We start from the raw sequence: 144179 nt of genomic DNA, 5'->3' as shown, positions 1-144179 counted from the left end.
GAGAGTAGTACGCGGTCATTTTGCTTTAAAATAACTTGGCTACCAGGTATTTGTTTAAAATAACTTGGTTATCAGGTAGTTGTTTAAATTAACCTGGTTACCAGATAGTTGTTTAAAATAACTTGGTTACCAGGTAGTTGTTCAAAATAACTTGGTTACCAGGTAGTTGTTCAAAATAACTTGGTTACCAGGTAGTTGTTTAAAATAACTTGGTTACCAGGTAGTTTTTAAAATAACCTGGTTTCCAGGTAGTTGTTTAAAATGACCTAGATTCCAGGTAAATATAATGTTTAAAATAACTCAGTTACGTTGTAGTTAGTTTTAAATAAATTGGTAACCATGTAGTTAGTTTTAAATAACTTGGTAACCAGGTTATTACTTATAAATAAGTTGGTAACATTGTAGTTAGTTTTAAATAACTTGGTGACCATGTAGTTGGTTTTAAATAACTTGGTAACCTTAAGCAATAGTCTGGCAGTTATCTTTTACCATATAGTTAACATGAAGTTAGTTTGTAAAATTATTATGCTTACTAAGAAGTTAGGTTTAAAATAACTAAATTACCAGGCTGTTAGTGTTTAGAATAACTAGTTTGTCCTTTAGAAATGATCAGAAAGTTATTTCTTACCCCTTTAGGAAGTTTGAGCGTTGTTTGAACTCTCCTCCTCTTTATTGTGTTTTATTCGCGAGCAACAATTTTGTTGTGTCTTTTCGTAAATCACAACAAACAATATTTTGGCGGGAGATGATAACTCTTATTTGATTGTTGTGATAGAATTAATCTGGGGTGTTTCAACATCTTTGACATCACTCAGATGTGGTTAAACTGAACATTAACGGTCAGTAATTTATGTAATTGTCATTATAGGGGAAACGATGTTAGTTAAAAGTAAGATGTAATCTTACATGAAAACGTAAATTTCCCTTGACAAGATAAAGCATCGCTTTGGTTTTGCTGATGAGAAAGCAAGACATCTAAAACACAGTTCTAGTGAATTTAACATGCTACTTAGCTTACGCTAAGTGATACTTTACAACACAACACAAAGCACCGAAAGACTCTAGACTTAACTTTAAATACTATTTCAATAGGGAGTTTAGCGAATTAAATTACCAAATATCTCTTCGTGAGCAACAATTGTCAACATCTTCAAAAAACTGCTAAAAATGTACCTGTTCTGTTATTAGTATAACTGTGTAAAGCACATTTGAACATGTATGTGGAAAATGTGGTATACAAATACATACTTTATTACAATTAAAGAGGTGTAGTGTCAGTAACCAGGAACATCACGATAGCCTATATTTGCAATATCTTTGTTTCCTGCACATTAAAGGGAAGGTACACGTTTGGCAGTTACTCAAAACAAATATTAACTTAAAAAACTGGCTTGGTAACGAGCATTGGAGAGTTGTTGATAGTATAATACATTGTGAGAAACTGCTCTCTCTGAAGTATAGAATTTGAGAAAGAGGTAATTTTCCACTAAAATAATAAAAGACTTCTATCCAGTAGAATTTTATTCCTATCGAAAGCACACTAATTCGTCCAAAAAGGGTGTTTTTTCTTTCATCATTTTCTCGCAACTTTGATGACAAATTGAGTTGAAATGTTCACAGGTTTGTTATTTTATGCTTATGTTGGGATACACCAAGTGAGAAGACTGGTCTTTGATAATTACCAAACGTATTCAGTGGCTTTAAAGATATCTGTCAAACCTGTTCCACATTTCTGTTTTTAAGGGGCGTGATTGTTGCTTTCTTCCGTGCGATACTATCCAGAAATAGTTTGCATTTTATAGTTTTTTTTATGAAAGAAAGATCAAGCAACATTTTCGAAACTTGATACCGTTGTTATCGAAGTAGTTTAATCTGTTTTACCGCAAACAAATTTATAACAATATAGCACGTTTGAAAAATGTGGTTTGATGAAAAAAAGGTTTCCCTTCAAGATAACCAGTTACCCCCCGCAGCAACCGGCCATTTTGCTTCCGCTTCAGAGGGCTCATTCTATAGCACTACAGCTTACCAGCTTAAATAACACTAATCGTCAATATATCTGACTTAACTTGTAAAGTCTGTTTACCTTCAGTGGTACAATATTTCCCCATGGTTAGGCAAACCAGGATAAAACTAGGACCGTTCATAGGATCACCTAATCGATAAGTCATTATAACCCGGGGGTGCCGCTCCCTGTTTAGAACTGGTTATAGGAAGTTGTTTGTTCCACAATGATGGCGAAGTCACTGTACACAACACTGTAGGCGTGCTATTGTTTATTAAGACGCTTGCTATTATTATACAGACTTGCAACTGTATCGATCTCTATTGCCAATGTAAAAAGCCCTCCAACAATGTTTCTCAGCTCATCTAATTCAGGGCGTCTGACAATCGTTTCTTTGCCCATGACGGGTCATACAAACCAAGGAGTGCATACTGAAAGCGCTTGCCTTCCAGACCGGCCGTTTATGTAATCCACACTCGGACCCTTTCAACGTCTCACTTTGTGAGTCCAGGCTCCTTTTTCTCTTGTTGACATTAATTTCAAACCACGCTATTCTGAGCTTTTGAGCTTAGGCGTGCGCCACCTATGTAGTAGGTATTTCCATAGAGAAAGGAGTACGGAGGGTATTTCAAACCATGTTCAAAGCTAGTTTGTGCATGGTTTGTGGTTGTGGTTTTCTCTTCAGTGGGACGAGCCGTGCAGTCATTCACCACAGGCTAATTAGTGTTGTGCTTCATATAATGAGTGTTGATGACTTTACCTCACTAGTAATTTGGAGAATGAAAGGGAACAAACTCACTTGGTTTGAACAATGGTAGCTTTGGATAGAACCATCCTTAAAGCATTTTCACAATCACTTTACTGCAAAGTAATGTGAATGTTTTTATCCCCCAAAATTTTGTATTTGAGAAACGTTTCTGTCCGATACATTTCTCAGACAATTTCGTCCGGATTTTTGGCGATATCTCAAAAAACGGTACCACTTTTTGAAATGGAATTTTCACAGGTTGGCTTCCACTGGGTGGCCGATCGGATTGGAAGATTTGAATGAAATACAAACGACAGATCGATGCAAACGGGCAGTCTTATTGGCTTTTAAGTATCGTGACGGCTTGAGAAAGGCACACACCCCCATTGTTCAACTTTACAGATGCTTTATTTTAAATCTGAGGCCTCGAAATCAAATTCGAGGAAAATTACTTCCTTCTCGAAAACTACGTCACTTCAGAGGGAGCCGTCTCTCATAGTGTTTTATACTATCAACCCCTCCCCATTACTCGTCACCAAATCAGGTTTTATGCTAACACTTATTTTGAGTAATTACCAATAATGTCCACTGTCTTCATATAAGAGATTTTACCCCGTTCCTCGTTTCTCTTAACAAAACAACCGAGCATGTATTGCTGAAACCAATGTTTACTGGCAATAAGTTATTCTAAGAACACAGTGACATATATGACAGAATGTGTTGGGAATGTGTTGGGATGTTGATATCATCAACTCTTCACTTTGAATGTATTTAGTCAAAATGATATTGACGAGCAATTGAGGAAGTCATGCTAAGTTTCAAGAGTTCTTGGCATCATCAATCTACTGAGTCAAACACTTTATTAAAAATAATTTCATCAAACTCTCGAAGGGTAACTCGCACTTTTCCCGAAAAACCCTCTAAATTAAATTAGCTGGAGTTATGAGCTTGGTTGCAAAGTGATAATAATTGCCCGGTCGCCAATCAGATTTGGCACTAGAGGGGAAACCCCTGAAGGACTGTATTTATTAGTCACATATTTGTCGGTCACATATACATAAAGCTTGAAACAGTTTTACTTGTAGCTGTAAGATCTCAAAGAAAAACGGCCTCAGGATCTTTAAAAAAGACCACACAAGTCAAGAATTAGTTAGAATTTGTTCAATACACCACGACGTGTTGCTTGCAAAGTAGAGAATGCAATCGTTTTATTCTGAGAGGTTTCTATTTTATGTTGTTTCTTGAGTGACCAGTGTTTGCGTGACTTATTATATATGACTGGTCTCTTCTGGCATTTATCTGAGATTTTCTTGCGGAAAAGCAATTTTTTTGCAGTTTCAACCGGAAGTGGTGAAGCACAGTAACAGTCCCACTGGTGCCTGGTCATAAACTTATTGGTCGTGATAGAATCAGATTTGGCATATGTTACGAAAGGGCAACTATTACAAACATGAAATGTTTGAAAGGACAAGTTGGAGTGTTTATCTTTAGAGAGTGTTTTGGGCACTAACATGGTCCGTTCTTTAACCATGGAGGAAGAAATAGTCTACCATAAAACTCCACATGAATTATTAAAACGAAATGTGACACGTTTGATAACAGGGGTTAGACTGCACCATAATGGTTGAAGATTATTGGTCAATTATTATTACACGACGTCACGCAAGAATGCATTTACTTAAACCTGCTAAATTTTTCGTGCGCCTTGTTCATGTGAATAATTGTTTTTGTTGACAGCACAATGCTCCTTGAAAAAAAACCTGTGGATTTTTGATATAACAGAGGGATAAAACAGAATGATCCCAAGTGACCCGTCTACAATAGATACTTGCTATACCTCAATACTCTGTTAACCCAGTGATGTTTATAGTTCAAGCCAGTCAATCACTCCACGCATCAGCTGTGTGTCCCGGTGTTCCTGTTTGTCTTATTGTGTCCTTGCTTTCTCTATCTCAGACATTTTATTTCGGCATCTTGATAATGTCCCATACCTTCCCCGGTTTGTTGGATTGACTATTATTTAAGCCTGGTCAGTATTCAAAGTCGGTTGTGAGCATATAGGCCTATTGTTTGCTTGAATTTTCTAATTGTCTGTTTATTTATTATTTGCGTCTAGAAAACACACATGCCGATTTGATTTAAACACCCTGTACACCTTTGGTTATTGTCAAAGACCACTTACTTGGTGTATCTCAAAATGGGCATAAAAAAAAAAACTGTGAAAATTTGAACTCAATTGGTTGTCGAAGTTGCGAGACAATAATGACAGAAAAACACAGAAGTCTTGTGCTTTCAAACGCTTGATTTCGGGACCTCAAAATCTAATTCTGAGGTCTCGAAATCAAATTTAAATATTTAAGTGGAAAATTCCTATTACGTTACTTTAGAGGGAGCCGTTTCTCACAACGTTTTATACTATCATCAGCTCTCCATTGCTCGTTACCAAGTAAGGTTTTATGCTAACACTATTTTGAGTAGTTATCAATTGTGTCCAGTGCCTTTAAAATAAAACGAAAAAATAAAGTCAGATGTACTTCCCTTACATTCCCGAATGTCTATCCACCATGATCCAATACTCCCTTAAAACTTACTCACATTTAAATACTTACCAGATAACATCAAGGATATGAGTGAACACAGCTTAGGTCTGATAGCGAACTCTGTTATCATGTGGTGCTGCATGAATAAGTGGCCCGACATTTTGGAGTCTTTTGGCAACTTCAATTGTAAGGTGGCTGCACTTTAAACAGCGACTCATACCTGGTATGCTTACTGGAACGTATGGTATATATTGGATGATTAGTTCACCTAACTGAGTGAGTCAATGGCCTCCTATATGTATACCCCAACCTGATGTGTCCCACATAACGATGGCGACCTATTGACTGGCAGGCTCGTTCATCACTTCCAATTCAAAACCTGTTGACTTCGCCAGTTTTAAATTTCTAGGGTGTGACCTTTGAAGGGCGTGGCTCCATTTGAAGAGAGAGGAGGAGCTTTCGGGAAAACTTCTCTCTTGACTTAAATATATCACTCACTCAAGTAAATTATGAAATAAATAATTGTTTCTTCTAAATTGATTTAATTTTGTATGCAATTTTACGAAGCGCAGAAAGTGAAAACCTTTTTGTTATAAATTGAAGAGATAAACTTGAAAGCAGCCTTTTCCGTCAGATGCATTGCCACCTTTGGGTTCCGCACCTATTTTTAAATCTTGGGAGCTTGATACCCGAGGCTTACTCACTGTTGCTGTTCCCCTGTTTGATGTTTAAAAAACACTTTTGTTATTTCCCACATCGAAGCCGTAACTATTGATATAGAATGTTAACTTAGATGTTTGCTTTTGTTTTCTATGTGTTTTTAAAAGATAAATTCTACTTCGTTATTCGTGGCGAATAATTAAAGAAAAATAAGATACCTGTAAATATAAACAAAGTCAACTCGGGTATCTTGATCTTTTCTAAAAAACTTATTTTGTAACGAAACTTTTTGAGATGAAGACTATAAATGCGGATAGGAATTTTCCAAGCCTCGGTTGGTTTGGCTTCACCGTCAGTCTTAGAAGCTTTTACCTATACATTCAAAAGGTTCAGGAGATTCACCTGTGAAATGCAAAGTGCATTTTCTACACTAATGAACGCATCAAAATCAAATACTTCACATGACCGCGGGCACTTTGAGCGCTTTCCCGTTCCCGCCAAAAATCTGGGCTAATGAAGCTGTGTGCTTGAGTAGAGCTTGAGTGAGCTTGATAGTAGAGCGAGTATCTCTTGCCATGGAGCCATTTATTTAGCTAAAGGCTTGATTAGAACTGACATGTTTTTCTTCTCGTCGGAGGTTGATTGACCCTACCGTACACTTAGTTTTATTGTAGGTTTTGTTGTGTGGATGAGTTACCCTTAGTCGTCCTTGTATTCTTGCTCTATGCTTGAACTTCCCTGACCTGTAATACACGAAGGATGGCTCTTCGGTTCAGATAGAGTTTTTATTTATTATTTATTAATGCGAATCAGTGTATCAGGTGTTTTAAAGACACTGGTCACCTTTGTTAATTGCTTGATGCTTAAAAGACCAGTGTTAAAAGCTTGATGTATCTCAACAGAACATGCACAAATAACAAACCTGTGAACATTTTAACTAAATGACCGTCGAAGTTGCGAGATATAAATTGAAGAAAAACACCCTTGTCACACAAAGTTGTGTGCTTTCAGATGCTTGATTTCGAGACATCAGCTGAGGTCTCGAATTCAATTCAAATAGTTCACTGAGAAATTACTTCTTTCTCAAAAACTACGTTAATTCAGACAAAGGGAGCCGTTTCTCATAATGTTTTATACTATCAACAAGTCTCCATTGCTTGTTACCAAGTAAGTTTTTATGCTAACAATTATTTTGAGTAATAACCAATAGTGTCCAGTGCCTTTAAAGTGCAAAAAGTGTTTGAGAATCCACGTCCATTTCCTGTGACCACAGTTTGTGCTCGATATGGCATGGTGTACACTCTCCCACAATATTGTGTCTTTATCGAGCTCTGGGAGTTTCAGGAATTCTTCACAGGATTTTCAGGGATGGAGGTTACTTCTCTACAGGAAGGCTTGAAGAGTTGTATGTGGGCTTAGGAACACATGTTGTTGTTGGTGTTTTTGTTGGTGTTGTTGTTTTGTTTGTTTGTTAAGTTTGGTCTTGTGGTCTTTGTTTGTTTGTTTGTTTGTTTGTTTGTTTGTTTGTTTGTAGTTTGTTTTGTTATATGAGAGGGGTGGGATGGCTCCTCCTGCCACTCAGTCATGGTCAAGACGAGCAAGAAAAGTGGCGTTTGAATTTCCTGTGTCCATTGCATTGTATACTCTCAAGGAAACAAGGTTTATGCCAATATAATCTTTCATGCTTTCGAGTCAGTTGTATAACATCATTGATGCTGACAATAAGACCTCTAGATGAAGACACAAAGTGGCAAAACAGCTTCGTATCGGTTCATTGCTGGTCACTTACTTACATTTGTCTGCTTTGTGTTAACGTTGTAGTAGGCGCAGATCAATACGGCTTACGCATGTTTTTGCACCATGGCAGACTAATTAGTTAATACCGTTGAGCGGTGGACTCATCCTCGATACATGATTGGCTGTAATCTTACATCGTCCATCTTCACTCCATCCCTTTACTCGATTAAACAATGTAGACCTCCCCCTGTGGTGGGTATGTCTGAGCCTCACTTCCGATCTAGTTTCCCCAATAGCTAGCGGATCATCAAAACCAGCACCGTAAGAAGCGACAGAAGGACAGAGGTGAGCAGGGGACATGCAGTGTGAGATGACACTAGGCCACCGTGTGAATACATTATGGACCACCCCTTATCTATTCTGATACTAGTCAAGTTTGGCCGGCTTTGACCATTCACAATCAGTATCACGTATCTCTACCAAGCTGGAAATACAGCCAACGTTCGTGTGTATAGCTGGACGTTTGCTGAGTTGGCTAACAACACTGATGTACATGTTGACACACGTGGATATAAGATTTGGCGGCAACGGCAGATTCGTTTAATTTGTGCCAAGGCTTTTGAGTAGAGCTACAGTTAACTCGTGGAAGCTTTAGTTGTGCGCTGTGCTAGATGACTTTACATCTCGGAATTAATACTGTGACTCTTGAGGTACTGCTGCGTTTTAAAGTGTAAGTTGTTTTCGAAATTGTTCGTTCATTTCTTGTCCGTGCTGTTTCGATTATTTTTAATTGTTCACACAATATAAATTATTAATCAAATGGTGTCATCCCCGTAGCTTTTCAATTATTTTCTTTTGTTAATGTTGATTTTTTTAATTTTTTAATTTTTTTTTAATACACTTGGTGAGCATTTATAGCCTCATGGTCAGACCATGGTCAGATGAATTGTTGAAGATAAAGTCAATAGTGATATGTTTTTCACGTAGTCCTATCTTGTCTAGGTTCCGTTCGTAGTCTGCATGCATGCTAGCATAGAAGAATACGTCCCTTGTCGATACTGTGTGTGATTCTATACTTAATTTGCAGTCACCCAACCCTAATTCGATATTGAAACCCGCTAACAATTAGGAACTGAAAAAAACCTGCGGCTGTCCTCGGGAAAAGGCATGACGAGCTGCAAATTTTCAAACTTCCTGCAAACTATTAAATTACTTACTACCTCGATAACGTGAACGTGCATGTTGTCTTGGGCTTGGCACTTGACACTAGAATCACTACGTGACATTACGGCTATTTTGCGCTCCATTTTGTCATAACTATTATCCAGTCCATAAATTGGAGCTGTAGTCACTTGGTACGATTTTGACATGTTGATTGGAGTGACCTTGCATTGCATATGGCGTTTACTGCTGTATGGCGCGTATGTTGGTAGGGAGTAGCCAGTTGCAAAAGTCAATGTCAGTTCCATAACGTCATCATCTAACGCAGCCCTAAACATGCTTCAGTAGTTGCTGTGTTAAATTCAACCGTAGAATCACACGCAGGAATGATTATTTTGACAAAGCTACCTGGATTGAATATCTGCTTTAACAGCATCGGGTATAATTTAAAGAGCTCTGTGTGTTTTCTGTTCCCCACGACCGAGTACAGTTTGCTACTTGAACACGTTAATTACCTTATGATGTAGTGCCTGCTTGTCGTAGCTTTTTTATTGTAATCCAAAGCAACACCGCGTAAAATAATGTGTAGGTTACCGCAGTACTGCCCAAATCAAAACGGACTTCAGGAAGTCTAGTAAAAAGTACAGCGTGACCCCTTAGGTCCCTTGAACGTTGGATCTATGGATACGTCAATTCATTGCTAAAGGGGAACCATTGCACCTGCCGAGGAAGTGCCCAGATCGGTGGTACACTTCCAACTTGCATGTTCTTCTTTTCTTTTCCATCACTTTCTCTTTTAGAGGTCAGGCGGTTCACTAAGTGGAGGCCATACACAGAGAGTGGGTGTATGAGTGATTGGTTTGATGGGGCAGTAGAATTAGTACGCGGCTGTGAAGCACAATAGATATATTGGGTAACTGATGTGGTTTGAGGGAATCATGAAGAGCTATCAAAACATATATTGGAGGTTTTAAAAATAAAAATCGGGGCCTACTTACCCTACTAATGTATAATCAATGTCCGCATAAGTCAAGAACATCATGTTATTTTGTGTATACCTAACTGTCATAGTTGATAGATGTAGGGAATGAAGGATTCCACACGATCAGAATGCTTTTGTTCGAAAATTCAACATGAATAAATAAGTTGTCCAAAGTTTTAAAGTGTCATTTTTATTGATTGTGCAGTGTAGTTGAGTTTACTTTCAGATTATTTTCTGTAGCATTGAGATTAGACAGGCAATAATTCTGTTATGGGACCCACCTGTTTGATACTGGTTACTGTTGATGAGGCTTACTATTGTAAGTTATAGAGGATTTGAGGCACTGCATGGTGAAGTATCAATATATATTTGGTTTGCGGTAACACCATGTGTGTTCTCTAAGAACAAACTCTAACTGGCAAGTAGATACACACATTGTGTTACCGCAAACCATTATGTTGTAAGTTAACTAGGACGAAACTTAGATCGATGACTGCACCGCACCGTAACTCACAAACTCTGAGGCTCAGTAATTGACTAAAGGCCCATTCACACGAGCGCTGCAAACGAGGGTCCCGTGCGATTTCATAACATCGATGTTATGAAATCGCAAATCCACGTCGTGTGAATGCTATGTATGTTACGAAATTACCTGGGTCCCGTGTTGTTCATTACACAGATCGAGACCTCCTCCAAAAAATCGCATCGATGTTATAATTATGGGGAGCCATCGTCTGAACCGAATGCCTGCGATCGTAACGAGGGACCGCTGCGTTGACACGTGTAGAACTATGGAGGAAGAAATGGGCGAACTATAGCATGCATATACATGTACATGTACATACACGTGATGTATATCTGCTCAACGCTGGACAACGACCGTTTGGCTGGTAGGTTTTGTGGCCGGATGCTAGACCAGTCCAAACCTTGAAGCAAAAACATCGTTCAATCGGGAGCAGAATACGTCTTTTGGCAAAGCTTTTCGATGTTTTAATGCACCATTTGTTATGTCTCATCAATAATTCCATATCTACAAAACATTTTCATTCAACAATGTAGCGTTTTTAACGTCAAAAACTCTATTTGAATCGTGGAATTTTGTGTTTTTCTTCGACTCGAACATGACTCGACGTCGCTGGATCGCTGCATTTCAAGACAAGCTCAAACCTTGAAGCAAAAACATCGTTCATTCGGAAGCAGAATACGTCATTTGGTTAAGCTTTTCGATGTTTTAATTCATTATTTGGTATGTGTTATCAATAACTTCATATCTATAAAGCATTTCCATTCAACAATGTAGCATTTTTAACGTCCCAAAAGCTATTTGAATCGTGTTTTTCCTTTTTTAGCTTCGAAAACGTAACCCCCTTCCCGCCGGCCGCCGGGATGAGAGTTACGTTATCGCAAATGTTTGTAAAATATTCTACATTTAATGTGACTTAAAATGAAATTGATTTCAATGAAATTGATTTATTTTATTCCTTTTAACTGTAAGGTTTTTGTTTTAACTCAAACCTCTTGCTTGTAGACTTTAGTCCATGCAGTCAAGCCTACCCAAACGAGGGACGTATGTTTACATGTGTGTGTGTGTGTGTCGTGTGAATGCTCGCTAAAAAATCGCACGTGGTAAAGGTGACAGACGGCTGGCGCCCTTAACCAGGGACCCTCGTTTGCAGCGCTCGTGTGAATGGGCCTTTATTCTCTGCTCGAGATTATTTGAAGCTCATGTGGGAAGTAAAGGTGATTGTTCGACCTACTTCCTTTGGGAAAAAGGGGGAAGAGAGCTTGACTTTTCATTGAGTTGTTTGAATGCTTTGGTAAACAAACACCGAGCCACAAAAAACCCTGAATAGCAAAGACGTCACCTGTAACTTTTGTAGAATTATCTACATTGAGGCATTTGTATTGGTTTGTAGTTGTAACCGATACAAACTACATAAAGGAATTCATGTATCGGGACTCTATGCACCAGTTCCGTCAGTGTGGCGATTTATTTGACAGTGTGTTTATTTACGGTTGGCTGTTTGCATTGTGTATTGACCATGTGAGAACTTTAGACCAATCAGGTCGTGCACCCAGTCTGTCTGTATGGCGTGCAGTGCAGGCAAAAGGTGTTCGACCCAAAACAAATTCTATGACAATTAAAATAAACATACAATCTTTAAATAAATGTGAACACAATTTAATGGAATGTTAATAAAGCAAAATGAGCTCTTGACACGTCTGAATATTTAAACCGTATATAGTGATCAAGGATCAAATTGAAATTTCCATATTAAATTTGTCTATATGAGGCAGTAATTTACAATTTGTAATTTGCTAATGGCTTTTGCCTCCGTGGTGGTTGTTTCAAGTGTTGATGACACATAGCGTCCCCGTTGAGTGACACAAGGCACGATTTGCTACACACGCATGTGACAAATAGCCCAGTCATCGCTGCAGGTAATCCCCATGTAGCTCTATCGACACTGATTAGTTAGACGTGACTTAAACACACTCATACCATGCAGCTCATTCTACCTACATGCTCAAACCAACTACCATCTCTAGACCCCTTCGGAGACAAGTCAGCACACCAACTGCCAATTTTTATAGACGTGCAGAGTAAAAATTGTGGTGGTACAGTAGCAATGATGAAAACATGATGTGTTTATGATTGCATGAACTTAAAACAGTATGGCTGTTTTTAGCAGAGACGCAATCAACCAATGTAGTATTATAAATAACATGTATTGTGGACAACATGTAACAGAAAATTGGGGTTCTGAGAAGAACCAGGGTAGAGATAGAATAAAGGCAGTGCACACTACTCATAGTAACTATTAGCATAAAACCTTTCTCGATTACGAGTAATGGGGAGAGGTTAATAGTATAAAACGTTGTGAGAAACGGCTCCCTCTGAAGTGACGTAGTTTTCAAGAAATAAGTAGTTTTCCACGAATTTGATTTCGAGACCTCAGAATATAGAATTTTAGGTCTCGAAATCAAGCATACGAAAGCACACAACTTCGTGTGACCATGGTGCGACAAGGGTGTTTTTCTTTCATTCTTATCTCGCAACTTCGACGACCGATTGAGTTCACATTTTCACAGGTTTGTTATTTTATGCATATGTTGAGATACACCAAGTGAGAAGACTGGTCTTTGACAATTACCAATAGTGTCCTGCGTCTTTAAAACAGTATGGCTGTTTTGAGCAGAGACGCAATCAACCAATGAATATGTAGCTCTATAAATGACATGTACTGTGGACAAGTAGAAAGCGGTGGTTCTGAGAAGAACAAGGGTCGAGATGGGTTCCCAGTTTCGATGATCAGAAGATGCTGAACGGGCAACATCACGACACATCTTACCTATCATCTTTGTTATCTCGTTCTTTCGAGATGATTGCTATCAAAGGATTGTCACAAATAAACTTTTAAAGTTTAAAATCTTACAGTTACTGGAACTTTACCCGTTTGCATTTCATCAGCTTATGAATGCGAAAGGTTGTGGCGCTTGTTTATTTAAATATTTTACCAAAATTAAATATCATACACAAAACAAATATCGGAGACAAAACCCTTGACAAAACTGTTGGCTGATGAAGACATCGCATTTTGTAAAATTTAAACAAAAGTTGATGTTAAATGCGGATTCTGTGAACGACTTGTGAAAGTTGTGTTTAGTCTGATAATATAATACTTTAAAATCAGAATGGTGTATCAGCTTCCATGACTTTATTTAGGTGTGTAATGATTGTAAAGTTGTAAAATCAGAATGGTGTATCAGCTTCCATGACTTTATTTAGGTGTGTAATGATTGTAAAGTTGGGTCAAAGTACGATTGACGTAGAATTGTAATTGAGGGCGCAATTTTACCATAACAATTATTATACCATCTATCATACTTTCATATTGCATATTTGGAATGTGTAAGTTGCATCATGGTTGCATCAAGTATGTTTGATGGATTAATCAGGAAGACGAACATGACGGCAGTTCGTCTATGACTGACTAAACATGAGCAACTTGGCAGGGAGTGTTTTGCCCAAAGGAACGTCAAGGTTTCCAGGGAACTTTTCTGTCAATTTAAGAAGGAACTTCATGTTTTGGAGTGTATGGAGCGTGTGACTTTGACCTTGCCCAAAAAGTGCAGGGGACTCGGGAAATAGCTCATCTGTATCAATTTGTGGACTGCTTAATTTGATTGTGTCCAGGCATGATACACGGGAGTAGCTCATCAAACTGCAGCATGATAACTTACAAATTGTATCATTTAGGATATCAGTACCGGCTGAATATTTTAGCTGTTGACAAATGGCGGAATATGTTAGACGTTGAAAAATGCAAGGCATTCAAATAAATTAGTTCAGAACCAATGCGTTGATATTCAGCCAAAATAGTTTCAAGGTCCTCGTTGGAATATTGCTATTTGTCCAGATGTATAATTAATTTAGGAGATATGACTTTTTGAATGTTGTATATAGAGTGTATTTGATCGGATTCATGTGTTGTGTTAACATTGGATTTGCCATGTCATCCTGAGCAGCGAGTTCCGTACGGAACAGTCCCACTCATTTTCCAACAAAGAACGAGATTTCTACTCAAAACTCATTTGTTTGTTTGTTATGAAACTAGTATTGACGATAACGACCAGGAATAGTTGGATATCAATATGACCGTTCTTTGGTTGATATCAAAAAAGAGTTAAGACTAGTCTTAATTAAAGACAGTGGCACTATTGGTAATTGTTAAATGCAGTGGACACTATTGGTAATTTCTCAAAACAATTATTAGCATAAAACATTTCTTGGTGACGAGTAATGGGGAGAGGTTGATGGTATAAAACAGCTCCGAGAAACGGAGAAACTGAGAAACGGTTCCGTCACAATTACCAAAAGTGTTCACTGCCTTTAACTCGAGTTAGGACGAGTTAAGGACTAGCTTCGTATGTTTTAATACCTCCTATAGGAATAGTCCTATCTATTGTGAAATCGACCACAGGTTGACACTTTAATGACAATTGTGTACAATGTCGGGTGGGGAAGCCTATTGCCCACATTCCCTCGATTAGGCCCGTGCTAACTTGTCTTTGTTTAATGTAGGTGTGGGGAAGCCTATTGCCCACATTCCCTCGATTAGGCCGGTGCTAACTTGTCTTTGTTTAATGTAGGTGTGGGGAAGCCTATTGCACACATTCTCTCGATTAGGCCGGTGCTATAACTTGTCTTTGTTTAATGTAGGTGTGGGGAAGCCTATTGCCCACATTCTCTCGATTAGGCCAGTGCTAACTTGTCTTTGTTTAATGTAGGTGTGGGGAAGCCTATTGCCCACATTCTCTCGATTAGGCCGGTGCTATAACTTGTCTTTGTTTAATGTAGGTGTGGGGAAGCCTATTGCCCACATTCTCTCGATTAGGCCAGTGCTAACTTGTCTTTGTTTAATGTAGGTGTGGGGAAGCCTATTGCCCACATTCTCTCGATTAGGCCGGTGCTATAACTTGTCTTTGTTTAATGTAGGTGTGGGGAAGCCTATTGCACACATTCCCTCGATTAGGCCGGTGCTAACTTGTCTTTGTTTAATGTAGGTGTGGGGAAGCCTATTGCCCACATTCTCTCGATTAGGCCGGTGCTATAACTTGTCTTTGTTTAATGTAGGTGTGGGGAAGCCTATTGCCCACATTCTCTCGATTAGGCCAGTGCTATAACTTGTCTTTGTTTAATGTAGGTGTGGGGAAGCCTATTGCACACATTCTCTCGATTAGGCCAGTGCTAACTTGTCTTTGTTTAATGTAGGTGTGGGGAAGCCTATTGCCCACATTCTCTCGATTAGGCCGGTGCTATAACTTGTCTTTGTTTAATGTAGGTGTGGGGAAGCCTATTGCCCACATTCTCTCGATTAGGCCAGTGCTAACTTGTCTTTGTTTAATGTAGGTGTGGGGAAGCCTATTGCCCACATTCTCTCGATTAGGCCGGTGCTATAACTTGTCTTTGTTTAATGTAGGTGTGGGGAAGCCTATTGCACACATTCCCTCGATTAGGCCGGTGCTAACTTGTCTTTGTTTAATGTAGGTGTGGGGAAGCCTATTGCCCACATTCTCTCGATTAGGCCGGTGCTATAACTTGTCTTTGTTTAATGTAGGTGTGGGGAAGCCTATTGCCCACATTCTCTCGATTAGGCCAGTGCTATAACTTGTCTTTGTTTAATGTAGGTGTGGGGAAGCCTATTGCACACATTCTCTCGATTAGGCCAGTGCTAACTTGTCTTTGTTTAATGTAGGTGTGGGGAAGCCTATTGCCCACATTCTCTCGATTAGGCCAGTGCTATAACTTGTCTTTGTTTAATGTAGGTGTGGGGAAGCCTATTGCACACATTCTCTCGATTAGGCCAGTGCTAACTTGTCTTTGTTTAATGTAGGTGTGGGGAAGCCTATTGCCCACATTCTCTCGATTAGGCCGGTGCTATAACTTGTCTTTGTTTAATGTAGGTGTGGGGAAGCCTATTGCACACATTCTCTCGATTAGGCCAGTGCTAACTTGTCTTTGTTTAAACATGAGTGAGTTACGGGTAATAGTAATACTACTTAACTGCAAGGCGTCTGAACTCAAATGCAACGAGAAGATCATGTCATTACATTCAACAAATGCAATGACATGCGGAAGTAATTCTCCTTGGACTGTATCCTGTATATAACCAACTTTCATTCTGGAAAACTTTGTGTTGCACATTTTGCGATGTATTATATTCAGATTTTGTTTTTGCTTTTACACAAGTCCATATGGCATAATGGCTATGTATCTTATTATTTTTATTTTATTTCCAAAACCTTTTTGATAAATCATTGCACGGATGACTTCATGAGGGGGTAATGCACCATAAGTTGTGCATCATTGGTTCAAGATTTAACATATTAAGTACATTATTAATTTGTTTATTTTTCTGCTTTTCAATTTGTTGGATTGAATTTGGAAATTGGGGAAATGGTTTTCATGTTGTCACGACGTATAAGAATAATTTAATTATAGATGAATTACAACTACTTCTGCCAACTTACTGGTTCATAAAGGGCGAACCAGGAGTTTGTTAAATCCGAAATGGTTGAAGATGACAATGCCGTGTGCATTCGTAGAATCTCCGAGTTATCGTTTGCACAGCAAATAGTTAGAATGGTTTGTGTCATTTTCCCTTACCCCTGTTCCAGTTTACTTTCATCATTTTTCTAGCCGGGGTAGTTTTTAACTGGCTCTGTTTACCTCTTTACGGTTGCCCTTTAAAAATAATAATAAATATTTTCAACATTTTTAGAAACGTAAAAGTGTGCATCTCGAAGCCTGTGTTAGGGTTCGGCCCGCTTAAGGGCCCCTGCAGACAATATTTTATGAAAAGATAACCTTAATTGTAGGTGGAGCAGTTTGAACCGTCATAGATTTCTTCCGGCTTTTGTTCTCTTAAAAACAAATCAACAGACGGGAAAAGGGGACGGACAACATTAAAGGAACACGTTGCCTTGGATCGGACGAGTTGGTCTATATAAAGCGTTTGTAAAAATTTTTTATTATAGATGCATATGGTTGGAAAGATGTTTTAAAAGTAGAATACAATGATCCACACAAGTTTTCCTCGAAATTGCGTGGTTTTCCTTTTACTGTACAAACTAACAAGTTCGGCCATTTACGGGAGTCAAAAATTTGACTCCCATAAATGGCCGACCGTGTTAGTCAACGAGGTGAAAGGAAAACCGTGCAATTTCGAGGCATGTTTGTGTGGATCATTGTATTCTACTTTTACAACATCTTTCTACTCATATGCATTTTATAACAAACGGTTACAAACGCTTTTCAAAGACCAACTCGACCGATCAAAGGCAACGTGTTCCTTTAACTGAATTAAACAAACTTGAAGGTTGATAATGCATACTTGCTTTTCATTTTTGCTTGCATTGTTGCGCTCTTCCGTAAAGTGAGGTGCAACTTTACTTTGAACACAATGAATAAAGTATCAGCCAAAATAAAAACAACAATTTCAGCTCATCTATTTCCGAATTATTTGAGTTCAACTTTGTGTTTTAGTCATCAAAGTCCAGAGTTGTCGAGAGGTTATTGAACTCGACCAAGAGATGATGCAGGCATTGTCAGCTATGCCTAACGGAAACATGATGTCGCTCTCACAATTACAGCCAAGCTCGCTGGCCATCCATTTCCAATTTGTCTGTAATTTGTTGAGTCTAAAATCGCTGTAAATTGTAATTGATCAGTTGTGTAGAAGAAAGTTGGACTGTACAAAAAGACGTATTTACGAAATCGATTGTTGTCGTTATCTGTCAATGAGACGTGTAAATGCATTACTGTTCTTGAACAACAAATGAGTTTGAAATGGTTGATTTGACTTGATGGCTTTCCTGTTACTATCTTTGCAAAAGTGCAGCCATTTCTCAACAGATTCTGAAGATCTATTGATGAGCCCAAGAAACAAAAACAATTGTTTTAAAGGTTGATCGCAAGTTAAATTGTTTCTCAATTAAAATTGATTGAAATTCCGTCATGTAATTCATTACAGTTTGTATGACTTATGGTAGCGTATTTTCACATGTCCATGGTGCCTAGGCCAAATCATGATGAATAATAAAAAATATAAAAACACAATGACAGTGTAGTTTTCATAACTGGAATTTTAACCTTCTAAATTGCAGAGTCACTAGATGCATTAATATCATTGTAATATGTGTATGTATCTACACCACTTGGGACGAACTATTTGTTAATAACCTTCAAATACATTAAAGATAATTTAGGCCCATCTCAAAGTGTTTCAAGACAGTGTTCATTCCCGCATCTAACTTGAATCACCGTCCAATATCAACGAAAACAAATCTTATTCCACTCCAGCAATTGTCGCTTCAAAGTTTGTATTTAACGAAGAAAGCAAATAACTTGCCACTGGATAATAACGTCTGTCATTCCCCATTTCAGCAATGAACGAGGCTTGAGCCTACCTTAAGCCCACCTTAAGCCATGCTCAAGCCATGCTATGAAAACCATTGCAGAGTTGAAAATGTTGTCGATATACCAAATTAAAGCTAGACAAGGTGCACAGCTACCCGTGGTTATTACAAACTTCGTCATGGGTAAAGTGGCAATTTCAAAAGGTCATCAACTTCCCCCAATTATGATTATGTAAAAAAAAAACAATTTTGAGACAGTGAAAAGGTTCAACTTGCAGTTCACTTGTACCTTTTTGGCGCCGTTTTTAATGTGTTTTTCCGATATTTTGGCAGTAAAAGGAGATGTGGTTGGCATAACGTAGGTTGTTAATGTCATATTGAATTACTCTTCGGCTTGTTTATGTATTTTGACCATACCCTTAGCATTCTCAAGGGATCGGAGTTTGATAATCTGTGCATAAAACACCCGCTGTTAAAAATCACATAAACACGTGGCCTTAAAAGAAACTAATAAAAGAAACTAAAAATAAATGCACTTTTTAAAAACCTAAAAACCACAAAACAGTATTGAGTTGCCAACCACCGGTTCATCTCAGAACAACCACTAATCAAGTCCAAAGAGATTTACACACAGTATTATCAATTAAAAAGAACAAGTCCTTATCTTGTTAAAAGGAAGAATTTTAGTCTGAACTATTTTAAGTAAATACAAGTTTATTTGTGAGTGTAGTTGATAACAGTTAGATAGTCATCATCTATAGCTCCAAATCGCATTTCGTTCTAAATATTTACAAAAAACAAAAATGCTGAAAATAAATGGCAACACATGGAAGAACAACCAGATTAGTTTAACTGATTATAATTATTAATAATAACACATTTGACCTTATCTCCCCCTATCAACAACTATAATGCTTGACTGAACTTTTCCAGGGATACTTGATGTGTTATTGTCTTCATCTGTTTCGGTACTCCTTGATCACTGATCCATCGAGGTTGCTCAGGAGATATATGCGGTTTGCTGCCTGCCTGCTATCTGAATACTTCCATGTATTCACTTTGCAGGGACAGAGTTTGGCCTACTTATGACATTAACGAAGACCCATTAGTAGAAGTTCTAAACTTGAGGTCTCGAAATCAAATTCGTGGAAAATAACTTCTTTCTCCAAAACTAGGTCACTACAGAGGGAGCTGTTTCTCACAATGTTTTATACCATCAAACTCTCCCCATTACTCGTTTCCAAGTAAGGTTTTATGCCAATAATTATTTTGAGTATTTACCAATAGTGTCCACTGCCTTTAACTCAAACTGCAGTATCTCTGAAATAGCTGAGGTAGCTTTGTAGACAGGGGAAGAGGGCTGATTCTGATTGCTTTAGTAACGAGACTCATTTGAGCAATGTCAAGTTCGTTTATTTTCATGCATAAGGTTTGCTAATTTGCATACATGAACTCCTCCCAAACAAAGTGAAATCACAAAGTGCACTATGATGATAAGGTTACTCAACACAACACTCAGCAGATGATGTACTTTTATGCTACCTGTCATCTGTCACTTTTCCTAAATCTTTCGGACTCTTTTGGCGGGCAATTGAAGTAGCTTTATATCCTGCCTCTATGAAAAACAACTGTATTGGATTTATTACACTCAATCACGACGAGCAACATACCTAAGATGGTTAAATCACAGTCACATATGAGTTGGGATACCAGACCAGCGAATCACCCAAATACTAACACTTTTATGCTGATTTAAGATCAAGGTGCCTGCGCGGTCGGAAATGTTTTGAAAACTCTAATTTTTACAAGATAAATTTAATGATTTGGTTGGAGTGCAGAGTGTCTTGCGTGTCAGTGGGGATAATAAATCAGGGACTCAAAAGCTTACATCATTAAAGAGATTTATGTGTAATTTATAAAAGGTTCGGAGTCCCTTGTGGTTTATTGTTGTGACATCTTTATAGTTATAAAGGTATACATAGTTGTTTACACGAATCAGTCCAGTTTAAAAAGAGCATCATCGCTTAAATTGAAATCACTAGTGACTTTTGGAAATTAAACTTGGTATCCCCTTTTTCACAAAATTTTGAAATATATTGACAACTCACTTAAGTGTCTATTGATGAAAATGACATGAATGTTTTTGGATATGCCCTCCTTCTGCCCTGTGTATAACATAGGTTGATGGTATTCCTGGTAGCCTACCGCAGCCAGACACGGCCATAGCAACGCTTAGTATCTGTCCTCACTGTGTCTCCCTTCTAATTCGATTTTCTGGACTAAAATTCGATTCCAGGGTCCTCCTACGGGACAGTGATTATGCTCAGAAACGTAATCAGGCGTAAATGATGGAATTATGGCTGCGGATATTTGTGAGATCTAGTTACCGCCGCTGGTAATTCCTGTCCGTATTCACTTGAACGAGCCTGGGTAACTAGCCAACATGGCGGAGACTACTCCACCAAACCTAGGCCATAGCCATTAGGTCAGCAAGATACTATTAAAATAATACTACTTTTTTGCTGAGTCGTCATCGAATCACAATGGTTATTCGAATACTTTCTTATTGTTAGTTCCTATTCTTCCTAAGTGCTCCGCAGGCTGTTCCTTCTTCGAACTTAAGCATGACGATAAGCTAATAAAAATTAGTTTACAATATTTGGTGGTGATTGGGCATTTTTTACCTGACTTTGAAATGGTTAATACATTCGCCGCTATAACAAGGTCACACGTGGCCTCATAATTAACTACCACTTGTGAATGTACACCAAGCTATCCTGTGCCAAACCCTTCACCTGAGCAATACCTGTGTGTTTTCCTTGATATGTTTTCTGGCGTTAGGAGCAAGCTCATATAAATCATTCAATCTTCACACTAGTTTCACTTCATGTTTTTGACATACATGATATCTGGATGAATTAGTAATGTCCTGTTTGTGAAACTTAGATTTCCCGAAGTCGTGACCTTAAACTGTGCACTTTTGTGCCTCTTCAAAGACCTGCTTCCAAGAGGCCGAGGGACTGTACAGACTGGAACAATAATTAATGAGTAAGGATAATTTCGGATGTTGTAAATGTTCTTATGCAGGAAGCATGATGGATATTGTGTCATTCATCACTCATACAAATGTTCCAACTATCATACACTTCCAAGGAAGTCTAAAGTACACGCGCGTGTGTGTTAATTAATAATAAAAAAGATCCATGACTTAAAATTGCTTCCCTTGGAATTTGTCAGTGTAGACTGTATTTGTTTATTTTGTTGTTCATTTTTGCGTTTCTACCTCCATGGTTAGATGTATGGATTGTCTATAGGAATGTTCTTTGCTTCATGCGGGTACTTTCATGCATGTATGCATCGTATGTAAACACATTATAATTTCAGCGGGGGCAGCTGTCTCCCCATTTCAACTGGAGAAATTTCATTAAGTCCCCATTAGTCCCGGTGAGAGACCGAGGCAGGGAGGGTTTGACGGGGCGGTTGCACGCTCGGCCTGACCGTCTCTCGCGGCTATGTCCCTGCTTAGACGCGCCTTGGTGGCATGCCTGCCTGTCGCTCTACGTGCACGCTCATGTTGATACTACACTTTTTCCTCCTCCAGCGTCAAAACCCATCGGCTACGGTGACAGAACACCCAGACTCTCTTAAGTTTAAAAGCACACCATTAATTAATGACTGTCGATTGATGAGCACTTCCTCTCAACTCCCATATCTCATTTTTTTTTTTTTTTGATAAAGATTATTATTTATATACTTTTTTGTTTTGTTTTTTTGTTTAGGACTATCGAGTGGCCAATGAATTTCTCACGTCATTCTTGCCACGTCCCTTGGCGGTCTTACTCAGTGTGTTGCTGAGTATATGCCATTCCACACGCACAAAGTCTACCAACATCTATTTCGTTAGATAGAGCGTATCTAAAAGCAGTTTGATCACCAGGCTATTGGAGGATAATATATGACACATTTGGACTTGCGGGGGCATTGTAGTTTATAAGAAGCAACCTCATCGCAGCGAGATATTACCTCTGGAACTACCGCACATTCTCTGTTGCCTTCTAGCGGTAAGCTATTTTGTTCAGATGCTATTGTAAAATAACCAAAACCTGGATGCAAAACTGTTCCACTTTGAGTATGAGATTTCTGTGATATGGCCATGAAGGAAAAAGACATGTTCAAGTTGGTTTTCTCGTTATCACTTTGCGATAGACCTACGTAGTGTATTCACAGTATAAATAGTCTGATCATGATGTTATAATTATATGCACTGTGAGAGTTGAGGAACTGTTTGGTGCGTTTCTAATATTGACTAACTTCACACCGGTTATTAATACTTTATCATTACATTGTGGTTGACTTTTTAAAAGTCTTTCCATTTCCCGAAGGTGAATATTAACTCTTTATGGTTTGTTGATGCTGTTTCGTTTGCATATTTCGATGCATATTTCGTTTCATTACCATTTATCACCATTCATTACCACTGCAGCTATATCATTTGTTGGGGAATTGAACTTCGAAGACTAACTAGAGCTTTAAGTAAACCTACTCACTCAAAGTGAACACTGTCGTTGTTAGGTCTTGCTGCAGTTTAGACGTTAACACGACCAGACCACGGCCAAATTTCCTAGAGCTGCTTAGCAGACAATGTTGCTTAACAAGTTTCCGCTTTGCAGAAGTGAGCAGGATACCAATCACAACGTGTACATGTGACATTGTAGGTTGGCTGATAACGCCATTCTGGTAAGCATATTTTGTTGTATATAGCTACATTTTTGTCTGCCTAAGCAGCTCTATGAAATTGGGCCAAGCATAATGATGACAGTGGTTTGGTTTAATGTCATGGCTGTGTGCAATCAGTTGAGTTCTTCAACTTTTAATCTAATAATGTAAATCTTGAAAATAAGTTAGAAAAGTTTAATTTGAGTGAATGAAGAGAAGACCACAATGTAAAGCGGTATTTACATGTGAATTGGAAACTGCATCGTACACAACGTACTGTACATACACTTACAACTACTGCGTGTATCAAGACGTGTGACATTCGGAATTGAAGTGGTATGGGTTGGTCCAGACGTTTATTCTGAAGTGATGCCTCATCCTAAACCCCTCCCCTCTAATATTTGACAGCATTGTTTTCCTCCATGAATAGCGAAACAACAGCTTGTTCCCATGTGTGTTTTGAGGTTTCGTCACAGTTCTCGACATCCGCTATGTCTGTCAGTTCTACAGAGTGCGCGCTAGTCGACAATTATGATTGACAGCTGATTGACCTCTCCGTCTCATTATGACCCCATGTGGAGAAGGGTCAGGTCCGTAGAAGCTTTTCCTGTGTCAGTATTTGTCAGCGAGTCATTTTGCTGAGGTCACTGTCCTGGGGCAATTTGATTCCAATTCCCTTGTTGCATCTCGTCTCCTTGGCCGTATACGAGTAGTGTTCTTCCAACGGCTGGCCTGACTATCTAATGACAGTAGGACAACGTATAGACACATGATTCAGCATATATTCTCGATTGAGAATTATGAGCTAGTCGGAAATGACTGAATACATTTACCTTGAATTACGGGTGCTGTTCAATAGCACATGAACACCTTTTCCAAAAATAAATATTCAAAATCTCTGAGAGACATTAATAAAATAATGGGCCCAATTTCATGGCTCTGTTTACCGCCGAATTCTGTGCTTACGATCAACATTCTCCGCTTACTTGCAGGTGCTAAATGTCTGCGCTGGCTGTGTAAGCGTATAATACCTAGTAAAATGGAGTACGTACACGCACAAGTCAAAATATCCTGCCAACCCTTGAAATTTGTTTGATGTAAGCACAGAATTCCCTGCTTCCATAAGCACCGATTCCTTGCTTACCGTAAGCAGAGCCATTGTATGATATTAACCAATCCTAATTGATAGTGCAACAAAGGGTTATGAAAATATCTTTGCATAAAGTTTTATTTTCAAAGTAGACGTACATTGGTTTAACATTGAGCTCATAAAAGTTTATGCCACTTTGCGAGACTGGTAGCCTATGGTATCCAATATGATGGCCATAGGTCAGAAGTATCAGTAGTATGATCGACCAGTAATGGCACTCATGGAGCTCCGTACAATCAGCCAGCCCAAAGACATACATGATGGTACTCATGTAGCTCCGTACTATCAGTCAGCCCAAAGACACACAAAATGGCACTCATGGAGCTCCGTACAATCAGCAAGCCCGAATACACACAAAAAATGGCACTCATGGAGCTCCGTACAATCAGCCAGCCCAAAGACATACATGATGGCACTCATGGAGCTCCGTACAATCAGCCAACCCAAAGACACACATAATGGCACTCATGGAGTTCTGTACTTTTAGCCAGCCAAAAGTCTCACATAATGGCACTCATGGAGCTCCGTACAATCAGCCAGCCAAAATACACACATAATGGCACTCATGCAGCTCCGTACAACCAGCCAGCCCGAATACACACATAATGGCACTCAAGGAGCTCCGTACAACCAGCCAGCCCAAATACACCGGAATGTCACTCGTGGAACTCCGTACTATCAGCAAGCCAAAGACACACATATGGCACTCGTGGAACTCCGTACTATCAGCAATCCCAAAGACACACATAATGACACCAATGGAGCTTCGTACAGTCAGCCAGCCAAATACACACATAATGGCACTCAAGGAGCTCCGTACTATCAGCAAGCCCAAAGACACACATATGGCACTCGTGGAACTCCATACTATCAGCCAGCCAAAGACACACATAATGGCACTCAAGGAGCTCCGTATAACCAGCCAGCCCAAATACACCGGAATGTCACTCGTGGAACTCCGTACTATCAGCAAGCCAAAGACACACATATTGCACTCGTGGAGCTCCGTACTATCAGCCAGCCCAAAGACACCGGAATGGCACTCGTGGAACTACGACTATCAGCAAGCCAAAGACGCACATATTGCACTCGTGGAACTCCGTACTATCAGCAATCCCAAAGACACACATAATGACACCAATGGAGCTCCGCACTATCAGCCAGCCAAAGACACACATAATGGCACTCATTGAGCTCCGTACAATCAGCCAGCCCAAAGACACAGGAATGGCACTCGTGGAACTCCGTACTATCGGGCAACCAAAATACACACTAAAAGACACCCAAGGCTCTCTCTGAGCCCTATTCCAGAACACCAGGATGAACCTCTTCTCCTTTTCATAGTGTATGAACTTCACAACACACGAGACCAACGGCTTCACGTCTCATCCGAAGGACGCAACAATAATGGTGAAGTGTCTTGCTTAAGGACACAGGTGTCACGACTGGGACTCGAACCCACACTCTGCTGAACAGAAACACCAGAGCTTGAGCCCAGTGCCCTATATCCGCTCGGCCATGACATCTCTAGGTAAAGATGTAAATGTTTACCCTTTTCTTTGAAATTCTTGAATTTAAATGGAAATACCGTGTGTTTGATTTAACCTCTTTATGAAAAAATTGACCATATTCTTTACTCGTTCATAATGATCCTCACGGTGTATTGCAACCGAGGATAATATGACGTACGGAAAGGTAATTGGAATTTGCCTTATCTGACATGACCATGGTTGACCATGATTTGGCCTTGACTTTGTGGTTAATGTGGGCTGTAATTGAAAATACATGATCGATGCTGTATCTTTTATTTTGTCGCATTGATCATACTGTGTGGTTGGTAAAGATGTCATACCATACTAATCTCATTACTGCGTATTTAAAGGGACACGTTGCTTTGGATTTGGGCGCTTTGAGCTATAAAAAGAGTTTGTTTTGAAATAAATAGTATGTGTGGAAAAATGTTTTAAAAGCAGAATATGTAATCCACCCAAATTAACCTAGAAAATAATAAATGTGGTTTTCCTTTTTACATCTTGACAAAACACAGTCCGCATTTTGTTGAAACAATTTGTTTACTGTACACACATAAAGGTAGACCGTAGTGTTCACGAAATAAAAGGAAAACCACTTAGGTTGGAGGGATTTATTTTGTAAATCATTCTACTGTATACTTGTTAAACATGTTTTCAAACATATTTAATTCAAACAAACGCTTTTGATAGTCTAGCCCAAAGCGCCCAATTTTGAAGGCAATGTGTCCGTTTAAAAGTTCGATGCAGTAATTTCAGTCTTGTAATCTTCGTGCTATAAGTAAACACTAAACCTTTCATGCTCTCGTCTATGAATCGTGTAAACTTTATACTTGACACAGTATACATCTGAGCTTTGTAATATACGCCTCGAAGCCTTTTTGCTTCTAGTATAATTGGATAGTTTCTCCAGGTGTCTCAGGTGCTGCCATCACGTTGTCCTTACAATCAAAGTACGATGTAGTTCAAATCTAGTTCATTGTATGCACATTATATACTCTGTCATACTGATGTCAGAAGAGCATTTGCAAGCTGTGTTTATTTTCTAAACAAATATATTTCCAAATTCCGGTTCAGTATCATGTCCGTTTTACCTCTATTCTATGCAGTTTGGCTGGAGGCTTGATTCAAACTAATGTGTATGTATGTACATTGTTAAGGGAAAATCACCATTGTTAAAGGGAAAGTAAATTCATTTCTATTGTCCGGTTCAAGTTTAAAAACATTATACAACTATTTACACATTTCATCAAATCGTGGTGTTTGCATTTTCGAGAAAACTACAAAAAACGATTGATTTTTTTATGGTGCACGTTCACTGGTGTGCTTGTTTTGGTTGTGGTGAGCAAAAGTGATTGTTTTCGGTCTTCAAATGCAAATTCCTCGTCATTTCACGAAAAAAAGACGGGATTAGTATGGGCTTAATTGAATGAGCTGTTATATTTCATGGTATAAAGATGTGGTGAAAAACTTCACTTAAAATGGTTTAACTTGAAATGATGTAAGGGATGTTTGAGACTTTGTATGGCCTGGTTCATTAAGTGTGGATACAATACTTCGTCAAATCTTTGACAATACAATGTTGTACACCTGCTGTTATTAAATTTAGAAGTCTGAAGTTATAATTGTCACAAATAAAACCCGTATAAGACCAGTGATGTTTTGTTGTAGGAGATTGCTTTGACACGACTTGATTTCTTAACTCTGTCAATGTGGACATATTTTCAGATATCGTATGTTTTGAATGTTCCTATATTTTGAGGATTCCAAGGTTCTGTATACTGTCGCAACCGTTGTAGCAAGCGTACTCTATCTTTCTGTTGCACCTCTAATGCAGGTTATATATAGGTTTGGATTTGGCTAAGATAAGACCCGATTATTGGTCCATAACTACCTTATTAATGTCATACCCGGGTGCAGGATATCATGAAGGCCGAGAATTACTCAAATTCATTTATGAATTGACTTTCTTGTCTAGACTAAGCGCAGCTAATTCTTAACTTGAAGTTATCTTTATATAATAAAGTAGAATCCGGGATTATGGAATAATGTTGTGGATGACAGATTTAATTAGTTTTTAAGATAACAAAATAAGGTTGTTGATGGATGCTGAGCATGGTTTAATACCTGCTGGTTTGGCTGACCTCTCAAACCTCTCGGTTCAACGATTTGATTTTTATAAGAGAGTTTCCAGTTGGCTAATCTGGAGATACTTCCGGGTTGTCGTGTCCAATCAGAGAGGTCTTTAATCACAATAAGATCGTGATGGGGTTTGTAACGAGCAGATCACGTCCAGCCACTTACCGGTCGTAATCACAATAATTACCGCCTCTAATATCTCTATTGAATACCTCTATCCATCTCATCTATAACGACAAAACAACCAAACAAGTTGAGTTTGGTTAATGTGGTGTGTACCGCTTCTCATAGAAGGTTCATTAAAGACACTGGACACTATTGGTAATTGTCAAAGACCAGTCTTCTCACTTGGTGTATCTCAACATAATGCATAAAATAACAAACATGTGAAAATTTGTGCTCGATTGGTCGTCGGAGTTGCGAGATAACTATGAAAGAAAAGAACACCCTTGTCACACGAAGTTGTGTGCACTTAGATGCTTGATTTCGAGACCTCAAATTCTAAACTTGAGGTCTCGAAATCAAATTCGTGGAAAACTACTTCTTTCTCGAAAACTGTGTCACTTCAGAGGGAGCCTTTCCTCACAATGTTTTATACTATCAACTTCTCCCCATTACTTGTTACCAATTGTCGATAATTATTTTTAGTACTACCAATAGTATCCACTGCCTTTAATATACACTGAATGCAACATTTGACACATTTAATATCATTTTTATGTTTAAAAACATTTGTCAAGGTAACATTGTTTATTTAGTTAAAGGTACGCTTTGTGGAGAAAACTAAGGAAACAAACCAACTATAAGAGCAATATACTAAATTTTACCCTATTTATATTTTAAATTATTAAATAAAGGCTTGTTTTATTTGATTCGTTATTACCACATTTTATTTTGGCTTGAATTGTGAGCTCTGGTAGGTTCTGATGAATCTTCTCACGCCGTCCAGTTGACATTATTCTCCATTCGATAAATCTGAAAGTAACCTCTTTTCTGGCCACGTCTGAGACCATATCAATCACATGATGGACATGGGAAGCCCACCACCGTGTTGTTTATATAGACACCATTCCCTTTTAAAAAGTGTTAACACAATAAACAATGTTGCCTACACGGAACCGTTGAATATTCATAAATGCTTAAGCGAATCTTAAAGGAATGGTTGCTCCTCTTACATTAACTGCCTATGGATGGGCGCGTTATCTTTTTAAACCAACACGTGGTTCCGTTTTTAGTACTTTTATTTTTGTGTAAATATTTATATATTTTTATATATTTAAAATACAACCAGTCAGTACCTATCAAAATGGATGACGTATCATGTTTGACGATGTGTCAGAAAGTTGATGCGTGACTGTGACACAGCAGTGCAAAGTGTGGTTGTGTTGGCCCTTTAATGTGATTAATGACGTGATTTGTCTTTGACGCAGACGAAGCTGGGTATCTGATACCACGCTGGCAAAGTGTGTTTTTATAAATGTACAGAGTGATAATAATATCTGATAGCGATTTAGCGCTGTTACAATTCTCATCATACTTATTGCACTCATCGTTGGACTGTTGGACCAAGGTTGCACCAAGTTTGAAACAAGCAAAACATATCCCTATATACAAGTATATCTCTTATCGTGGAATGCAATGCAATGGCTGGGGAATAGATGATCACAACTCTCTTTGTAAAACAGTATGTATATATGTAGTTTGTTATGAAAGGCTTTCTTGTGTCCTTAAGGATATATTGGATGCATCATAAACAATCTCAGATGCTCAACATTAAACAAAGATCTGACTGGTTTGTCTTCAGGTATAGGTTTACAATAATCACGGAGTAGGGGAAATAATCGAAAAGAATTGGAGAAAACAAGATTGATGTGACTCGAGGAAAGGTCGTGAACATTAGAGAGGTGGGCGTCTAGCCTAAACAGTTATATTTATAGGCCTTTAATACAATTAATTTTTTTAATGTTACATTAACGCATACAATACAAGCTCCCACATTAACCTTTCAGCAGAATCGATTCGATTTCCAATACGGATCTGTATCAACATAAAAGACGTGTATTTCGCTGGTTCTCATCTATGTCAATTATTGTATTAATTAGTCACGTCTCAGTCAGTATGACGTCACATACGGCCTTCAATGGTATGCATGCATTATGTTTAAGACAAGAACAGCAAGATATATTCAATACATGACGTACTTTCCAGAGTTCAGTCGATATAAATAAATACATTTATAAATATATTTCACTTACGGTTTTACTTGATAAGGTTTTAAGAGCTTAAATAATAGGCAAGCTTATTGCACCCTATAGTTTAGCGGTATTCTTTCAATAAGCTTGGGTGTTTAGGTTCTTAAGGCCTTATAAACAAGTTCACCATCAGGGAGATTTGTTCTAATTTCTTAAAACTCTGAGTTTATAGCCTACTAGAAGTTGTTAATGTGTGTTCATATGTAATATATACAGTAATTTAGGTTACCGTGATTTGTTTGTTACGTGTCGGCCGATAAGTTTAAATTATAATTTTGGTTAAAAAACAAAATTAATATTCTTTATCTCCGATGCAAATTTAACATATATTATATCGTTGCGGTACCCGCTGCCAAAACATAGGATTCGAACTGCCTCTAGCTACCGGGCAACCTCGGTAGTCTAGTTGGTAAGACACTGCTCTAGAATTGCAAGGGTCGTGTTCGAATCCCACCCGAGTAACATGCCTGTGATATTTTTTCACAGGACTTGGGAAAGTGCTGAGTATACAATACTTACACACATCGGTGTATGGGGAAAAAACAAAATTAATATTCTTTATCACCGATGCAAATTTAACATCAAGTTTGAATTTGTTTTAAATGTTTATTTTTATTTTGACATGCATGTATTACATTGCAGTGCAGTACACTATAACACCTTTCATGTTGTATAATGATGATCTGTTCTGAACACATACAAACGTGATTCTTGACCCGGCTCCAATTATTCTTCAAGGGCTTTCTAGGCTTTCTTTTAGGTTTCCACCTAGCTCCAAATATGTGTTGATAGCTGACAAAATGACGGACGAAAATATCGCTATGAATAATAATCATGTCTGTCAAAAACAACGAAGCTCACTAGTCAATCTAGTTAAATGGTGCTGCAGTTCTAAAGGGAGGCTTGATCAAGTTAGTGTATAAATAGGAGTTCAAATCGATAACATTCTGTAAAAAAAAAACCGTCAGCTTTTGGCGGTCGTCTATTCATAAAAGCTCTTTTCGAGTTTTAATTTACACCTTGAAAAACATGAAAACCGATGACGTCATTGGAAACTTGTGCATAGTCATTGTGCGCAGACACAGGTGAGTTCCGGCTATGGTTTTTATCATCACCCGTTATCTCCATTAACATCTATAGGCCCCCTATCCATATTGAAACAAAGATATATGCAGATGTTCTTGTGTCAACTTTACTTCTTGAACAGAGACTACTCAACAATTTGAACCCGTTAAGGCCAAAGCTCATATTCCACAACAATAATAACTGAAACAAACGGATATACTATCGCTTGCATTTGAATATCCATTTGAATAGGCCATACATAAATGGCAAAGCATGTCCACACTACGAACATGTACCTAGCAATGTCATTGAACGGTTCCATACTTTGAGCAAGTCCATGTTCAATGATTTGATGAAGCAGTATAGTTATTACGAATTATACTTAGTAATATGCAAGACTGAGATTCGAAACTTCCTCTTTCTTTCTCACCCTTTTCGTCCCCTTTCGTTTGTTTGTTAAAAATAAAGAAAGGACTGCAATTTGCAACGTATAATAGAAACACAAGGAAGCCTAATAAACAGGATAGTCGTTTGGCCGTCAACATCCTACCATTTAGATAATCAGCTTTTAATTGATATTTCCAGTTTTAGATGTCCATTGTGTCTTGTTACCAGACACTTTGAGGGGAAGTTAACATTGAAGGTTGTGTAAGGTGGTATGCGTGCTTAGTCCCTGGTACCAGCCTTCAGTACAGTACTTTACCTGAGCTTAACCAGATCACCACCAGCCGCAAACTACTACTATTCACGCACACCTGTCGCAAAGCTTTTAAGTGGGTTTGATTGGCTGGCAACACATGTGCTTACACCGAGTATAGCACTGATGTATCGCCAAACGCCGACCGGGGGTTACTTTCAGGTTAATGGTGGGCTCTGGAAATATACAACAGGGAATTCGCTCATTTAGTGTCAAACCTATTTTATAACTGATAAAATAACTTTTTAGTCTGGATGAACGCATTTTGTTTTGTTCTGTACCATATACGATTACTTACGGGTAAAATGTTTAAATTGATCTGTGCACTGTTGTTTGCAGTGAATATGTTGAGGCAGTGTGTACTTTGTGTAATTTCTCCCGTAAAACGGAAAGGATTACCGGAGAGATGTAGAAACGACCCTGTGAAGTAATATAGTTCTTGATCTTGACTTGACCTTGATATTTTTACTGCACAAATCGCCATAGATGTGGCTATTGACGTGCAGTCCCACATGTTTTTGGGGGTTGTTTTTCCACCCCAAAATATGAATACGAGAAAGGCTTCCGCAGTGCACCCTTCATATGAAAGCACACAATTCTATGCAACGCGGGTGTTTCGCGGGTGTTTTCACTTCTGTCATTGTTTTCTTGCAACTTCGATGACAAACTTAGCCCATATCATTTCCACTGGATTGTTATGTTGGCACTATTGGTAATTGTCAAAGACCAGTCTTCGCACGTTGTGTATCTCAACCTATGCATTAAATAACCAACCTGTGAACATTTGAACTCAATTGGTCGTCGAAGTTGCGAGATAATAATGAAAGAAAAAAACGCCCTTGTCACGCGAAGTTGTGTGCATTTAGATGCTTGATTTCGATACCTCAAATTCCAAATCTGACGTCTCGAAATCAAATTTGTGTAAAATTACTTCTTGCTGGAAAACTATACTTCACTTCAGAGGGATCCGTTTCTCACAATGTTTTACACTACCAACCTCTCCCCATTACACGTAATCAAGAAAGGTTTTATGATAATAATTATTTTGAGTAACTACCAATAGTGTCTACTGTCTTTAAGCTTGTCTAATAGAGGAACCGTCTTTATGGTATGATCACAGAGGCTCTGAAAGCTCACACCCTCCACATCTATCCCCTGAATAGATGTTACACAATTTAATATACTTTCTCTTACTGAAGGGTATATCAAACGGCGCGTGCGAGCACATGGTGAGTGAGGGTGTCTATTAAGTGCCATTCCTTGCAGGGTGTTAATCCATTACACGTGTGCTCCTCTAGAAGCAACGAGTAGTAAAACATAATAACGAGTGATTTGTTGTGATAACTAGTGATTAGTTGTGATAACTAGTGATTGGTGGAATAACTAGTGATTAGTGGGATAACTTATGTTTAAGGGGTAATGGTGATTAGTGGGATAACTATAATAACTAGTGGATAACTTGTAATTAGTTGTGCTAACTAATGATGGGTGGGATAACTAGTGATTAGTGGGATATTAAACTAATGTTTAAGGGGTAACTAGTGATAAGTGCTGATCACTTTAATGTATAGATTTAATGTAAATCGGTGGTCATCTTTAAAAAGTACCCGAATCCATTAAGCTAGTACATTTAGGCCTACAATGTATGCTCCTACGTGTGCTCTGACATTCAACGTACGGATGGATGCCAGTAATGGGCCCAGGACGGGCATAAGGAAATGCACGGTTTCAATAGAGGGGTTCAATCAGAGGCCATTGTAATTTGCGCACTGTATACAGCGTGTAGCCTAGGAGTGGGGTCGAGGAAATGGGCCATTGCATGGACATATCGACGTCACAGCTGTTACTACGTCATCAAATACAGACAACACCACAGAAGATAACCACGCACTTTAGCATTGCACAATATCCAGCCCGTAACTAACCAGCATCAATTAATCACTGACTAATAGCTATACCCTATCGTAACTTCATTAATTTCAGCCACCAATTGTTGTTTCCATGTGCTTGACATTTGTAAGTCTGTACTCTTTTCCGAAGATGTTTTCTTATTATTTTTTATCAGAAACACCCTAAGGGGGGGGGGGGGGCTCCTGCAAGCTCAAAACCTTATAGTTAAACCGTATTTCCATCATGGAAGTTTGAAATAAGAAAATGTGTTGTATTGTATTGTACTCCATTAATACTGTGTTTTAGTGTAATGTAGTGTACTATGTATTTTGATGCAGGGACATATCCCATAACCCTCGGTAGGGTTACATTAGGTAAATAACGACAAGTATAACTTGACATAAAATAATAACAGTTCTCTCAACGATCATGTTTATGCATTATATCACTTTTAACTACCATACAATGTAATCCCCTTACATTTTTTTTTTGTTAAGTTTAAATAATAAAAAAAAACCGCCAACACAGAGCTATAGATATCTCAGTTGCTTCTAATCCCGCTTTAGTATTCTTCTTTGTTAAGCCCAAATTTGAAAAGAAAAAAACCTATTGGATTGAGTCAATCTATAAGAACTTGTACATAATGGTTGGTGCATGAGACTAGTTTTTGATAACCGTACTGCGGGAATATATCTCTTTGTGTAGTTGGCATTGTGGCATTTTGTACAGTTCAGATTGTAACTACGCATATTGGATGACCATACTCTGCAGCTTTCCAACTAAGTTACATCACTAACAGCTCAACTTGACATTCTTACTTCTTTCAACGAGAACTTACTTGAAACATTAAGTCATTCAACATGATCAACTGAACAAGACTTTATAATTTTCCCCACCGCCAAAAATATTACCAGCAATTTTCTTTCTCAGACGAAGCAATAACGAGCGGAATGTGTGTCTGGCTTATTCGAGAGACCGTTCTATTCAGTAGGGAAGCTTAAATCATCATTTGTCTTCATTTTCTCGTTTCCACTCCAGGGAGTGGAAATTTATTCTCTGAAGTTATTGGAAATATTAAGGAAAGGAAGGGCACTCTGTAACTCTAGAACTTCAAGACCTTTTTTATAGTGCCCAATAAAGTGGGCAATTGTAAATTACAAGTGGTTTTAATAACGACGCTGCGACGGTTTGCTATCATATTACCCAATGCGTCTAATGTAAAAAAAAAAAAAAACAAACCTCTATCAACTCGGCAACGGCTGAGGCCTATTCAAATAAACTACTGGGATTGTCTTTGAAAAAATCCGAAATTATATATTAGAGAATTTCATAGGAATGCCTCGGTACACATTCAAATGGTATTGATTTATGTATTTTTGTTTTTTGTAAAACTAGTGGTTTGATAGTGACCAAAATCGATTAGAGAATGATTGTATACTTGGAAGAAACCAATCAGCATCACAACATGATCAAAACAAAAAGACTCCTTAATTACATGCTGATTAATAGTTTCTCATGAGGTTTTTGCTAAAGAAAAGGGAAGTAATTTGATTTGACCTTTATTATAGGCTTATCTGTTTCAATTTGCCATTGCGAAATAATGAACATGTTGTCTTCAGGTGTCATAGACCTATTAGACTAACCAATATTCGCGTGCTCGAGGTTAAACATGAAGACTGCCAGAAAGTTCTGGTGCGAGCCACACCGGCTGGTTGTGGGCGTCGGTCACCCATCGCTGCCGGTGTTTGTCCGCGGGGAGGCTCCTAGTTCCAGGCGACTTACTGACGGTAAGACCCGACCTGCTCAGGATCCTTGTCTTCCCGCATGATTCAAGCATTCAATCACGCTTCGGTGGACGATATGAAATTGAAATAGATGAACTTGATTTTGGTAACGGATGATACGTCTAAATGAAATAATTGTTCTCTTTATCTACGTTGATTTAGAATGATCGCATAGCCTCATCTGCTATAATGTATCTTATAGTACAGTCTTGGGGCATATTGAAGCCTTACTCCTGTCAACATTTTTGGGTCATTGTATTTTTATTTCCTACATTGTGTTTTAGCGTGTGTCGTAGTATTTGACGAACTTCAGTCATATAGATGTCTAGCTGTGTTGCTGCCAACTGCACACATGGGCAACCAGCAGGAGACGTCAGTTCTAGTTAGAACTCTTCGTTTAGCGGACGACGTTTAGCGGACTTCTCGCCTACCATGCGTCCCGTAGCCGGCGTGTCTACTCCGGGCATCCGCTCCAGTGCCTGATGCCCTCCGTACAACCAGATTTAACTATTTCATCTTAAAGAAAACTTTTGAGTTTCTTCTGCTTGCCAGCTTTGTAGTCGTCGTTGAGACTCGCCCGGATGTTCCGGGACGGGATACCGTGCTGGTTTGATCTCCGGAAGTTGAGTTGAGTTAAGAACCTGCGTGCCCATACAACCAGCAACGTGTCATCCAGCCTCAACTAGCGAGAGACCAGTGTAAATAGCCATCGGCTTACACCAGGGCATGTCATTCGGGGGTGCGAGAAGCTTCCATCAAGAACTTATCCAGCCGCATACTTGTTGGTTTTAACCATCATCTTTATCATAAAGAAAATTTGACCGGGAATATCAGCTGTGTAAATCCAACGTGTACGTCAACTGCTACTGATGCTGTAGAACATCATTGTAGGTTGCTCTTCATCATCACTGGTCACCGAGGCCAACGCAACGCACACCAAGCCAGTTGCTAACTTGTGCAATAAACCATTGAGTCACGTCCGTAAAGAAGTATCACAGAGCACTTTTGGCCTCCGCGAGTCTAGGTTGGATGATCCCGTAGTACCTTGTGTCGTAAAGCAATAACTGCTCCAGCAGTCTAGACAGTGTCAGCCGTGGAAATAAAACGTTCTTCAAAAAGTAAGTTGAAACAGAATAATTGTGTATTTCAAAAAAATCAAGTTCTATGCTTGAAAACCCGATTGCGCTTTACGTGTCAGTGTTTTAATTCTAAAGATGATTGGAGGAGATTGTACATAGGCAAGTACAAGGAAATGTTGCTCATTGTGTTAGTTGTGAATTGCCAGGGATGAATTGGTGATTGTAAGATTACTTAATTGCTGTGGAAAAGCTTGATATTGGTTAGTAGCCTCCTCAAAATGTTCAATCGCGAATATGCCAGGTATGTCATTATCAAGGATAACATTTAATGAGAGTTTGGACAATTAGACATGAAGAAGCATCATTGTGAACTCTAAACATGTAAGAATCCCATCGTGATTGTTGCTGCTCATGAATCGAGGAAATATGTTACAGGTACTTTTACAATACCTATAAATACGTTGTATACCCAATATGTGGAAGATAATATCTGACTTAGTATACCAAGTAATTAGTTCACATCTCACTGATAATCGAATATTCGTAATACAAAAGCCGGGTTCATCGTTTCAGTTAATGAAGCATCAATGTTGTGTTAATAAATCACCGGGAAAATAGTCCGAGAAAAATTTATGAATGAAAGTGTTGATGTGTTAAGGTCACACACTTATTAACGTTATAGTTTTGGTTATTAGGTAAATCAAGCCTATCAGAAGTATCACTTTCTGACAACAATCCAAAGTACAAGGGAACCTGACTGATAAAGATTGGGTTTGAACAAAGATACATTTACTGGAGCGGGACTTCAACCAACGAACTACGGGATTAACGTTACCGCGGCGCTCTACCAACTGAGCTAGCCAACCCTTTCTGAAATCTTGCCATTCACCAGGTTTGCATATAGAATTCCTTTCTCCATTACACTATCATAAGACACATAAATACACGAATAACTACTTGTATACTAATACAAAATTGGTATGATATTTGTGTAAGGTATTTTTTTTCCCATTAATAACGTAAATGTTGAAGAAGATGTAAATTTTCTGAAGCAGTGTTGTAAAAGTTGAATGCATATCGCGGTCAGCGAGTCAGATTCAAGATGTGGTGCTAGAGAGAGTCATATGAGGGCTGGTTCACATCCCGGTCGTTACACTGTGCGTTTGAGGAACTCATTTGTAATTGGTTCTCTTCACCTGGGAGTGAATGTGTATTTACGAAGTTGGAGATTGTTTATGTGAAATTCAGTGTGTCCTTCTCTTATAAGTGTAATTTTAACTGCCGGTGGTGCATACTCTTAAGGAGTTGAGATGGAATATACGTATAGTGTACAACGAACACGGGGAAATAATATTAACCACTTGCTTTGAGGGGATTGGCTTGAAAGCGCCTTTACGAAAAAAACCTCAAAAAAAACCCTCAAAAAACCTATACACTTTTGAAATGACTGCCGAATAGCTGGGGGAAGAAGTTTATATGTATGGATAGCTCCAAATTCGGATATATTATGGACATTGGACTCATGACACCAAAAAGTCCGAAAATAGTTTATGATTGGGTGAGCAGTGCTCACTTTTGTAAAGGGTATGAAAATAAGGTTGCGCAGTAATTAGCCTTCCAATTTGTAGTTAAAAGTACTTTGGAGCTTACAAATTCACTCCGAGATGTCGGCTACTTATTCTTCAGGGAGCGGTGCTCACACAAGCATGAATTATTTTAAGACTTGTTGGTGTCATATTAAAGTTGAATCCATAAGCTATCCGTACATCTAGACCCTTTCCCCCAGAATCATATATTTTTTATTCGGCAGCCATTCCAAAATGTATTGTTTTTTTTAGGTACACGGTTAGCGAATAAGGGCCTGGTTATCAATATTTAACTCATTAAATTGTTGTAATTGTTCATTTAATATTGGGGACAAACGAAATTTCTTTGCTTCAAAAGTAATGAATACTATAGGACATAGCGAATAATTACGCGATTTGGCGTGTTTATGTGTGATGTATTTTGATTGTTAGAGAATTCAATCGGGCTAAGATTATCTGTTCCTTTGAAATTATTATAAAAGCTCCCAGAATAACATGACAATACGTATCCTGTTATGCTTGTTAGTAATCAAGTATAATGGGCATCTTACATCTCACTATCCGTAGTGGCTGGCTCGGGTTTCCGATCTACGTGTTAATGCAACGTGAATGTCAAGGAGACTAATCTGGCTACCATTTACCACAATCATTACGTTATTAAAAACTGACATTGGGTTCCAGACATGCTGAGAAAACACCATTAAACTGCACCATAAGCTATATTACTATTAGGCGATTTCAGATTTTCCGTACCAGCAAAAAGGGAAACTATTTATGCGGTTGAAGTGTTTAAGTATCTGACATTCTGACAAATGTCATTATTGTTACATCTCGTTGCACGTTTTTGAGTTGAGGTGGAATTTTGATGCATTTTTATGTATGGTGGTAGTTGACTCATTTTCATATTTTCTTTTCCTTTTTGGCCATAGGTCTGGACATGAGCATGTATACAACGACGGATAACCGCCTTGGACCCTTTACAGTCATGCATTCGCTGAGTATGGTATTCATTTTACTGCTGCTCGCCTTCTCCAGGCTGGCAATGAGCCAACCATTTCCATCTCGCGACGAGGAATTATTCATCCATCAAATGTCAAACCCAGAGTCAGTTGCGGACACGAAGCTGCTTCCAGATGGAGCTGAGACAAAAGACTACGTTTTTCAAGACTCACGTAAATTGTAAGTATGTTTGTAATGGCGTCTGTTTTAAAGCAGTGGTCTTTTTGTGTAAATTTGCAACCTGTGTAAGCTATCGCACTGGATTTCTGAACCGCGTTTGATTAATACATGAGTTGACTTCCCTTTCAAGATTTGCAAATTTGCTCTCAACCCCTTTTTGTGTTTTCTGTTTTCTGGGTCTACAATGGGTCATCATTTCTTCTTTGTTTTAACATCATACTCTATGGTTTTAGCAAGCTGACCTTTCAGTCAAATCCCCACCCTATACAAATAGTGCTTTCACTGGAGCTACAGGTAAAACAAATATTTTAAATCGGGCAGCTTACTCTTTGACATTCGAAATATGCAGAAACCCCCCCATGGGACCAATGAAAATATTATCTCTAACCTCGCCTTGACCCTTAGTGTTACCCGGTCCTGGGTGATGTGACCCCATCAGCAACCGCTACCCTGGCCGTGTCTGCACAGTGTGTGTAATAGACTCGGTCCACAAGTCTGTTCAAACTTGGCACAAACTATTGCTCCATGCACAAACTAAGAATGATTTAAAGGCAGTGGACACTATTGGTAATTACTCAAAATAATTATTAGCATAAAACCTTTCTTGGTGACGAGTAATGGGAAGAGGTTGATGGTATAAAACAATGTGAGAAACGGCTCCGTCTGAAGTGCCATAGTTTTCGAGAAATAAGTAATTTTCCACGAATTTGATTTCGAGACCTCGATCAAGTTTAGAACTTGAGGTCTCGAAATCAACCATCCAAACGCACACAACTTCGTGTGACAAGGGTGTTTTTTCTTTCATTATTATCTCGCAACTTCGATGACCGATTGAGCTAAAATTTTCACATGTTAGTCATTTTATGCATACGTTGAGATACACCAACTATGAAGGCTAGTCTTTGACAATTACCAATAGTGTCCACTGCCTTTAAAAATGAAGAGGTGTAGGTGCAATGTTTAGTGTTTTTAACACCTCAATAATATTCAATCAGAGCATGATCAGAGATACGTTGATCTCCACATATCCGTTTGTCTCTCGACCTACTTACAGTGACTGGTACAAGTCCTGCTACGGATATTGTGATTGAATAATTACTATCATTTGCTTATTCGTCAGTTTCTAAAACCATCTTGTTAAACACCTAAACAACGTTAACACAACGTGTTAAGATCGAACGTTTATTAGTGCGGGTGAAAGTTTTCTCGCGTTCCCGTGGGAAATAAAGGTGTGAAATCCGTTTGTTTTGATCGTCAACCGGATTCCCGGAAGCCTGAAGCCAGGTTATACAGTACGATGTATATAGCCATGGTGTAACCACAGAGGGATGTTCCTTCCTCCATGGTTGTTCCCATGATCAACGTGGGAAAAAGTTGATCAGCTTTTGCGGTTTGTTTTGTGTTCCTCATTCAACACCTTTAATGTTGGGACGCACCTATGAAATTGTTGCAAAAACAAAGTCGTTAATTGATGTAGATTGGCAAGCTAACTTGGATTTCCAATCCAACTTGATCACTCAGACCGCCATACAGACCATTGAGCTAGGACAAGACCTTATAGTCATATGCTCAGACATTGTAGAATTGGTTTAAAGGCCTGAACACTGTTGGTAATTACTCAAAATAATTGTTAGCATGAAAGTTTATTTGGCAACGTGCAATGGCGAGCTGTTGATAGTATACAACATTGTGAGATTAGGCTCCCTCTGAAGTAAGGTAGTTTTTGAGAAAGAATTAGTTTTTCACTAAAATATACCTCGCTGAGGTCTCGAATTCATTGTATCTAAAAGCACATAACTTGTGCGAAAAGGGTGTTTATTCTGCCGTTAATCTCCTAACTTCGACGACCAATTGAGTTCAAACTTTCACAGGTTTGTTATTTTATGCACATGTTGAGATACACTAATTGAGAATACTGGTCTTTGACAATTACTAATGGTGTCCACTGCTCTTAACATCGTCGGTACGGTGAACTTGAAAGCAATGCCAAACCATGGGAAAATGGCACTGTGCAAATAAACTGTATACCGCTTGGGCGTGAAGTTGATGATCAATCATGGCGTCCTGCCAGAAAGCCTGAAACCTGCAAAGAGAAACATCAAGCTTTAACACCAGGGATCTGCTTGTAATCATTTTATTCATGTCTGATCCAGTAATCCAACAGAATTTACAGAAACATGCATTTGGATTCAGATGGGTTGGGTTGGTAATTGATTTATTATAGAAATTAAGGACCGTTTAGTTGGTGTGGTTTGGTGCATTCACTGTTAACCACGCTACTTAAGTTTCCGTACAAAGGAAGGTTTGATTTCAAGAAGATTGTGATCATATCAATTCTCATGAATTTAATTGTATCTGGTGAAATGGACAGCTACCATAACAAGTCTCGGATACAGTCATAATTCGTCTTCAAACTGTTCTTTCTGTATTTATTCATTAATAAGCAATCTGTTTCTTTGAAGAAATGGCAAAACATTTCAAACACAAAAGCAAGCGACGCGTCCGTTCGCTTTTTTTTTAAAGACATGGTTGACAAGGATAGACATGGTTAGACCATAGAGAAAGGGAACTGGTCATTGCTCATAAGACTTCAACCCCGAATTTTTAACCGATATGAGGTTTTGGTTTTTACGGGTATTTTGTTATTAAAGTTGGGGTGTGACACTAGTGACTGTGTTAACCAGGGAGTGGTGTTGAAAGGTCATGTGCAAGGTCATGTGGTTGAAAGGTCATGTGTATTAGATATGAGATCGTCATGACTTCAATATTTTAGTAGCAGACCAATGTTCATGTCGTGTGTGTTCTGGCTCTGTTTGGTTTTTGTCATAATACGGACACTTCCCCTACATCTGAAACAGTTGTATCAGATATTAAAATATTGGACATGTTCCAATATTTTTCTATATACAATTAACTTGTAAGCGCTTAAAGGCACTAGACAATATTGGTATTTACTGAAAATAATTGTCAACATCCAAACTGATTTGGTAACGAATAAGTAATGGAGAGCTGTTGATAGTATTTATTGTGAGAAACGCCCCCCTCTGAAGAACACATATTATTTTAGAAAGAGGTCAATTTTACTTGTCATGTTTTGTTTGCTTTTTAAATGTTCTGTTACTTTATATATAAATTAAAAGTAACATGTGATTTTGTTTTATTAAAGATATTTATTGCCGAAAATCTCAAGCGGTTATGTCCTCGCCTAGGGCGAACAATCCACACTTGGAATACACAATCTGAGAAACGTTTCATACAGAAATGGTTCTCAAATTCAAATTTGTTTTGAATCCCTCACTCTCTAAAAGTAAAACCACATTCCTTCGTAGGGAAAGTTATTCAAAATGTTTGTTTTTTGTTTGTTTGTTTGTTTGTTTGTTTGTTGTTTGTGTGAATGATCTTCACACATCAAGGGAACTCGGTAAACTCCCACAAAGGGTTATAAACACCAAGCTGGCAACAGCCAATCTTCCTCATACAAACATTGGTTTAACGTTTATGACTATATGACTATAAATTACACAAATCAAGAAATTTTGATTCAGTAACTATAGACGACAATATTTATTCAAGTCATTGTGATATAAGTGGTTATCATGGGGGATTTGAACCCACAACTTTGTGACTGCAAGTCTTGCAATCTAGCCACTTGACCACGGTGACATTATCAACCGAAATCACATTATACAGCTACATTGTTTCTTACCAAGTGTGTTTTGTTTGATCGTTAGTTTTTTGAGTAATTAAGTAATACCAAAGGTACGAACACCGGGTTAAGACTCTGATATTGATGTTTTGATGTGATGTGTTCTTGCCAACAGTTTTTACTTCCTAGTAGAAGAAGACAGCGCCCCTGTAGCGATAACAGTCACACCTTGTGCGGCTGAACTGCAGTGGACTTTGTCTCTCATGGATTTACCTGAAGATGGAAGCGGATCAAGTATGTAGATTATTCTTATCAAATTCATGCCAAGTCTTGTTGTAAACTGTCTAAGGTTTTGATTTAACTCACTTTTTGTGTAAATTATTCTTCTTATGGTGTATTTAATAAAACTGCTCATTGCAGCCTACTTGCTGAATTAAAAAAAAGTATACATTAAAATGAAAACGAACACAAAAAGTTCATTTATAAAACCCGCAGAGAGGCAACTTTCAAATTAACGTTACCCATCCCCGCCCCCTCCCACCACAACTCACTCAAGAGGGTTTAGACGTAAATTTCGACACTTAAATCAATAAAATTTAAACGAAACATTACTACAGAGGGATTCAAACATTTTACCTCTGGATAAACATACCAGTGTGTCTTCTAGCCGTCTTATTTGTAATCATAGCATAACAATACAATGGGAAGCGGCAGGAGAGAGATATCCTCAACAAGGTGAAACTTTTTATTTCAAGTATCGAGTAATAAATTACAAGGGAAACCCACTGTTTGACTTTTATACAGAAAATTTAAAGCGGGATCAATACATGTTAATTTAAAGGCACTGGACACTATTGGTAATTACTAAAAAATATTTGTTTAATAAAAAAATAACTTGGTAACGAGCAATGGAGGGCTGTTGATATAAAAAAAGAAAGAAAAAAAAAAACATTGTGTGAAGCGGCTCCCTCTGAAGTAAAGTAGTTTTGTGAGAAAGAGGTACATTTTCCAACCGATATATTAAAAGACTTCAGACCTGGAGTTCTTTTTGTCATTTTATTTGTGTATATTTATTGGGATACAGCAAGTGAGAATACTGGTCTTTGACAATAACCAAATGTGTCCAGTGCCTTTATTTAAGAGCAACCACCCCTTTGTCCTAAAGAAAACAACAACTTGAAGTAATGTTGGGCTTCTCATCAATTGTTCAGTTTCATCCTCTATTTCCCCATCTTTTGTATGTTCTTGTTGTCGTTTGTAGTCGTTTTCGTTCATTATCTCTGTGCTATCGCTATTCCCCATGTTAATTTGTGTGGGTTTGACTTCGTTCTCATTACTTGCTGTTGCCGTCGTTCTTGTTCTTATACTCCCATTCTTGCCTATTACTGCGTAACAGGTTAGCACGATCGGTGTGCAAATACGAACATTATAACAATGTGATCTCTTATTACATCAATGTTTCATTAATTGAACGTGTTTTTTTTGTCTACAGGTGACGATCAATTAAGTGAACAGCGCCCTCGCCGACATCCAAACGCAAAGGTTGGTACTGTGGTGAAGACCTACACTGGGTATGACGTCAGCACATACGTCACCTACAACTCTCCAGCTGGAATTTACACCCTGGAGATCCACAGTTTAGAGAAGAGCACGAGTGTGCAAATCTATGCCACCACGACCCCGGATTCAGACCACTTGTACCCAGAGTTGCCCACCGACCCACGGCTTGACATCACTTCATTTAGGAAGAATAAGGTGTCATTAGCTTGGAAACCAAGCCCCTCTGACGTGATCTATCGAGAGCCCATCGTGTATTGTGTTGCACTCAATCCAAGGCGTAATTACCATACATGGTGCAGTGTGCAATCATGTTTGTATGGGGATGCTCCTCCAGCTCGTCCTCCCAATACAGGATTTGGCTTCGAGAACGAGAAAACCAAGAGAGATGAATATCGCCGAGATCGTAAACGAGATAAAGGAGGTCGGGATAGAGACAATGGGGAGGAAGATGATATCATTGTGGAATGTGTAGGAAAGAAGACACTGCACACATTCACCAACTTGGAACCGGCTCAGCGCTATTACTTTGACCTTTTCGCGGTAGACGAGACCAATAACAGGAGTATTGCTTACACAGGGACCTCCATCATTACAAGACCAGGGCCAGCCACAAGAAAGCACATTGCCCTCAAGGATGGTAACCTACGGACATCGTCAGTTCGTCGGTCGTCTCCCGTTAAAACATTCAACTTTAGTGTCGGTGAGACGGTCAAGGACGTCCTGGTCACCGTCCAACCCTGCACTGAATCCATCACGGCTGAGTTGTGGCGAGATGGAACCAAAATAAGAAGTTCTAACATCCGAGATCTGAAAGATTTCCGCGTACGTGAAGTAACGGGCGACATACAGGTCAAAGTGAAGAGTTTGCGCAGAGGGTCTACGCACTTCAGAATCTTCGCCACGACGAGACCAAACAAATACCCGTTCCCCCAATTGCCTGTTGACAAACGGATAAAAGTCTTTGAAAATCTGCGACAGTGTGATTCCATCACTCTGGCTTGGCTTAGCACGAAAGAGGTATCGCAGTACTGCCTGTACAAACGCGAAGATAGGCAGAAGAAGCGATCTAAGAAGAGTAATCGTGAGGGAAATACGCAGTGCCACGAACCAGACATGAGAAAGAGAACTGAAAAGGTGATTTGCCGACCTGTTAGTGGACCTGATACAGAGAGGGATGTACTCACGGAAACGGTTACCGGGCTAACACCGGGTACCACGTACGTCTTCGATGTTTATGTCAGCAGTTTTGGAAAGCAAACGCTGGCCTATAGGAGTGCCAGGGTTACAACGAAGAAGGTATGCTGATTCTTGATTGAGTCTGCCTCAATAAGACAGTTATTAAGTGAACTGTGTAATGTTGCCGTGGAAACGATGCAGATCCCTCCCCGAAGTACTTATCAAGTTAATGACGCAGACTCCTCGTGAGACTTTGTACGCCGAGGAGACCCGGTGAGACTATGAATAATTTACTTGTTTCAAGTATAAGAAACTGAGGGTGAAAGTCATCCCAAACACGTATATTTCAAAAGAGGGCGCCCTTACAGTTGACCAGGATCTACTGTCATGATAGGGAAGCGGATTGTTTGGTGAACGAGTGTTTGATTTATTCTCTTTCGAAAGATTTCACATTGGATAAAACGAACGCAGGAAAAAGACAATGACTTTGGCCGAGAGTCTGCATATAAACCGTAAAGCAGTATTCTTACAACGTTGTATGAGAAAAGTATTGGGAAAGGACCGCAGAATGTGAACATTTTGTAATTTATGATATTGTATATTATAAAGAATCATTCGTCGCTTCTTGTTCTTGAGTCGGTGTATATATTGTTTTATGAAAAGGACTAGTCAAGATTCGATGTTTTAGCAGAAAAGCAGATGTGGATAAAATGGAAGTCGAGTATGTGAAAGCTATAATCACTGCCGTAGTTATCACAACTGTACATGCTATATAAAGTAATGGTGACTTCATTGTATCTCACTACAGTCATAATAGTATTGGTGGTATACAATACTGTTAATGAGTATCCTATTCTATCAAATGTGCCTAGTTTATGTGCCCGTTGACTTGGATGGTTAGGAATTTAGAAAGCCTAAATAGACAACCAAGGTCATGACGAAAAGTCAACACAATCACTGGACAGCGAAGAGTGTTACGTCATAGACCGATACATAGGGTGCGTTCGATTAGCTTCCCATGGTCTGCCCCCGGTTAGTTCAAATAGCTTCGACGTCATTCCAGTGGCTCACCCAGGCTACAGTGCCCTGCTCGTGGAACGGGTCACTTGGGGCAGGCCCGAGGTGCATGTCGTCACCACGAGAGGGCTAGTGTGACATAACACTCTTCGCGGTCAGGGGCTCACCCGAATGAGTACCGCGGTGTCGACCCAGGGAAGCTAATCGAACGCACGCATAAACTGGTGATTAGTTGGGCGTCATTGCAAAGGGGATAATGCCATGCCTGTAGTATACATCCGTATAATCGTTTGTTGAGCTCAACAAACGCACATTATTACTAACCCAAAGGAAACTGTTTCAAAGACGTAATACCCGATCATGCACTGGTCACCAGACTAAAGCTCTAATAAGACAATGTAACTTGGCTCATAACTCGATTGTGAGCCAAGTGCCTGACTGAGTACATGTCATGAGACTGTTATAATTGCATTACCGAATCATCCTTCACAGCAAACTTCAAATACTTGACAATGAATAAGCATAATGTATACTACTAAAACAGGGATCAGGTTTGAAAATTAATTTAGTTAAAATTAAGGCACCAACAACAAGTTCTGGAACCGCTTTATGTAAATAGTATTAATGTATCGTGCATTATGCTGACTGCTTAACTTGCACTATACTTACAATTTGTAAATGTGTATATTTTTTCGAAGCACCCAATGGTTTTGTCAAATTCATTCATTATTCTTTTTTGTATAAGTTCTCCTCATTAATTTTGCTTTATTGTTATTTAAAAATTTATATTTTTTAGTTTAGGTATCCAAAGATGATTCCGACGTTTGTTTGTTTGTGATTTTCCTTTGTTTAACCAGACCATCAATACATTTTTCATCGGTCTAAAACGGCTTTTTGTAAATTTCAAATTTGTATTCTTTGAAAATGATCGTAATTTATAATAAAATGTGTATGAAATGCGGCCTGCAAGACTTCGACTTCAGTTAATCAATCCTTTTTGTGGCCAGTAATTTTGTTCTATTCGGATTCGTTGTTGTTGTTGTTGTTTGTTTTGTTTTATTATTGTTGTTGTTTTTGTTGTTGTTGGATTTTAAACGCCTTATGAAAGAGACGATTAAGTCCTACGGAATCTCAATTGCGAATTTAAACCTGGCATGTTTAAAAAGTATATTTTGTAAACGTAATCACCTTGTTTTTAATGTAAAAAGTGTGCAAATTTTAAAAATGAAAAAGTTATAAGTATGCATTGATGTTTGAATAATATGACTTCAATTGACTGGGTGTTTGTTGGATATCCTGATACCAGAGGGTGTTATTATTGTTTGTATTGACCTGTGTGGCGTAGCCATCATGTCATCCAAAACTTTAGAAAAACCTTTGGAACTTAGTCTTTCTATATGTTATAGTTTGTTTTGAAAATGTGAAATGGGTGCCAACCGCGAGCCAGTTAACCTCAATCCAGCTTACCGCGAACCAGCTAATATCAAACCAGCTAACCGCGAACCAGCTGATATCAAACCAGCTAATCTCAAACCAGCTAACCGCGAACCATCTAATCTCAAACCAGCTAACCGCGAACCGTCTAATATCAAACCAGCTAACCGCGAACCAGCTAATCTCAAACCAGCTAACCGCGAACCAGCTAATATCAAACCAGCTAACCGCGAACCAGCTAATATCAAACCAGCTAACCGCAAACCAGCTAATATCAAACCAGCTAACCGCGGACCAGCTAACTGTGAACCAACACCGCGAACCAGCAATAGAGAACATTTGGGACGCTTGGTGACAGAAGACTTACCAGGTTTAAAATTCCATTGTTCTCGGCGAGGTGCGCAGGCTCAATACTATGTAAGGCCGTGTCCGAAACGACGACTTCGGCTACAGCTACGTCTAAATCAGCGCGTCTGTCAGTGTTGAAGAATAGGCAGACGCGCGCGATCTAGCCGTAGCTGTAGCCGAAGTCGCCGTTTCGGACACGGCCTAAGTAATGACAATTTACCTGGTAAGTCTGCTGCCACCTATCGTTCCCAAATCTCCCATTGAATTATGTACAAGGTCTGACACAAAATATGTTTTAAAGGTGGAAGCCTTTCTCCTCGTTATCGCCAAACAAAATATTGTTTCTCAACCACTTGCATATCTTGTACCTTTTCACAGAAACTCAAACATTAAAATTAAAAACGTTGAATTAAAATGGTGAAGATCAATCTGGGGAGGTGAGATAGAACATTATGTTTGACCGCAATGCGTTGAGTCTGCAATTAGAGATGGTTTACAAGTCAGTAAACGGGGCCAAATTTAATAAAGCCTTCAAGCACAACAACCTGCTAAGCACAGAAAAGTATTGATTAGCAAAAACAGGTTAACAGCCAAAATTACGTTAAGTTTTCTTTGCTGTGGCTGGTGCCCCACTAAATTTTTGCTAGGCAAAGAAATTAGTCAAGCAGTATTTTCTGCTTTTAACAGCTTTATGAAATTGGGCACAGTTTGGTGAACTCTTTCTTCAATGTTTTCGTTGCAGATTTGAGGCAGTACCATGTCCTCAAGATAAAGATGGATTCATAATAGTTTTTGTAAGATACTGTAACTAATTCTGCCCGGCTACCTCTTGCCAGCAGTTTGCTGTCGGCCTATGCCTACTTGTCAAGGGTTGATCCGTGGTGGGATGTGCTTCATATCGCTGATATGTGCATGAAAATTGTACCGACAAAACCTGTCGGACAATTGGAGTTAACAAAATAAATGAATATGAAGTGCAACATTTATCGGGGCATAATAAATGTGTTGGGTCGGACATCTTGGTTGGACACAATGGGTTGGAGGTAACGGTTAGGACAGCGTGGGTTGGACATAATGGTTGAACGTAATTAATGGTATATCTGATGTAATCACACGTAACATATGCTTTAATAATTATGCATGTATTATGTACAATGTACTTTTAAGTATTCTGCAGAATACATTGACATGTTATTTTGTCTTTTGGCAGGCTTGTTATAGAATAAAAAAGCCAACTTTAGTACGATTTTTGGTTGTAAATGTGATAAGATCAGAATTTCAAAAGTTTGCTTTAGACTTTTAGACAATGATGACCTTTATCTTAGGGAGATTATGTGAAACAATTTTGATCAGAGTTGAAGTTCCAATGTAAAAACTTATCATTTCTGTCCCATTTTAAATATCACATTGGATTACATTAAAGTTGTTCCATGTACAAATCCATGTCTATAAACCATATAGTGACTGTGTTTTGCAGGTGTTTTTTTTAGTGGCAGTCAATTTTTATACTAAAATTACTTACAACAAAATAACTAACCAAGTTTAAAAATGTGCCCCTCCCACATATAATCATGGTAGGGTTAAAGTTCACACTACAAGTCAGCTTGTGGACTGCCTAAAACGGAAATAAAGGTTTTACTAGACAAAGCATGTGACAACAAAACCAAATTACGGAATTAGTTCTAAAACCTCCAGTGGAACAAAACGTTGCTCTGACCCTTTGAGTTATTGACAAAAAGTTCAAATATTTTCTAACACGCTGATATCTTTTCGTTAAACATTATGTTCCAGCATTGTTAGTGTTTGTATCATTCTTCATTGTGTAAATAAACTCAAACTGATCCAAAGTACATTTTTAAGAAGTAGATTTTAAAATGACGACCGATTGAAATGTTGAGGTCCGACAGGTTTTTGTTGACTCATACATCCTGTCAATGTTATACCTTGATATCGAAATAAGATCAAAAGTTTAGCCGGCTTTGCTTCACATAGAACTTCAATTAATTATTCAAATAATTATTTAATTTTGTCCAGAGACTTTTTTGAAAAAAAAGCTTTTGTGTTAATATTATTGACAAGGATTTGATGTATAAAAATGAGTCAGTTCTAAACCGAGTTTTTTTGTGTAATTTTCTGTTTTCCCATTCATAACGTACACATGTAAATATATAAAGACATTTAAGGTAAAACATTGTTTAAACGTTTAAACATTTTGCATTAAAAGTACTTTAGTATTTAATGTTTCCATTGAAGGCATACTTAACTTTGTTATCCACAATACATTACAACATTAAACTCAATTCCGAATGTAATGATTCTATCTTATGAACATTGAAGCTGATAATCAAACTCATAAAGAGCAACACATTTAAAGTATAAGTATAAGTATAACACTTTAAACGCTAGACACATAATAATTTATACCTAATTAATGTTCAGAGCAAGGTAGCAGATTTTAGTATTAGTTGCCTCGTATATACAGACACTCTTGTGCTCTTTGGCTGCAAAGCGTGCATTCTGATGAGGGGCAAATGACTGTGATTTTCATTTCCGACACTACGGTTTAGTCTTTATGTTGAACGAAAGTAGGACATAGTGAAAGGGGCAGATGGTGAATACGAACTAGTACAAGCAGCCGAGTTACCAAAAACCGGTAACCTGTATATAGACCGGGACAGTAAAGCCGCGTTCGCGATGGATTCATGTTTTACCAAAGACCATCATTCCAATGGGTATTATCTTACCTTGTGTTCAGGTGGGGGTAAGGTTTGGGGTGGGGGTAGTAGGGTTTGGGGTGGGGGTAGTAGGGTTTGGGGTGGGGGATGGTTGGGGCTGATGGCTAGTTTTTAGGGTGATGGCTAGGGTTTTGGTGGGGCTAGGGTTTGGGTGGGGTTAGAGTTTGGGGGTGATGGCTAGGGTTTGGGGTGATGGCTAGGGTTTAGGGTGGGGTTTGGGTTTGGGCTGAGGGCTAGGGTTTGGGGTGGGGTAGGGTTTGTGGTTGGGGTATGGTTGGGGTTGATGGCTAGGGTTGGGGTAATGGCTAGGGTTTGGGTGGGGTTAGGGTTTGGCGTGTGGGTATAGGGTTTTGGCTGAGGGCTAGGGTTTGGGGTGGGGTTAGAGTTTGGGGGTGATGGCTAGGGTTTTGGTGGGGCTAGGGTTTGGGTGGGGTTAGAGTTTGGGGGTGATGGCTAGGGTTTGGGGTGATGGCTAGGGTTTAGGGTGGGGTTTGGGTTTGGGCTGAGGGCTAGGGTTTGGGGTGGGGTAGGGTTTGTGGTTGGGGTATGGTTGGGGTTGATGGCTAGGGTTGGGGTAATGGCTAGGGTTTGGGTGGGGTTAGGGTTTGGCGTGTGGGTATAGGGTTTTGGCTGAGGGCTAGGGTTTGGGGTGGGGTTAGAGTTTGGGGGTGATGGCTAGGGTTTTGGTGGGGCTAGGGTTTGGGTGGGGTTAGAGTTTGGGGGTGATGGCTAGGGTTTGGGGTGATGGCTAGGGTTTAGGGTGGGGTTTGGGTTTGGGCTGAGGGCTAGGGTTTGGGGTGGGGTAGGGTTTGTGGTTGGGGTATGGTTGGGGTTGATGGCTAGGGTTGGGGTAATGGCTAGGGTTTGGGTGGGGTTAGGGTTTGGCATGTGGGTATGGGGTTTGGGCTGAGGGCTAGGGTTTGGGGTGGGGTAGGGTTTGTGGTTGGGGTAGGGTTGGGGCTGATGGCTAGGGTTTTGGTGGGGGTTAGGGTTTTGGATGTGGCTATGGTTTGGGCAGATGGCTAGGGTTTGGGGTTGGGTAAGGGTTGGGGTGATGGCTAGGGTTTTGGGTGGGGTTAGGGTTTGGGTAGGGTCTAGGGTTGGGCTGATGGCTAGGGTTTGGGGTGGGGTTAGGGTTTAGGCTGATGGCTATGTATTGGGGAGATGGCTAGGGTTGTGGGTGGGCATAGGGTTTGGGTTGAGGGCTAGGCTAGTGGTTTGGGTTGATTTGAGATGAGGGTTATGAGGTTTTACACTCATCATTTATAAGGTGAATCACTTTCCAAATAAGTTGACATTCATGATGCCATACCCACCACTCTCCGTACATTTTAGCTTGGAGAGCTAGTCGACCTATCAAACAAGAACCTTAATGAAACATTAAGATATTTAAGAAACATAAATTCATACCTTCAAAGCTGTACAAATCTTTTACATAGATATTTTAACAAACATACATGCATACATACAATTTTGTTTATATACTGCCATTTCATCAAGACCACAGCAGTTGGTGAAGAAAGAGACAAGGAAACGATGAAACAACTTGCAAACAAAAATCATACACAACCAAACAATCATTGTGGGAACCGGGTGTGATTCCTCAGATGCTTGTTGGAAATAGAAGTGAATCGGCAAAGCGCAGAGATGTGGGGTGTTTGGGGGGGGGGGGGTGCGGGGAGACTACTCCAAAATTTATGGGCGGCAAAAGAGAAGGATTTTTAGCAGCTGAAGCAAGAGATCTGTGATTTAATTTGTTTTCAATAAGACCGGTTTGATGACCGAAAGCCGACTCTTCCTGGGGTGTACTAAACCAAGCACGATTTTAAAAATGCTGGGCCTAGACTATTAAGGCATTTGTAAACGAATCACAGAGTTTAATATTGGATTCGTTCCTTGACTGCTATTCGGTTAGACTTTCAAGATGACACAGACAATCGTAATGCAAGTGAATCAACCATTGATACCGTCCAGTTGCTGTGGGTTGGTTACAGCATGCTTATAGCCATAATACTAGTCTTGGTGTCAAAGACCATTGGTGTTGCGCGGTCACACACAACCACAAACGTTTCGATCTACATGTATATGTGTATGTACTGCAACCTGTATGTACGCTTGTAACAAATGTACATAGAGAGCGCTGGCTAGCGTTCTTTTCCTGCAACATGATCCGGTGTGGACGGAGATTCATAACTAGTAAGTCTCTCCATCGAGAAAGGACCTCAAAAGAGAGGTAAGTAAAATTGCCATCCTCTCTACTCTATCTGGAATGCTCGTCACGAACCATCTAAGGGGTCCACATAACCAACTTCCCGCGATTGCCGTATTGTTCTTATGTTATTTTGGTTGCTCCTTTGCTTTATCGTTCGGTGTGTATTGTGTGTATTTATGTTTTGTTGCCCAGCATCACCTACCATGACTAGCTTTGTTTACATGGACTTCAAGAATGCATTATTAATTGTATGGACACTTTTCTGGTACAAACCCCTAAAAAATTCCACTGAATAAAGGTCACATAGGTTATTCGAGAAACTCCCTACATTAAAAGCTTATTAACAAAGCCACATTCATAGAAGCCTGGTAGAACTTCTACAAACAGGTACAGTGATTTATATCTCTCCATCAATAAACTGTAGCACTCAAAGGCACAAGTTCGCACTTTCTTTCTTTCTTTATTTCCTCATGGGGCCCAGTCAGGGGGAAATTGAAAAGCACCCGATATTTAGAGGGAGATTTTGATATACCAGACTAAAATGGAAAATGAGATTGAAATAAGTTCAACTTAGTAAGTTTGTGATATAACAATTTACAACTAAAGAAGTCCAGAGTAAAATGTATGCGTTTAAAAGGTAGGCTTATTTATAAACTACAAACTATAAATATTGCAACTGTGGCGTGTAATGGCCAAGCGACCAAGAGCACCGGATTCAAGCTCTGTTGTTTGATCAGCAGAGTGTGGGTTCGAATCTCGGTCGTGACACTTGCTACGTAAAATTGGGGATCGGGTCGTGCTTTCTACCGGCCAGGCTTTGGATTGATAATACCCAAGCCTACATCCGAATCAACGGTAAAAGGGATAACCCTGTTTCAGCCCAAGGAGTACAGTGAAACGGGGAAAAAAATTGTAGCCCAAACCTTGAAGTGGCCTTCAGGCATTGTGTGTCCGGCGACTTGCAAAAAAAAAAAAAAAAAAAAAAAATGTTATTATATATTACAGTGAAATAGAGCCAGTGAAAAGTTACTGTTGTTTGTAACCACCTAAAATCTCACGGCTGCTGAATAAAATAATACAAATGCGTAACAGGTTTGAGTGCGGCTAGGAGGGAGGGGAGGGCACATCGCTTTGATGACAGTTTTTAAAACGTTTGCCTTACCCTGGACGGCCCCTGCCAACAAAGAATTATGTCCGAAGATTTAAAATAAAATAAATAAATAATAAAACCCATCCCCTGCCCAGCGTACATAATAACCCCTGCCCACCGTGCATAATAACCCCTGCCCCGAACCCATGGCCCTGCCCCCAACCCAAGCCCTGCACACCCGGACAGCCTACCTCTGCTCACCCAACCCAGCCCCTGCCCACCCAACCCTACCCCTGCCCACCGTACATAACCTCTGCCAATTCAACCCATCCCCTAAATACCCTACTCAACCACTGCCAACTCCACCCAAACCCAAACGCAGAGTTGTTGAACATCAAAGGAAAGCGAATTCCTGATCTTTAAAGGCAGTGGACACTTTTGGTAATTACTCATAATAATTGTTAGCATAAAACCTTATTAAATTTGGTAACGAGTAATGGGGAGAGGTTGGTAGTATAAACTATTGTGAGAAACGGCTCTCTCTGAAGTGACATATAGTTTTCGAGACCTCAGATTTAGAATTTGAAGTCTCGAAATCAACCATCTATAAAAGCACACAACTTCGTGTGACAAGGGTGTTTTTTTCTTCATTATTATCTCGCAACTTTGGCGACCAATTGAGCTCAAATTTTCACAGGTTTGTTATTTTATGCATATGTTGAGATACACCAAGTGGGAAGACGTAATTACCATACATGGTGCAGTGTGCAATCATGTTTGTATGGGGATGCTCCTCCAGCTCGTCCTCCCAATACAGGATTTGGCTTCGAGAACGAGAAAACCAAGAGAGATGGATATCGCCGAGATCGTAAACGAGATAAAGGAGGTCGGGATAGAGACAATGGGGAGGAAGATGATATCATTGTGGAATGTGTAGGAAAGAAGACACTGCACACATTCACCAACTTGGAACCGGCTCAGCGCTATTACTTTGACCTTTTCGCGGTAGACGAGACCAATAACAGGAGTATTGCTTACACAGGGACCTCCATCATTACAAGACCAGGGCCAGCCACAAGAAAGCACATTGCCCTCAAGGATGGTAACCTACGGACATCGTCAGTTCGTCGGTCGTCTCCCGTTAAAACATTCAACTTTAGTGTCGGTGAGACGGTCAAGGACGTCCTGGTCACCGTCCAACCCTGCACTGAATCCATCACGGCTGAGTTGTGGCGAGATGGAACCAAAATAAGAAGTTCTAACATCCGAGATCTGAAAGATTTCCGCGTACGTGAAGTAACGGGCGACATACAGGTCAAAGTGAAGAGTTTGCGCAGAGGGTCTACGCACTTCAGAATCTTCGCCACGACGAGACCAAACAAATACCCGTTCCCCCAATTGCCTGTTGACAAACGGATAAAAGTCTTTGAAAATCTGCGACAGTGTGATTCCATCACTCTGGCTTGGCTTAGCACGAAAGAGGTATCGCAGTACTGCCTGTACAAACGCGAAGATAGGCAGAAGAAGCGATCTAAGAAGAGTAATCGTGAGGGAAATACGCAGTGCCACGAACCAGACATGAGAAAGAGAACTGAAAAGGTGATTTGCCGACCTGTTAGTGGACCTGATACAGAGAGGGATGTACTCACGGAAACGGTTACCGGGCTAACACCGGGTACCACGTACGTCTTCGATGTTTATGTCAGCAGTTTTGGAAAGCAAACGCTGGCCTATAGGAGTGCCAGGGTTACAACGAAGAAGGTATGCTGATTCTTGATAGAGTCTGCCTCAATAAGACAGTTATTAAGTGAACTGTGTAATGTTGCCGTGGAAACGATGCAGATCCCTCCCCGAAGTACTTATCAAGTTAATGACGCAGACTCTTCGTGAGATTTTGTACGCCGAGGAGACCCGGTGAGACTATGAATAATTTACTTGTTTCAAGTATAAGAAACTGAGGGTGAAAGTCATCCCAAACACGTATATTTCAAAAGAGGGCGCCCTTACAGTTGACCAGGATCTACTGTCATGATAGGGAAGCGGATTGTTTGGGGAACGAGTGTTTGATTTATTCTCTTTCGAAAGATTTCACATTGGATAAAACGAACGCAGGAAAAAGACAATGACTTTGGCCGAGAGTCTGCATATAAACCGTAAAGCTGTATTCTTACAACGTTGTATGAGAAAAGTATTGGGAAAGGACCGCAGAATGTGAACATTTTGTAATTTATGATATTGTATATTATAAAGAATCATTCGTCGCTTCTTGTTCTTGAGTCGGTGTATATATTGTTTTATGAAAAGGACTAGTCAAGATTCGATGTTTTAGCAGAAAAGCAGATGTGGATAAAATGGAAGTCGAGTATGTGAAAGCTATAATCACTGCCGTAGTTATCACAACTGTACATGCTATATAAAGTAATGGTGACTTCATTGTATCTCACTACAGTCATAATAGTATTGGTGGTATACAATACTGTTAATGAGTATCCTATTCTATCAAATGTGCCTAGTTTATGTGCCCGTTGACTTGGATGGTTAGGAATTTAGAAAGCCTAAATAGACAACCAAGGTCATGACGAAAAGTCAACACAATCACTGGACAGCGAAGGGTGTTACGTCATAGACCGATACATAGGGTGCGTTCGATTAGCTTCCCATGGTCTGCCCCCGGTTAGTTCAAATAGCTTCGACGTCATTCCAGTGGCTCACCCAGGCTACAGTGCCCTGCTCGTGGAACGGGTCACTTGGGGCAGGCCCGAGGTGCATGTCGTCACCACGAGAGGGCTAGTGTGACATAACACTCTTCGCGGTCAGGGGCTCACCCGAATGAGTACCGCGGTGTCGACCCAGGGAAGCTAATCGAACGCACGCATAAACTGGTGATTAATTGGGTATCATTGCAAAGGGGATAATGCCATGCCTGTAGTATACATCCGTATCATCGTTTGTTGAGCTCAACAAACGCACATTATTACTAACCCAAAGGAAACTGTTTCAAAGACGTCATACCCGATCATGCACTGGTCACCAGACTAAAGCTCTAATAAGACAATGTAACTTGGCTCATAACTCGATTGTGAGCCAAGTGCCTGACTGAGTACATGTCATGAGACTGTTATAATTGCATTACCGAATCATCCTTCACAGCAAACTTCAAATACTTGACAATGAATAAGCATAATGTATACTACTAAAACAGGGATCAGGTTTGAAAATTAATTTAGTTAAAATTAAGGCACCAACAACAAGTTCTGGAACCGCTTTATGTAAATAGTATTAATGTATCGTGCATTATGCTGACTGCTTAACTTGCACTATACTTACAATTTGTAAATGTGTATATTTTTTCGAAGCACCCAATGGTTTTGTCAAATTCATTCATTATTCTTTTTTGTATAAGTTCTCCTCATTAATTTTGCTTTATTGTTATTTAAAAATTTATATTTTTTAGTTTAGGTATCCAAAGATGATTCCGACGTTTGTTTGTTTGTGATTTTCCTTTGTTTAACCAGACCATCAATACATTTTTCATCGGTCTAAAACGGCTTTTTGTAAATTTCAAATTTGTATTCTTTGAAAATGATCGTAATTTATAATAAAATGTGTATGAAATGCGGCCTGCAAGACTTCGACTTCAGTTAATCAATCCTTTTTGTGGCCAGTAATTTTGTTCTATTCGGATTCGTTGTTGTTGTTGTTGTTTGTTTTGTTTTATTATTGTTGTTGTTTTTGTTGTTGTTGGATTTTAAACGCCTTATGAAAGAGACGATTAAGTCCTACGGAATCTCAATTGCGAATTTAAACCTGGCATGTTTAAAAAGTATATTTTGTAAACGTAATCACCTTGATTTTAATGTAAAAAGTGTGCAAATTTTAAAAATGAAAAAGTTATAAGTATGCATTGATGTTTGAATAATATGACTTCAATTGACTGGGTGTTTGTTGGATATCCTGATACCAGAGGGTGTTATTATTGTTTGTATTGACCTGTGTGGCGTAGCCATCATGTCATCCAAAACTTTAGAAAAACCTCTGGAACTTAGTCTTTCTATATGTTATAGTTTGTTTTGAAAATGTGAAATGGGTGCCAACCGCGAGCCAGTTAACCTCAATCCAGCTTACCGCGAACCAGCTAATATCAAACCAGCTAACCGCGAACCAGCTGATCTCAAACCAGCTAATCTCAAACCAGCTAATATCAAACCAGCTAACCGCAAACCAGCTAATATCAAACCAGCTAACCGCAAACCAGCTAATATCAAACCAGCTAACCGCGAACCAGCTAATATCAAACCAGCTAACCGCGAACCAGCTAATATCAAACCAGCTAACCGCAAACCAGCTAATATCAAACCAGCTAACCGCGGACCAGCTAACTGTGAACCAACACCGCGAACCAGCAATAGAGAACATTTGGGACGCTTGGTGACAGAAGACTTACCAGGTTTAAAATTCCATTGTTCTCGGCGAGGTGCGCAGGCTCAATACTACTACGTCTAGATCAGCGCGTCTGTCAGTGTTGAAGAATAGGCAGACGCGCGCGATCTAGCCGTAGCTGTAGCCGAAGTCGCCGTTTCGGACACGGCCTAAGTAATGACAATTTACCTGGTAAGTCTGCTGCCACCTATCGTTCCCAAATCTCCCATTGAATTATGTACAAGGTCTGACACAAAATATGTTTTAAAGGTGGAAGCCTTTCTCCTCGTTATCGCCAAACAAAATATTGTTTCTCAACCACATTTTTGCTAGGCAAAGAAATTAGTCAAGCAGTATTTTCTGCTTTTAACAGCTTTATGAAATTGGGCACAGTTTGGTGAACTGTTTCTTCAATGTTTTCGTTGCAGATTTGAGGCAGTACCATGTCCTCAAGATAAAGATGGATTCATAATAGTTTTTGTAAGATACTGTAACTAATTCTGCCCGGCTACCTCTTGCCAGCAGTTTGCTGTCGGCCTATGCCTACTTGTCAAGGGTTGATCCGTGGTGGGATGTGCTTCAAATCGCTGATATGTGCATGAAAATTGTACCGACAAAACCTGTCGGACAATTGGAGTTAACAAAATAAATGAATATGAAGAGTTAACAAAATAAATGAATATGAAGTGCAACATTTATCGGGGCATAATAAATGTGTTGGGTCGGACATCTTGGTTGGACACAATGGGTTGGAGGTAACGGTTAGGACAGCGTGGGTTGGACATAATGGTTGAACGTAATTAATGGTATATCTGATGTAATCACACGTAACATATGCTTTAATAATTATGCATGTATTATGTACAATGTACTTTTAAGTATTCTGCAGAATACATTGACATGTTATTTTGTCTTTTGGTAGGCTTGTTATAGAATAAAAAAGCCAACTTTAGTACGATTTTTGGTTGTAAATGTGATAAGATCAGAATTTCAAAAGTTTGCTTTAGACTTTTAGACAATGATGACCGTTATCTTAGGGAGATTATGTGAAACAATTTTGATCAGAGTTGAAGTTCCAATGTAAAAACTTATCGTTTCTGTCCCATTTTAAATATCACATTGGATTACATTAAAGTTGTTCCATGTACAAATCCATGTCTATAAACCACATAGTGACTGTGTTTTGCAGGTGTTTTTTTTAGTGGCAGTCAATTTTTATACTAAAATGACTTACAACAAAATAACTAACCAAGTTTAAAAATGTGCCCCTCCCACATATAATCATATTAGGGTTAAAGTTCACACTACAAGTCAGCTCGTGGACTGCCTAAAACCGAAATAAAGGTTTTAATAGACAAAGCATGTGACAACAAAACCAAATTACGGAATTAGTTCTAAAACCTCCAGTGGAACAAAACGTTGCTCTGACCCTTTGAGTTATTGACAAAAAGTTCAAATATTTTCTAACACGCTGATATCTTTTCGTTAAACATTATGTTCCAGCATTGTTAGTGTTTGTATCATTCTTCATTGTGTAAATAAACTCAAACTGATCCAAAGTACATTTTTAAGAAATAGATTTTAAAATGACGACCGATTGAAATGTTGAGGTCCGACAGGTTTTGTTGACTCATACGTCCTGTCAATGTTATACCTTGATATCGAAATAAGATCAAAAGTTTAGCCGGCTTTGCTTCACATAGAACTTCAATTAATTATTCAAATAATTATTTAATTTTGTCCAGAGACTTTTTTGAAAAAAAAGCTTTTGTGTTAATATTATTGACAAGGATTTGATGTATAAAAATGAGTCAATTCTAAACCGAGTTTTTTTGTGTAATTTTCTGTTTTCCCATTCATAACGTACACATGTAAATATATAAAGACATTTAAGGTAAAACATTGTTTAAACGTTTAAACATTTTGCATTAAAAGTACTTAATAGTATTTAATGTTTCCATTGAAGGCATACTTAACTTTGTTATCCACAATACATTAAAACATTAAACTCAATTCCGAATGTAATGATTCTATCTTATGAACATTGAAGCTGATAATCAAACTCATAAAGAGCAACACATTTAAAGTATAAGTATAAGTATAACACTTTAAACGCTAGACACATAATAATTTATACCTAATTAATGTTCAGAGCAAGGTAGCAGATTTTAGTATTAGTTGCCTCGTATATACAGACACTCTTGTGCCCTTTGGCTGCAAAGCGTGCATTCTGATGAGGGGCAAATGACTGTGATTTTCATTTCCGACACTACGGTTTAGTCTTTATGTTGAACGCAAGTAGGACATAGTGAAAGCGATTAGAGTTAGAGTTAGAGTTTGGGGGTGATGGCTAGGGTTTGGGGTGATGGCTAGGGTTTAGGGTGGGGTTTGGGTTTGGGCTGAGGGCTAGGGTTTGGGGTGGGGTAGGGTTTGTGGTTGGGGTATGGTTGGGGTTGATGGCTAGGGTTGGGGTAATGGCTAGGGTTTGGATGGGGTTAGGGTTTGGCGTGTGGGTATAGGGTTTTGGCTGAGGGCTAGGGTTTGGGGTGGGGTTAGAGTTTGGGGGTGATGGCTAGGGTTTTGGTGGGGCTAGGGTTTGGGTGGGGTTAGAGTTTGGGGGTGATGGCTAGGGTTTGGGGTGATGGCTAGGGTTTAGGGTGGGGTTTGGGTTTGGGCTGAGGGCTAGGGTTTGGGGTGGGGTAGGGTTTGTGGTTGGGGTATGGTTGGGGTTGATGGCTAGGGTTGGGGTAATGGCTAGGGTTTGGGTGGGGTTAGGGTTTGGCATGTGGGTATGGGGTTTGGGCTGAGGGCTAGGGTTTGGGGTGGGGTAGGGTTTGTGGTTGGGGTAGGGTTGGGGCTGATGGCTAGGGTTTTGGTGGGGGTTAGGGTTTTGGATGTGGCTATGGTTTGGGCAGATGGCTAGGGTTTGGGGTTGGGTTAGGGTTGGGGTGATGGCTAGGGTTTTGGGTGGGGTTAGGGTTTGGGTAGGGTCTAGGGTTGGGCTGATGGCTAGGGTTTGGGGTGGGGTTAGGGTTTGGGCTGATGGCTATGTTTTGGGGAGATGGCTAGGGTTGTGGGTGGGCATAGGGTTTGGGTTGAGGGCTAGGCTAGTGGTTTGGGTTGATTTGAGATGAGGGTTATGAGGTTTTACACTCATCATTTATAAGGTGAATCACTTTCCAAATAAGTTGACATTCATGATGCCATACCCACCACTCTCCGTACATTTTAGCTTGGAGAGCTAGTCAACCTATCAAACAAGAACCTTAATGAAACATTAAGATATTTAAGAAACATAAATTCATACCTTCAAAGCTGTACAAATCTTTTACATAGATATTTTAACAAACATACATGCATACATACAATTTTGTTTATATACTGCCATTTCATTAAGACCACAGCAGTTGGTGAAGAAAGAGACAAGGAAACGATGAAACAACTTGCAAACAAAAATCATACACAACCAAACAATCATTGTGGGAACCGGGTGTGATTCCTCAGATGCTTGTTGGAAATAGAAGTGAATCGGCAAAGCGCAGAGATGTGGGGTGTTTGGGGGGGGGGGGGTGCGGGCAAAAGAGAAGGATTTTTAGCAGCTGAAGCAAGAGATCTGTGATTTAATTTGTTTTCAATAAGACCGGTTTGATGACCGAAAGCCGACTCTTCCTGGGGTGTACTAAACCAAGCACGATTTTAAAAATGCTTGGCCTAGACTATTAAGGCATTAATTTGTAAACGAATCACAGAGTTTAATATTGGATTCGTTCCTTGACTGCTATTCGGTTAGACTTTCAAGATGACACAGACAATCGTAATGCAAGTGAATCAACCATTGATACCGTCCAGTTGTTGTGGGTTGGTTACAGCATGCTTATAGCCATAATACTAGTCTTGGTGTCAAAGACCATTGGTGTTGCGCGGTCACACACAACCACAAACGTTTCGATCTACATGTATATGTGTATGTACTGCAACCTGTATGTACGCTTGTAACAAATGTACATAGAGAGCGCTGGCTAGCGTTCTTTTCCTGCAACATGATCCGGTGTGGACGGAGATTCATAACTAGTAAGTCTCTCCATCGAGAAAGGACCTCAAAAGAGAGGTAAGTAAAATTGCCATCCTCTCTACTCTATCTGGAATGCTCGTCACGAACCATCTAAGGGGTCCACATAACCAACTTCCCGCGATTGCCGTATTGTTCTTATGTTATTTTGGTTGCTCCTTTGCTTTATCGTTCGGTGTGTATTGTGTGTATTTATGTTTTGTTGCCCAGCATCACCGTACCATGACTAGCTTTGTTTACATGGACTTCAAGAATGCATTATTAATTGTATGGACACTTTTCTGGTACAAACCCCTAAAAAATTCCACTGAATAAAGGTCACATAGGTTATTTGAGAAACTCCCTACATTAAAAGCTTATTAACAAAGCCACATTCATAGAAGCCTGGTAGAACTTCTACAAACAGGTACAATGATTTATATCTCTCCATCAATAAACTGTAGCACTCAAAGGCACAAGTTCGCACTTTCTTTCTTTCTTTATTTCCTCATGGGGCCCAGTCAGGGGGAAATTGAAAAGCACCCGATATTTAGAGGGAGATTTTGATATACCAGACTAAAATGGAAAATGAGATTGAAATAAGTTCAACTTAGTAAGTTTGTGATATAACAATTTACAACTAAAGAAGTCCAGAGTAAAATGTATGCGTTTAAAGGTAGGCTTATTTATAAACTACAAACTATAAATATTGCAACTGTGGCGTGTAATGGCCAAGCGACCAAGAGCACCGGATTCAAGCTCTGTTGTTTGATCAGCAGAGTGTGGGTTCGAATCTCGGTCGTCACACTTGCTACGTAAAATTGGGGATCGGGTCGTGCTTTCTACCGGCCAGGCTTTGGATTGATAATACCCAAGCCTACATCCGAATCAACGGTAAAAGGGATAACCCTGTTTCAGCCCAAGGAGTACAGTGAAACGGGGAAAAAATTGTTGCCCAAACCTTGAAGTGGCCTTCAGGCATTGTGTGTCCGGCGACTTGCAAAAAAAAAAAAAAAAAAAAAAAAATGTTATTATATATTACAGTGAAATAGAGCCAGTGAAAAGTTACTGTTGTTTGTAACCACCTAAAATCTCACGGCTGCTGAATAAAATAATACAAATGCGTAACAGGTTTGAGTGCGGCTAGGAGGGAGGGGAGGGCACATCGCTTTGATGACAGTTTTTAAAACGTTTGCCTGACCCTGGACGGCCCCTGCCAACAAAGAATTATGTCCGAAGATTTAAAATAAAATAAATAAATAATAAAACCCATCCCCTGCCCAGCGTACATAATAACCCCTGTCCACCGTGCATAATAACCCCTGCCCCGAACCCATGGCCCTGCCCCCAACCCAAGCCCTGCACACCCGGACAGCCTACCTCTGCTCACCCAACCCAGCCCCTGCCCACCCAACCCTACCCCTGCCCACCGTACATAACCTCTGCCAATTCAATCCATCCCCTAAATACCCTACTCAACCACTGCCAACTCCACCCAAACCCAAACGCAGAGTTGTTGAACATCAAAGGAAAGCGAATTTCTGATCTTTAAAGGCAGTGGACACTTTTGGTAATTACTCATAATAATTGTTAGCATAAAACCTTATTAAATTTGGTAACGAGTAATGGGGAGAGGTTGGTAGTATAAACTATTGTGAGAAACGGCTCTCTCTGAAGTGACATATAGTTTTCGAGACCTCAGATTTAGAATTTGAAGTCTCGAAATCAACCATCTATAAAAGCACACAACTTCGTGTGACAAGGGTGTTTTTTTCTTCATTATTATCTCGCAACTTTGGCGACCAATTGAGCTCAAATTTTCACAGGTTTGTTATTTTATGCATATGTTGAGATACACCAAGTGGGAAGACGTAATTACCATACATGGTGCAGTGTGCAATCATGTTTGTATGGGGATGCTCCTCCAGCTCGTCCTCCCAATACAGGATTTGGCTTCGAGAACGAGAAAACCAAGAGAGATGAATATCGCCGAGATCGTAAACGAGATAAAGGAGGTCGGGATAGAGACAATGGGGAGGAAGATGATATCATTGTGGAATGTGTAGGAAAGAAGACACTGCACACATTCACCAACTTGGAACCGGCTCAGCGCTATTACTTTGACCTTTTCGCGGTAGACGAGACCAATAACAGGAGTATTGCTTACACAGGGACCTCCATCATTACAAGACCAGGGCCAGCCACAAGAAAGCACATTGCCCTCAAGGATGGTAACCTACGGACATCGTCAGTTCGTCGGTCGTCTCCCGTTAAAACATTCAACTTTAGTGTCGGTGAGACGGTCAAGGACGTCCTGGTCACCGTCCAACCCTGCACTGAATCCATCACGGCTGAGTTGTGGCGAGATGGAACCAAAATAAGAAGTTCTAACATCCGAGATCTGAAAGATTTCCGCGTACGTGAAGTAACGGGCGACATACAGGTCAAAGTGAAGAGTTTGCGCAGAGGGTCTACGCACTTCAGAATCTTCGCCACGACGAGACCAAACAAATACCCGTTCCCCCAATTGCCTGTTGACAAACGGATAAAAGTCTTTGAAAATCTGCGACAGTGTGATTCCATCACTCTGGCTTGGCTTAGCACGAAAGAGGTATCGCAGTACTGCCTGTACAAACGCGAAGATAGGCAGAAGAAGCGATCTAAGAAGAGTAATCGTGAGGGAAATACGCAGTGCCACGAACCAGACATGAGAAAGAGAACTGAAAAGGTGATTTGCCGACCTGTTAGTGGACCTGATACAGAGAGGGATGTACTCACGGAAACGGTTACCGGGCTAACACCGGGTACCACGTACGTCTTCGATGTTTATGTCAGCAGTTTTGGAAAGCAAACGCTGGCCTATAGGAGTGCCAGGGTTACAACGAAGAAGGTATGCTGATTCTTGATTGAGTCTGCCTCAATAAGACAGTTATTAAGTGAACTGTGTAATGTTGCCGTGGAAACGATGCAGATCCCTCCCCGAAGTACTTATCAAGTTAATGACGCAGACTCTTCGTGAGATTTTGTACGCCGAGGAGACCCGGTGAGACTATGAATAATTTACTTGTTTCAAGTATAAGAAACTGAGGGTGAAAGTCATCCCAAACACGTATATTTCAAAAGAGGGCGCCCTTACAGTTGACCAGGATCTACTGTCAAGATAGGGAAGCGGATTGTTTGGTGAACGAGTGTTTGATTTATTCTCTTTCGAAAGATTTCACATTGGATAAAACGAACGCAGGAAAAAGACAATGACTTTGGCCGAGAGTCTGCATATAAACCGTAAAGCAGTATTCTTACAACGTTGTATGAGAAAAGTATTGGGAAAGGACCGCAGAATGTGAACATTTTGTAATTTATGATATTGTATATTATAAAGAATCATTCGTCGCTTCTTGTTCTTGAGTCGGTGTATATATTGTTTTATGAAAAGGACTAGTCAAGATTCGATGTTTTAGCAGAAAAGCAGATGTGGATAAAATGGAAGTCGAGTATGTGAAAGCTATAATCACTGCCGTAGTTATCACAACTGTACATGCTATATAAAGTAATGGTGACTTCATTGTATCTCACTACAGTCATAATAGTATTGGTGGTATACAATACTGTTAATGAGTATCCTATTCTATCAAATGTGCCTAGTTTATGTGCCCATTGACTTGGATGGTTAGGAATTTAGAAAGCCTAAATAGACAACCAAGGTCATGACGAAAAGTCAACACAATCACTGGACAGCGAAGAGTGTTACGTCATAGACCGATACATAGGGTGCGTTCGATTAGCTTCCCATGGTCTGCCCCCGGTTAGTTCAAATAGCTTCGACGTCATTCCAGTGGCTCACCCAGGCTACAGTGCCCTGCTCGTGGAACGGGTCACTTGGGGCAGGCCCGAGGTGCATGTCGTCACCACGGGAGGGCTAGTGTGACGTAACACTCTTCGCGGTCAGGGGCTCACCCGAATGAGTACCGCGGTGTCGACCCAGGGAAGCTAATCGAACGCACGCATAAACTGGTGATTAATTGGGTATCATTGCAAAGGGGATAATGCCATGCCTGTAGTATACATCCGTATAATCGTTTGTTGAGCTCAACAAACGCACATTATTACTAACCCAAAGGAAACTGTTTCAAAGACGTCATACCCGATCATGCACTGGTCACCAGCCTAAAGCTCTAATAAGACAATGTAACTTGGCTCATAACTCGATTGTGAGCCAAGTGCCTGACTGAGTACATGTCATGAGACTGTTATAATTGCATTACCGAATCATCCTTCACAGCAAACTTCAAATACTTGACAATGAATAAGCATAATGTATACTACTAAAACAGGGATCAGGTTTGAAAATTAATTTAGTTAAAATTAAGGCACCAACAACAAGTTCTGGAACCGCTTTATGTAAATAGTATTAATGTATCGTGCATTATGCTGACTGCTTAACTTGCACTATACTTACAATTTGTAAATGTGTATATTTTTTCGAAGCACCCAATGGTTTTGTCAAATTCATTCATTATTCTTTTTTGTATAAGTTCTCCTCATTAATTTTGCTTTATTGTTATTTAAAAATTTATATTTTTTAGTTTAGGTATCCAAAGATGATTCCGACGTTTGTTTGTTTGTGATTTTCCTTTGTTTAACCAGACCATCAATACATTTTTCATCGGTCTAAAACGGCTTTTTGTAAATTTCAAATTTGTATTCTTTGAAAATGATCGTAATTTATAATAAAATGTGTATGAAATGCGGCCTGCAAGACTTCGACTTCAGTTAATCAATCCTTTTTGTGGCCAGTAATTTTGTTCTATTCGGATTCGTTGTTGTTGTTGTTTGTTTTGTTTTATTATTGTTGTTGTTTTTGTTGTTGTTGGATTTTAAACGCCTTATGAAAGAGACGATTAAGTCCTACGGAATCTCAATTGCGAATTTAAACCTGGCATGTTTAAAAAGTATATTTTGTAAACGTAATCACCTTGTTTTTAATGTAAAAAGTGTGCAAATTTTAAAAATGAAAAAGTTATAAGTATGCATCGATGTTTGAATAATATGACTTCAATTGACTGGGTGTTTGTTGGATATCCTGATACCAGAGGGTGTTATTATTGTTTGTATTGACCTGTGTGGCGTAGCCATCATGTCATCCAAAACTTTAGAAAAACCTTTGGAACTTAGTCTTTCTATATGTTATAGTTTGTTTTGAAAATGTGAAATGGGTGCCAACCGCGAGCCAGTTAACCTCAATCCAGCTTACCGCGAACCAGCTAATATCAAACCAGCTAACCGCGAACCAGCTGATATCAAACCAGCTAATCTCAAACCAGCTAACCGCGAACCATCTAATCTCAAACCAGCTAACCGCGAACCAGCTAATCTCAAACCAGCTAACCGCGAACCAGCTAATCTCAAACCAGCTAACCGCGAACCAGCTAATATCAAACCAGCTAACCGCGAACCATCTAATCTCAAACCAGCTAACCGCGAACCAGCTAATATCAAACCAGCTAACCGCAAACCAGCTAATATCAAACCAGCTAACCGCGGACCAGCTAACTGTGAACCAACACCGCGAACCAGCAATAGAGAACATTTGGGACGCTTGGTGACAGAAGACTTACCAGGTTTAAAATTCCATTGTTCTCGGCGAGGTGCGCAGGCTCAATACTATGTAAGGCCGTGTCCGAAACGACGACTTCGGCTACAGCTACGTCTAAATCAGCGCGTCTGTCAGTGTTGAAGAATAGGCAGACGCGCGCGATCTAGCCGTAGCTGTAGCCGAAGTCGCCGTTTCGGACACGGCCTAAGTAATGACAATTTACCTGGTAAGTCTGCTGCCACCTATCGTTCCCAAATCTCCCATTGAATTATGTACAAGGTCTGACACAAAATATGTTTTAAAGGTGGAAGCCTTTCTCCTCGTTATCGCCAAACAAAATATTGTTTCTCAACCACATTTTTGCTAGGCAAAGAAATTAGTCAAGCAGTATTTTCTGCTTTTAACAGCTTTATGAAATTGGGCACAGTTTGGTGAACTGTTTCTTCAATGTTTTCGTTGCAGATTTGAGGCAGTACCATGTCCTCAAGATAAAGATGGATTCATAATAGTTTTTGTAAGATACTGTAACTAATTCTGCCCGGCTACCTCTTGCCAGCAGTTTGCTGTCCGCCTATGCCTACTTGTCAAGGGTTGATCCGTGGTGGGATGTGCTTCAAATCGCTGATATGTGCATGAAAATTGTACCGACAAAACCTGTCGGACAATTGGAGTTAACAAAATAAATGAATATGAAGTGCAACATTTATCGGGGCATAATAAATGTGTTGGGTCGGACATCTTGGTTGGACACAATGGGTTGGAGGTAACGGTTAGGACAGCGTGGGTTGGACATAATGGTTGAACGTAATTAATGGTATATCTGATGTAATCACACGTAACATATGCTTTAATAATTATGCATGTATTATGTACAATGTACTTTTAAGTATTCTGCAGAATACATTGACATGTTATTTTGTCTTTTGGCAGGCTTGTTATAGAATAAAAAAGCCAACTTTAGTACGATTTTTGGTTGTAAATGTGATAAGATCAGAATTTCAAAAGTTTGCTTTAGACTTTTAGACAATGATGACCTTTATCTTAGGGAGATTATGTGAAACAATTTTGATCAGAGTTGAAGTTCCAATGTAAAAACTTATCATTTCTGTCCCATTTTAAATATCACATTGGATTACATTAAAGTTGTTCCATGTACAAATCCATGTCTATAAACCATATAGTGACTGTGTTTTGCAGGTGTTTTTTTTAGTGGCAGTCAATTTTTATACTAAAATTACTTACAACAAAATAACTAACCAAGTTTAAAAATGTGCCCCTCCCACATATAATCATGGTAGGGTTAAAGTTCACACTACAAGTCAGCTTGTGGACTGCCTAAAACGGAAATAAAGGTTTTACTAGACAAAGCATGTGACAACAAAACCAAATTACGGAATTAGTTCTAAAACCTCCAGTGGAACAAAACGTTGCTCTGACCCTTTGAGTTATTGACAAAAAGTTCAAATATTTTCTAACACGCTGATATCTTTTCGTTAAACATTATGTTCCAGCATTGTTAGTGTTTGTATCATTCTTCATTGTGTAAATAAACTCAAACTGATCCAAAGTACATTTTTAAGAAGTAGATTTTAAAATGACGACCGATTGAAATGTTGAGGTCCGACAGGTTTTTGTTGACTCATACATCCTGTCAATGTTATACCTTGATATCGAAATAAGATCAAAAGTTTAGCCGGCTTTGCTTCACATAGAACTTCAATTAATTATTCAAATAATTATTTAATTTTGTCCAGAGACTTTTTTGAAAAAAAAGCTTTTGTGTTAATATTATTGACAAGGATTTGATGTATAAAAATGAGTCAGTTCTAAACCGAGTTTTTTTGTGTAATTTTCTGTTTTCCCATTCATAACGTACACATGTAAATATATAAAGACATTTAAGGTAAAACATTGTTTAAACGTTTAAACATTTTGCATTAAAAGTACTTAATAGTATTTAATGTTTCCATTGAAGGCATACTTAACTTTGTTATCCACAATACATTAAAACATTAAACTCAATTCCGAATGTAATGATTCTATCTTATGAACATTGAAGCTGATAATCAAACTCATAAAGAGCAACACATTTAAAGTATAAGTATAAGTATAACACTTTAAACGCTAGACACATAATAATTTATACCTAATTAATGTTCAGAGCAAGGTAGGAGATTTTAGTATTAGTTGCCTCGTATATACAGACACTCTTGTGCTCTTTGGCTGCAAAGCGTGCATTCTGATGAGGGGCAAATGACTGTGATTTTCATTTCCGACACTACGGTTTAGTCTTTATGTTGAACGCAAGTAGGACATAGTGAAAGGGGCAGATGGTGAATACGAACTAGTACAAGCAGCCGAGTTACCAAAAACCGGTAACCTGTATATAGACCGGGACAGTAAAGCCGCGTTCGCGATGGATTCATGTTTTACCAAAGACCATCATTCCAATGGGTATTATCTTACCTTGTGTTCAGGTGGGGGTAAGGTTTGGGGTGGGGGTAGTAGGGTTTGGGGTGGGGGTAGTAGGGTTTGGGGTGGGGGATGGTTGGGGCTGATGGCTAGTTTTTAGGGTGATGGCTAGGGTTTTGGTGGGGCTAGGGTTTGGGTGGGGTTAGAGTTTGGGGGTGATGGCTAGGGTTTGGGGTGATGGCTAGGGTTTAGGGTGGGGTTTGGGTTTGGGCTGAGGGCTAGGGTTTGGGGTGGGGTAGGGTTTGTGGTTGGGGTAGGGTTGGGGCTGATGGCTAGGGTTTTGGTGGGGGTTAGGGTTTTGGATGTGGCTATGGTTTGGGCAGATGGCTAGGGTTTGGGGTTGGGTTAGGGTTGGGGTGATGGCTAGGGTTTTGGGTGGGGTTAGGGTTTGGGTAGGGTCTAGGGTTGGGCTGATGGCTAGGGTTTGGGGTGGGGTTAGGGTTTGGGCTGATGGCTATGTTTTGGGGAGATGGCTAGGGTTGTGGGTGGGCATAGGGTTTGGGTTGAGGGCTAGGCTAGTGGTTTGGGTTGATTTGAGATGAGGGTTATGAGGTTTTACACTCATCATTTATAAGGTGAATCACTTTCCAAATAAGTTGACATTCATGATGCCATACCCACCACTCTCCGCACATTTTAGCTTGGAGAGCTAGTCGACCTATCAAACAAGAACCTTAATGAAACATTAAGATATTTAAGAAACATAAATTCATACCTTCAAAGCTGTACAAATCTTTTACATAGATATTTTAACAAACATACATGCATACATACAATTTTGTTTATATACTGCCATTTCATCAAGACCACAGCAGTTGGTGAAGAAAGAGACAAGGAAACGATGAAACAACTTGCAAACAAAAATCATACACAACCAAACAATCATTGTGGGAACCGGGTGTGATTCCTCAGATGCTTGTTGGAAATAGAAGTGAATCGGCAAAGCGCAGAGATGTGGGGTGTTTGGGGGGGGGGGTGCGGGCAAAAAAGAAGGATTTTTAGCAGCTGAAGCAAGAGATCTGTGATTTAATTTGTTTTCAATAAGACCGGTTTGATGACCGAAAGCCGACTCTTCCTGGGGTGTACTAAACCAAGCACGATTTTAAAAATGCTTGGCCTAGACTATTAAGGCATTAATTTGTAAACGAATCACAGAGTTTAATATTGGATTCGTTCCTTGACTGCTATTCGGTTAGACTTTCAAGATGACACAGACAATCGTAGTGCAAGTGAATCAACCATTGATACCGTCCAGTTGCTGTGGGTTGGTTACAGCATGCTTATAGCCATAATACTAGTCTTGGTGTCAAAGACCATTGGTGTTGCGCGGTCACACACAACCACAAACGTTTCGATCTACATGTATATGTGTATGTACTGCAACCTGTATGTACGCTTGTAACAAATGTACATAGAGAGCGCTGGCTAGCGTTCTTTTCCTGCAACATGATCCGGTGTGGACGGAGATTCATAACTAGTAAGTCTCTCCATCGAGAAAGGACCTCAAAAGAGAGGTAAGTAAAATTGCCATCCTCTCTACTCTATCTGGAATGCTCGTCACGAACCATCTAAGGGGTCCACATAACCAACTTCCCGCGATTGCCGTATTGTTCTTATGTTATTTTGGTTGCTCCTTTGCTTTATCGTTCGGTGTGTATTGTGTGTATTTATGTTTTGTTGCCCAGCATCACCGTACCATGACTAGCTTTGTTTACATGGACTTCAAGAATGCATTATTAATTGTATCATGGAGTAATCCTACCTCCATGATTGTATGGACACTTTTCTGGTACAAACCCCTAAAAAATTCCACTGAATAAAGGTCACATAGGTTATTCGAGAAACTCCCTACATTAAAAGCTTATTAACAAAGCCACATTCATAGAAGCCTGGTAGAACTTCTACAAACAGGTACAATGATTTATATCTCTCCATCAATAAACTGTAGCACTCAAAGGCACAAGTTCGCACTTTCTTTCTTTCTTTATTTCCTCATGGGGCCCAGTCAGGGGGAAATTGAAAAGCACCCGATATTTAGAGGGAGATTTTGATATACCAGACTAAAATGGAAAATGAGATTGAAATAAGTTCAACTTAGTAAGTTTGTGATATAACAATTTACAACTAAAGAAGTCCAGAGTAAAATGTATGCGTTTAAAGGTAGGCTTATTTATAAACTACAAACTATAAATATTGCAACTGTGGCGTGTAATGGCCAAGCGACCAAGAGCACCGGATTCAAGTTCTGTTGTTTGATCAGCAGAGTGTGGGTTCGAATCTCGGTCGTGACACTTGCTACGTAAAATTGGGGATCGGGTCGTGCTTTCTACCGGCCAGGCTTTGGATTGATAATACCCAAGCCTACATCCGAATCAACGGTAAAAGGGATAACCCTGTTTCAGCCCAAGGAGTACAGTGAAACGGGGAAAAAAATTGTAGCCCAAACCTTGAAGTGGCCTTCAGGCATTGTGTGTCCGGCGACTTGCAAAAAGAAAAAAAGGAAAAAAAAAAAAAAAAAAAATGTTATTATATATTACAGTGAAATAGAGCCAGTGAAAAGTTACTGTTGTTTGTAACCACCTAAAATCTCACGGCTGCTGAATAAAATAATACAAATGCGTAACAGGTTTGAGTGCGGCTAGGAGGGAGGGGAGGGCACATCGCTTTGATGACAGTTTTTAAAACGTTTGCCTTACCCTGGACGGCCCCTGCCAACAAAGAATTATGTCCGAAGATTTAAAATAAAATAAATAAATAATAAAACCCATCCCCTGCCCAGCGTACATAATAACCCCTGCCCACCGTGCATAATAACCCCTGCCCCGAACCCATGGCCCTGCCCCCAACCCAAGCCCTGCACACCCGGACAGCCTACCTCTGCTCACCCAACCCAGCCCCTGCCCACCCAACCCTACCCCTGCCCACCGTACATAACCTCTGCCAATTCAACCCATCCCCTAAATACCCTACTCAACCACTGCCAACTCCACCCAAACCCAAACGCAGAGTTGTTGAACATCAAAGGAAAGCGAATTCCTGATCTTTAAAGGCAGTGGACACTTTTGGTAATTACTCATAATAATTGTTAGCATAAAACCTTATTAAATTTGGTAACGAGTAATGGGGAGAGGTTGGTAGTATAAAGTGACATATAGTTTTCGAGACCTCAGATTTAGAATTTGAAGTCTCGAAATCAACCATCTATAAAAGCACACAACTTCGTGTGACAAGGGTGTTTTTTTCTTCATTATTATCTCGCAACTTTGGCGACCAATTGAGCTCAAATTTTCACAGGTTTGTTTTTTCTATGCATATGTTGAGATACACCAAGTGGGAAGACTGGTCTTTGACAATTACCAAATAGTGTTCAGTGTCTTTAAATGAGAGAACCAGTAGTGTAACTGGGCCGGGGCACAGTGGCATGTGTCCTGTTGGTGTATGAATGCCACTGATCCTCTTAAAGGCAGTGGACACTATTGGTAATTACTCAAAATAATTATTAGCATAAAACCTTTCTTGATGACGAGTAATAGGGAGAGGTTGATAGTATAAAACATTGTGAGAAATGGCACCCTCTGATGTGCTATAGTTTTCGAGAAAGAAGTAATTTTCCACGAATTTGATTTCGATACCTCTGATTTAGAACTTGAGGTCTCGATATCAACCATCTAAACGCACACACCTTCTAGTGACAAGGGTGTTTTTTTCTTTCATTCATATCTCGCAAGTTCGATGACCGATTAGGCTCAAATTTTCATAGGTTTGTTATTTTATGCATATGTTGAGATACACCAACTGTGAAGGCTAGTCTTGGACAATTACCAGCAGTATCCACTGCCTTTGAAGGATCTGCAGTTCAACCATATAGCTACATACAGTGAGAAGACTTGTCTTTGAAAATTACCAATAGTGTCCACTGTCTTTAAGGTGACATTTTTGTCCATCGGTTCTTCTCTTTCTCTTTATAGGCATTTTCACACTGTCCAAAATATCAGGGTCAGAACTTGTACCGAACCGGAGATTTTGTTCAACCCGTTTCACACTGTAAACATTTCAATCCGACTTCGATCCGGATTGATCCGGGTAGCATGCTCTAGCCGGATTGAAATCAACCCTGGTGAAAATCTCAATCTGGATCGATATTGCACTTTTCGGCGTGAATCTCTGATCCGTGTCAAAAAGAAGCGAGGCTGAATCGGAGAGGACCCGGCTTTAGGTTTCAACACGGTTCGAAATGGAGGTAGTTCATCAACTAAAAACTAAATCATGAGTTTACAAATTTGTGTAACTCTCAAGTCAACACTGTTGGCGCGTGTCACTAAAAATGGGACAGCGCCATCAATTATCTGCCATCTTCCACCGAAGAATGTTAATAGCAAGACCATTCAACTTCTAACAAAGAGTATTTCTTAAAAATATCATCCGCATTCGGATGTATAATAAACCAGCTTGAACCAAAGCGTGTTTCACAACACATGGGCTCTTACCGATTATTTTAGAATGACCCACACGCAACTGATGATTGATGTCAAGAAGGCATGAAAAAAAAAACCATCCTCGCGGTCACCCCTAAAAACTCCAATTATTGACACATTTTTGTCAATCGGTTCAAATGATCATTGTTTGTCAACTACCCTTGTTGACCTGACAGAATTACAAACACCCAGACGTCATCACAACCAATAAAACTTGTTAACAAATAATTTACAGAATTAATTTAAATTTATAGAATTCGGGGATATTTTTAGGCTCAATACCAACGATTCTGGTACCGATCGTGCGTGAAATATGTAGCCGTCTCGACGCGAAACTGTGTGTTGTTTATTTCTAGAAACTCGTCGTTGGGCAATTTCCGCACATAGGCTTATTATGAACTTAGGTCACCATCCACAATAGTTTCAACAGCATTGTAATACAGCACGTATTAAAACGACCTCATACTGAGAAGTATAAAAACAAACTTTCCTTCCTTTTTCCGGGTCTGTTGTTCTGAACACGGTCTGGCAAAGGTAAGGTGTTAGAAGTGCTATAGATTGGGCATTCCAAAATGAACAATAATGGCAAAAAAATTGTTTCCTTGTCGAAGACCATAAAAAAGTGGTATTGTCAACCAAAGAATTAGTCAATGTAATAATGGAGTGTAATCAACACGCAGCATTCTGGCTTTGTGCCAACATTAGCTTTGAGCTAAACACCCTAAGGGGTGGTTTGAGATGGTGGGGGTGGGGGCGGGGAGTGGGTGAAAGCCGAATGAGAACAAATCTGAGCAGGAAGTGGCACTTTGCAATGGTAAAAGGAAGTAGCCCTATTACACAGTATGCCAACATTTCCGACCACTAGTTCCAAATGTAAAGTGCCCTGGCTGTGACGTCACTTCGTTGTCAACCAATCACGCTTGAGAATCCGAAGGGACGGTGGTGTCTTTTGTGCGAGCCTGTACTGGACTAAAAGGGGCAGACGTACCGCTCAAATCATCAAATTCAGCATTTATCTCGGAGAGAGCAAGACAGCTAGCCCAAGGTAAGTTAAAGGTTTTCCCGGCCAATTTCAGCAAAAAATCACTCATTTTCATTAACATGCATTCAAATTCACGCAGTTTCCCCTAATCCTCTCAAACTAGGGTTTCTTTTGAGCTCTTAAAGCATTCAATTTTGTTTTCGTGCACACATTATTACATTTTGATCGTTCAGATTCGCTTCAGTCATTCTATTTCATTTATAGGTATTCAAGACTACACTCTGACCATTCTTAAGTTGAATGTCTACTATTGGTGTATTCAAATTAAGACCCACCGAAGCGAACATGGTTTTGCTGCTAGTTTGAGATTTCTTTTTCATGTATGTGCAACGAACTTGAACTTCTTTGCATTCAAATTAAAAATGACTTATAATAGCTTTATGACATGAGTAAACTGGATATTAGAGCTCCTTTACTAACACAGATGTTTTCCTAGGTGTTTCCATGTACTTTACATGATTTACATCATTTTGTTTTCTTAATTGTAATAAAGGTTTTCTCGGTCAATTTTGGAAAATGAGCAGCCAATTTAACGACCAGCCTATTCTATTTCGCACGAAATCGAATGCTACTAAAAAAGGGTCATTCGATTTCATTTTAAGACTAGTCAAATCTGCTTTTACGTCATTCGATTTAACAAAATAATCATTCAATTTAACAATTCATCGAAGCTGCATTCAAATTCGCAGGAGTGATTTTGAGGCGTGTGTTTAGTTCATTCAATTTCATTTTGAGGCAGTCAATTCTGATATTTGTGCAGTCTTAAAAACGCTTGTTAACTTGTTGTTTCCTTATACGAATGTTAAAGGCATGCGGTTAATTTGTTGGCACTCTTGAACATAATATGCCAAGATGTCTGGCCCGCCAACAGATGGTTGGTGAATATTTACAAAAACCAACAACTGGAAAAACATTTAAAAAACAAAACAAAAAACAGAACATTCAAACACATTCAAATGTCAGGTCTTGGTCAGTTAATCATTGAAGGTCTCCCGAAAAAAATAAAGAAGAAAACTACTCTTATTGGGCCTAAGGTAAAGTCTACTGGAAACATATAATAAAGAAAATAAGGTTCGCTCGATTTAAAAGTGAAGGTACGAAACGGTTTGCCTTATACAGTTTATTCGTATTTCTTTACTTATTTGAATCCTCGGTGAGCGAAATTGATTGCCTCTTTACGAAATTGAAAATGATTAAATCTGCAAAATCTCTAGTCGAACCAGCTTTGCTAAATTGAATGATGATTGTGTGTCATGAAACAGAATGGGTGTGATAGGAACTTGAATGCCTCAAAACGAAATTGAATGACCGAATTCTGAATTTGAAACGCAGTAAAAACCGGAGAGGCAAAATAGCTTTAATTCGAACGCATGACAATTAAATTGGCTGCTCATTTGCCGAATTTGACCGAGAAAACCTATAATTGTTCCTTTTGCTTTGCCTTGTTACCCTAAAAGTTAAAGCCTCCATCCGATAACATTGAAATGAAATTGAAATGAATGTCTTTGTTTTTGCTATGTCCAGAACTTGTCAAACAATAAATTAACGAGTCTTTTTTTAGGGAAACACAAAGCTTAAAATCATAAGGGTTTGTTCTCAAATTTACAAATAAGTTAAAGGGACACACCGGCCGAATTGGGCTATTTGGGCTACAAAATAGACTAAGAAACGTATTCAACGGGTTTCCAGGAATGAAAAAGAACAGTCCTCCAAAAAAAAATCATCACATTTGGCCGTTTTTGAGCATTTTAAAACAAAAACGAAGGTCGCGTGATTGTTCTAACCAAAATGTGGTACAAACAATCACGTGACCTTCCGGGCTAGTTTTACTTCCAGCCGTCTAAAAGTAACTTTACCAAACCAAATTTAAATCTTTTGTTTACAAAATTATTAACAAGTAATTTACGAAAAAGATCATGTATTCAAATTATCGCTACAAAATGTAAATAATGGTGAAAAATCTAACGTAAGATTCGCATTCAAAGAGTCCGTGTAACGGAAGCTTGTTATATGGCCTCACAGCGCGGAGCAATCGGAACGTAAGCCTCGGGGCATATCACGTACCGCACATGCCGTGTCTCGTGGGGGGGGGGGGGGGGGGGCTGGAGGTATAATCCCGGGCGCTATGAACTCCCAGCTTGCGGGTCTCGCCGTGAGCTTGGGAGGGGTTGGGAGCCAGACATCAGAGTACATGTTTGTCATAGTGGGTTTGTCAGTCGGTACACCTCGTGTCAAATCCGTTATTTCGTATGATAGCAACGTTCCAATATTATACTCTGTTTTGTTCCATGGCTCCTAATTTCTTTTTGCTAGGAGTTTTCAGGAAACAATAAAAAAAGATTGACGATGTCAAACGTAGGAATACCGCATTTTGTTATATTGACAGTGTTATTGTGTGAGTAGCTTAAAAAATGTTTTATGAAGAAGAAAAAAAGGATTAAAAAAACTGGAGCCCCCGATCGAAAAAAGAACAGGTGAAAAATAAATTTGTATAAAAGGTTGAAAAAATATGATAAAAAAAATTCCCTCGAAGCATATTTTTGTAAAAAAAATATTTTTTAATTCTGTGAATGAAGTGTTATTTTTGAGATTGTTGAGGTATTATTTGGTTACGTTCCAAGCTACGCAGCTACTCAGCTACGCTTACGTTCCTTCAAGTTACGCTATAATATAAAAAGGTACGTTTTTCAAGCCCGAGTCAAGCTACGCTTACGTTCCATATGCAGCTACGTTTACGTTCCAAGATATCCAGCTACGCTTATACCTTCCAAAATATGACGTTCCAAGCTACGCTTACATTCCAAGTTTTACTTACGTTCCTTCTCAAGTTACGCTATATATACAAAAGATACGCTTTCAATCCTGAGTCAAGTTACGCTTACGTTCCATACGCAGCTACGTTTACTTTCCAAGATACCCAGCTATGCTTACGTTCCAAGATATGCTTACGTTCCAAAAGATTAGATTACGTTCTAAGCTACACAGCTTCTCAGCTATGCTTACGATCCAAACGCAGCTACGTTTACGTTCCAAGATACCCAACTATGCTTAAGTTCCAAGATATGCTTACGTTCCAAAAGATATGGTTACGTTCCAAGCTACGCAGCTACTCCATATCCATACAATCCATATACATCATTTAGGTTTGTTACGCTAAAATCAAAAATTACGCTTTCAATCCCGAGTCAAGCTAGGCTTACGTTTCAAGATTTGCAGCTACGCTTACATTTCAAAATACATTCTCACAAGGACGCTTTTGAATCCCTCACGATTCTCTGACGCATTTTTCATGAGTTATTTGTCCAACATAGGCAGCAACGAATTCAATTTCAACAGTTATTCACTGGTCAAATAAAATCATTTAAATTCATCAGGTCGCAAGACTCATTCAATGTCAACAGTTATTCACTGGTCAAATAAAATCATTCAAATTCATCAGGTCGCAAGACTCATTCAATTTCGTAAAAAGCCAGCAGCAAGAGCTGGTCAACCATTCAATTTCACTAATGGGCAAACATTTTCCAAATGTTTGCATTCCAATTCAAACTCTATGTTACGTGCTCATTCGTTGCTGCCTATATAGAGGCAGATATTTCCAGGGAAAACTCTGCACTGGTTTGACTTTTAAGCCAAACGGTTTTGAATGAAAAATGGCTGCCCGTGGTCGGTATACAGAGCAAGACAACAATGGGATTAATTTGTTTTTAAATTTTATAACGACCCCTTTTAATTTTAAGCTTTTTGTTTCGTTAAAAAAAGTTGAAACCTCTAATTTGACATGTTCCGGACATCAGCCGAAACAAAGACAAGAACATAAATACCAGTGCAAGAAAATCTCACGGCTAAAGCAAAAGATTTAGTTTTCATTTCAAAGTTAATATCGGATACAGGCTTAAACTTTAAGGGTAACAAAGCAAAAAGGACAATTATTTCAAATGAGACAAAAAGCAATATAATTATAATGTTAAGTAGGAAACACCTACACAGGACAACTATGCTGTGCTAGTAAAGGAGCTTTAATTTCCAGTTAACTCATAAAGCCATAACTTATGTTTAATTTGAATGCAAAGAAGTTGAAATTCATTGCACATAAATGAAAAAGAAATCTCAAACTAGCAGCAAAACCATGTTCGCTTCGGTGGGTCTTAATTTGAATACACCAATAGTAGAAATTCAACTTAGAAATGGTCAGAGTGTAGTCTTGAATACCTATAAATGAAATAGAATGACTGAAGCGAAGACGGTAATTCGCCATCGATTTGCGTAAGCATTTGGTAAACCATTGGTGAGCAAATGGTACTGTTGGTAAAGCGTGCGTATTATGCGTGAGATATTGGTAAGGAGAGGTTTAAGGACGACCGAGAACATATTCACTACAAGTCTCAACTTTTGGGCGAATTCATCGCGAATTTCAAACATTCATGTTCGCAAGATATTCGCCCAAGTGTGAGAGTAGCATTACAGTTCCCCACTTGGCCGCTTACCATGGCAAGATCGAGTTGTTTGAGCACATGGACTCATGTAACTCATGATTTAATTTTATGAACTCTGGGGACATCCCATGAACTCATGATTTAGTTTTATGTGTTCATGTGTAAATATTTACATGTAGAAGTTTATGTGTCAAACAAATAATAAAATGGTTTTGTTTTGTTCTTATTGTGACCCACTCTCTGGCGTCACCGTCTGACTCTTCTTCGCTCCTCCTCTCCTCTTCCTCTCTGGCCATCTCATCTTCCGCAGCCCGTTATTCTGTGTCTTCTTCGGCATCTTGGAGATGAAATGATGGCACTCGTACGTCGTTTTTTTTATACTTTAGAAATCAGTGCACACAACGTACGTACGTTGCAAGTGCAGAGCACGTGTGGAGCACGTGCTTACCCGGTACGGTCCACGTGAGTTCTACGTGCTCATTGGACAGCTGAACTGGGGAAGTGCCGAGTAAGCACGGACTACGCACTATGACTTGCGTAGCACGCACGTGCTAAGTGCGCCGTCCGTGGAGCAAGTGACCGTTGGAAACATTAAAAGGACTCACGGAGACAGTGCGTTGTGCGCTCGTTGGCTGTAAATGGCACGCGCGTCACCCGTACTGGGGGTGAATCCGTACGGGTGACGCAGAGAAAGTTCCTTAAGCACTAAAAGTGCTACGTCGTGTCTGCGTGCTCCCAAATCAGTTCTGAGGCGGTACTCACCACGTATGGATCCCAAAATCTTCCCCACGTTTTTGCAAGATATAGACAGCACGCTTTTGCTCGTACGGCGGGTTGGGACCGCCGCTAAAAGGTTAATTAGTGGTATTTTGTGATGAGTAAAACAATTCCATGAAAATAATGTTCGTTTTTGCTCTGTGATTTTCACTCTTTTTCAAAAAAAAAAGAATTAAAAAATTGACAGCTATAACGGATCGCCGAAACTTCTACAGGTAAATTGTATTATAGGTTTTCCCGGCCAGCTCAGTTGCGGCAGAATCAATAGGGGGCGCTGTTGCGGGGACTTCGTCATAGAAAAATATATGAATTATGCATTAGCTGTTGCGCGTTGCTTGCTACACAGTACTATGATCGCACACACACTAGTCTGGTCCCCTGACCAAAGATTCCTTGACGTCTCTTGTTAAAATCTCAGGTCAGGTATCACCCACGGTTAAAAATAGAGCATGACGCAAATTGTCAGGGTCGGGGGTCATCTCCAGGGAAACCATGTCTGCACTAGTTGCGATAACGGAACCCTCTTCCCGACGGCCGCCAGGCCGGAGGGTTACGAGATTCTTTTGATCGGCAAAATGACAATCTGGTTTAACACATATAATTTCGACAGCTAGTCACCAGATTTGCCCCATTTTTACCCTTTTCAAAAATCATGATACTTAATCCTCAATGTCTAATGAACAGTCAAAAGTTACAAAACACCTTTGAGAAAATATTTTTGAAGAAAAATGACAAAACCTTACTAGATCTCGGAGCGATTTCCCAGGTTTATATTTTGAACTTGTCGCATCGCTTTGCAAACGCTTTATTTAGGCACAACGCCTGCATTGGCTTTAAATAACAATAGCTGGCATAAAAAATCATGGATCTACGGCCGACAGGACTGACATTATAATTCCATACCGAACATCAATATACTGTCCGAATGTTGACGACAACACGTTCGGAACATTTCGGATAACTTCGAAAAAGGAGGAATTCCTCCTTTTTGGTCACGTGACTTTGGGTGATACCGGACCCTAAATTCGACAGAGCCTAGTCGGAGATTTTTCGGTCTGGGAACCAGACTACACACACGGGCACGGGCGCTGAAGGTGTTAATGTGATACATCAACATGTTTGTCTGTACTGTTTTTTTGTTGTTGCATATACCATCGGTGTATTGTTTCATAATGCCACAATACAAAGCGTTCATGTCCATGGAGGAAGAAAATATTTTCTTTCTTTATTCATTGGTTTTCTGCAATGGGAATTACCAATCACAAGTTACAACTGCCACTTATTTCTGCAATAGGAATAACCAATAACAACTGCCACTTTATTTCTGCAATGGTAATTACCAATCACAACTGCTACTTATTTAATTTTTAACTGTTCAGCTCACCGTAAATTAATATAAACCGTTTGGACGTAGGTGTTCTCGTGGCTTTGGTCTATAACTAAGTGTTCCGATTGGTACGTGTAAAATGCTCGTACTTTTATGATCGAAAATGCTGACTATAGAGCGACCACCCATGTTGTAAAATGCTCATTGAATGCTGTAAATCCACGACCCTGGAAGAAGGAAAAACCCACCGGAGTGTATTTCCACCTTGGAGAAGAAACTCCTTCCATGTGTGTGCGAGTAAAATGTACATCTATACTATTAAAAGCGTAACCTGCGCCATCTTGGATTGAAAATTAGAAGGTCCAGTGGTATGGCATCCTTGTGGAATCCAACACGGTTGTTTGTGTGGAATTCAATACATTTGTGTGGTTTCAGACGTCGGGTTGCAAGTCTGCAAAACCCGGATCCAAATTCGCACTTACAAGTCATGTGATTGGAGGAAGTTTGGGCGGCGACCGTGCGTCAACCACTGGTCGATGTCGTTACCAGAATTCCTAGAAATCTTTCTGACAGGCGACTCATTGGACAGTGTTTCGCAGACGGTGCTCCGGATTGGTTCATTCATTGCCCCTTGCCCGCCCACCCGCCATTCGATCCGCCCTTTTTGGTCAGGTTACTTTCGTGTTGTACTAAGCATGGTTCTCCGGATTGGTTCATTCATTGCCGCGCAGGGTCGAAAGGGTCGAAGAGGCTGGGTGCCAGGACAAAACCGAAACCAATCTCACGAATTTGACAGAATTTGCATTGAATGGATGAAGTACCGTAGATTGATGTTTCGCAGGTGACCATGTGCAACCACTGGTCGACGTTGTTATCAGACTTCCTAGAAATCCTTCTGCGGGTGACTCATTTGTTGAAAAGATTAAATGGAGAATATTTATAAAAAAAAGCATTCACTTCCAAACGGCATGAGAATTATCATGATGAACAAGGATGGGATCAAACGGAAGCTTAATAATTTGGAAACATTGGGTAGGGCCGGCTATAGGTTGGAAGGTGTCTAAGGGAACTTTACAATTAATAACATTTTGGGGGTGGGGGGTGCCTTACACAAAGAGCCATTCTGGTCAGTGTATTGTGAGTGGTGTGTTGTCTGGTTTGAGACAGGCCACCTGTTGCTTGGTGAACTTTAGGTTGACAGTGGGTGGCGACCTTGGACCTTTTGCCAGTAAACTCAAACGGGTACATGAATACCGGTTTAGAATACGGTCTGTTCATGGAGGTATAATGTTGCAGTTTCAGAATTTAACCATGGAGTTAGAATTGTGAAACCATTCCTTACTCTATGGTGAAACTTATACACACACGTCAAAGGCTGTTTTGAAGCTATAAAAAAAGAACTTTGCTTTGCATTTGGTCAAAGTTGTTAAGCAAAACGACATTAAGTTTCCTTTTGAATAAGTCCATTCACAAAATTGGTTAGAGCAGTGTGTCGGTCAGGTCTCAGAATGTACATTTTGCCAAATCCATTTTGAAGCCTAATTTAGCCATCGGCCCGTCGGGTTGGTTACTGATGGAGATAATATTACAAAAGAGACCTCGTGCGGCTGAATGGGGTACATTTTTAGGAGTTTGTCTATTGACCCAAACTGGACGTAACAAACCCTAAACATGACTTGACATGCTTTCTGAAAGTGAAATAAGTTAGAGAAAATTAAGGAGTGGGGACGAGTTTATCGTTTTTATTTAGTTTGTACGATATAGGGTTCCAGAGATATGGGATGTATGGAGGTTTGTTCCTAGAGCAGCGTGAACATGAACGCGGTCAGAAATTGTGTCGTTTGTCGTTCAAATTTCGCGAGATGCAATAAGCCCAAAGTGACAATAAAACAAAACCAGACCTGCCAAGTCTCACGCATGAGGCGTGAGACTCACGCATTTGGGCTCTGTCTCACGCTCACACGCACATCAACCATTATTGGGGCGAGATCGGGGAAAAAAAATTAACGACATTTTTTGTACAAAATTTGTACAAACAGAGCGCAAATTTGCAGATTGCGCACGCTTTTGCTCATCCAGTAGGTTCAGCTCAAATTCGGCAGAGCGCAAAACGCTTATTGCGCACAAGTTTGTTCCGATTCTTTTAGCAAATTAGTTGAAATGCGCTCCACTAGCGAAGACACAACAGGCAGAAGAAGTGAGCGATTGATTTTGGACATCATTTTTAGTCTATTTTTTTCAAGTTTGGAAGGATATAATCTGACACAATCGAACCTCCACATTAACCATCAACATCTCCTGTGTACCTCAAGTGAGTTTTAATTATTCTGAGGAGGCTTTTGATGCATTTTGAAACACTTTTTTGTCCACAATTAAATTTCACATTGTTTTATTTATTTATAAAAAAAAAAGGTTGGGCGGCGATTTAAAAAGGCCTTCTTAAACTGGCAATTTTTTTTTTCCGGGGGGATGGGGGTTGAGCTTTGAAAAATCTCACACATAGCTATAGCCTCTGGACTTGGCATCTCTGCCTGCAAAACACTTTTTTGACGTTCACGTTAAGTGCTCCCGTTATACATGCAGCCTATTGACCAGAAAGTTTACAAGACCAATTCAGATGAGAATAAACTAAAAAGAGGCCTACGCTCTTACCGCCCCGCCCCCCCCACGAAAAAAAAAACAGTAGATAAATTAGATTTGTGGCACACAGCATGTTCCAAAAACTCGCTTTACTTATAGTGCTGTAGCAACGCTATGTATCGTGTATATTACACTGTGTTACAAATACGCGGCACACAACAGCTCACAACAGCTCTGTCCGTATCAGCCAGTACTATGCTATCACTCAGCCACACACACACGCGGCAATGCAAGGTGGATTGAAAACGTGCGACAAGAAGCTAACATGCATTATTTATATGTTTCTTTGACGAAATCCCCTTAAACAGCGCCCCCTGTTGATTCTGCCGCAACTGAGCTGGGAAAAATATCGCGAACGCGGCTATATGCTACTCTCCCCCTGGCGATGCTACTCTCACACTGTGGCGAACTTGCTAGCGAATGTGCTTACAAATAGAAACATTTGGCAATCGCTCATACTTGGCAACATTCGCCGTGTCTTCGTTAGCGTCGGTAAACAAATTCTGAATGTTCTGATGTATTCTCCACCTTACGAAGATCGGTCAATCACACGGTGGCGATTATTCTTGCGAATTTGAATATATTCTTGAGTATTTGAATTGGCGGTGAATTCGCCCAAAACTGCGATAGGATAGTGAGTATTTTCATCTCGGTCACCCCTCGGTCATCCCTCGCCCTCCCCTTACCATCTTACGAATACATTACGAATGCTTACCAACGCTTGCTAATGCTTGCCCATGCCTTAAAAAGGATGTTGCGAATGTTGCGAATGAGCTTACGAAAAATTTCAGATAAACGCAGCAAATGCCTTGCGAATGCTTACGAATGGGCTCATAAACGTTAAGTACGCACTTTAGGAATGTTACGAGTGTCTTACCAACGTTGCCAATGCCTTACCATATCCTTACGAATGTAACGAACATTTGATTATGCGTCCGCGATTGGTAAGATCTGCGGAGCGAATCTGCCTCTGGCTTAATGTTCGTTTGACTTTTGAAAAAAACCGCCACATTTGATTTTCAAGGAAGGGGACCCGGCGAAAGTTACAATCGCCTCATGCATGCCTTTACGAACGTTGTCAACGCTTATGCATTCTTTACCAATGCTTACGAAAATCGACGGCGAATGACCGTCTTCGCAACATTTGCTGAAATTTAGAAAGCGTTTTCTAAATTAACTGATCTTCGTAGTGAACATTCCGAATTTGTTAACAATGCTTACGGTAGCGTTGTCCAAGGCTATTTACGCAAGCACCGGCCCGCTACTGACTTCACGAAATGCATAGATACTATACCGCACGGCACACAACAGTACTTGATACCGCGCGGTCGAAGCATGGCTTTTGAGGTATCAACGAGGTTACAAAACGAGGCCGGATCTGATCCGGCCTCGTTGCGGTATAGTATCTATGCAGTTCGTGAATTCAGAGCGGGCCGGTGCTTGCGTAAAGAGCCTTGGACAAGGCTACGCTTACGGAGACACGGCGGATGTTGCGAAGTTTGGGTGATGGTCAAAATATTTCCTTTCGTAAGCACATTCGCTAGCATATTATTCGCAACAGTGTGAAAGCAGCATCGGGAAGCGCTTTCGAAATTTCAGCGAATGTTGCGAAGACGGTCATTCGCCGTCGATTTCCGTAAGCATTGGTAGCCATTGGTAACGTTGGTAAAGCGTGCGTAAGCGTTGGCAACTTTCGTAAGCTATTGTAAGGCATGGGCAAGCATTGGCAAGCGTTGGTAATATATTCCTAAAATATTGGTAAGGACAGGTCGAGGGATGACATACTTTACAAATTTGTTCTGGGTGTGGGTTTGGTCTTTAGAAAGTGGAAGGTTTCGGTTGGAATCAGTACAATTAAACATTGTCATCGTCAGGCCATCTTGTCAGATGATGCCTGCAGAGGTCGTCCTTCAGCACGGGCGTGCGTTCGTGCACGTCGCTCCTCCTGGCTCTGGGCCCATGAAACTTGTATACGCCCAGCGCCCTGTTGGACAAGCCGTCGCCAAGCAGGCCGGTCTTTTGCCAGGCATTCCCAGTCAGCTGGCATGTCTGCTGCTCTTATGGTTCTCTTTACCACATCTTTGTAGCGGAGCAGAGGGCGCCCACGGGTGCGCTTCCCTAAGGACAACTCGCTGTATAGGAGGGTCTTTGGGATACGTTCCTCTGGCATCCGGATAACGTGTCCAGTCCAGCGCAGCTGTATTTGGGCCAGGATCGATTCGATGGAAGGCATGTTGGCGCGATTGAGAACTTCGACGTTGGTGACCTTATCCTTCCAGGAAATACCCATTATTGTGCGGAGATGTCTCAGCTGCACGGTGGAGAGCCTGTTAATGTGTCTTCTGTAGAGTGTGAAGGTTTCTGCCGAGTAGAGCATAGCGCTCAGTACCACGGCCCGGTATGTCTTGCACTTTGTGGTCAGTCTGATGCCACGCTGACTCCACAGTCGGTCTTTCAGGCGAGCAAATGACGCAGCTGCAGCCTTAACCCTGCATTTGAGCTTTGCATCTAGAGTGTTTCCAGTGCGAGAGTGGAGCCAAGGTACTTGAACGTTTGGACGACGTTGAGTGGGCTCCCATCCAGCAGAATGTCGGGCTTCATGGGGGTTTGACCAGGAGCAGGTTGATATAGCACCTCTGTCTTCTTGATGTTGATTGACAGCCCGAAGGCACTTGCTGATTGTGTAAAGCGGTTAAGGATTTCTTGTATGTCAGGAAGGGAGTGAGCTACCAGTGCAGTGTCGTCGGCATACAGGAGATCGCGGAGACATCTCACAAGGGTTTTACGGTGAGAACGTAGCCGTGAGAGATTAAACAGGCCACCGTCCGACCTGGTGCGGATGTACACGCCACTCGTGAGGTCATTTGACATGTCCTCAATTACTGCCGTTAGGAAGAGAGCAAAAAGCGTAGGTGCAAGCACACAGCCCTGTTTGACTCCATGCTTCACGTCAAAGGGTTCAGATCTTTCACCAGCCACTGAGACACTCGCCGTCATGTCGGTGTGAAAAGCCTTGATGAGGGCGGTTAGCTTTGGAGGGCAACCATACTTCTTGAGAATGCGCCATAGTGTGCATCTCCCGACAGTGTCGAACGCTTTCGTAAAATCCACAAAGATGGCAAAGAGGGGCATATTTTGCTCAATTGCCTTCTCCTGCAGCTGACGAATGGCAAAAATCATATCCACAGTGCTCCGACTGCTGCGGAAACCGCACTGACTCTCTGGAAGCACTTCTTCAGATATGCACTGCAGGCGAGATAGAATGATTTTCGCCAGGATTTTGCCAGCGATGGATAGCAGCGAGATTCCCCGATGGTTCCCACATACGCGTCGGTCACCTTTACGCTTGTAGATGTTGATAATAGTGGCATCCTTGAAGTCTTGGGGTAGCTCACCCTTTTCCCAGCAGGTGGTAAAGAGGTCCAGCAGAGCAGCTTGGAGCTCTGGTCCACCCCTCTTGAAAATCTCAGCGGGGATGCCATCTGCGCCAGGAGCTTTTCCTGAGCTGGTGTTCTTGATCGCCTTGACGAGCTCGTCCATGGTGGGTGGGTGGTCTAGCTCGCTGTGCATAGGGCGACTCTTTATTCGGTCAATCGCTTCATCATCAGCGCAGGATGGTTGGTTAAGTAGAGTTTGAAAATGGTCTTTCCATCGTCGCAGTATGTCCTCAGGTGACGTGTACAGCTGTTCACTGTCCGCGCTCAGAACGGGATTTGTTCCGCACTGCGTCGGGCCATAGATCTCCTTTAGACAGTCATAGAAGGCCTTGGTGTTGTTGGTGTCCGCAAAGCTTTGCAGCTCTTCAGCCTTTCTTAGCCACCAGTTGTTTTTCATATCCCGAGTTGCTGCTTGTACCTTTGCTTTGGCAGCTCGCAACTTGGTGGTTACAAGCGACCCTTGTCCAGTAAACCGTGTTTCCGACAGCGCAGCCAGGTCGACGTGATATCTTGCTAGCTCTCTGTCGACTATAGCAGTTTTCCGTTCCGGTCGCTCATTGTTGGCACGGTCAAGTAGAGTCCGCACATTCCAGCTGGATAGAACCAGTTGTATCTTTCGAGGCAATTTTTGTGTTTTTCGATCGCATTAGTAGAGCCCCGCCAGTCGCGATAGTCTGGCCAGGGTTAGTTTGAGCAGGCTTTGTGTACCCCACCTTTTCTAGGGGCGTCCTCGGATTGAGGCAGGCAGTGCTGTCTCTAGAAAAAGCTGCCTGGTCACTCAGACAGGACCGAACGTCGCCTCTGCTCAGGGTTGACGAGCGAACGACCATCACATCTGGGCCGCCCACATGTGGGAGTCAAGCTAACAGCTCCCAGCTGCTCAAGCCTGCTGTCGTCGCCTTCCTCACCATCGCCGTGGGACTTCCTCTGCTGACTTGGCACACAAATTAGACCTCAGGGCGGATGCCAGTCGCCGTGGGGTCCTCTCGGCTTTCCCAGTGTAACCCGGGTGGAAAGACAGGTGTCGATACGACCCGACACTGGTGCTGCTGCAGGGGTTGCCGGAGGGGAACCGCGGTGCGGCGTCCTCAACCGCCTGAAGGGGCCCAGCCCTCGCGGTGACTGTCGCCGTACAGTCGGTATGTCGACTGGCGCCTATAGCCATAATGTAAGACGGTGCTATACATATCCACTATTCCCGCTGCCAAATAGCTTCGATGGGTTGCCATGGCTGACGAGCCTCACCTGCCCGGGTTTGAAATCAGAGTTTTCCTTCTCCTAGGTGGGCTGCCTCCCAAACATTGTATAAACATCATAAAGAGATTCATTGTGTTTTCAATTCTTTGTTTTATTCATTTAGATTTGAAATACAGTACAATGGCCGAGCTTTCTTATTCAGTGCTCTTCGTATGCACGCTTGCTTTGGTGCTGACCATTAATGCCAGTACTCCCGTAGACACATGTGATGAGGAGCTTCCGGTAAAGTAAGTTTCTCAATATCTTCTACAGCAAAAGGCTTGTTTAGCTTGATGTAGGCATTTTGGTACTCCGGTGTTCCAGGGAATTCTTTCCGCCGGACATTCAGTCCTCCATGTTGGAATTAAACATGAACTGGAGGAGGAGGATTCAACAGAGGGCGCTATCAGATGTAGTTTGCACCACAGACATAAAGAACTTTATGTCTGTGGTTTACACACAGTTTGCTATTGGGAAGTGGGAAACAGAATCTCCTGCCAAACCTGCTCTATATAAAAGTCAAATTCCCTCGTTTTCTATACCACCTAAATGAAAGTGTTTTGTTTCCATATTGTTAATGGAACTTTAGGGTTTATTAATGCAACAGGCAAGCTTAGATTGTAATTCCTGTCCACTGGTTATCTCGAAAATTTTGAATAAATGTCTCGAAACATTAGAAACTGTCCCTTGATGTGTTATATATTTTTTGCCTTTGACAGTTGTTGTAATGGAACGAACGGTCTTGTGACAGCCCCGTATCCGTGGCTAGATAGCCAAAGTCCAGCCGGTGGACCTGACGCAAATCCCGACGCTGTGGTCTGCGTCTTAAACAGAACGTCCCATTGTCTGGTGTGTCGCTTGTAAGTTTTAATATTATTATTATGATTTATTAACTGCACTGGCGGCCAAGCAGGCCAAAGGTACATTTACAAGTAAAAATAGTTCATATATAAACATTTACATAGATATGTAAGTGTTTAAAAAAAAATGAAAGAAAAACCAGAAAAGCAAATACAAAAAGCTTGAACCGACACTGGCGGGCAAACAGGACAGGCCGAAAAGTACACATTTAACCATCTTTGACTGAACATGTACTTTATAGATGCACGTGATACACAATGGTTATCAAGTTTCAACCCGATGGCACGCGACAACATTATGAGAGTTGAACAACGATATTAAACATTTTCTATATAGGACTACATGTACATATTTTATTTTTTGTCATTACTGATATGTATGACGTGTAATGTGTTTTAGTATTGTATTCCGATCATTGTTGTTATCATTACTATTTTGTCGGCCTTTCCTTGGCTTTATTAATGAACATCGCACGAATAATGTTTATGCTAATTTTGGTCAAAATATTCACGTTTTGTGCCCCATATCGCAATAACGCCAATGTGTATGTACCCCAAGTCGTAAATATTTGTGCCGATATTGACTTAAACAATATTGATCTTGCTCGTCGTATAAATAAAAGATTAAAGATTAAAGATTAAAAAGATTTTATTGTCATGATAAAAAAACATGAAATTTGTCTTCCCTGTGTAAAGGAGACTATACAATACATACAAGAAAGGCATAGCAAAAATAGACAACAAGAATAGAATTACAAATTACGGAAAAATATACAAATATAGAGATAAAAATATGTGGCGAGCTTGTAAAAAGTACAACAAATGAGAGTGAACCAAATTATCTCGACCATCTACTGTTAAAAAGCTGAATTGCACTGGGGAGAAAAGAATCCTTAAACCTGTTGGTCTTTAAACGTAGTTGCCGGATCCTGCCTGAGTGGTTTTGGATAATGTGAGGGTGCAGAGGGTGGTTGGGGTCGCAAATGATCTTATTGATTTGGGAAATGATACAATCATTGATAATCTCACGCATGCCTTTAACGTCAGCTCCAATAATCCTGCTAGCTCGTTTAGTAATACGTTGGAGCTTCTCAGAGTTAAATTGGGAGAGGGAATTAAACCAACAGACACAACAAAAGCTTAAAATAGATTGAATTGTACTCTGATAAAAAAGCTTAAGAATGTTCGTGTTAACGTTAAACGATTTCAATTTCCTTAAAAAGTAAAGCCGTTGATTAGATCTTTATACACATGGGTAGTATTTGCATTCCAGTTTAGTTTGCTATCAATAAATGTACCCAAATACTTCAACTCTTTGACAATCTCAACAGATTCTTCCTTGATTGTAACAGGTTCAATAGTGTTTGCAGTTTTACGGAAATCAAATACAATTTCTTTAGTTTTGTTTACATTCAGTACTAGATAATTGTTTTCGCACCAAACAATAAACTTAGTTATTTCATTTATGTACCAAACCTCATCATTATTTGTAATGAGCCCTGTTAGGGCTGTGTCGTCTGCATATTTGGTAAGAACACACTTATTATTATCTAAATGGAAGTCACTGGTATACATAGAAAATAGCAATGGTGGCAAAACACAACCTTGGGGAACACCTGTGCTAATATGAGTGATGTCAGAAAACGTGTTGGCAAATCTTACCCTTTGTGGCCTAAAATTTAAAAAATCAGCAATCCAGAGGGCAAGATGTGGGTTAATATTCATATTTAGCAATTTACTTAGAAGAATATGTGGTTTAATGGTGTTAAAAGCTGAAGAAAAATCAATGAACAAGGTACGCACATAGGTTTTAGGTTTGTCAAGATGTTCGTAAGTATTATGCAATCCGATACACCACGGTTTGCCCGGTAGGCAAACTGAAAAGGGTCCAACAAGTTATTAGTTTCATCTAAAAGTACGTCTTTAATAATATGTTCGAAACATTTCATCACGGTGGCTGTGAGAGCAATTGGTCTAAAGTCATTTGACTCCTTTGACTTTGACATCTTGGGGACAGGAGTGATGGTTGATGCTTTCCAAATCCTAGGGACGATATGGTAGTCAAGAGACCATTGGAAAAGTTGTCTAAAGATTTCAGCCAGTTCTTTACAGCAGGTTTTTAAGGATCCTTCCAGAGATCCCGTCTGGTCCTGCAGCTTTATTAATGGGTTTGATATTTTTGAAGGACTTTTCAACTTGGGCAGTTGTCAGCAGAGTTCTATTGTTATCATTGATGTTTGAAGCAAATGTAGCACACAGTTGATCTTAGCTAGGTCATGGAGAGGGCTATTGTTATCAAACCGCCGGTAGAATTGGTTCAAGTCGTCCAGGTATTCTTTTGGATCTCCTTGAGGACCAGCCCATTTGTTACGATTTCCATAACCTGTGATGTCTTTCATGGCATTCCATCCACTTTTGGGGTCACCATCGTTAAACTTTCTTTCAAGGTTCTTGCCATACTGTTTCTTGCAGAGACGGATTTGTTCTTTGATTTCCGAATTTAACTCACGTTTCACTTGATCCTCGTTATTGGAATGTGCCCGGTGCTTTTGTTTAATGAGATGACGAACTTCTTTGTTTAGCCAGTTTTTATTGTTGGGGTAAATTTTAACTTCAATTTCTGGGATGACTAGGTTTTCACAGAACTTTATGTAGTCAGTGATGACATCAGTAGTTTGATCAATTGAAGCAGGGTCTATAAAGATGTTCCAGTTCGTGGTTTCGAAACAGCATCGTAAGGTTTCGATGTTCTGTTTGTCCCATTTCTTGACTTTTTGATGACTGGTTTTATTTGCTTAAGTTTCTGTTTATATTTTGGAAGCAGGTGAACCATGTCATGATCAGACATGCCGAGAGGTGCCTTTCCATATGCCCGATATGCAGCAGGAATGTTTCCGTAACACTTGTCAAGAGTACGTTGACCTCTGGTGGGAATGTCCACATATTGGAAATAGTGGGGCATCACTGGTTCAAGATCACAATGGTTGAAATCACCTGTTATTATGTTAACTGCATCGGGTGATTTCTTTTCCAGTTCGAGTGTAATCCTTGCGATTTTGGCCACAGCATTGTCAGCATCAGCTTGAGGTGGAATGTAAACAACAGTCACAAAGATCTGAGGGAATTCTCTTGGTAGATAAAATGGTCGTAGCCCCACCGTTATAAGCTCGATATCAGGCGAGCAGAGTTTTTCTTTAATACAGATGTTAGTACACCATTTACGATTCACGTAAATACAGACTCCACCGCCAATAGTTTTTCCCGATTCTTGGGTTCTGTCCATGCGTTCACATATGAAACCATCAATATCAGTTGAAGTATGCATATCATTAAACCAGGTTTCACTGAAGCACATAAAACTGCAATCTCTATACTCGTGTAAGTACTTTGTATTTGCATTAAGTTCATCAAGTTTATTACAGAGAGAACGGGCATTACCGGTAATAATTGTCGGAAGTGGTGGGTTAAGCTTCCGTCTTCGGAGACGCACTCGTGTAGTCCACTTTTCTTACCCCGTTTGCGTAGACTTGACTCAAGTCCCAATCCCGTGCTATCCCCAGAAAAAAACCTGTTCCGCATGCGGGACAGGGACTTGACGATGTCGCAGTCGCCTGGTATGTAAATGTATTCACTTATGAATATGTAACAATGTTACGTGTTACGTTTTGACCAATCAAACGCACCCAAAAAGAAGACTAGTTCATTTGTCACTTGTGGGTTAAGTATTTAGTTGATGATTGAAATACATTTTTTAATAACCAATTAATTATAAAAAAGAAAGCACTAAATGTTCATTTGAATTTAAGTAATACGTTGTAACATACATTGGGGTCGGTTTTGTTTGCAAAATTTGAATTTTGGGAAGTGCAATAAAACGACTTATGACACCGACACCCCCTTGCCTGCTAATGAGTTTACCCGCCCCACGTGCGTGCCGCGTATAGACGCGTGCCTTACAACGTCTTCTACTGTGATGTCACAGAGTACATAATGAATATTTTACCGGCAGGGCAGCGCTTCCACGCTCCCATTGGTTTTGTACATCTCCCCATTTGGGGAGATTTTCCAATAACAACGTGCAGAGTAAGAAACGACTTCGTCAAGTCCCATTCTCGGGACCACATTTTGACGGCGAGCGCGCACTGTACTCTGTGTATGCTACGTGTTGTTATATAGTAAGTTGAGGTAATAGCTTAGGGACCTCTCACACGAGTATGGGACTTGAATCAAGTCTACGTTTGCGTGGTTTCCGTAGCAATTCCTCTGGAATATCGAAACTGGGTGTGGCAGAAGCTGCTGGTGACCCGCGGAAATTCAATAGTTCATTTTGTGTGTATTCAATGCGTGCATGTTGTAATGGCCACTCGCATTCATACGTAGACTCGGAGGAGAGTGTAAAAACACTGCTAAAAATGCTCGAAACACATACTAAGATGGTGTAGATCCAAAACAGTTTTGCTCTATGTGCCATATTCAAGTGGACGGACGACCCAAACGTAAAGAAAACACAGACGATAAGGTGAAAAAGCAGAAATAAGGCAAGAAGTACAGAGGATTTTTTTACACAGGGTGGTCGCCACAGAGCAGCGCCCTCAATCTACGTACATTTTACCTATACAATCCACGATGTGTACCCCAAGTCGCAAATCTTGACAACAATTTGTTTGCTATAATGACATTCACAAACTTGTCATTAAACGAAAAGCTAGAAGTGCAGCAATACCTTTTCTAATCCGTTTGGTTTTACTTTGTTTTGTTATGAAGGAACCAGACTGCAGGTTTGACGAACATATCGACGTGTTGTACCGCCGGTACCAACGTGACAAATGACACGATGTTCGGTGGGCCCTTACCCTTGAACGAGTACCTCATTGGAGAATTGAGAAACCTTACTACCGAGGACATGTACTACGACTGGTACGACCTCTATCCCAGGCACGAAGATAACAATACTATCAGCTATTACCACTACACCGAACGCACAGCAACTGGAAGGTATCAATGATTGATGTCGCTTTTATTCTTGCGTTTAAATAGTCCGGTCCTCAAAATTGTTATTGGAGTCTATACCTCAATTAGTATGTGTCTCAATGCAAATGCATGTCTTTAGGGACCATTGCATACAAGATCTGTTTCTTAATGGATACCTCTGCGGTGTCTTATTTATTTTCATAAGTGATGTATCTTTACTGTATTGTATTATTTAAACTGATCGCTATTGAGTGATATGAGGGTAGTGTGTTTTATCTGTTGATACTGTGGAAATAAAATGAATCTTAATTCTCGAAACTCGAAGTTATAAATGTGGACCAGCTACTATAATAATAGCCACCCATCATGCACGTTGGACTGTTGGACAGGAACTTCCTGAAATGTGTTTGCCCATTAATAATGAGATAAATGCCTAATCATTCGATCAACCCTAGGTCGGTTCAAATGAAATTGAATGATTATTGTGATAGTTTTGAATTGAATCACAGAGTGCTGGCATAGTGAAGTTGATTTTTTTCTTGTATATGTGTCCCTTTAAAGGGCTCCGTATGTGCATTGTCGCTGACTAAAAAAAAAAAATAATAATAATGGATCAACTTTATTCAACACAAATATTTGACTGGTAATTTAATAATCAGTACTCATTTTCAAAGTAAATAACCGACATCATTTTAGCCATTCGCTACACAATTATTGACACATTTATTGAATAAACAGCAACAACATAACAAACAGAGAGTGCACATTTTGAAAGTTTTAAAATTATGAGTTATTATTATTCTCTAAATTAGCTTAATAGTTGATTTGTGTTTGCTTAATAGGTCGGGTTTGAATTTCCATCTTGGACAAAGAAGTTCAGGATGTGAAACCTACAATCCAGCTACTGATGAGAATGACTGCTGGGCACAAACCATGGCAGTCTTGGACTTGGGTAACATGACATACAACGACGCTAATTATAGTGGTTTCCTGTATGTTTTAGACGAGTAGATGAACTACAACAGTCACATTTCGGGTTGGTAAACAACGGATCCTTAGAAAATAATTGTTTCCAAAAGGTTAGAAAGTATCTCTGGAAAATAAACGACTTCTGTGAGACAGCTATAATTCAAAACTTAAAAAAACTCGATCTTAGGTATATAAAGCACTTGAGAAAAACGTGATCGGCACCCAACGCCTCCGACATTTTTAATCATATTGTAAATATAATAACAACACTTGGCCATTCAACGAACAGCTTAAATTGACAATGACGTCATTGCAAGGACTCCCCAAATTGAACACATCCAGACCAATAATAACAACATAGAAAAGTTAGTATTGTTGTCCTGTTGTTGGACCACACTTTCCTTTCCATTAATTGTCGGGATGTCAGCCTGTTTTTGCAGGTAGTCGGTGGAAAAGAAACAAAAATAATTAAACCCCCCTCCTGCCCCGCCACAAACTGAAAACTAGGTTTATGCTAAACAACTTGTTTGGTTTTAAATGGCACAGCCTAGAGGTCTTTTTGCTATTCGGTTTTCACTGTCATTGATTAAAGAAAACAAAACGTAGTGGCATAATTTGCAAGAATGGTATGATACACAGAGAAACTCAATTTATAAACTGTAATTGGAGTGATTGATGTGATGGAGATAATCTCTCATTATTCATATGTTATTTTATGTAGAACTTTACTATATATAAAAATTTGACAATCAAACTTTCGTCAAATAGTTTACCGCCAATGAATTTCTGGAGGTGATTTTTTGTTTGTTATGAGTTTAAAATGGAATGTTCCATTCAGTCAGTGATGTCAGCCGGGTTGAATTGAACATTCCATTTGTTAACGTTTATAAATAGTCCCCTATAACTGCACAAATAAAAAACAATCATTGTTAACAATATTTTATGATGACACCCCAATTGTTGTGTTTCAGATGTTTTTAAAAACTCATGTATCGGAGAAGAATATTGGTTTATATCCTTATAGCTCTAGAATTACAAAGGTCCTATATAGGTCCGAATAATATGCCTGTGATTTTTTTTCACAGAACTCCAGGAAATTGCTGAGTATGTACAGGGCCAACACCCATCGGTGTAGGGAATTCAACCAAAATTAATGTATGTGTTGTTGGTGAATAATCTGCATAACTGTATAGGTATAGACAAGATTACGTTTTATGTTGTTGTGGGTTGTTCACTCAGCCTCATCGTTCATGGTTCAGACTGGGGATGAACGTGTAGGCTGGTTTGCAACATAGGTAAGGGATCAAGAAAATGTTGAGTGGTTTTACTGGTTTGAGTATATTAAACGACACGTGGCATACAATACCCCAATCCAATTACAAGGATCTATTAATGTGTCTTATAAAATTATTATGTTAGCTTTTAAGCGATCTGTATAATCGCAACTTTATTATATATAAGTCAAAGGGGATAACAATGTGTTTTTTAGTTCCATGAGAAATTATACTTAGGCTATTTCTCAAAAAGATCTGTAGGCTCTTATACCGGGTGAATAAAAAAGAAGAAACGCAATCATTAGGAGGGAGCTATTATATCTTAGAACAGGAAAAATCTTGAACAAATAATGTTCATTTATAAGTAGGTCATTGATTAACATTTCGATGGTGAAAGGATGGGGATAATTGATATAGGCGTACCAGAGATATGCTTATTTCAATCGGATGGCATAACAACATTTATGTTCGAGTCAATTTGAGAGGTGTGTTAATCTTCAAGGAGGCCAGGTACGATAGAAGAGCTGGACTTCAGTGGATTTTTTTCTTACATGATATAGCCAACAAAACCAAACGGTTTTTTTTCAGGGCCAACAATAACCCAAAGGCTTATTTAAGAACCAACGAATTACGAAACCCAAAATGGCCCCTTTTAGGGCCTCTTAAAAAACAATAGAGAAAAGAAAGACATTGTCACATTCCCTCATTAAAGGCAGTGGACACTATTGGTAATTACTCAAAATAATTATCATCATAAAACCTTTCTTGATTACGAATAATGGGGACAGGTTGGTAGTATAAAACAGTGTGAGAAACAGCTCCCTCTGAAGTGACGTAGTTTTCGAGAACGAAGTAATTTTCCAAGAATTTGGTTTCGAGACCTCAAGTAACTAATTTGAGGTCTCGAAATCAAGCATCAGAAAGCACACAACTTCGTGTGACAAGGGTGTTTTTTCTTTCATTATTATCTCGCAACTTCGACGACCGATTGAGCTCAAATTTTCACAGGTTTGTTATTTCATGCATATGTTGAAATACACCAACTGTGAAGACTAGTCTTTGACAATTACCAATAGTGTCCACTGTCTTTAAATTAAACACATCCTCCAAATTTAGTTGAGCCATCTGATTGAAACAAGCATATCTCTGGAACGCTTTTAGCAATCATCCCCATTGTTTCACCATTGTAAAGGTACATCCATGACCTACTTAGAGATTGACATTATTTGTTCAAGGTTTTTCTTGTTCTTGTTATTAAAATAGTAGCTCCCATCCATTGGTTGCAGTTTTTAGGACTCACCCGGTACTTTATCATGTTTAACAAACGACACTTTCATCAAGGTCACGGTATCCACTGTTACGTATAAAATTCGAAATGGCCACACCTTGCGGAAAGACTGCTCTGTACTGATGGGGTCGTAAACTACCCAGTACCCAGGACCCAGTACCTGTAGAATGGATGTGCGGCCTATTATAAGGCAAGCCTGACGCTAGTAACCATCATTCGGTGACTCTGAGTTTGTTAAAGATGTACTCTTTCTTGTTTGATTTCCAAGGTAGATTAGTTTAAAGGCAGTGGACACTATTGGTAATTACTCAAAATAATGATTAGCATAAAACCTTACTTGGTGACGAGTAATGGGGAGAGGTTGGTGGTATAAAACATTGTGAGAAACGGCTCCCTCTGAAGTGACATAGTGTTCGAGAAAGAAGTAATTTTCCACGAATTTGATTTAGAGACCTCAGATTTAGAATTTGAGGTCTCGAAATCAACCATCTAAACGCACACAACTTCGTTTGACAAGGGTGTTTTTTTTTTCATTATTATCTCGCCTCTTCGACGACCAATTGAGCTCAAATTTTCACAAGTTTGTTATTTTATGCACATCTTGTAATACACCAAGTGAGACTGGTCTTTGACAATTACCAATAGTGTCCAGTGTCTTTAAAGGATTTTGGCACTTGTTTTAAACACAAAACATAATATACACAGATTTACATTAAATTTACTCAGTTTGAAAATATTGATGGTAGAAAGCTCCCCTTAAATTATTACTAGCTGAGGTTCTGTAGTTTTTGAGCAATGAGAAAAGAACAAGTCACAAAAACAATTTGCGTCTCACTCTCACTCAGTGAGTCAAAAATTATTGTGGATGTAAAAACGTATTAACGAGTTATGGTATGTTATGTTTTTACATGCTAAAACTGAGACTAAAATATATTTCGTGACATTTCTCAAAAACAACAGTACCTCAGCACCAAAGTCAAATAATAAACGACAATGGAAACTGACTACATAAATAAATTTTTGGGGATCAGGTAACAGCTCCGTGGTTTTTTTTTGCAGTCTTTCACGTCTGTGTTCGAGTCCCACCTCAGATAAGACCGGAATGCCTTTAGATACATACTGGCACCCCGAACAAAGATAATGGGTGCGTTCGATAGCTTCCCTGCTGGGTCGACCCCGGTTACCCCAGTTTGCCCGGTACGTTCGAATAGCTTTGACGTCATTGCAGGGGCTCACCGGGTCAGCCCCAAGTGCCCTGCTTGTGGAGTGGGTCATTTGGAGTGACCCGAGGTGCATGACGTCACCACGAGAGGGTGAATGTGATCGTTCGATTAATCTTGTCAGGGGCTCACCCGAGTGAGCACCGCAGGGTCGACCCAGGGAAGCTTATCGAACGCACCCAATGTCAAAATAGGGAGATCGTGGTCATAGGGCTAGATAAAGAAAAAAACATATGATGTTCACAGATGAACCTCGATTTATCAATGACACTTGAATCACACATCAACAATATCATTTTTCTGTCATCATTTTACATCTGGAATATTGGTAAGATACGCAAGTTCTTTGACAAGAGTGCCACTGAAAAAGTCATTCATTCATTTGTGACTTTTCGTCTTGACAACTTCTTAACCTCTTCTCTTCAGTCGTCACCCTAACAACCACAGTATCTGACGTCAACGCCTCTAGAACACCACACCCGCATCGTGACACTGTCACCCTATTCTGAAACAAATTCACTGGCATTCGTTTGTCATGTACAGCACATTAAAGGCACCTGGAAATATGATTTTAAACATAAGAGTATACGTTTGTTAACAACAAAACAATTTTTTGAGTAATTGTTTGTCACGATTTATATGTTAAAAAAATAATTAAGTGCTTGGGGGTTGACTCCGCCTACCCCTTTTGTGACGTAGGAAAAGGAAGACTTTGCCTCGATGCGTAGATAAACACACGTGCAAAAGTACATGTAATTCTAAGACGTGAGTTTGTACGCTGCGAAAAAGGTTTTTTTTCTGGCATTTTTCCGGCAATACCGACCAGGTGTATTGCTGCTGGATGCAGCAAAACAACTAAGGATGGGGTCATTCTTCATCTATTTCCTGCAGATCCCAAGTATAGGCGGTTGTGGGCTGCGAAAGTCAGATTAACTAGAGCAAAGTGGTCCGGTCCGACGTCTTTTTCAGCGCTATTAAGCGAACACTTCGAGCCGTCGTGCTTCGAATCCGGGATACACCACTCATTTGACATGACGAGAAGAGCCATTCTTAAACACGACGCCGTCCCAACAATTTGTCCAGCTAGTGGGAAATCGAAGATGGTATCTGAAAGACGTGACGAACCCAGAGGAGCATTTGCTAAACGTGAAAAAATTCGGGTAAGTTTGAACTTTGAGGGTATGTTTTTAGCTTTTGCCAAGTGACACGATTTTTTTTGTACCGCATGCGATTCACCGTGCGTGCAGGTCCTGTGATCGTCCGCACATTATACAGTACGTGCGTGCAGTCTGCTCCGTGGCCGTATTTCTATAATAATACGTAGGCAGACCCACATCTTACAACCCATTTGGTCACTAAAAAGTCGCTTAGTTAAATAAAAATAGCAGCAAATAGCTTTTGTAAAAACCACTAGGCGTTCAACATGTTCAAGTTTCAATATACGTATGTGTGTAAAATCGTGTCTAAATTTGTTTTGATGTGCCATGTTCCCAGACGTAATGTACGGGGGCCTGACTACAAATTTTCTCTTCAAATATCGCGCCTTGAAATACGTCACGAACAGCGCCCTGTCGGGTCGGGGCCTACTCGTAAATTTGTCAATATAATCAAAACTAATATTTTTAAACCTTAGTTAACTTTTTATTCACATTCCTCTCGTAAAAACACATATTTTAGTGACAAAAGCTTTATTTAAAAAAATACCACTTACAGGTGACTTTAATAATCTTAAAGTAAACGGAAAGTTATCATTCTGGGAAACCTTAGAAGAAAAGTGCCTTCCTCGGTTAACATAATATACAAATATTGAATTTGTACGACAGCGTGTTAATGAATGCTACCATGAGATGAATGTTGACTATTCAATGTTACCTTATTTGTTTTACATTTTACTGGCGAAATACATTTATCTCCTGCATGAACCAAGTGGTACACCTCTTATCTCTAGTGTAAAAGAGTAACGTCACTCTCTTGTCTGAGTGGTGTCAGTTTCGCGCTGTTAAAGCCATTGGACACTTTCGGTAAACAGTATTGCCTAAGGCCCACACTTCGTGTATCACAACTTCTATGTAAAATTACAAACCTGTGAAAATTTAGGCTCAATCGGTCATCGGAGTCGGGAGGAAAATAATGGGAAAAACCCACCCTTGTTTCCGCACGTTTCGCCGTGTCATGACATGTGTTTAAAATAAATATATATATTCTCGATATCGAGAATTTACATTGTTTTAATGTTTTCTCAAAAAGTAAAGCATTTCATGGAATAATATTTCAAGAGAAGTCTTTCACCATTACCTTCTGTAAATCCTGTAAGTTATTTGTAAATCTGGGAACTTTGTTTTCTTTCTATACCGAAAGTGTACAATGGCTTTAAGAGTGAAAGTCAATCTGTGTCACTCCTTTTGAGTAAAATTAGGAACGAACTTCACTCTAAACTTGAGTGGAAAATACCCGTCTTTCACACTTAAAAGAGTTGTCCGCCATACGGCTTCTTTGGAAGAGTGGTATGGCGGACAAAACGAGTGGCTTTTCACTCTTCTATACTATTAAAAGCGTAACCCGCGCCATCTTGGATTGAAAATTAGAAGGTCCAGTGGCATGGCATCCTTGTGGAATCCAACACGGTTGTATCGTTACAGACGTCGGGTTGCAAGTCTACAAAACCCTGAACCGAACTCCCTCTTACGAGTTGTCTGATTGGCTGGAGTCACGAGCGATATCTCCTTACATGTGTGGTTGTCTGGTTTTGATATGGGCCACCTGTTGGTCGAAGGGGGAAGCCGTAGGCTGCGCACAGAGTCACCTCAGTGGTTGTCTGGTTTTGATATGGGCCACCTGTTGGTCTCAGGGGGGAGCTGTAGGCTGCACACAGAGCCACCTCTTTAGGTTTGAAGTGGGTGGCAACCTCGGATTCCCATTAACATTCCAGAGTGACTCATTGATGTTTCGCAGAGGGGTAAATGGCATTGTGTATATACCATTTTGTACAGGGGGGTTTAATTTCGCGTGTTAAATAAAAAACATTAGGCTTTAATACATGCATCTGTTACATATGTGTTTATTACAATTAAGTCACTCATGTAGGCCTACCCAACTTTCCAGCATTTTTTAAACGCATCAAACAGCAACCCGTTGTTGTGAAACTTTATTTGTTCCATTTAACTCTGCACCATTATGGTACAGTCCATGTCATCCCCACACACAGAACGTATACACGCAAAAGTTGAAACATTTTCAAAAAGAAAGTAAATGCATTACTGATTCTTTTCATACACATTGTATAGGTTTTTCCAGTTAAACCTACAAAAGAGTACATGAAATCACCGTTTAAGAATAGTATGCTTTCATGGTTACGAACTTTGTGAAACATCAACGGCTGTTTTGAAGCTGTAAACGAACATTCCATTCAAAGTTCTGAAGCAACAAAATTGTTAGAACGCAGTTTGGTCAGGACTCAGGATGTAGATTTTGCCAAATCCTTTTTGTATTAAGCAATCGGCCGTCGGGTTTTGTTATCGAAAGAGCTCTCATGTGCAGCTGACTCGCTTTATTTGGTGCTCAGACAACTTTGTATGTGTCGTTGGACGTACGCTCAATAAATCACGATGAATGGGGCCTTAGACTAAAATCATGTACACGTCATTGGAAACAAAGCAAAAATCATTCAACAGTTATAGCAACCACTCATTAAATATATTTATTTTCAATACAATTTGCAGAAATTGACTTTGTCGTTAAAGTCCATACCAACTGGCGCGGTTTTTTTTTATCTGCTGTATACCAGAACTTCTTCGAAGCTTCCTTTTCAGTCAGATAAACTCCGCGGCTATTAGTGGCTGTGATTATGAGTTTGTTTTAAAAGAGGGTACCACTTTCCTACAAGCCTTTTTAGTCGGTTTTCTCCTGTGCTATTAGCAGCGGTGATTATTGTTGAGGGGGGAGACCAGACTTAGACTACTCAAACCGTGTAACTGAATTATACCAAATGTGCTCAACACAATAAAATAAGTGTGTCATTGGAGCAGTGTACGTGCTATATTTTTAGTCGACTAAGCATTATTACCCTTACAGTCATCTTCTGGGAAATACTCAGTGCAGTGGATAAAATTGACACAATGACAAAAGCCGATTGAATTAAAACTATGCGTAAATAAGGCGAAACATAATCCACATTACGGATAATCATTACGCTCGATCAACACTAAAATATTACGAAATACCCTACATATCATGCCAAGTACCATCATTGCCAAGTATACCCATCCCCAATATTAAAGCTCAATTCCAGAAACGAACACCAATTCCTTGAGTTGGAGAACGCAAGAGAGAAGGTGAGGAGGGGAGGCGACGCGTCTCGACGTTTCACAACTAAGTTGTACACGCTCAACAATCAATTTTTTTATCAAAATACAAAAATACAACATTAATGACAAATTTCCATACCGATTATAAATACAATTTCTAATCCAATCCTACGAAATGATTATTACCTGTAAGAATACCTCCCTTGCCCCCACATTACCTTTTACAACATTTGTATACTAGAATCCTCCTCATCTAGCGGGGTGCCGCGCGAAGCGCGGCATCCCGCTAGTTTACATTAAAGGCAGTGGACACTATTGGTAATTGTCAAAGACTAGTCTTCACAGTTGGTGTATCTCAACATATGCATAAAATAACAAACCTGTGAAAATTTGAGCTCAATCGGTCATCGAAGTTGCGAGATAATAATGAAAGAAAAATAACACTTGTCAAACGAAGTTGTGTGCGTTTAGATGGTTGATTTCGAGACCGCAAGTTCTAAATCTGAGGTCTCGAAATCAAATTCGTGGAAAATTACTTCTTTCTCGAAAACTATGGCACTTCAGAGGGAGCCGTTTTTCACAATGTTTTATACCATCATCCTCTCCCCATTACTCGCCACCAAGAAAGGTTTTATGCCAATAATTATTTTGAGTAATAACCAATAGTGTCCACTGCCTTTAAACGAGTACGAGCGAGGTTTAGACAACACCTACACCAATTGTGTGGAAAACTTATTTTGTTCTTCTAACATGTATCAATAGACAGGTTCACTGAGGGTGCATTTCGACTAGCCTACCCGGGTCGACCCCGTCTTCACCGGTCTGCCCCAGTCCGTTTGTTATAACCCCCACCCCACACCCTATTAAGATCGGGTCACGTGGTCTAGTCATTTCTGAAGCCACATAGGACTTTTGATATGTTTTGTTCATTCACCAAAACTAAAGTTACTAAGTCTCTCCATCGAGAAAGGACCTCAAAAGTACGGTGGCTCATATCCGCAAATTCCTAGAGAACTCTTGTTTTATTTTACGGCGATATATCACCATACTACATTATTGCGTTATATCGCCGTATTTTACTGCGTTATATCGCCGTATTTTATTGCGTTATATCGCCGTATTTTATTGCGTTATGTCGCCGTACTATTACCGCAATAAAATACGGCGATATAACGCAATAAAATACGGCGATATAACGCAATAAAATACGGCGATATAACTCAATAATACGGCGATATAACGTACTAATACGGCGATATAACGCAATAGTACGGCGATATCTCGCCGTAAAATAAAACAAGAGTTCTCTAGGAATTAGCGGATATGAGCCACCGTAGTATTAGTCTAGACCAGATTTCCAAAAAGGGCTCTAGTTAATGAAGGGAGCGGCATTTTTGAGTAAAAGTTGGTAGATTTAACTTTGGTGGTGCTGAATCCGAAAATGGTGGATACCAAGGCTAATTTTTAGTCCTTCACCCTGAAAAATCAAATTTAAAACAATACAGAAAACCTAGCAGACGACGGACTTCTCACGTGAAAAATAGTCAGGTTCTGCTGTGGTTCCATATTGATGTTGTCAGGATACCATACAGGGCAGGTACCCGGGTGCAGGTCAGGTATCCGTAACAAACTTTTGATTGTACTGGATAGATTTACAACCAAATTGCACATTCAGAGGGACCAACAGGTGCTTTCTATGTCAATTTGAAAGTATTTGAGTTGGTGTTTTTTCTAATAAAGAGTTACTTATTATTTGAACATAATATCTTTGTTGTTAAAAGCACAAACCGTATTTTCTCTTATAATGTAGGCCTACACTACTTAAACAGGTAGGCCTACAAGGTATAGTCTAGACTCAACAATGATACAGAAAATTGTACTGTATATCAACTTTTGTAGTGCTCCCTGTTTTTGAATAGGTTAGCTTTTAGTGTTCACACTCATGGCTTGATATTTTTTTCCCTGGTTCTTCACACCCATCTGAAAAGAGAGGGGTGGATTGTTTTATCAATGGGGGGGGGGAGGGGGTACATATTTTGTTGACCTTTGTTTCTGAATCTTACTATCGTCTTCTTGTGTGAAATTTGTCCGTGTGTACAAACACGACTAACAATGCGTTATACTGCCAACAAACAAACAAACTGGATTTTGTTTAAATTGTAGGCCTACAACAACTAGATTGGTTCGTAAACTGTGGAGAATACTTTTTAAAACGAGGGAGAATTGTAATCGAAAAATTAGTTACTTTAAAATCCTTTAAAATTCAATTTTTTTTTAATGGTAAGATAATTTCAAGCCATGGAGTCTAGACTACACCTGGTAGGCCTACCTGTTTAAGTAGTGTATATAGGCCTACATTATAAGAGAAAATAATCAACGGTTTGTGCTTTTAACAACAGAGAAATTATGTTCAAATAATAAATAACTCTTTATTAGAAAAAAACACTAAATCAAATACTTTCAAAATGACATTAAAAGCACCTGTTGGTCCCTCTGAATGTGCAATTTGATTGCAGATCTATCCAGTACACCCAAAAGTTTGTTACGGATACCTGATCTGCACCCGGGTACCTGACCCGTATGGTATCCTGACAACATCAATATGGAACCACAGCAGAACCTGACTATTTTTCACGCGAGAAGTCCGTCGTCTGCTAGGTTTTCTGTATTGTTTTAAGTTTGGGTTTTTTTCAGGGACAAGGACTACAAATTAGCCTTGGAATCCATCATTTTCGGATTCAGCACCTCCAAATTATTTAAATCAGGTATGTTACAAACTTTTACTAAAAAATGCCGCTCGAAGTTGGTTGTTTTGAAATCTGGTATAGACTATATTGTGTGTATTTATCTTTTGTTGCCCAGCACCGTACCATGACCAGGGGGGTGTTTCATAAAGCTTTACAATTAATCTTATCTCCCAATAATCAATCTTATCTCCCAACAATTAATCTTAAACTACTCAAATTTACAATTAATCTTATCTCCGTTTTATAAAGAAAGTTAAGATCGATATCAAACTTAATTTCTCTCTGAATCAATCTTGGCCTCACACATGGTCCTAGATCAATTGTAGGAGTAAGACAATTAATCTTGAGTGACATGTGAAAAATTCATTAACACTAAAATTAAACTTTTGGGGGAACTGTGTGTAGTACTTTAGTGGGGTAAACATGTCATCTCGACGAAATGATGGTGTTTCAACTTCTTGAAGGGAAAATAAATGCTTTGTGTAAGGAGAGGGATTTTGGAGACGAGAAGAACCCTAGTAGATGAAGTTTAGTGATTTGCAAGTGGGATTTATGGCTGCAGCATTGCGAATACACTGCATCAGGGTAATAATAAGGATAACTTTATCATCTGAGAAATGAATAATATAATTTTCATCAAATCCAGCAGCAGAGCAAGATACACAGAGAGGTTGTTCATCAATGCAGGATTCCCCCTCCCCCTCCCTCCAACTAGTTGATACAGAAAATCATTACATAGGAGAACATTGTAGCAGCTGCAGCTCAGGATTTGGTTAGAGCAAATAATGATTATTGGCATATTCTTTGTTTAATTCTTGAATTCATGTAAACACTGTAAGAAATACAAAAACAAACAATTTTATTAGCGATTTATTTTCTCTGAAGAAGCAACTCTTTTTCAGATGTTTATTTATAAAAAGAATTTAATGTTACAAATGCTTTTTTGAAGAGATAATTTATGTTGTACACATTAGTATTTAAGGCTTTGCATGGTGTGCATAAAATAAAATGTAACCATTGCAAAACAAACACTATTGTTGCTCCACTTTGTAAAAGCTTTAGGTTAAGTTTAAGAAAATTTGCAGATGCAGTTTGAGTAATTTTTTTTTAGATGATCAGTTCACATTTGTATAAATTTATTCTCGTTTACTTGAATTAGGTGAACACATGGAAAGGCTCACAAAAGGCATATTATTGTGAAGTTCATAATGTATGCTTAAATAGATAAACTTATTTGTCCATACTTAAAATGAAGACATTCTTAATAAATAGTAATTCAGATAAATACGTTGAGTGTACTGTTTAAGATATTGTCAAAGTATTTTAAAACAACAATTTGTAGACCAAACAGAATACAAGTTTACTAATGCAAAGAGTTACAAACATACTATCATGCCTCTCTGGACATCCAAAGTCTCTTACATAAGCTCAAGCTGCCTCTGTTTGTTGATGTTGCTGCTGCTGCTATTCAACTGTTCACTTGGCTTGCAACTCTTGAGAAATTTGAGATTCCGAATCCTAAAAAAAAAAAAAAAAAAATACAAATCATAATGGTTCTGAAACTTTTTATTAAATGATACAATGGTGATTGATAATTATATACATGTATATAATTTTTTTAATCCAGAATTTCAACTGAAGTTGAACCCTTTTTAAACTCCTCCATCTTTGAGTAATTGGTTCTTGATATCTACACTCAAAATGTGCTAAAAATTGATACCACAAAATTGAAAACACATTTTTCCCTATTTGAGCTTTTCTCTTTATTCTCATTCTTTTCAAACATTGTGTATGTAGCTTTTCCAATAAGATTTTGTTGTTTATTGTGCATTTCAGTTTTTGTAAGCGCTGAGATATAGTTTTCTATGGGGAACGTCTCTAAATACCTGTTATTATTATTATTATTGTTATTATAATGAAAAGTTAACAAAATAAAATGCTTCCTCCTTTGTGAGAGTAAACACAAGTTGGATTTAGTTGGACAGTGAAACTGACACTTAAACATTTTCACCTAACATCACCAGTGTAAACTTGACTTGAAGTAACTGGGTCTTACCTGCTGCACTTTCAGATGGCAACGGGTCTGTGTCTGACTCATGTCAATAGATTCCAAATTTGGTTTGAGGAGACAGGGCATCTAGGAAATGTTGAAGAAGAGTGTCATCAACACGGCTTGAACCTCCTTCTAAAAATATAAAGAACGTTCATATGTTTATAAATTCAAATAGTAAAACAAACTTATGGAGGGAATTTAAATTTGGAAGTAACATCATAGTATTATGGTTTGCCTACTATAATAACAGGCATACACTGAACTGTGCACATAATATGCCTCACATAGTAGGCATACGTACATCTTATGCTTGCCAGTATGTCTGTAACATTTGAGTATAAGGCAACAAATTGTAAGCAATGCACTTGTAGGGACTACTGTTTTTCAACTACCAGGTTAATCGTGCCGCTACGACTACTTAAAACATAGTCGTGACTACTTCAAATAATTATAGTCTGTGACTACCTGAACCAATTGTGTCGTTTACGACTACATAATTTACTTACGAAATACAATCAGACATAAGTGGCACAATCCTTCAATCCTTTCAACTTGAACTTTACTATACTACGCCTGCGGCAAACATTGCCACAATCAACACATCTTGAGAATTAAAAATCAGTCTCAACTAGTGTCGTAGTCGCAACTTGCGACTTGTCGAGTACAGTAGCACATTTAACTATAGTCGCCCAGCCTACAGTGTACAACAGAATTAGTGGCAGACTTACTTGCTTACGACCAAAATATAATTAACAAATTAATTAAAAACAAATTTACCTTGTGTGAACAGTGTGCTGACTTTTCAAAGAGTATCTTGTTATTTCCCGTTACAAACCCAGCAAGAACGCGTTTTTCAGCTGTACAATTGTTATTTCCTGGTTTTCACATATCTTTCCCTGCTGAATGAAACAAAATATTTGTTATTTTTTAAAGCTTTAGTTTTGGTACTTAAAAAAAAATAGTAGTTACTTGCAAGTATCTTTGAAATATCCCTGTATAACTAATTCACACCTACAGACAATTCTGATCACTAAAAATTCCAATATATTGGCATTTTGAAATTAATTATGAGTTGACTGGCTTTCATTATTTTATATTATAGGGCCTAGCTAGAGTACTACTACTAGATAATAAAATAATATAAAAATATTAATTAAGTTAACCCACTTGTCACAAGTCCTCAAAATAACACCTTTTATAAAAAAAATCAAAAAGGAGACACATCAATTGATCATTATCCCATCATTATCTAAAGTATCGTTTGTCAGACATCCACAATAAATGATAATTTTTTTCTCCAAAACAAATAGATTATAGAATAAAATAATATACCAATTCAGTTTAACAACTATACATACAACAACAATCAACCTCATTAATGTTCTATTACTGCCTGAAAATCCATATAATGAAGTTGAACCAACTTAACAAACTTCATAGCTAATAAAACTATAGCCACATCCCCCTCCATTGTGTGCACCGTAATTAGCAGTGTGTTTTGATGGGTCACTATGCACCACTAGCCTCCACGCCGTCACTGGCGATTCACGCTGAAAAACAGCAGTTTTTAAGTCGGTAAAAACCACACATGTGCTTGGTTTATTTTCACTCAAGAACACTTAGGAAGCCCTGTGAACATAAACTATAAAATAGCAAACTATCAACGTTCTAATCCAACAACAAATCATAAAAGAATCGAATTTATTTTCTACTTACCACGGTTCCACCACTCACAGTGAAAACAAGATGGCCGACTTCAAAAAAGTTTTGAGAGCCCAAAAGTGTGCTTTGTTTACGTGAACTTAAAGAGTGCAACATTTGTATGGACACTTTTCCACAAACCCCTTAGAATTTCCACTGACTAAAGGCCACATTATAGGTTATCTAGAAACTCCCTACATTAAAAGCTTATTAACAAAAGAAGCCTGGTAGAACTTCTGCAAACAGGTACAATGATTAACATCTCTCATTAATCAACTGTAGCGCTCCACGGCACAAGTTCGTATTTTCTTTCTTTCTTTCTTTCCTCATGGGGCCCAGTCAGGGGGAAATTGAAAAGCACCCGATATTTAGAGGGATGTTTTGATATACCAGACTAAAATGGAAAATGAGATTTAAATAAGTTCAACTTAGTAAGTTTGTGATGTAACAATTTACAACTGCAGCAAAGAAGTCCAGAGTAAAATGTATGCGTTTAAAAGGTATTTATTAACTATAAACTATAAATAATGCAACTGTGGCGTGTAATGGCCTAGCGACCAAGAGCACCGGATTCAAGCTCTGTTGTTTGATCAGTAGAGTGTGGGTTCGAATCTCGGTCGTGACACTTGCTACGTAAAATTGGGGATCGGGTCGTGCTTTCTACCGGCCAGACTTTGGATTGATAATACCCAAGCCTACATCCGAATCAACGGTAAAAGGGGTAACCCTGTTTCAGCCCAAGGAGTACAGTGAAACGGGGAAAAAAATTGTAGCCCAACCCTTGAAGTGGCCTTCAGGCATTGTGTGTCCGGCGACTTGCAAAAAAAAAAAAAAAAAAAAAAAAAAAATGTTATTATATATTACAGTGAAATAGAGCCAGTGAACAGTTACTGTTGTTTGTGAAATGCGGCCTGCAAGACTTCGACTTCAGTTAATCAATCCTTTTTGTGGCCAGTAATTTTGTTCTCTTCGGATTCGTTGTTGTTGTTGTTTGTTTTGTTTTATTATTGTTGTTGTTTTTTGTTGTTGTTGGATTTTAAACGCCTTATGAAAGAGACGATTAAGTCCTACGGAATCTCAATTGCGAATTTAAACCTGGCATGTTTAAAAAGTATATTTTGTAAACGTAATCACCTTGTTTTTAATGTAAAAAGTGTGCAAATTTTAAAAATGAAAAAGTTATAAGTATGCATTGATGTTTGAATATTATGACTTCAATTGACTGGGTGTTTGTTGGATATCCTGATACCAGAGGGTGTTATTATTGTTTGTATTGACCTGTGTGGCGTAGGCCATCATGTCATCCAAAACTTTAGAAAAACCTTTGGAACTTGGTCTTTCTATATGTAATAATTTGTTTTGAAAACGTGAAATGGGTGCCAACCGCGAGCCAGTTAACCTCAATCCAGCTGACCGCGAACCAGCTGATATCAAACCAGCTAATCTCAAACCAGCTAACCGCGAACCAGCTAATCTCAAACCAGTTAACCGCGAACCATCTAATCTCAAACCAGCTAACCGCGAACCATCTAATCTCAAACCAGCTAACCGCGAACCAGCTAATATCAAACCAGCTAACCGCGAACCAGCTAATATCAAACCAGCTAACCGCAAACCAGCTAATATCAAACCAGCTAACCGCAGACCAGCTAACTGTGAACCAACACCGCGAACCAGCAATAGAGAACATTTGGGACGCTTGGTGACAGAAGACTTACCAGGTTTAAAATTCCATTGTTCTCGGCGAGGTGCGCAGGCTCAATACTATGTAAGGCCGTGTCCGAAACGACGACTTCGGCTACAGCTACGTCTAGATCAGCGCGTCTGTCAGTGTTGAAGAATAGGCAGACGCGCGCGATCTAGCCGTAGCTGTAGCCGAAGTCGCCGTTTCGGACACGGCCTGAGTAATGACAATTTACCTGGTAAGTCTGCTGCCACCTATCGTTCCCAAATCTCCCATTGAATTATGTACAAGGTCTGACACAAAATATGTTTTAAAGGTGGAAGCCTTTCTCCTCGTTATCGCCAAACAAAATATTGTTTCTCAACCACATTTTTGCTAGGCAAAGAAATTAGTCAAGCAGTATTTTCTGCTTTTAACAGCTTTATGAAATTGGGCACAGTTTGGTGAACAATGTTTTCGTTGCAGATTTGAGGCAGTACCATGTCCTCAAGATAAAGATGGATTCATAATAGTTTTTGTAAGATACTGTAACTAATTCTGCCCGGCTACCTCTTGCCAGCAGTTTGCTGTCGGCCTATGCCTACTTGTCAAGGGTTGATCCGTGGTGGGATGTGCTTCAAATCGCTGATATGTGCATGAAAATTGTACCGACAAAACCTGTCGGACAATTGGAGTTAACAAAATAAATGAATATGAAGTGCAACATTTATCGGGGCATAATAAATGTGTTACATCGGACATCTTGGTTGGACACAATGGGTTGGAGGTAACGGTTAGGACAGCGTGGGTTGGACATAATGGTTGAACGTAATTAATGGTATATCTGATGTAATCACACGTAACATATGCTTTAATAATTATGCATGTATTATGTACAATGTACTTTTAAGTATTCTGCAGAATACATTGACATGTTATTTTGTCTTTTGGCAGGCTTGTTATAGAATAAAAAAGCCAACTTTAGTACGATTTTTGGTTGTAAATGTGATAAGATCAGAATTTCAAAAGTTTGCTTTAGACTTTTAGACAATGATGACCGTTATCTTAGGGAGATTATGTGAAACAATTTTGATCAGAGTTGAAGTTCCAATGTAAAAACTTATCATTTCTGTCCCATTTTAAATATCACATTGGATTACATTAAAGTTGTTCCATGTACAAATCCATGTCTATAAACCACATAGTGACTGTGTTTTGCAGGTGTTTTTTTTTAGTGGCAGTCAATTTTTATACTAAAATGACTTACAACAAAATAACTAACCAAGTTTAAAAATGTGCCCCTCCCACATATAATCATAGTAGGGTTAAAGTTCACACTACAAGTCAGCTTGTGGACTGCCTAAAACGGAAATAGAGGTTTTACTAGACAAAGCATGTGACAACAAAACCAAATTACGGAATTAGTTCTAAAACCTCCAGTGGAACAAAACGTTGCTCTGACCCTTTGAGTTATTGACAAAAAGTTCAAATATTTTCTAACGCGCTGATATCTTTTCGTTAAACATTATGTTCCAGCATTGTTAGTGTTTGTATCATTCTTCATTGTGTAAATAAACTCAAACTGATCCAAAGTACATTTTTAAGAAGTAGATTTTAAAATGACGACCGATTGAAATGTTGAGGTCCGACAGGTTTTTGTTGACTCATACATCCTGTCAATGTTATACCTTGATATCGAAATAAGATCAAAAGTTTAGCCGGCTTTGCTTCACATAGAACTTCAATTAATTATTCAAATAATTATTTAATTTTGTCCAGAGACTTTTTTGAAAAAAAAGCTTTTGTGTTAATATTATTGACAAGGATTTGATGTATAAAAATGAGTCAATTCTAAACCGAGTTTTTTTGTGTAATTTTCTGTTTTCCCATTCATAACGTACACATGTAAATATATAAAGACATTTAAGGTAAAACATTGTTTAAACGTTTAAACATTTTGCATTAAAAGTACTTAATAGTATTTAATGTTTCCATTGAAGGCATACTTAACTTTGTTATCCACAATACATTAAAACATTAAACTCAATTCCGAATGTAATGATTCTATCTTATGAACATTGAAGCTGATAATCAAACTCATAAAGAGCAACACATTTAAAGTATAAGTATAAGTATAACACTTTAAACGCTAGACACATAATAATTTATACCTAATTAATGTTCAGAGCAAGGTAGCAGATTTTAGTATTAGTTGCCTCGTATATACAGACACTCTTGTGCCCTTTGGCTGCAAAGCGTGCATTCTGATGAGGGGCAAATGACTGTGATTTTCATTTCCGACACTACGGTTTAGTCTTTATGTTGAACGCAAGTAGGACATAGTGAAATGGGCAGATGGTGAATACGAACTAGTACAAGCAGCCGAGTTACCAAAAACCGGTAACCTGTATATAGACCGGGACAGTAAAGCCGCGTTCGCGATGGATTCATGTTTTACCAAAGACCATCATTCCAATGGGTATTATCTTACCTTGTGTTCAGGTGGGGGTAAGGTTTGGGGTGGGGGTAGTAGGGTTTGGGGTGGGGGTAGTAGGGTTTGGGGTGGGGGATGGTTGGGGCTGATGGCTAGTTTTTAGGGTGATGGCTAGGGTTTTGGTGGGGCTAGGGTTTGGGTGGGGTTAGAGTTTGGGGGTGATGGCTAGGGTTTGGGGTGATAGCTAGGGTTTAGGGTGGGGTTTGGGTTTGGGCTGAGGGCTAGGGTTTGGGGTGGGGTAGGGTTTGTGGTTGGGGTATGGTTGGGGTTGATGGCTAGGGTTGGGGTAATGGCTAGGGTTTGGGTGGGGTTAGGGTTTGGCGTGTGGGTATAGGGTTTTGGCTGAGGGCTAGGGTTTGGGGTGGGGTTAGAGTTTGGGGGTGATGGCTAGGGTTTTGGTGGGGCTAGGGTTTGGGTGGGATTAGAGTTTGGGGGTGATGGCTAGGGTTTGGGGTGATGGCTAGGGTTTAGGGTGGGGTTTGGGTTTGGGCTGAGGGCTAGGGTTTTTGGTGGGGTAGGGTTTGTGGTTGGGGTATGGTTGGGGTTGATGGCTAGGGTTGGGGTAATGGCTAGGGTTTGGGTGGGGTTAGGGTTTGGCGTGTGGGTATAGGGTTTTGGCTGAGGGCTAGGGTTTGGGGTGGGGTTAGAGTTTGGGGGTGATGGCTAGGGTTTTGGTGGGGCTAGGGTTTGGGTGGGGTTAGAGTTTGGGGGTGATGGCTAGGGTTTGGGGTGATGGCTAGGGTTTAGGGTGGGGTTTGGGTTTGGGCTGAGGGCTAGGGTTTGGGGTGGGGTAGGGTTTGCGGTTGGGGTATGGTTGGGGTTGATGGCTAGGGTTGGGGTAATGGCTAGGGTTTGGGTGGGGTTAGGGTTTGGCATGTGGGTATGGGGTTTGGGCTGAGGGCTAGGGTTTGGGGTGGGGTAGGGTTTGTGGTTGGGGTAGGGTTGGGGCTGATGGCTAGGGTTTTGGTTGGGGTTAGGGTTTTGGATGTGGCTATGGTTTGGGCAGATGGCTAGGGTTTGGGGTTGGGTTAGGGTTGGGGTGATGGCTAGGGTTTTGGGTGGGGTTAGGGTTTGGGTAGGGTCTAGGGTTGGGCTGATGGCTAGGGTTTGGGGTGGGGTTAGGGTTTGGGCTGATGGCTATGTTTTGGGGAGATGGCTAGGGTTGTGGGTGGGCATAGGGTTTGGGTTGAGGGCTAGGCTTGTGGTTTGGGTTGATTTGAGATGAGGGTTATAAGGTTTTACACTCATCATTTATAAGGTGAATCACTTTCCAAATAAGTTGACATTCATGATGCCATACCCACCACTCTCCGTACATTTTAGCTTGGAGAGCTAGTCGACCTATCAAACAAGAACCTTAATGAAACATTAAGATATTTAAGAAACATAAATTCATACCTTCAAAGCTGTACAAATCTTTTACATAGATATTTTAACAAACATACATGCATACATACAATTTTGTTTATATACTGCCATTTCATCAAGACCACAGCAGTTGGTGAAGAAAGAGACAAGGAAACGATGAAACAACTTGCAAACAAAAATCATACACAACCAAACAATCATTGTGGGAACCGGGTGTGATTCCTCAGATGCTTGTTGGAAATAGAAGTGAATCGGCAAAGCGCAGAGATGTGGGGTGTTTGGGGGGGGGGGGTGCGGGCAAAAGAGAAGGATTTTTAGCAGCTGAAGCAAGAGATCTGTGATTTAATTTGTTTTCAATAAGACCGGTTTGATGACCGAAAGCCGACTTTTCCTGGGGTGTACTAAACCAAGCACGATTTTAAAAATGCTGGGCCTAGACTATTAAGGCATTTGTAAACGAATCACAGAGTTTAATATTGGATTCGTTCCTTGACTGCTATTCGGTTAGACTTTCAAGATGACACAGACAATCGTAATGCAAGTGAATCAACCATTGATACCGTCCAGTTGCTGTGGGTTGGTTACAGCATGCTTATAGCCATAATACTAGTCTTGGTGTCAAAGACCATTGGTGTTGCGCGGTCACACACAACCACAAACGTTTCGATCTACATGTATATGTGTATGTACTGCAACCTGTATGTACGCTTGTAACAAATGTACATAGAGAGCGCTGGCTAGCGTTCTTTTCCCGCAACATGATCCGGTGTGGACGGAGATTCATAACTAGTAAGTCTCTCCATCGAGAAAGGACCTCAAAAGAGAGGTAAGTAAAATTGCCATCCTCTCTACTCTATCTGGAATGCTCGTCACGAACCATCTAAGGGGTCCACATAACCAACTTCCCGCGATTGCCGTATTGTTCTTATGTTATTTTGGTTGCTCCTTTGCTTTATCGTTCGGTGTGTATTGTGTGTATTTATGTTTTGTTGCCCAGCATCACCGTACCATGACTAGCTTTGTTTACATGGACTTCAAGAATGCATTATTAATTGTATGGACACTTTTCTGGTACAAACCCCTAAAAAATTCCACTGAATAAAGGTCACATAGGTTATTCGAGAAACTCCCTACATTAAAAGCTTATTAACAAAGCCACATTCATAGAAGCCTGGTAGAACTTCTACAAACAGGTACAATGATTTATATCTCTCCATCAATAAACTGTAGCACTCAAAGGCACAAGTTCGCACTTTCTTTCTTTCTTTATTTCCTCATGGGGCCCAGTCAGGGGGAAATTGAAAAGCACCCGATATTTAGAGGGAGATTTTGATATACCAGACTAAAATGGAAAATGAGATTGAAATAAGTTCAACTTAGTAAGTTTGTGATATAACAATTTACAACTAAAGAAGTCCAGAGTAAAATGTATGCGTTTAAAAGGTAGGCTTATTTATAAACTACAAACTATAAATATTGCAACTGTGGCGTGTAATGGCCAAGCGACCAAGAGCACCGGATTCAAGCTCTGTTGTTTGATCAGCAGAGTGTGGGTTCGAATCTCGGTCGTGACACTTGCTACGTAAAATTGGGGATCGGGTCGTGCTTTCTACCGGCCAGGCTTTGGATTGATAATACCCAAGCCTACATCCGAATCAACGGTAAAAGGGATAACCCTGTTTCAGCCCAAGGAGTACAGTGAAACGGGGAAAAAAATTGTAGCCCAAACCTTGAAGTGGCCTTCAGGCATTGTGTGTCCGGCGACTTGCAAAAATAAAAAAAAAAAAAAAAAATGTTATTATATATTACAGTGAAATAGAGCCAGTGAAAAGTTACTGTTGTTTGTAACCACCTAAAATCTCACGGCTGCTGAATAAAATAATACAAATGCGTAACAGGTTTGAGTGCGGCTAGGAGGGAGGGGAGGGCACATCGCTTTGATGACAGTTTTTAAAACGTTTGCCTTACCCTGGACGGCCCCTGCCAACAAAGAATTATGTCCGAAGATTTAAAATAAAATAAATAAATAATAAAACCCATCCCCTGCCCAGCGTACATAATAACCCCTGCCCACCGTGCATAATAACCCCTGCCCCGAACCCATGGCCCTGCCCCCAACCCAAGCCCTGCACACCCGGACAGCCTACCTCTGCTCACCCAACCCAGCCCCTGCCCACCCAACCCTACCCCTGCCCACCGTACATAACCTCTGCCAATTCAATCCATCCCCTAAATACCCTACTCAACCACTGCCAACTCCACCCAAACCCAAACGCAGAGTTGTTGAACATCAAAGGAAAGCGAATTCCTGATCTTTAAAGGCAGTGGACACTTTTGGTAATTACTCATAATAATTGTTAGCATAAAACCTTATTAAATTTGGTAACGAGTAATGGGGAGAGGTTGGTAGTATAAACTATTGTGAGAAACGGCTCTCTCTGAAGTGACATATAGTTTTCGAGACCTCAGATTTAGAATTTGAAGTCTCGAAATCAACCATCTATAAAAGCACACAACTTCGTGTGACAAGGGTGTTTTTTTTCTTCATTATTATCTCGCAACTTTGGCGACCAATTGAGCTCAAATTTTCCCAGGTTTGTTATTTTATGCATATGTTGAGATACACCAAGTGGGAAGACGTAATTACCATACATGGTGCAGTGTGCAATCACATGGTGCAGTGTGCAATCATGTTTGTATGGGGATGCTCCTCCAGCTCGTCCTCCCAATACAGGATTTGGCTTCGAGAACGAGAAAACCAAGAGAGATGAATATCGCCGAGATCGTAAACGAGATAAAGGAGGTCGGGATAGAGACAATGGGGAGGAAGATGATATCATTGTGGAATGTGTAGGAAAGAATACACTGCACACATTCACCAACTTGGAACCGGCTCAGCGCTATTACTTTGACCTTTTCGCGGTAGACGAGACCAATAACAGGAGTATTGCTTACACAGGGACCTCCATCATTACAAGACCAGGGCCAGCCACAAGAAAGCACATTGCCCTCAAGGATGGTAACCTACGGACATCGTCAGTTCGTCGGTCGTCTCCCGTTAAAACATTCAACTTTAGTGTCGGTGAGACGGTCAAGGATGTCCTGGTCACCGTCCAACCCTGCACTGAATCCATCACGGCTGAGTTGTGGCGAGATGGAACCAAAATAAGAAGTTCTAACATCCGAGATCTGAAAGATTTCCGCGTACGTGAAGTAACGGGCGACATACAGGTCAAAGTGAAGAGTTTGCGCAGAGGGTCTACGCACTTCAGAATCTTCGCCACGACGAGACCAAACAAATACCCGTTCCCCTAATTGCCTGTTGACAAACGGATAAAAGTCTTTGAAAATCTGCGACAGTGTGATTCCATCACTCTGGCTTGGCTTAGCACGAAAGAGGTATCGCAGTACTGCCTGTACAAACGCGAAGATAGGCAGAAGAAGCGATCTAAGAAGAGTAATCGTGAGGGAAATACGCAGTGCCACGAACCAGACATGAGAAAGAGAACTGAAAAGGTGATTTGCCGACCTGTTAGTGGACCTGATACAGAGAGGGATGTACTCACGGAAACGGTTACCGGGCTAACACCGGGTACCACGTACGTCTTCGATGTTTATGTCAGCAGTTTTGGAAAGCAAACGCTGGCCTATAGGAGTGCCAGGGTTACAACGAAGAAGGTATGCTGATTCTTGATAGAGTCTGCCTCAATAAGACAGTTATTAAGTGAACTGTGTAATGTTGCCGTGGAAACGATGCAGATCCCTCCCCGAAGTACTTATCAAGTTAATGACGCAGACTCCTCGTGAGATTTTGTACGCCGAGGAGACCCGGTGAGACTATGAATAATTTACTTGTTTCAAGTATAAGAAACTGAGGGTGAAAGTCATCCCAAACACGTATATTTCAAAAGAGGGCGCCCTTACAGTTGACCAGGATCTACTGTCATGATAGGGAAGCGGATTGTTTGGTGAACGAGTGTTTGATTTATTCTCTTTCGAAAGATTTCACATTGGATAAAACGAACGCAGGAAAAAGACAATGACTTTGGCCGAGAGTCTGCATATAAACCGTAAAGCAGTATTCTTACAACGTTGTATGAGAAAAGTATTGGGAAAGGACCGCAGAATGTGAACATTTTGTAATTTATGATATTGTATATTATAAAGAATCATTCGTCGCTTCTTGTTCTTGAGTCGGTGTATATATTGTTTTATGAAAAGGACTAGTCAAGATTCGATGTTTTAGCAGAAAAGCAGATGTGGATAAAATGGAAGTCGAGTATGTGAAAGCTATAATCACTGCCGCAGTTATCACAACTGTACATGCTATATAAAGTAATGGTGACTTCATTGTATCTCACTACAGTCATAATAGTATTGGTGGTATACAATACTGTTAATGAGTATCCTATTCTATCAAATGTGCCTAGTTTATGTGCCCATTGACTTGGATGGTTAGGAATTTAGAAAGCCTAAATAGACAACCAAGGTCATGACGAAAAGTCAACACAATCACTGGACAGCGAAGGGTGTTACGTCATAGACCGATACATAGGGTGCGTTCGATTAGCTTCCCATGGTCTGCCCCCGGTTAGTTCAAATAGCTTCGACGTCATTCCAGTGGCTCACCCAGGCTACAGTGCCCTGCTCGTGGAACGGGTCACTTGGGGCAGGCCCGAGGTGCATGTCGTCACCACGAGAGGGCTAGTGTGACATAACACTCTTCGCGGTCAGGGGCTCACCCGAATGAGTACCGCGGTGTCGACCCAGGGAAGCTAATCGAACGCACGCATAAACTGGTGATTAATTGGGTATCATTGCAAAGGGGATAATGCCATGCCTGTAGTATACATCCGTATAATCGTTTGTTGAGCTCAACAAACGCACATTATTACTAACCCAAAGGAAACTGTTTCAAAGACGTCATACCCGATCATGCACTGGTCACCAGACTAAAGCTCTAATAAGACAATGTAACTTGGCTCATAACTCGATTGTGAGCCAAGTGCCTGACTGAGTACATGTCATGAGACTGTTATAATTGCATTACCGAATCATCCTTCACAGCAAACTTCAAATACTTGACAATGAATAAGCATAATGTATACTACTAAAACAGGGATCAGGTTTGAAAATTAATTTAGTTAAAATTAAGGCACCAACAACAAGTTCTGGAACCGCTTTATGTAAATAGTATTAATGTATCGTGCATTATGCTGACTGCTTAACTTGCACTATACTTACAATTTGTAAATGTGTATATTTTTTCGAAGCACCCAATGGTTTTGTCAAATTCATTCATTATTCTTTTTTGTATAAGTTCTCCTCATTAATTTTGCTTTATTGTTATTTAAAAATTTATATTTTTTAGTTTAGGTATCCAAAGATGATTCCGACGTTTGTTTGTTTGTGATTTTCCTTTGTTTAACCAGACCATCAATACATTTTTCATCGGTCTAAAACGGCTTTTTGTAAATTTCAAATTTGTATTCTTTGAAAATGATCGTAATTTATAATAAAATGTGTATGAAATGCGGCCTGCAAGACTTCGACTTCAGTTAATCAATCCTTTTTGTGGCCAGTAATTTTGTTCTATTCGGATTCGTTGTTGTTGTTGTTGTTTGTTTTGTTTTATTATTGTTGTTGTTTTTGTTGTTGTTGGATTTTAAACGCCTTATGAAAGAGACGATTAAGTCCTACGGAATCTCAATTGCGAACTTAAACCTGGCATGTTTAAAAAGTATATTTTGTAAACGTAATCACCTTGTTTTTAATGTAAAAAGTGTGCAAATTTTAAAAATGAAAAAGTTATAAGTATGCATTGATGTTTGAATAATATGACTTCAATTGACTGGGTGTTTGTTGGATATCCTGATACCAGAGGGTGTTATTATTGTTTGTATTGACCTGTGTGGCGTAGCCATCATGTCATCCAAAACTTTAGAAAAACCTTTGGAACTTAGTCTTTCTATATGTTATAGTTTGTTTTGAAAATGTGAAATGGGTGCCAACCGCGAGCCAGTTAACCTCAATCCAGCTTACCGCGAACCAGCTAATATCAAACCAGCTAACCGCGAACCAGCTGATATCAAACCAGCTAACCGCGAACCATCTAATCTCAAACCAGCTAACCGCGAACCAGCTAATCTCAAACCAGCTAACCGCGAACCAGCTAATCTCAAACCAGCTAACCGCGAACCAGCTAATATCAAACCAGCTAACCGCGAACCATCTAATCTCAAACCAGCTAACCGCGAACCAGCTAATATCAAACCAGCTAACCGCAAACCAGCTAATATCAAACCAGCTAACCGCGGACCAGCTAACTGTGAACCAACACCGCGAACCAGCAATAGAGAACATTTGGGACGCTTGGTGACAGAAGACTTACCAGGTTTAAAATTCCATTGTTCTCGGCGAGGTGCGCAGGCTCAATACTATGTAAGGCCGTGTCCGAAACGACGACTTCGGCTACAGCTACGTCTAAATCAGCGCGTCTGTCAGTGTTGAAGAATAGGCAGACGCGCGCGATCTAGCCGTAGCTGTAGCCGAAGTCGCCGTTTCGGACACGGCCTAAGTAATGACAATTTACCTGGTAAGTCTGCTGCCACCTATCGTTCCCAAATCTCCCATTGAATTATGTACAAGGTCTGACACAAAATATGTTTTAAAGGTGGAAGCCTTTCTCCTCGTTATCGCCAAACAAAATATTGTTTCTCAACCACTTGCATATCTTGTACCTTTTCACAGAAACTCAAACATTAAAATTAAAAACGTTGAATTAAAATGGTGAAGATCAATCTGGGGAGGTGAGATAGAACATTATGTTTGACCGCAATGCGTTGAGTCTGCAATTAGAGATGGTTTACAAGTCAGTAAACGGGGCCCAATTTAATAAAGCCTTCAAGCACAACAACCTGCTAAGCACAGAAAAGTATTGATTAGCAAAAACAGGTTAACAGCCAAAATTACGTTAAGTTTTCTTTGCTGTGGCTGGTGCCCCACTAAATTTTTGCTAGGCAAAGAAGTTAGTCAAGCAGTATTTTCTGCTTTTAACAGCTTTATGAAATTGGGCACAGTTTGGTGAACTGTTTCTTCAATGTTTTCGTTGCAGATTTGAGGCAGTACCATGTCCTCAAGATAAAGATGGATTCATAATAGTTTTTGTAAGATACTGTAACTAATTCTGCCCGGCTACCTCTTGCCAGCAGTTTGCTGTCGGCCTATGCCTACTTGTCAAGGGTTGATCCGTGGTGGGATGTGCTTCAAATCGCTGATATGTGCATGAAAATTGTACCGACAAAACCTGTCGGACAATTGGAGTTAACAAAATAAATGAATATGAAGTGCAACATTTATCGGGGCATAATAAATGTGTTGGGTCGGACATCTTGGTTGGACACAATGGGTCGGAGGTAACGGTTAGGACAGCGTGGGTTGGACATAATGGTTGAACGTAATTAATGGTATATCTGATGTAATCACACGTAACATATGCTTTAATAATTATGCATGTATTATGTACAATGTACTTTTAAGTATTCTGCAGAATACATTGACATGTTATTTTGTCTTTTGGCAGGCTTGTTATAGAATAAAAAAGCCAACTTTAGTACGATTTTTGGTTGTAAATGTGATAAGATCAGAATTTCAAAAGTTTGCTTTAGACTTTTAGACAATGATGACCTTTATCTTAGGGAGATTATGTGAAACAATTTTGATCAGAGTTGAAGTTCCAATGTAAAAACTTATCATTTCTGTCCCATTTTAAATATCACATTGGATTACATTAAAGTTGTTCCATGTACAAATCCATGTCTATAAACCATATAGTGACTGTGTTTTGCAGGTGTTTTTTTTAGTGGCAGTCAATTTTTATACTAAAATTACTTACAACAAAATAACTAACCAAGTTTAAAAATGTGCCCCTCCCACATATAATCATGGTAGGGTTAAAGTTCACACTACAAGTCAGCTTGTGGACTGCCTAAAACGGAAATAAAGGTTTTACTAGACAAAGCATGTGACAACAAAACCAAATTACGGAATTAGTTCTAAAACCTCCAGTGGAACAAAACGTTGCTCTGACCCTTTGAGTTATTGACAAAAAGTTCAAATATTTTCTAACGCGCTGATATCTTTTCGTTAAACATTATGTTCCAGCATTGTTAGTGTTTGTATCATTCTTCATTGTGTAAATAAACTCAAACTGATCCAAAGTACATTTTTAAGAAGTAGATTTTAAAATGACGACCGATTGAAATGTTGAGGTCCGACAGGTTTTTGTTGACTCATACATCCTGTCAATGTTATACCTTGATATCGAAATAAGATCAAAAGTTTAGCCGGCTTTGCTTCACATAGAACTTCAATTAATTATTCAAATAATTATTTAATTTTGTCCAGAGACTTTTTTGAAAAAAAAGCTTTTGTGTTAATATTATTGACAAGGATTTGATGTATAAAAATGAGTCAGTTCTAAACCGAGTTTTTTTGTGTAATTTTCTGTTTTCCCATTCATAACGTACACATGTAAATATATAAAGACATTTAAGGTAAAACATTGTTTAAACGTTTAAACATTTTGCATTAAAAGTACTTAATAGTATTTAATGTTTCCATTGAAGGCATACTTAACTTTGTTATCCACAATACATTAAAACATTAAACTCAATTCCGAATGTAATGATTCTATCTTATGAACATTGAAGCTGATAATCAAACTCATAAAGAGCAACACATTTAAAGTATAAGTATAAGTATAACACTTTAAACGCTAGACACATAATAATTTATACCTAATTAATGTTCAGAGCAAGGTAGCAGATTTTAGTATTAGTTGCCTCGTATATACAGACACTCTTGTGCTCTTTGGCTGCAAAGCGTGCATTCTGATGAGGGGCAAATGACTGTGATTTTCATTTCCGACACTACGGTTTAGTCTTTATGTTGAACGCAAGTAGGACATAGTGAAAGGGGCAGATGGTGAATACGAACTAGTACAAGCAGCCGAGTTACCAAAAACCGGTAACCTGTATATAGACCGGGACAGTAAAGCCGCGTTCGCGATGGATTCATGTTTTACCAAAGACCATCATTCCAATGGGTATTATCTTACCTTGTGTTCAGGTGGGGGTAAGGTTTGGGGTGGGGGTAGTAGGGTTTGGGGTGGGGGTAGTAGGGTTTGGGGTGGGGGATGGTTGGGGCTGATGGCTAGTTTTTAGGGTGATGGCTAGGGTTTTGGTGGGGCTAGGGTTTGGGTGGGGTTAGAGTTTGGGGGTGATGGCTAGGGTTTGGGGTGATGGCTAGGGTTTAGGGTGGGGTTTGGGTTTGGGCTGAGGGCTAGGGTTTGGGGTGGGGTAGGGTTTGTGGTTGGGGTATGGTTGGGGTTGATGGCTAGGGTTGGGGTAATGGCTAGGGTTTGGGTGGGGTTAGGGTTTGGCGTGTGGGTATAGGGTTTTGGCTGAGGGCTAGGGTTTGGGGTGGGGTTAGAGTTTGGGGGTGATGGCTAGGGTTTTGGTGGGGCTAGGGTTTGGGTGGGGTTAGAGTTTGGGGGTGATGGCTAGGGTTTGGGGTGATGGCTAGGGTTTAGGGTGGGGTTTGGGTTTGGGCTGAGGGCTAGGGTTTGGGGTGGGGTAGGGTTTGTGGTTGGGGTATGGTTGGGGTTGATGGCTAGGGTTGGGGTAATGGCTAGGGTTTGGGTGGGGTTAGGGTTTGGCGTGTGGGTATAGGGTTTTGGCTGAGGGCTAGGGTTTGGGGGTGGGGTTAGAGTTTGGGGGTGATGGCTAGGGTTTTGGTGGGGCTAGGGTTTGGGTGGGGTTAGAGTTTGGGGGTGATGGCTAGGGTTTGGGGTGATGGCTAGGGTTTAGGGTGGGGTTTGGGTTTGGGCTGAGGGCTAGGGTTTGGGGTGGGGTAGGGTTTGTGGTTGGGGTATGGTTGGGGTTGATGGCTAGGGTTGGGGTAATGGCTAGGGTTTGGGTGGGGTTAGGGTTTGGCGTGTGGGTATGGGGTTTGGGCTGAGGGCTAGGATTTGGGGTGGGGTAGGGTTTGTGGTTGGGGTAGGGTTGGGTCCGATGGCTAGGGTTTTGGTGGGGGTTAGGGTTTTGGATGTGGCTATGGTTTGGGCAGATGGCTAGGGTTTGGGGTTGGGTTAGGGTTGGGGTGATGGCTAGGGTTTTGGGTGGGGTTAGGGTTTGGGTAGGGTCTAGGGTTGGGCTGATGGCTAGGGTTTGGGGTGGGGTTAGGGTTTAGGCTGATGGCTATGTTTTGGGGAGATGGCTAGGGTTGTGGGTGGGCATAGGGTTTGGGTTGAGGGCTAGGCTAGTGGTTTGGGTTGATTTGAGATGAGGGTTATGAGGTTTTACACTCATCATTTATAAGGTGAATCACTTTCCAAATAAGTTGACATTCATGATGCCATACCCACCACTCTCCGTACATTTTAGCTTGGAGAGCTAGTCGACCTATCAAACAGGAACCTTAATGAAACATTAAGATATTTAAGAAACATAAATTCATACCTTCAAAGCTGTACAAATCTTTTACATAGATATTTTAACAAACATACATGCATACATACAATTTTGTTTATATACTGCCATTTCATCAAGACCACAGCAGTTGGTGAAGAAAGAGACAAGGAAACGATGAAACAACTTGCAAACAAAAATCATACACAACCAAACAATCATTGTGGGAACCGGGTGTGATTCCTCAGATGCTTGTTGGAAATAGAAGTGAATCGGCAAAGCGCAGAGATGTGGGGTGTTTGGGGGGGGGGGGGGGGGTGCGGGGAGACTACTCCAAAATTTATGGGCGGCAAAAGAGAAGGATTTTTAGCAGCTGAAGCAAGAGATCTGTGATTTAATTTGTTTTCAATAAGACCGGTTTGATGACCGAAAGCCGACTCTTCCTGGGGTGTACTAAACCAAGCACGATTTTAAAAATGCTGGGCCTAGACTATTAAGGCATTTGTAAACGAATCACAGAGTTTATTATTGGATTCGTTCCTTGACTGCTATTCGGTTAGACTTTCAAGATGACACAGACAATCGTAATGCAAGTGAATCAACCATTGATACCGTCCAGTTGCTGTGGGTTGGTTACAGCATGCTTATAGCCATAATACTAGTCTTGGTGTCAAAGACCATTGGTGTTGCGCGGTCACACACAACCACAAACGTTTCGATCTACATGTATATGTGTATGTACTGCAACCTGTATGTACGCTTGTAACAAATGTACATAGAGAGCGCTGGCTAGCGTTCTTTTCCTGCAACATGATCCGGTGTGGACGGAGATTCATAACTAGTAAGTCTCTCCATCGAGAAAGGACCTCAAAAGAGAGGTAAGTAAAATTGCCATCCTCTCTACTCTATCTGGAATGCTCGTCACGAACCATCTAAGGGGTCCACATAACCAACTTCCCGCGATTGCCGTATTGTTCTTATGTTATTTTGGTTGCTCCTTTGCTTTATCGTTCGGTGTGTATTGTGTGTATTTATGTTTTGTTGCCCAGCATCACCTACCATGACTAGCTTTGTTTACATGGACTTCAAGAATGCATTATTAATTGTATGGACACTTTTCTGGTACAAACCCCTAAAAAATTCCACTGAATAAAGGTCACATAGGTTATTCGAGAAACTCCCTACATTAAAAGCTTATTAACAAAGCCACATTCATAGAAGCCTGGTAGAACTTCTACAAACAGGTACAATGATTTATATCTCTCCATCAATAAACTGTAGCACTCAAAGGCACAAGTTCGCACTTTCTTTCTTTCTTTATTTCCTCATGGGGCCCAGTCAGGGGGAAATTGAAAAGCACCCGATATTTAGAGGGAGATTTTGATATACCAGACTAAAATGGAAAATGAGATTGAAATTAGTTCAACTTAGTAAGTTTGTGATATAACAATTTACAACTAAAGAAGTCCAGAGTAAAATGTATGCGTTTAAAAGGTAGGCTTATTTATAAACTACAAACTATAAATATTGCAACTGTGGCGTGTAATGGCCAAGCGACCAAGAGCACCGGATTCAAGCTCTGTTGTTTGATCAGCAGAGTGTGGGTTCGAATCTCGGTCGTGACACTTGCTACGTAAAATTGGGGATCGGGTCGTGCTTTCTACCGGCCAGGCTTTGGATTGATAATACCCAAGCCTACATCCGAATCAACGGTAAAAGGGATAACCCGGTTTCAGCCCAAGGAGTACAGTGAAACGGGAAAAAAAATTGTAGCCCAAACCTTGAAGTGGCCTTCAGGCATTGTGTGTCCGGCGACTTGCAAAAAAAAAAAAAAAAAAAGTAGAAAAGTCAGTGAAAAGTTACTGTTGTTTGTAACCACCTAAAATCTCACGGCTGCTGAATAAAATAATACAAATGCGTAACAGGTTTGAGTGCGGCTAGGAGGGAGGGGAGGGCACATCGCTTTGATGACAGTTTTTAAAACGTTTGCCTTACCCTGGACGGCCCCTGCCAACAAAGAATTATGTCCGAAGATTTAAAATAAAATAAATAAATAATAAAACCCATCCCCTGCCCAGCGTACATAATAACCCCTGCCCACCGTGCATAATAACCCCTGCCCCGAACCCATGGCCCTGCCCCCAACCCAAGCCCTGCACACCCGGACAGCCTACCTCTGCTCACCCAACCCAGCCCCTGCCCACCCAACCCTACCCCTGCCCACCGTACATAACCTCTGCCAATTCAACCCATCCCCTAAATACCCTACTCAACCACTGCCAACTCCACCCAAACCCAAACGCAGAGTTGTTGAACATCAAAGGAAAGCGAATTCCTGATCTTTAAAGGCAGTGGACACTTTTGGTAATTACTCATAATAATTGTTAGCATAAAACCTTATTAAATTTGGTAACGAGTAATGGGGAGAGGTTGGTAGTAAAAACTATTGTGAGAAACGGCTCTCTCTGAAGTGACATATAGTTTTCGAGACCTCAGATTTAGAATTTGAAGTCTCGAAATCAACCATCTATAAAAGCACACAACTTCGTGTGACAAGGGTGTTTTTTTCTTCATTATTATCTCGCAACTTTGGCGACCAATTGAGCTCAAATTTTCACAGGTTTGTTATTTTATGCATATGTTGAGATACACCAAGTGGGAAGACGTAATTACCATACATGGTGCAGTGTGCAATCATGTTTGTATGGGGATGCTCCTCCAGCTCGTCCTCCCAATACAGGATTTGGCTTCGAGAACGAGAAAACCAAGAGAGATGAATATCGCCGAGATCGTAAACGAGATAAAGGAGGTCGGGATAGAGACAATGGGGAGGAAGATGATATCATTGTGGAATGTGTAGGAAAGAAGACACTGCACACATTCACCAACTTGGAACCGGCTCAGCGCTATTACTTTGACCTTTTCGCGGTAGACGAGACCAATAACAGGAGTATTGCTTACACAGGGACCTCCATCATTACAAGACCAGGGCCAGCCACAAGAAAGCACATTGCCCTCAAGGATGGTAACCTACGGACATCGTCAGTTCGTCGGTCGTCTCCCGTTAAAACATTCAACTTTAGTGTCGGTGAGACGGTCAAGGACGTCCTGGTCACCGTCCAACCCTGCACTGAATCCATCACGGCTGAGTTGTGGCGAGATGGAACCAAAATAAGAAGTTCTAACATCCGAGATCTGAAAGATTTCCGCGTACGTGAAGTAACGGGCGACATACAGGTCAAAGTGAAGAGTTTGCGCAGAGGGTCTACGCACTTCAGAATCTTCGCCACGACGAGACCAAACAAATACCCGTTCCCCCAATTGCCTGTTGACAAACGGATAAAAGTCTTTGAAAATCTGCGACAGTGTGATTCCATCACTCTGGCTTGGCTTAGCACGAAAGAGGTATCGCAGTACTGCCTGTACAAACGCGAAGATAGGCAGAAGAAGCGATCTAAGAAGAGTAATCGTGAGGGAAATACGCAGTGCCGCGAACCAGACATGAGAAAGAGAACTGAAAAGGTGATTTGCCGACCTGTTAGTGGACCTGATACAGAGAGGGATGTACTCACGGAAACGGTTACCGGGCTAACACCGGGTACCACGTACGTCTTCGATGTTTATGTCAGCAGTTTTGGAAAGCAAACGCTGGCCTATAGGAGTGCCAGGGTTACAACGAAGAAGGTATGCTGATTCTTGATTGAGTCTGCCTCAATAAGACAGTTATTAAGTGAACTGTGTAATGTTGCCGTGGAAACGATGCAGATCCCTCCCCGAAGTACTTATCAAGTTAATGACGCAGACTCCTCGTGAGATTTTGTACGCCGAGGAGACCCGGTGAGACTATGAATAATTTACTTGTTTCAAGTATAAGAAACTGAGGGTGAAAGTCATCCCAAACACGTATATTTCAAAAGAGGGCGCCCTTACAGTTGACCAGGATCTACTGTCATGATAGGGAAGCGGATTGTTTGGTGAACGAGTGTTTGATTTATTCTCTTTCGAAAGATTTCACATTGGATAAAACGAACGCAGGAAAAAGACAATGACTTTGGCCGAGAGTCTGCATATAAACCGTAAAGCAGTATTCTTACAACGTTGTATGAGAAAAGTATTGGGAAAGGACCGCAGAATGTGAACATTTTGTAATTTATGATATTGTATATTATAAAGAATCATTCGTCGCTTCTTGTTCTTGAGTCGGTGTATATATTGTTTTATGAAAAGGACTAGTCAAGATTCGATGTTTTAGCAGAAAAGCAGATGTGGATAAAATGGAAGTCGAGTATGTGAAAGCTATAATCACTGCCGTAGTTATCACAACTGTACATGCTATATAAAGTAATGGTGACTTCATTGTATCTCACTACAGTCATAATAGTATTGGTGGTATACAATACTGTTAATGAGTATCCTATTCTATCAAATGTGCCTAGTTTATGTGCCCATTGACTTGGATGGTTAGGAATTTAGAAAGCCTAAATAGACAACCAAGGTCATGACGAAAAGTCAACACAATCACTGGACAGCGAAGGGTGTTACGTCATAGACCGATACATAGGGTGCGTTCGATTAGCTTCCCATGGTCTGCCCCCGGTTAGTTCAAATAGCTTCGACGTCATTCCAGTGGCTCACCCAGGCTACAGTGCCCTGCTCGTGGAACGGGTCACTTGGGGCAGGCCCGAGGTGCATGTCGTCACCACGAGAGGGCTAGTGTGACATAACACTCTTCGCGGTCAGGGGCTCACCCGAATGAGTACCGCGGTGTCGACCCAGGGAAGCTAATCGAACGCACGCATAAACTGGTGATTAATTGGGTATCATTGCAAAGGGGATAATGCCATGCCTGTAGTATACATCCGTATAATCGTTTGTTGAGCTCAACAAACGCACATTATTACTAACCCAAAGGAAACTGTTTCAAAGACGTAATACCCGATCATGCACTGGTCACCAGACTAAAGCTCTAATAAGACAATGTAACTTGGCTCATAACTCGATTGTGAGCCAAGTGCCTGACTGAGTACATGTCATGAGACTGTTATAATTGCATTACCGAATCATCCTTCACAGCAAACTTCAAATACTTGACAATGAATAAGCATAATGTATACTACTAAAACAGGGATCAGGTTTGAAAATTAATTTAGTTAAAATTAAGGCACCAACAACAAGTTCTGGAACCGCTTTATGTAAATAGTATTAATGTATCGTGCATTATGCTGACTGCTTAACTTGCACTATACTTACAATTTGTAAATGTGTATATTTTTTCGAAGCACCCAATGGTTTTGTCAAATTCATTCATTATTCTTTTTTGTATAAGTTCTCCTCATTAATTTTGCTTTATTGTTATTTAAAAATTTATATTTTTTAGTTTAGGTATCCAAAGATGATTCCGACGTTTGTTTGTTTGTGATTTTCCTTTGTTTAACCAGACCATCAATACATTTTTCATCGGTCTAAAACGGCTTTTTGTAAATTTCAAATTTGTATTCTTTGAAAATGATCGTAATTTATAATAAAATGTGTATGAAATGCGGCCTGCAAGACTTCGACTTCAGTTAATCAATCCTTTTTGTGGCCAGTAATTTTGTTCTATTCGGATTCGTTGTTGTTGTTGTTGTTTGTTTTGTTTTATTATTGTTGTTGTTTTTGTTGTTGTTGGATTTTAAACGCCTTATGAAAGAGACGATTAAGTCCTACGGAATCTCAATTGCGAATTTAAACCTGGCATGTTTAAAAAGTATATTTTGTAAACGTAATCACCTTGTTTTTAATGTAAAAAGTGTGCAAATTTTAAAAATGAAAAAGTTATAAGTATGCATTGATGTTTGAATAATATGACTTCAATTGACTGGGTGTTTGTTGGATATCCTGATACCAGAGGGTGTTATTATTGTTTGTATTGACCTGTGTGGCGTAGCCATCATGTCATCCAAAACTTTAGAAAAACCTTTGGAACTTAGTCTTTCTATATGTTATAGTTTGTTTTGAAAATGTGAAATGGGTGCCAACCGCGAGCCAGTTAACCTCAATCCAGCTTACCGCGAACCAGCTGATATCAAACCAGCTAACCGCGAACCAGCTGATATCAAACCAGCTAATCTCAAACCAGCTAACCGCGAACCATCTAATCTCAAACCAGCTAACCGCGAACCATCTAATATCAAACCAGCTGATATCAAACCAGCTAATCTCAAACCAGCTAACCGCGAACCAGCTAATATCGAACCAGCTAACCGCGAACCAGCTAATATCAAACCAGCTAACCGCAAACCAGCTAATATCAAACCAGCTAACCGCGGACCAGCTAACTGTGAACCAACACCGCGAACCAGCAATAGAGAACATTTGGGACGCTTGGTGACAGAAGACTTACCAGGTTTAAAATTCCATTGTTCTCGGCGAGGTGCGCAGGCTCAATACTATGTAAGGCCGTGTCCGAAACGACGACTTCGGCTACAGCTACGTCTAAATCAGCGCGTCTGTCAGTGTTGAAGAATAGGCAGACGCGCGCGATCTAGCCGTAGCTGTAGCCGAAGTCGCCGTTTCGGACACGGCCTAAGTAATGACAATTTACCTGGTAAGTCTGCTGCCACCTATCGTTCCCAAATCTCCCATTGAATTATGTACAAGGTCTGACACAAAATATGTTTTAAAGGTGGAAGCCTTTCTCCTCGTTATCGCCAAACAAAATATTGTTTCTCAACCACTTGCATATCTTGTACCTTTTCACAGAAACTCAAACATTAAAATTAAAAACGTTGAATTAAAATGGTGAAGATCAATCTGGGGAGGTGAGATAGAACATTATGTTTGACCGCAATGCGTTGAGTCTGCAATTAGAGATGGTTTACAAGTCAGTAAACGGGGCCCAATTTAATAAAGCCTTCAAGCACAACAACCTGCTAAGCACAGAAAAGTATTGATTAGCAAAAACAGGTTAACAGCCAAAATTACGTTAAGTTTTCTTTGCTGTGGCTGGTGCCCCACTAAATTTTTGCTAGGCAAAGAAATTAGTCAAGCAGTATTTTCTGCTTTTAACAGCTTTATGAAATTGGGCACAGTTTGGTGAACTGTTTCTTCAATGTTTTCGTTGCAGATTTGAGGCAGTACCATGTCCTCAAGATAAAGATGGATTCATAATAGTTTTTGTAAGATACTGTAACTAATTCTGCCCGGCTACCTCTTGCCAGCAGTTTGCTGTCGGCCTATGCCTACTTGTCAAGGGTTGATCCGTGGTGGGATGTGCTTCAAATCGCTGATATGTGCATGAAAATTGTACCGACAAAACCTGTCGGACAATTGGAGTTAACAAAATAAATGAATATGAAGTGCAACATTTATCGGGGCATAATAAATGTGTTGGGTCGGACATCTTGGTTGGACACAATGGGTTGGAGGTAACGGTTAGGACAGCGTGGGTTGGACATAATGGTTGAACGTAATTAATGGTATATCTGATGTAATCACACGTAACATATGCTTTAATAATTATGCATGTATTATGTACAATGTACTTTTAAGTATTCTGCAGAATACATTGACATGTTATTTTGTCTTTTGGCAGGCTTGTTATAGAATAAAAAAGCCAACTTTAGTACGATTTTTGGTTGTAAATGTGATAAGATCAGAATTTCAAAAGTTTGCTTTAGACTTTTAGACAATGATGACCTTTATCTTAGGGAGATTATGTGAAACAATTTTGATCAGAGTTGAAGTTCCAATGTAAAAACTTATCATTTCTGTCCCATTTTAAATATCACATTGGATTACATTAAAGTTGTTCCATGTACAAATCCATGTCTATAAACCATATAGTGACTGTGTTTTGCAGGTGTTTTTTTTTAGTGGCAGTCAATTTTTATACTAAAATTACTTACAACAAAATAACTAACCAAGTTTAAAAATGTGCCCCTCCCACATATAATCATGGTAGGGTTAAAGTTCACACTACAAGTCAGCTTGTGGACTGCCTAAAACGGAAATAAAGGTTTTACTAGACAAAGCATGTGACAACAAAACCAAATTACGGAATTAGTTCTAAAACCTCCAGTGGAACAAAACGTTGCTCTGACCCTTTGAGTTATTGACAAAAAGTTCAAATATTTTCTAACACGCTGATATCTTTTCGTTAAACATTATGTTCCAGCATTGTTAGTGTTTGTATCATTCTTCATTGTGTAAATAAACTCAAACTGATCCAAAGTACATTTTTAAGAAGTAGATTTTAAAATGACGACCGATTGAAATGTTGAGGTCCGACAGGTTTTTGTTGACTCATACATCCTGTCAATGTTATACCTTGATATCGAAATAAGATCAAAAGTTTAGCCGGCTTTGCTTCACATAGAACTTCAATTAATTATTCAAATAATTATTTAATTTTGTCCAGAGACTTTTTTGAAAAAAAAGCTTTTGTGTTAATATTATTGACAAGGATTTGATGTATAAAAATGAGTCAGTTCTAAACCGAGTTTTTTTGTGTAATTTTCTGTTTTCCCATTCATAACGTACACATGTAAATATATAAAGACATTTAAAGTAAAACATTGTTTAAACGTTTAAACCTTTTGCATTAAAAGTACTTTAGTATTTAATGTTTCCATTGAAGGCATACTTAACTTTGTTATCCACAATACATTACAACATTAAACTCAATTCCGAATGTAATGATTCTATCTTATGAACATTGAAGCTGATAATCAAACTCATAAAGAGCAACACATTTAAAGTATAAGTATAAGTATAACACTTTAAACGCTAGACACATAATAATTTATACCTAATTAATGTTCAGAGCAAGGTAGCAGATTTTAGTATTAGTTGCCTCGTATATACAGACACTCTTGTGCCCTTTGGCTGCAAAGCGTGCATTCTGATGAGGGGCAAATGACTGTGATTTTCATTTCCGACACTACGGTTTAGTCTTTATGTTGAACGCAAGTAGGACATAGTGAAAGCGATTAGAGTTAGAGTTAGAGTTTGGGGGTGATGGCTAGGGTTTGGGGTGATGGCTAGGGTTTAGGGTGGGGTTTGGGTTTGGGCTGAGGGCTAGGGTTTGGGGTGGGGTAGGGTTTGTGGTTGGGGTATGGTTGGGGTTGATGGCTAGGGTTGGGGTAATGGCTAGGGTTTGGATGGGGTTAGGGTTTGGCGTGTGGGTATAGGGTTTTGGCTGAGGGCTAGGGTTTGGGGTGGGGTTAGAGTTTGGGGGTGATGGCTAGGGTTTTGGTGGGGCTAGGGTTTGGGTGGGGTTAGAGTTTGGGGGTGATGGCTAGGGTTTGGGGTGATGGCTAGGGTTTAGGGTGGGGTTTGGGTTTGGGCTGAGGGCTAGGGTTTGGGGTGGGGTAGGGTTTGTGGTTGGGGTATGGTTGGGGTTGATGGCTAGGGTTGGGGTAATGGCTAGGGTTTGGGTGGGGTTAGGGTTTGGCGTGTGGGTATAGGGTTTGGGCTGAGGGCTAGGGTTTGGGGTGGGGTAGGGTTTGTGGTTGGGGTAGGGTTGGGGGTGATGGCTAGGGTTTTGGTGGGGGTTAGGGTTTTGGATGTGGCTATGGTTTGGGCAGATGGCTAGGGTTTGGGGTTGGGTTAGGGTTGGGGTGATGGCTAGGGTTTTGGGTGGGGTTAGGGTTTGGGTAGGGTCTAGGGTTGGGCTGATGGCTAGGGTTTGGGGTGGGGTTAGGGTTTGGGCTGATGGCTATGTTTTGGGGAGATGGCTAGGGTTGTGGGTGGGCATAGGGTTTGGGTTGAGGGCTAGGCTAGTGGTTTGGGTTGATTTGAGATGAGGGTTATAAGGTTTTACACTCATCATTTATAAGGTGAATCACTTTCCAAATAAGTTGACATTCATGATGCCATACCCACCACTCTCCGTACATTTTAGCTTGGAGAGCTAGTCGACCTATCAAACAAGAACCTTAATGAAACATTAAGATATTTAAGAAACATAAATTCATACCTTCAAAGCTGTACAATCTTTTATATAGATATTTTAACAAACATACATGCATACATACAATTTTGTTTATATATTGCCATTTCATCAAGACCACAGCAGTTGGTGAAGAAAGAGACAAGGAAACGATGAAACAACTTGCAAACAAAAATCATACACAACCAAACAATCATTGTGGGAACCGGGTGTGATTCCTCAGATGCTTGTTAGAAATAGAAGTGAATCGGCAAAGCGCAGAGATGTGGGGTGTTTGGGGGGGGGGGGTGCGGGGAGACTACTCCAAAATTTATGGGCGGCAAAAGAGAAGGATTTTTAGCAGCTGAAGCAAGAGATCTGTGATTTAATTTGTTTTCAATAAGACCGGTTTGATGACCGAAAGCCGACTCTTCCTGGGGTGTACTAAACCAAGCACGATTTTAAAAATGCTTGGCCTAGACTATTAAGGCATTTGTAAACGAATCACAGAGTTTAATATTGGATTCGTTCCTTGACTGCTATTCGGTTAGACTTTCAAGATGACACAGACAATCGTAATGCAAGTGAATCAACCATTGATACCGTCCAGTTGCTGTGGGTTGGTTACAGCATGCTTATAGCCATAATACTAGTCTTGGTGTCAAAGACCATTGGTGTTGCGCGGTCACACACAACCACAAACGTTTCGATCTACATGTATATGTGTATGTACTGCAACCTGTATGTACGCTTGTAACAAATGTACATAGAGAGCGCTGGCTAGCGTTCTTTTCCCGATGATCCGGTGTGGACGGAGATTCATAACTAGTAAGTCTCTCCATCGAGAAAGGACCTCAAAAGAGAGGTAAGTAAAATTGCCATCCTCTCTACTCTATCTGGAATGCTCGTCACGAACCATCTAAGGGGTCCACATGACCAACTTCCCGCGATTGCCGTATTGTTCTTATGTTATTTTGGTTGCTCCTTTGCTTTATCGTTCGGTGTGTATTGTGTGTATTTATGTTTTGTTGCCCAGCATCACCGTACCATGACCAGCTTTGTTTACATGAACTTCAAGAGTGCATTATTAATTGTATGGACACTTTTCTGGTACAAACCCCTAAAAAATTCCACTGAATAAAGGTCACATAGGTTATTCGAGAAACTCCCTACATTAAAAGCTTATTAACAAAGCCACATTCATAGAAGCCTGGTAGAACTTCTACAAACAGGTACAATGATTTATATCTCTCCATCAATAAACTGTAGCGCTCAAAGGCACAAGTTCGTACTTTCTTTCTTTCTTTATTTCCTCATGGGGCCCAGTCAGGGGGAAATTGAACAGCACCCGATATTTAGAGGGAGATTTTGATATACCAGACTAAAATGGAAAATGAGATTTAAATAAGTTCAACTTAGTAAGTTTGTGATATAACAATTTACAACTAAAGAAGTCCAGAGTAAAATGTATGCGTTTAAAAGGTAGGCTTATTTATAAACTACAAACTATAAATATTGCAACTGTGGCGTGTAATGGCCTAGCGACCAAGAGCACCGGATTCAAGCTCTGTTGTTTGATCAGCAGAGTGTGGGTTCGAATCTCGGTCGTGACACTTGCTACGTAAAATTAGGGATCGGGTCGTGCTTTCTACCGGCCAGGCTTTGGATTGATAATACCCAAGCCTACATCCGAATCAACGGTAAAAGGGGTAACCCTGTTTCAGCCCAAGGAGTACAGTGAAACGGGAAAAAAATTGTAGCCCAAACCTTGAAGTGGCCTTCAGGCATTGTGTGTCCGGCGACTTGCAAAAAAAAAAAAAAAAAAAATTATATATTACAGTGAAATAGAGCCAGTGAACAGTTACTGTTGTTTGTAACCACCTAAAATCTCACGGCTGCTGAATAAAATAATACAAATGCGTAACAGGTTTGAGTGCGGCTAGGAGGGAGGGGAGGGCACATCGCTTTGATGACAGTTTTTAAAACGTTTGCCTTACCCTGGACGGCCCCTGCCAACAAAGAATTATGTCCGAAGATTTAAAATAAAATAAATAAATAATAAAACCCATCCCCTGCCCAGCGTACATAATAACCCCTGCCCACCGTGCATAATAACCCCTGCCCCGAACCCATGGCCCTGCCCCTAACCCAAGCCCTGCCCACCCGGACAGCCTACCTCTGCTCACCCAACCCAGCCCCTGCCCACCCAACCCTACCCCTGCCCACCGTACATAACCTCTGCCAATTCAACCCATCCCCTAAATACCCTACTCAACCACTGCCAACTCCACCCAAACCCAAACGTAGCCTTGATCAAGGCGCTACAGCCAGCCGCGATATGCAAAATCCCAGTCCCCATCACTGAATTCCACCAGTGCACCCCCATACATAACACAGTGCATATAATACGTATACAGCGTATGTACACACATACGTACTGTACATGTACATGTACCATCTGTATACGGTACACTTACGGTACATGGGTACTTCCTAAGTAGCGCCTTGATGGTTTTGTATCTGCCAAAATTTAGGGCGGAGCTCATTATGCTAATGTTTACTAACAACCCGTTCTCATTGGTTGTTGGTTGACCTATAAACTCTCGCTGCGATGTCAATCACAACGTTCTGCAAGCACTCGCACACACGTGCTCGTCGACGTAATTGTAAACAAACCGTGGTTGTAGTTGCAATGGCGGCGGGCGAGGGAGAAATCCCTACTAGTAAAACAAAACAGTAAGTCGCTGGAAATCAGTGGTGTATAATTTGCAACTCAACTACAGAAACTTTCAACAAAATATAACCGCGTTTAATGCTTCAATCATGGGTTTAGAAATAGAAGGAAGAAAATTAGAACATGTGAAATGTGTTTGAGCATGGAGGTAGAGAAAGGTTAAAAAAGTATCCAGGTGTCATGGGTTTCCGGCAAGATGGCTACTTGGTAAGAATTCTTAGGTGTTGGGCATATGACAGTACAACACACCCCATTCCCTTGAAGCACAAACACAGACCAGATGAGATATGAAACCCAGCTGTTTATTTTGTCTTAATGTAGACATATATTATTTATTACGTTTCTCGCGGTAAATCAAAGTTGGGGATCGAAAATATGTGTTGTCGAAAACATACCAGACGGTAGAAGATGGCGTGTGGCTGAACATGTGGCTGAACAACTACAAGTAAAGTTCAATTTCATAAACTCTTGCCATACTACTAGTACTACACTACAACGTTACACTTATAGTACAGCAGCTTTCAATTCAGGGACAAACCTACCAGCTACGTTGTAATTATGATGCTAGTCCTCGTGTTATAATGAAACGCAAGACAACGGAAGTTGTTCGAAGTTGTTCAACACCATTACCGACCGGGCGAGTCTTGTCCGGCTCACCCGTCCGGCAGCGCATTTAGACCCCTTACAATCATAGCTAATATACACACCACGCTCCCGACACTGCTATAAAAAGCACGTATTACAGTACATATCCATACAGCTAGCGTACAGCGTACACACACACACACACACGCATGCATGCATGGACGTGGCACGATTGCTTGCAGTAATACGTCATTCTCAATCGCGCCTGTGATTGGCCAATGTTTAGAGTGACACGCCCACATCATGAATACCCTTTTATCGGAATTCCGATAAAGCTTTACAAACCCATCAAGGCTGTTGTTTGAGCCACGTGTGCGAGGTTGAAAGTAGAAAGACACGACCGTACTCACGACTACGCTATACTGTTCTCGCTGTACAATGTATGGTAATGTACATTTGTGTATGCACTGCATGCGTGTGCAGCGAACCGGGCCGGGGAACAGTACGTCAACAGCCTTGATCAAGGCTAACCCAAACGCAGAGTTGTTGAACATCAAAGGAAAGCGAATTCCTGATCTTTAAAGGCAGTGGACACTTTTGGTAATTACTCATAGTAATTGTTAGCATAAAACCTTATTAAATTTGGTAACGAGTAATGGGGAGAGGTTGGTAGTATAAACTATTGTGAGAAACGGCTCTCTCTGAAGTGACATATAGTTTTCGAGACCTCAGATTTAGAATTTGAAGTCTCGAAATCAACCATCTAAAAGCACACAACTTCGTGTGACAAGGGTGTTTTTTTCTTCATTATTATCTCGCAACTTTGGCGACCAATTGAGCTCAAACTTTCACAGGTTTGTTATTTTATGCATATGTTGAGATACACCAAGTGGGAAGACTGGTCTTTGAAAATTACCAAATAGTGTTCAGTGTCTTTAAATGAGAGAACCAGTAGTGTAACTGGGCCGGGGGCACAGTGGCATGTGTCCTGTTGGTGTCTGAATGCCACTGATCCTCTTAAAGGCAGTGGACACTATTGGTAATTACTCAAAATAATTATTAGCATAAAACCTTTCTTGATGACGAGTAATAGGGAGAGGTTGATAGTATAAAACATTGTGAGAAATGGCACCCTCTGATGTGCCATAGTTTTCGAGAAAGAAGTAATTTTCCACGAATTTGATTTCGATACCTCAGATTTAGAACTTGAGGTCTCGAAACCAACCATCTAAACGCACACACCTTCGTGTGACAAGGGTGTTTTTTTCTTTCATTCATATCTCGCAAGTTCGATGACCGATTGAGCTCAAATTTTCATAGGTTTGTTATTTTATGCATATGTTGAGATACACCAACTGTGAAGGCTAGTCTTTGATAATTACCAGCAGTATCCACTGCCTTTGAAGGATCTGCAGTTCAACCATATAGCTACATACAGTGAGAAGACTTGTCTTTGACAATTACCGATAGTGTCCACTGTCTTTAAGGTGACATTTTTGTCCACCGGTTCTTCTCTTTCTCTTTATAGGCATTTTCACACTGTCCAAAATATCAGGGTCAGAACTTGTACCGAACCAGAGATTTTGTTCAACCCGTTTCACACTGTAAACATTTCAATCCGACTTCGATCCGGATTGATCCGGGTAGCATGCTCTAGCCGGATTGAAATCAACCCTGGTGAAAATCTCAATCTGGATCGATATTGCACTTTTCGGCGTGAATCTCTGATCCGTGTCAAAAAGAAGCGAGGCTGAATCGGAGAGGACCCGGCTTTAGGTTTCAACCCGGTTCGAAATGGAGGTAGTTCATCAACTAAAAACTAAATCATGAGTTTACAAATTTGTGTAATTCTCAAGTCAACACTGTTGGCGCGTGTCACTAAAAATGGGACAGCGCCATCAATTATCTGCCATCTTCCACCGAAGAATGTTAATAGCAAGACCATTCACTTTCTAACAAAGAGTATTTCTTAAAAATATCATCCGCATTCGGATGTATAATAAACCAGCTTGAACCAAAGCGTATTTCACAACACATGGGCTCTTACCGATTATTTTAGAATGACCCACACGCAACTGATGATTGATGTCAAGAAGGCATGAAAAAAACCATCCTCGCGGTCACCCCTAAAAACTCCAATTATTGACACATTTTTGTCAATCGGTTCAAATGATCATTGTTTGTCAACTATCCTTGTTGACCTGACAGAATTACAAACACCCAGACGTCATCACAACCAATAAAACTTGTTAACAAATAATTTACAGAATTTATTAAAATTTATAGAATTCGGGGATATTTTTAGGCTCAATACCAACGATTCTGGTACCGATCGTGCGTGAAATATGTAGCCGTCTCGACGCGAAACTGTGTGTTGTTTATTTCTAGAAACTCGTCGTTGGGCAATTCCCGCACATACATAGGCTTATTATGAATTTAGGTCACCATCCACAATAGTTTTAACAGCATTGTAATATAGCACGTATTAAAACGACCTCATACTGAGAAGTATAAAAACAAACTTTCCTTCCTTTCTCCGGGTCTGTTGTTCTGAACACGGTCTGGCAAAGGTAAGGTGTTAGAAGTGCTATAGATTGGGCATTCCAAAATGAACAATAATGGCAAAAAAAA

General features: G+C 40.0%; 6 protein-coding genes, 1 long non-coding RNA gene and 1 pseudogene across 15 annotated transcripts in view; 6 read left to right on the top strand and 2 right to left on the bottom strand.

Annotated features, from left to right (window-relative positions):
* LOC139953148 (protein NDNF-like) overlaps window positions 1-50458 on the top strand; it is a 64619-nt gene extending 14161 nt beyond the window's left edge. For 2 of the 7 annotated variants that reach the window (XM_071952571.1, XM_071952572.1), the window contains exons 2-5: window positions 22535-22816; window positions 39572-39821; window positions 43643-43761; window positions 44960-50458. In XM_071952571.1, coding sequence (XP_071808672.1) covers window positions 39580-39821; window positions 43643-43761; window positions 44960-46332 — 1734 coding nt within the window. In that variant the 5' untranslated portion in view covers window positions 22535-22816; window positions 39572-39579 and the 3' untranslated portion in view covers window positions 46333-50458. Of the gene's footprint in view, window positions 1-8046; window positions 8421-22534; window positions 22817-36952; window positions 37096-39571; window positions 39822-43642; window positions 43762-44959 lie in introns of those variants that run through there. The other 5 variants (XM_071952569.1, XM_071952576.1, XM_071952573.1 and 2 more) reach the window with 4 other exon arrangements.
* LOC139953365 (protein NDNF-like) lies at window positions 48646-57085 on the top strand. The gene is made up of 2 exons (XM_071952873.1): window positions 48646-49005; window positions 55763-57085. Exons 1-2 carry the CDS (start codon window positions 48646-48648, stop codon window positions 56807-56809), a joined length of 1407 nt encoding a protein of 468 aa, XP_071808974.1. The 3' UTR covers window positions 56810-57085.
* A 2037-nt stretch (window positions 57086-59122) lies between these two features.
* Window positions 59123-68318, top strand: LOC139953364 (protein NDNF-like). The gene is made up of 2 exons (XM_071952872.1): window positions 59123-59467; window positions 65359-68318. Exons 1-2 carry the CDS (start codon window positions 59123-59125, stop codon window positions 66403-66405), a joined length of 1392 nt encoding a protein of 463 aa, XP_071808973.1. The 3' UTR covers window positions 66406-68318.
* An 8554-nt stretch (window positions 68319-76872) lies between these two features.
* LOC139953243 (uncharacterized) lies at window positions 76873-101335 on the top strand. Of its 2 annotated transcripts, XM_071952712.1 has the most exons (6): window positions 76873-77091; window positions 91063-91186; window positions 91658-91798; window positions 96563-96793; window positions 97612-97805; window positions 98824-101335. In XM_071952712.1, the coding sequence occupies exons 2-5, from the start codon at window positions 91080-91082 to the stop codon at window positions 97778-97780; spliced, it is 648 nt and encodes a 215-aa protein (XP_071808813.1). In that variant the 5' UTR covers window positions 76873-77091; window positions 91063-91079; the 3' UTR covers window positions 97781-97805; window positions 98824-101335. The 2 variants fall into 2 exon arrangements, with proteins under 2 accessions (XP_071808813.1, XP_071808812.1); XM_071952711.1 differs by having other exon boundaries at window positions 76874-77091; window positions 97612-101335.
* On the bottom strand, window positions 88136-88642 carry LOC139953363 (uncharacterized). Its single transcript, XM_071952871.1, has one exon. It carries the CDS (start codon window positions 88640-88642, stop codon window positions 88136-88138), a length of 507 nt encoding a protein of 168 aa, XP_071808972.1.
* An 8111-nt stretch (window positions 101336-109446) lies between the features above and the next one.
* On the bottom strand, window positions 109447-112371 carry LOC139953284 (uncharacterized). 2 transcript variants are annotated; one of them, XR_011787959.1, is made up of 4 exons: window positions 112341-112371; window positions 111402-111520; window positions 110628-110756; window positions 109447-110089 (listed from the first exon to the last, which is right to left on the bottom strand). It is a non-coding gene; the product is annotated as an uncharacterized lncRNA (long non-coding RNA). The 2 variants fall into 2 exon arrangements; XR_011787958.1 differs by having other exon boundaries at window positions 111402-111523; window positions 112341-112370.
* An 8131-nt stretch (window positions 112372-120502) lies between these two features.
* Window positions 120503-122148, top strand: LOC139953362 (protein NDNF-like; annotated as a pseudogene).
* A 1702-nt stretch (window positions 122149-123850) lies between these two features.
* Window positions 123851-134371, top strand: LOC139953361 (protein NDNF-like). The gene is made up of 2 exons (XM_071952869.1): window positions 123851-124225; window positions 130966-134371. Exons 1-2 carry the CDS (start codon window positions 123851-123853, stop codon window positions 132010-132012), a joined length of 1422 nt encoding a protein of 473 aa, XP_071808970.1. The 3' UTR covers window positions 132013-134371.
* The last annotated feature ends 9808 nt before the right edge of the window (window positions 134372-144179 follow it).

This window comes from Asterias amurensis, chromosome 21 (assembly GCF_032118995.1).
Source record: "Asterias amurensis chromosome 21, ASM3211899v1".
Lineage (NCBI taxonomy): Eukaryota > Metazoa > Echinodermata > Asteroidea > Forcipulatida > Asteriidae > Asterias > Asterias amurensis.
This window is presented reverse-complemented; position numbering and strand designations above follow the sequence as displayed.

Coding starts and splice junctions, on each gene's coding strand:
- LOC139953365 (XM_071952873.1), top strand. CDS start 48,646: ATGGGTGCCAACCGCGAGCCAGTTAACCTCAATCCAGCTTACCGCGAA. Junction 49,006..55,762: donor GAGAACATTTGGGACGCTTG/GTGACAGAAGAC, acceptor GCATATGTTGAG/ATACACCAAGTGGGAAGACG.
- LOC139953364 (XM_071952872.1), top strand. CDS start 59,123: ATGGGTGCCAACCGCGAGCCAGTTAACCTCAATCCAGCTTACCGCGAA. Junction 59,468..65,358: donor GAGAACATTTGGGACGCTTG/GTGACAGAAGAC, acceptor GCATATGTTGAG/ATACACCAAGTGGGAAGACG.
- LOC139953363 (XM_071952871.1), bottom strand. CDS start 88,642: ATGCTCTACTCGGCAGAAACCTTCACACTCTACAGAAGACACATTAAC.
- LOC139953243 (XM_071952712.1), top strand. CDS start 91,080: ATGGCCGAGCTTTCTTATTCAGTGCTCTTCGTATGCACGCTTGCTTTG. Junction 91,187..91,657: donor GATGAGGAGCTTCCGGTAAA/GTAAGTTTCTCA, acceptor TGCCTTTGACAG/TTGTTGTAATGGAACGAACG. Junction 91,799..96,562: donor CATTGTCTGGTGTGTCGCTT/GTAAGTTTTAAT, acceptor TTTGTTATGAAG/GAACCAGACTGCAGGTTTGA.
- LOC139953361 (XM_071952869.1), top strand. CDS start 123,851: ATGGGTGCCAACCGCGAGCCAGTTAACCTCAATCCAGCTTACCGCGAA. Junction 124,226..130,965: donor GAGAACATTTGGGACGCTTG/GTGACAGAAGAC, acceptor GCATATGTTGAG/ATACACCAAGTGGGAAGACG.